This window comes from Amblyomma mixtum, chromosome 10, assembly GCF_055824585.1.
Source record: "Amblyomma mixtum isolate Tamu chromosome 10, ASM5582458v1, whole genome shotgun sequence".
Taxonomy (NCBI): Eukaryota; Metazoa; Arthropoda; class Arachnida; order Ixodida; family Ixodidae; genus Amblyomma; species Amblyomma mixtum.
This window is the reverse complement of record NC_143021.1, coordinates 172,316,605-172,448,834: the sequence shown is the minus strand read 5'-3', so window position 1 is coordinate 172,448,834 and position 132,230 is coordinate 172,316,605. Positions and strand designations below refer to the sequence as shown.

The 132,230-nt window shown below is 47.4% G+C and overlaps 2 protein-coding genes and 2 long non-coding RNA genes across 4 annotated transcripts; 2 read left to right on the top strand and 2 right to left on the bottom strand.

The window, feature by feature from the left end:
- Positions 1-12,659: 12,659 nt before the first annotated feature.
- LOC149327745 (uncharacterized) lies at positions 12,660-14,094 on the top strand. Its single transcript, XR_016286022.1, has 2 exons — positions 12,660-12,725; positions 13,339-14,094. It is a non-coding gene; the product is annotated as an uncharacterized LOC149327745 (long non-coding RNA).
- A 1,416-nt stretch (positions 14,095-15,510) lies between these two features.
- On the bottom strand, positions 15,511-18,563 carry LOC149327744 (uncharacterized). The gene is made up of 2 exons (XM_089564960.1): positions 18,072-18,563; positions 15,511-15,573 (listed from the first exon to the last, which is right to left on the bottom strand). The coding sequence occupies exons 1-2, from the start codon at positions 18,561-18,563 to the stop codon at positions 15,511-15,513; spliced, it is 555 nt and encodes a 184-aa protein (XP_089421086.1).
- A 35,641-nt stretch (positions 18,564-54,204) lies between these two features.
- On the bottom strand, positions 54,205-109,315 carry spab (space blanket). The gene is made up of 5 exons (XM_089562414.1): positions 109,145-109,315; positions 72,342-72,486; positions 66,665-66,826; positions 57,590-57,678; positions 54,205-56,384 (listed from the first exon to the last, which is right to left on the bottom strand). Exons 1-5 carry the CDS (start codon positions 109,262-109,264, stop codon positions 56,241-56,243), a joined length of 660 nt encoding a protein of 219 aa, XP_089418540.1. The 5' UTR covers positions 109,265-109,315; the 3' UTR covers positions 54,205-56,240.
- On the top strand, positions 84,791-114,147 carry LOC149327742 (uncharacterized). The gene is made up of 3 exons (XR_016285933.1): positions 84,791-84,913; positions 113,167-113,280; positions 114,072-114,147. It is a non-coding gene; the product is annotated as an uncharacterized LOC149327742 (long non-coding RNA).
- Positions 114,148-132,230: the final 18,083 nt, after the last annotated feature.

The window sequence follows — 132,230 nt, the reverse complement described above, 5'->3', positions numbered from 1 at the left end:
ATTGTGTGTAGACTCCTTTCCAGCTTTACTCTAATGTCCGCCACATGCGCAGGAAAAAAACTGCCCCGCAGATAGAAGAACGAGAAACAACCGTTTTTTCGATCATATCATCTTTTTAAAGTAATCTTGATTGATAATACACCGCTTTAAGTGAAATCATAAATTCACAAAGGTGGTATTCACATGACGGTTTCCGTCACTCTAACCGACATGCCCAAATTGCGTGTAAGCACGGGTAACTGTGGTTTGCGTTAACTATGGTTAAGCCCTCTAACAGCAGTTAAGCTTAACTATAGTTAGGCTGCCCGTGTAAAGAGGATATTACGGCAAACTTCCCGAAACACTTACTAATCTTGGTCTTCCTACATTTATCATAAACTTGTTAAGAGCGTAACTTTCCAACCGCAATCAGTTCGTGGACGTTAATGGCCGTGCTTCCAATGTATTGCCGGTTTCGTCCGGAGTGTTTCAAGAAGCGTACAGGGACCGATTATTTTTTTAAATCTATGCTAATGATATAATTGGGGCCACGGCACCGCAGTTACGATGTCACGCTCAGCGCCGATGTTCTTCCAGGTGCTGCTGTTATCATTCTTAGGCCAGCTGTCTCCTGTCACGCCGGCACCGCTATGGCTGGATATGCCACAATTCCCTTGGCGTCCTGATGCCGCAAAGAATTGTGCGACCGGATCCTCAGCCGAGCACACCGCATCACCGCATCCACCACTGCCAGTTCTGGGGCCCGATTCTCGATATTCACATTCGCCTGTCGGCGCCATATTGCCTCTCTGATTGGCTGTCAGAAGTGTCAATCGCCGTCAATGGGCGTGTCAATCAGGGTCGGTTAAACGAGCACTTTTCGCGGTGACGTCGATTTAACGTGGCATTGAAAATGCATTTTCGTAGCGCTATTCTTGGTGCCCGGCTGGTACATATATGTGATTGTGAAGGGAAAAAAAGCTACAAGTGGTCCGCGCGAGAGCACTTGCGCTCGACTTGCCAATTTGGAGAAAATAGCTGCACGCCAAAAATGGCAACTTCCTAAAATCTGATTGGTTGGAACAATATCAAGTAAATCACGTGATAGGCACACATGTTGGAGTGATGTCAGAGTGACGTTTCATCACGTTTACGTTGTGCCGCCATTGCAAAAAATGGCTGAAATTCGCCGCCATCATTTCGCCCGGCGAAAGATACCCGAATCATGCAAATGAGTTAGTGAAATGTTGATTTATACGGCGTTAGGTAGCCGCACTTTAACGGGTATTTATTTCAAGACAAAACTAAGCTTACAAAAGTCTTGTTTTGATTGCACAATGTAATGGTATGGCGTTATAAGAGCACATCTGAAATAAGCAACCCTTGAGAGCGTTAATAGTGAAGGCTTAAGCGTACATCCGCATAGGGGCGCTAATTGCTCTCCCGTTGCAAACCCTTCGCTCGCAGTGAGAAATCATCCCTCCGTGCGGTTAGTGAAGCGCGAAAATTGCTCGAATGGCGGTGCCGGCGCTGCGATTTGCTGCTCCTTGCATTCATTCGTCGTATGTTAAACCCTAGAAGTGGGAAAGGTGAGCGAATTTCGAGGTCACCGCGGTGCTTTCGAGTTGTCTCTGACTAGACAGCTCGTCTGTGCAATCACCTGACGGGGCATATGGTGTGGTGGCTATGCAAGGATGCATTGCGGCGAGAAGTATTGCCGAACTGTTGAGCTCTGAGGGGCGATCGCCAGCTGTGAAACGTCGCAGAACGGATGGGCTTTGCGCGCGTGACTTGGCAGCAGCGACGACGCACGGGAAACAACGCCTAACGCTCCGTTTGCCCGGTTCCGCAGGTCGTTCCCGCCCCTTTGCATCGACAGTTTCTAGCCGACCGAGCATTCCCTCCGCTTGGACGCGCTGCACTTTACCGGACAACCGGCACCAGCGGGCGTAATCGTCACCGACGAGGGGCGTCTGCTATCACCAACAGCAGTGACGTACCGCGACCCGGATATAAAACCGCTATCGCTGGCTACCCTCATCACTTGGCAGTAGCGACGACGCACGGAAAACAACGCCTAACGCTCCGTTTGCCCGGTTCCGCAGGTCGTTCCCGCCCCTTTGCATCGACAGTTTCTAGCCGACAGAGCATTCCCTCCGCTTGGACGCGCTGCCCTTTACCGGACAGCCGGCACCAGGGGACGTAATTGTCTCCGACGAGGGGCGTCTGCTATCACCAGCAGCAGTGACGTACCGCGACCCGGATATAAAACCGCTATCGCTGGCTACCCTCATCACTTGGCAGTAGCGACGACGCACGGAAAACAACGCCTAACGCTCCGTTTGCCCGGTTCCGCAGGTCGTTCCCGCCCCTTTGCATCGACAGTTTCTAGCCGACCGAGCATTCCCTCCGCTTGGACGCGCTGCCCTTTACCGGGCAACCGGCACCAGGGGACGTAATCGTCACTGACGAGGGGCGTCTGCTATCACCAGCAGCAGTGACGTACCGCGACCCGGATATAAAACCGCTATCGCTGGCTAACCTCATCACTTGGCAGTAGCGACGACGCACGGAAAACAACGCCTAACGCTCCGTTTGCCCGGTTCCGCAGGTCGTTCCCGCCCCTTTGCATCGACAGTTTCTAGCCGACAGAGCATTCCCTCCGCTTGGACGCGCTGCCCTTTACCGGACAGCCGGCACCAGGGGACGTAATTGTCTCCGACGAGGGGCGTCTGCTATCACCAGCAGCAGTGACGTACCGCGACCCGGATATAAAACCGCTATCGCTGGCTACCCTCATCACTTGGCAGTAGCGACGACGCACGGAAAACAACGCCTAACGCTCCGTTTGCCCGGTTCCGCAGGTCGTTCCCGCCCCTTTGCATCGACAGTTTCTAGCCGACCGAGCATTCCCTCCGCTTGGACGCGCTGCCCTTTACCGGGCAATTGGCACCAGGGGACGTAATCGTCACCGACGAGGGGCGTCTGCTATCACCAGCAGCAGTGACGTACCGCGACCCGGATATAAAACCGCTATCGCTGGCTAACCTCATCACTTGGCAGTAGCGACGACGCACGGAAAACAACGCCTAACGCTCCGTTTGCCCGGTTCCGCAGGTCGTTCCCGCCCCTTTGCATCGACAGTTTCTAGCCGACAGAGCATTCCCTCCGCTTGGACGCGCTGCCCTTTACCGGACAGCCGGCACCAGGGGACGTAATTGTCTCCGACGAGGGGCGTCTGCTATCACCAGCAGCAGTGACGTACCGCGACCCGGATATAAAACCGCTATCGCTGGCTACCCTCATCACTTGGCAGTAGCGACGACGCACGGAAAACAACGCCTAACGCTCCGTTTGCCCGGTTCCGCAGGTCGTTCCCGCCCCTTTGCATCGACAGTTTCTAGCCGACCGAGCATTCCCTCCGCTTGGACGCGCTGCCCTTTACCGGACAGCCGGCACCAGGGGACGTAATTGTCTCCGACGAGGGGCGTCTGCTATCACCAGCAGCAGTGACGTACCGCGACCCGGATATAAAACCGCTATCGCTGGCTACCCTCATCACTTGGCAGTAGCGACGACGCACGGAAAACAACGCCTAACGCTCCGTTTGCCCGGTTCCGCAGGTCGTTCCCGCCCCTTTGCATCGACGGTTTCTAGCCGAACGAGCATTCCCTCCGCTTGGACGCGCTGCCCTTTACCGGACAACCGGCACCAGGGGACGTAATCGTCACCGACGAGGGGCGTCTGCTATCACCAGCAGCAGTGACGTACTGCGACCCGGATATAAAACCGCTATCGCTGGCTAACCTCATCACTTGGCAGTAGCGACGACGCACGGAAAACAACGCCTAACGCTCCGTTTGCCCGGTTCCGCAGGTCGTTCCCGCCCCTTTGCATCGACAGTTTCTAGCCGACCGAGCATTCCCTCCGCTTGGACGCGCTGCCCTTTACCGGACAGCCGGCACCAGGGGACGTAATTGTCTCCGACGAGGGGCGTCTGCTATCACCAGCAGCAGTGACGTACCGCGACCCGGATATAAAACCGCTATCGCTGGCTACCCTCATCACTTGGCAGTAGCCACGACGCACGGAAAACAACGCCTAACGCTCCGTTTGCCCGGTTCCGCAGGTCGTTCCCGCCCCTTTGCATCGACAGTTTCTAGCCGAACGAGCATTCCCTCCGCTTGGACGCGCTGCCCTTTACCGGACAACCGGCACCAGGGGACGTAATCGTCACCGACGAGGGGCGTCTGCTATCACCAGCAGCAGTGACGTACCGCGACCCGGATATAAAACCGCTATCGCTGGCTAACCTCATCACTTGGCAGTAGCGACGACGCACGGAAAACAACGCCTAACGCTCCGTTTGCCCGGTTCCGCAGGTCGTTCCCGCCCCTTTGCATCGACAGTTTCTAGCCGACCGAGCATTCCCTCCGCTTGGACGCGCTGCCCTTTACCGGACAGCCGGCACCAGGGGACGTAATTGTCTCCGACGAGGGGCGTCTGCTATCACCAGCAGTAGTGACGTACCGCGACCCGGATATAAAACCGCTATCGCTGGCTACCCTCATCACTTGGCAGTAGCGACGACGCACGGAAAACAACGCCTAGCGCTCCGTTTGCCCGGTTCCGCAGGTCGTTCCCGCCCCTTTGCATCGACAGTTTCTAGCCGACAGAGCATTCCCTCCGCTTGGACGCGCTGCCCTTTACCGGACAGCCGGCACCAGGGGACGTAATTGTCTCCGACGAGGGGCGTCTGCTATCACCAGCAGTAGTGACGTACCGCGACCCGGATATAAAACCGCTATCGCTGGCTACCCTCATCACTTGGCAGTAGCGACGACGCACGGAAAACAACGCCTAACGCTCCGTTTGCCCGGTTCCGCAGGTCGTTCCCGCCCCTTTGCATCGACAGTTTCTAGCCGACCGAGCATTCCCTCCGCTTGGACGCGCTGCCCTTTACCGGAAAACCGGCACCAGGGGACGTAATCGTCACCGACGAGGGGCGTCTGCTATCACCAGCAGCAGTGACGTACCGCGACCCGGATATAAAACGGCTATCGCTGGCTAACCTCATCACTTGGCAGTAGCGACGACGCACGGAAAACAACGCCTAACGCTCCGTTTGCCCGGTTCCGCAGGTCGTTCCCGCCCCTTTGCATCGACAGTTTCTAGCCGACCGAGCATTCCCAAGGTAGCGAAGGCTCCATAGACGCCCATTGGTCCAAACAATGGCGGCTCATGGGAGCACCCCAGCGCCACTACTTTGCGGGGCAACCTACGTATGAGTGACGTTGAAAGACGTCACGCATACGTATCTTTTGGCGCGAATTATAAAGTGGCCTTTTTATAGAACCCGCATTTTCGAGCCGGTATCACTTCAAGGTTGCCTTTCAGTGCGCACCAACATTTGCCAGTCAAATGTGCTCGAGTTCCTGCTAGTTATGGCCTTGTTAATGTGCAATTGGGAACCCAATGAAAGTGACTGGCAAAGAAGGTAGCATAGAAAGGCTGCAACACTTTCAGACGCTGGCTAAGCATGCATGATTCGTAGTGTAAACCTTGTTGAAAATACTGGTGCTAGTACTGTTGAGTATATCAAGGTATGATGCACAAAGCACAGGCTCAAGTGCACAGTTTGCAATAGAGTGTACAGCAATGGTTTTCATATTCATGGTTTATTACAGCAACCAAAGGAATACAGTAATAAAGCACACCAACAAAAAATGCGCGTCACAGGCAGCTCAAGCAGTAGTTTTTATAAGCTGGCTATTTATCTCAATGGTCACAGTGCGGATAGGAAAAAGCCCTGAAGTTCCACGAACGTTGCCAGGCAGGAAATTGAAAAGTATAGAAAACAATGCTACGCCAGCTTCCATTGAGGCAAACATGACATGACATAAGTAGGCGCATCAACACATTGACCATGCAGCACACAGGGATTACTCTTCACGTTTCATTTCTTCAACTGAAAGAATATAGCAGCTATGTATACACCTGCATGGCAATATTAAAAACAAGTTTTAGCATCAACAAATCTGCACAACGCTAGAGCATTACACCATACAAAGGGCCTGCGCACAACCTCGAGACCTCCTTCTTGTCGCTAACCGAAGAAATTTGAAGCAATTCTAATGAAACTAAAATATACATGAAGTGCACTTTAAAGAGAAGTGCAAGGACATTCAACACAGCCACTCCTTCCTCGAGTAGGCACAGCATTGAGACGCAGCCATCCTGGCCGCAGATACAGAAACAGGTCGAAGTGCTTGGAAGAAACCCTCAGGTCTCGCAGCTGGCACGGCGTCTTCTCCAGGCTGAGGTTGCGACAGAACTGCACCCACGTTTTGCACCTGGACATGACGCAGCGTCCACGTTATACAACTGCACCCAAATGAATACCATATACTCCACACGTCAATACGCCAAGATTCCTTTCACTTAAATGCAGTACGTTATAACTATGCCAGAAAATGCTCGCGCCAAGCCTCCGCGCTTCAGAGTGCGGTTACGCTCGCCTGATACTACGCGGCTAGCTGCTTTTCTATGCTCAAAGAGTGACGAGAGCGATGCAGCGAAATGAGTTTAAAACTACATTGACGGTCATGCATACGTAGAACGGCAATAACTACTGCTGGCCGAATTCAGTTAAGGCACAGTCAATGCGGCGCACATACACATGGTTGAGTTTCGATACTGTCAGTTGCGAGGGGATCCTCAAATTGGCTTCACGGTGCTGCAAAACCCATTAATGTCATGCTCAGAGCTGTTAGGCAGCGCAGTTGGTTTTAAATTGACCATGCGGCAAGTAGAGGGCACGTGGTTGCTCATGAGAGCCCGGTATCAATTTCACGTTGGTGAGAGTTGGCTGCACGAAACTAGCTATAAATAAGACAAATGATTTGTATCTTTTGCACATCTTATGACTGCAAGTGCGTGCCCTGCAATTTACTAAAATATCCCGATAACATGAAGCCAAGTCCGTGTGAAACAGTAACAGCTACAATAGGCGCGGAAAGCCAGACAAAAGCATATCTAGAGCACACGACAACGGCAAGAGCTCACCTGCGAAAGTCCAGAGGGAAGCGGTGTAGTCTTGGTAAGACACCCACGGTACAACCCATGCTGTCACAATGTGCCACGGAGCAAGGCTTCTTCACATGCCGCAACCTAATCTTGAAATGCAGAGCTAAGCGCTTGAAACGATGAGCGCGAAGCCTCGGGAAAAGGTTTCGCACTGGCCGTACACCGAAGGAAACGCTGCAGCGGTGCAGCGGGGTGCAGATCTTGCCAAACGGCGACAGAGAAGCGACGAGAAAGGACGACAAAAACTTCTTAAAGGGGCCATTTTGAGACCGGCGAACTTAATTTGCACGCTTTCCAAGGCGCGCCATAGCAGGCAGCTGGAGATAAGAAATCGCTTCGTAAGCTGCGGCCGGGTACCGTAACAAGGCCTGCAAAGTCGCGCTGCAAATGCACCGCACACTCATCAACCGAGTGTGCAACAAGAGCGTTGCAAAAAATTACAAAATTCAGCGTAATGTTTTGCAGAAATAGTTTGCCTATTTTATAAATGTGGCAATAAAATATTCATTTCTTTTTGTTGTTTTGTAGCATTTTTATCTGTGCTTTTGAATTTCATTATATAAGTGTTTCGGCCGCCCAAAGTGGCTGTGCTGCAGTCGATCTAAACCGTTTTTGGGCCCAGCCTTCGCCACCATTCTACATCCACCTTGGCATTCCCTCCGCTTGGACGCGCTGCCCTTTACCGGACAACCGGCACCAGGGGACGTAATCGTCACCGACGAGGGGCATCTGCTATCACCAGCAGCAGTGACGTACCGCGACCCGGCTATAAAACCGCTATCGCTGGCTACCCTCATCACCTGGCAGTAGCGACGACGCACGGAAAACAACGCCTAACGCTCGGTTTGCCCGGTTCCGCAGGTTAGTGCTTGGCGTTTACACATCGAAATTTTGCATTTCTTGTCCGTCGCCGCTGCGCCAACTGGTGTGTGCCCTGTTGTTCTGAAAATGTCAAAAGACGCGGCAAAAGTAAAGGATGAAATGCGAGCCGATCTGTCAAAGTTGAAAGAAGAGATAAAGAAGGAACTGAAAGCTTCACGAGAATCTGTTGAACGAAACCTGCGCAATGAAATCCGAATAGTTCGCAATGAGCAAACTGAGATGATTAAGAGCATTGACCACGCGCATGCTGAAATTGAGGACCTAAAAAGGGAACTAAAAAATGAAAAGGAAAAGAACGCCAAGTTGGAGCAAGTAACCAACGAATTGAGCGTGGCGTGTGCTGCTCTGGAAAAGCAGACAAAGGAGCTTGAGAGAAAGCTTAATCATGCGGAACAGTATTCACGAAGGTCGAACATTGAAATTAAAGGTGTCCTGAAGCAAGACGAGGAAAATGTTCTTAATCTTGTTACAAACCTTGGAGATGCTATTCATGAACCTATCACTGAGTCGGACATAGCGTGTTGCCATCGAGTGCCCACTCGTGACCCTAATAATTCAAACATTGTTGTTCAATTTAAATCCCGTGTAAAAAGGGACGCAGTGCTGGAAAAGGCGAAAAAAGTACGTCTGACAAATGAGGACATCAGTGTAGATTGTTCTTTGCCAACTTCACCACCGATTTATGTAAAAGAACACTTGACACCAGACAACAAAAGGCTTCTAGGCGCTGCGATTGCGAGAAAGAAGGAGGTCTCGTGGAAACATGTGTGGACGAGGAACGGCACTATTCTAGCCCGCCAAACTGACGATTCTTCGGTGGTTCACATCTACTCACAAGCAGACTTATCGAAGATGAATTAGGGACGCCGTAAAGCAGCCCACGTGGAAATGGCTCTTCTAACATTGCCAATGGAGGAATCGCCACTTTTCACACCTTCACAGCTCAACGCATATTTTTCCCAAAACAAAGACAAATGCTGCCAAATCATACATTTGAATATGCAATCGGCCGTAAATAAAGCTGACCAACTAACATACTTTTTATGCAGGTTAACCTGTCCCTTCGATGTCATTCTATTGACAGAAACATGGTATCGCTCAGACGTTGACGTCATCCATCTTCCCGGGTACAGATCATTTTTTCTTAATCGTACTACGAAGCGGGGCGGAGGCGTAGCAATGTTGATCAAAGAAAACTATTCCTGTGACATTTTATCTGATCACTGCTTAAGTAACGATGACATAGAAATGCTGACAGTTAGGTGTGGCGGTCAAGCTTTTTGCGTTGTTTATCGTCCCCCACATGGCAATACAGCCAATTTTTTTGGCAGCTTCGAACACGAGTTATCTTTTCTTTCTGAAAACTTCTTGTCGTGCATCGGCGGCGATTTCAACATAGATATGAGCACAAGCAGTTCAGTGCAAGAGCGCATGTTAGTCACCATACAAACAGCTGGCTTCCAAAATGAAATCCGCGGACCTACACGTGTTACCTCACATTCTTCTTCTTCTTTGGATTTACTAATCACCAATCGCGAGGATGCGTCATTTGCCGGTCGTATTGCGATAGACATTAGCGACCATCTTCCTATCTTCGTCCGTCTTCAAAAAGAACCTTCCGCAAAGACAGCCTTGAAAGTCCGTCGACAGCTACTTTCCCAAAGCCGCCTTGACCATTTCAGGAACAGTATTTCACTTGTGAACTGGAATCCTGTTTTCCAGCACACAACACCCGATGAATCATACAGTGAGCTCCTTCGGCTCTTTCTCCCAATTTATAATGAGTGTTTCCCTATCGTTGAGATAAAACCTTAAAAAAAAGCACGAAAGCCATGGATGACTACTCGCTTGGTACGACTGGTAAAAAAGAAACACAAGCTCTTCGCGACTTTCATAAAAAGTAGAGCCCCCGCAGTGTTAGCCACTTATAAGTCGCTAAGGAACCGCTTAAACTGCGAAATTAAATCATCTAGGACTGCCTACTATAATAACTTGTTTAATGCGCATCTCTCAGACCGCCCGAAAGAAAAGTGGAGACGCCTAAATATTCTGCTAAATCGAAATAACGAACATCAGGACCTCGCGAGCATAGTTATGCATGGCAAGGAAATCGCTGGGCCGTCCCTTGCAAATGCCTTCAACCAATATTTCACTGAAGTTGGATGCAGTCAGTACAATCCAGGTATGTCTAGATTTTTGGGCAACAGGCTAAACGAATCGATGTTTCTTGAACCAACCGACGAAGCTGAGGTTTACTCGGTGTGCAAAAGTTTAAATAACACGACAAGTCTTGACCCAAGTAATATTCAAAGTTTACCTGTAAAATACGTACTACCTTTGATCGTGCCATGCCGTACACATGTTTACAATACCGCGCTTCGCACAGGACGTTTTCCCGCTGCCATGCATGTGGCCAAAGTTGTGGTTATTTATAAAAAAGGTGATAAAAACGTTCTAGGAAATTACAGGCCAATATCTGTACTACCTTTTTTCTCCAAGGGGCTAGAGCGAATCGTTACTACAATTTCCTACAGAAGCACTGTGTAATAGCCAACTGTCAGTATGGATTCACAAAGCATAGATCAACTGAGCATGCTCTGCTTGATCAAAAAGAATACATATTAAATAACTTCGAAGCTCAACACCTCACCTTAGGCGTCTTTGTAGACTTTAGCAAAGCATTCGATACACTGAATCACGAAACTCTGTTTAAAAAACTCGACCACTACGGTATACGTGGCCACGCCCTCTGTCTCATTCAATCGTATTTCAGTGCTCGTCGCCAGTATGTTGCTTTAAATCACTACTCTTCGGACTTGTTAGCAATAACAAACGGCGTGCCCCAGGGCAGCCTTCTGGGGCCGCTCCTATTCAACATATATATTAATGACGTATGCAACATCAGTAACTTAGTTAAATACATCATATATGCTGACGACACTAGTCTATTTTTGTCCTCACCTGACATCAAAGAACTAACTAGCACCGCAAATGCAGTTTTGTCATCATTATCTGACTGGTCATCTTTGAACTCATTAAAAATAAACAAACTAATAACTAAAGCTTTATTGTTCCATCGGAAGGGGCAGCATATAGGCAGTGTGCCACCACTCTGTTTCGACAACGCCCCCATTGAGTACGTGGAAACCTTCACATTACTCGGAGTGGTATTTACTGCTACTATGTCGTGGGACGCTCATGTAAGCAAAGTGTGCCTATCCCTTTCCAGATATATTGGGATAATTTCGCGGAATAAACATATTTTACCCGCCAAAACTAAGCTGAATCTGTACTATACGTTCTTTTATTATTATGTATCGTATTGCTTCCTTGTATGGGGACAAACCACAGCATCTAGCATCCAGAAGCTTCTAGTACTGCACAAAAGAATACTTCGCGTAATTGCTAATGTACCGTATGATGCTCCGACACGTCCTATCTACCAGCAATACAGAATGGTACCCGTAACAAGAATGTTCGATTACAGGTTTGCATCCTTCTATAAAAAAATAATACCCGAAGACGACACATTTCTTTCTAGCATTGTGACACTTACACCACATCGGACACCGTATATGACACGACAGCGTATCATCTATTCATTACCACGATGCAGAACAAACTATGGCTTTTCCACACTAAAATACATTCTTCCCAAATACTTGAACACGCCCTTTTACGACATGTTGCTCAGCATGTCTGTCTCGGCTATTCGAAATGTGTTTGCAAACTAGGTCCCACAGTATGCGTACCCATGTATAGAATTCTATTGCATTGAACCGTAAGTGTTGTGTAAAAATTTTATTCTGTTGTGCGGAAATACTACTTGTCCATGAAAAATGAAAACAAAGTTTCCTTTCATGCATGTATTTAAAAAAAAAGTTTCTTTTTATGCACGTATTTAAAAAAAATGTTTCCTTTTATGCATATATTTACATGCCTTGTCTTTCCGTGTACCTTGCGTTGTTACCAGTGTATGAAGTAACCATCATAGTCGCTACCAAACTGCCTCTTTGTAGGGGTGGCGAGGCTTGTCAAGCGGTCGTAATGACTGCTTTTTTCTTGCTGCCCTCAGTTTTTGTAAAAAAAAGCTGAAATAAAGTGATTGATTGATTGATGAGTGGATGACACGACAGATGTTCGCGCAGCCGGGCAACAAACTCCAGGAATGTGTCGGGCTTCTGACGAGACATCCGTGTGTGTGTAGCGTCATTCTCATTTCTTTTGCATGCATGCTGCGAATCCGAAATTTTTATTCGGCATTTCGCGTTGCTTTTTTCATCATACTGTTTTCAGTTTTTGCACACGCCTCAAGTTGAGAAAACAAATTCTAGCATGCTAGTACGTTGGTCGATTTCTTTGTTTTTGGTGTTGATGAATGTGAAAGGCAGCATAGGTGAAATCAGCTGGAAGGCGTCGTTTCCTTAAGTGTGGAAAAAAAAATGCGTGAAACTCTAAAAGAATACTATACCCTGGCTTAAGCATTATTAGTGAAGCACACAAAAGTGATTTTGCTATTCAAGGTAAAATTTTCATAACAGTGTTACATCATCAGTTACACAGCAGTCCGTGGAAATGACCGTAGGAGGGTGAAAAAAATCATCTCTCTTAGGGCGCGCGAAAGACAAACATGTATGACTCTTGTACATTTTATTTACAGGTGTGGTGTTCCTGCTGGTGAAGGTTCCAGCTCACACGAAGTCTGTGCGGGATCCATCCATGACCCGTTTGTGTGCAATCTTTCTTCATGTGCTGCCCGCATGGAAATCGTCAAACTGGTGAGCACGCGCTTAGTGTGCGTGTAGTGGCAAGCATTAAGGAATAAGATGTTTGCCTTTAGTAAGATTGCGTACAGCTAATGATATCTGATTGCATTTATATATAGTTTATTCAGCAAGCAAGAACAGTGTAAATAGAACCACGTATGAAAATAATGTAAATTAATCATGTCTGTACTTTTCAGGTGACAGCGGAGATAGGTGTGCGTGACACGCAGTGTTGTTCTGTGGTTTTGAATTTCTCTCAGTGACCACAATGTCAAGGTAGCCCCATTTCGATTGGTGCAAAATGCGAAAGCATGCATATACTAAAAAACTCAAGGTAGTCATAAACAGTTAAACTTGTGCCCTTCCTTGCAGTGCATTCTGTAGCGGTTTTCTTGAGTATAAAAAGACTGTAGTAATTATTTCTGTGCATCAGTTTGGGAAATCTGCCATCAAATACCTTTAGCTATACAGAAACTGTTTTGATACTAATGATTGGTTTTGCAGTGAGCGTATTTTACATTTGTATGTAAAACTAGACTATTTTTTAACGCAATGTGTAGCTCGTTGGGAGATTTCAGTGCACAGCATTGATTAGTGTGCAGGTGATGGTGTGCATCTTATGCAGATGTGGCAGACCACCCTCACCATGGGGTCTCATGTGCTCTGGAGCCGGGATGCCAGATTCATGATTTGGTCACCTCCCAGCTGGTCTGGTTACCCAGCTGAGTGGCCATACCGGGCTCCTGAGGTGTCTGCAAAGGCCATGGTGCAGCATGATCAAGAGTTCTCTGCGAAGGTCACCACAGCTTACATTGTGCAACCCAACATATTCATCCACACTCAGCTGCAGGACCATGACACCACTGGCAAGTGGTGGTAATAGCAGGAGCACCAACATCTACAACAAGGAGGAGGACACAGCACCATTTGGATTCTGCCTGACAGACCGGAAGTGCATGATCAGCAGCTGCGTGCGGGAATTGCACTCACTGCCACGGTTTTGACGTGTAGCTATGCCACAAGTAATCAGTGTACATTTGCTCTGCTTCAAGTTTGATGGCATACTGCTAGGAAGCCGGTGAAGTCTCCATCATTTTGGTGTTCTTCACTAAACTGGACCATATTGGTGGTATGCATGACAGTAGAATTCAGTTTTGTCTGGTGCTGCAGTTTTTTGTGAGTCAGGAAGTGTCCCAAGTGTTTTCAACCTACCGTCTGCCAACTTGCTGAGTGCGTGCTTCAACACATGCTTTGGTGATTGTGAAGAAGTGCTTTCCTTCATGTGGTGCCTCCCTATGTATTCTGCTTGTACACAACGCACATTTTATTTGGTGCTTAAGTTCAGTGAAAGACAGGAAGCCAAAAAAATGTTTTCCTTCTAGCACCAGTGTGTTCACTGCACATGCGTTCACCAGTGCTTTTCTGTTTGCTTTGGTGTTTGTTGAGAGCTAGCAGTCCACAACATCCTCAACATACAGCATGATCGCTGTGTCTCTAGTCATTTACAACATCTGTTCTTCAGGGTGCAACATGCCTTGTGTGGTACTGTTTGTGTGATAAGATCGCAACATGCTTTGTCTCATGTGATCTGGTTGCCTCTGTGTGCTTGCTTTCGACTGCCTCTTTCACATGCTGCTTGTAGTTATACAGCAGTGAACTATTTTTCCTGAAGGAAAAGTCACGTAATTGTTTCATGGTCATTTTCACAGGTGAAAATGCAAGGCCTGGCCAGAGTCTTCACGCGTCTACCCATTCCCATCTTCTAGCTCAAATTTGTACCCGTGACGAAAACCTAGAAATTGTACATTAATTCAGTTGAAGGTAAATGGAGGCATAAATTATGCCTCCTATTAAAGCCCTTTAATAATAGGGCTTTAAAACAGGGCTTCTGCCATACGACTCTTCGCACTCCAAATTAGTAAAAAGTGGTATTGCTTCACTGTGTCTTGAGTCCGCGCTTAGGAAGTCATGCGTTCACAAGATGCGGCCGAGTTTTGACAACCAATTGGCTGGGCTGGATTCAGCCGGATTCCCTGGTTCGCTCGTGACAGGGGTCGCCGAAATCCTCTTACAGAAGTTGAAGATGAGGGCAGTGAGAGCTGGGGCAGAGGTCCCTTGTGAAGAGGTGAGACCAGTGGCGGTGCCGTACGTGCACAAGTTGGCCCACAACCTGATGAAGGTTGCGAACAGGCATAGTGTCCCGCTCGTCATTTCAGCCCCCCTGAAGCTCGGAAGAATTTGCCCTCGAATCGAGAAAAGAAAAGAAAAAAGAATATGCTTCGCAGGCATCGAATTGTGGCGTCCGCTGATGGTGCATGAACGGGAACCACCTCTACCCATTTACAGTAGGCATCGACTACGACGAAAAAGTAGTGTCCTTGAAATGGACCACCAAAGTCGACATGCAGTCTAGACCATGGTTTCTTCGGAAACGGCCACGGATTAGACTGTGCTTTCCTTCCCATTCTCTGGTGTTCTTGGCCTTTGAATGTGCCTAGTCCCTCTGAAAATACGTCCTTGTAGCAAGTCAGCAGCTCGTCAATGCTCGTAATTGAGTCAACGGATCGGACGTCATTGAGGTTCAGCTGCAGCGCACTGATCCAGTTTCGTCCGAGAAGAGTTGGACACTGGTCCGGAGCTACAAACAAAGGCAGTGTTGCCTGTCTTCGCCCGAATTGGACCGGAACGGTAACCTTGCCCTTAACGGGTGTCAGTCTTCCGCAATAACTCTTCAGAATCACGTCTGATGGATCTACTGAGAGCTCAGGAAACCGCTGTTGGAATGCGGTCTCCCCCATTACGGAGACACTGGCCCCCGTGTCCAGCTCCATTCTAAGAGGTCTCCCTGCGACTTGTAAAACTGCGACAAACGGAGGAATTGTTTGGTCGCTTTTCATCTGCCACGTCTCGTAGACCTGTGACTGAATTTCAGGAAGATTTCCACTCTCTGCAAGGCTGTGAACTGGCTGCTTTTGTTGCCTCTGCGTATTGTACTTAACTAGAACAGAAAACTGGGCAAGTTGGAACGGATTCATCTTAATACAGCGCGATACACAGGACGAGAGAAAGAAACAAGAGACGACACGAGCGCAATCTAACAACTGAGTTTTATTTCTAGAAGGGTTACTTATATACGCACCAAACACAACGATAAAACACAGACACATCGCGATAGCCCTCACAAACCCGTACGCGCATGTAGCGGACTGCAAAAACCGCCTCATACCAACAACGCCATTCAGCATCTTAGCACATGACAAGACCCTGCAATCAACCTGTCGCCACACATTCCCCCAGAGCTCGAAACTCTTTATCTACCAGATTAATGGAAGGCGAGGCGACACATGTTCCAGTCTCCTGGCTTATCAAAAACGCCTCAACTAACTCCCTGCAGGTCCTATCTGGGTGACAGAACAAGATGTTAGTCCTGTCCAAATGGGGGAAGCAGTCTTTACATTTTCGGCAGTGCAAAGCCAGGTTCGAGGACACTGCCCCTTTTACTGATCTGCGGTGCTCAAACAGCCGCTCATTAATACAGCGGCCTGTCTGGCCGATGTACGTCTTGCCGCAGGAGAGCGGTATCGAATAAACGACTCCAGTCTTGCACACGACCAGTGGTTTCTTGTGGGAAACTGTGCATTCATTCCTTGCTTGGTCGTCACGGCACTCGATCTTCCTCCTTACCGCGCTGCACACTCTGCTCATCTTATCCTTCGCTGTAAAAACCACTTTCACCCCAAATCTCGAGCCTACCTTCTTCAAACGGTGAGACATGTCATGGTCTGGTGTGTGCATTGGGTCTCGGGTCGCCCCGGTGTTGAGTGACATTTTCCTCAGCAGGATGGACATGAGACTGGATGAAGATCTTGAGGACGTTGCTGTGAAAGTGTTTCGTTATGTTGATGATTTTTTAGTGTTTCTGAAGCAAGGGTCCCCCAGGAGTGTTACCGATGTCATTAAGATTTTCAAAGAGCGGAGCCAGGGTCTGTGTTTTACGTTTGAATTACCAGACTCGGGCTCGATTCAGTTCCTTGACCTGAAAGTCGATTTCCGTGACACAGGAACGTGTTGGGAATATAACCCAAGAACAGCTAAGCCGCTCCTCAGTTTCAATTCAGAGCACTCTAGGTTGGTCAAGGCGGGAATAGCGACGGCATGTCTCACGGCTTCTTTGCGAAAATCGTGCTCCCATAGGGTTCAGACTAGCTTCCAGGGGCAGGTTCAGAGACTGAGGGACGCTGGTTATCCGGATATGGCTCTGGCTCAAATATCCGAGAGGATATTGACTAGGGGCGTTTGTCCAGCAAAAGAAAAAGAAAAAGACGGCATGCTTACAAGAACCGTGGCGATTCCGTACGTTCATGGCATGTCTCACCGTTTGAAGAAGGTAGGCTCGAGATTTGGGGTGAAAGTGGTTTTTACAGCGAAGGATAAGATGAGCAGAGTGTGCAGCGCGGTAAGGAGGAAGATCGAGTGCCGTGACGACCAAGCAAGGAATGAATGCACAGTTTGCCACAAGAAACCACTGGTCGTGTGCAAGACTGGAGTCGTTTATTCGATACCGCTCTCCTGCGGCAAGACGTACATCGGCCAGACAGGCCGCTGTATTAATGAGCGGCTGTTTGAGCACCGCAGATCAGTAAAAGGGGCAGTGTCCTCGAACCTGGCTTTGCACTGCCGAAAATGTAAAGACTGCTTCCCCCATTTGGACAGGACTAACATCTTGTTCTGTCACCCAGATAGGACCTGCAGGGAGTTAGTTGAGGCGTTTTTGATAAGCCAGGAGACTGGAACATGTGTCGCCTCGCCTTCCATTAATCTGGTAGATAAAGAGTTTCGAGCTCTGGGGGAATGTGTGGCGACAGGTTGATTGCAGGGTCTTGTCATGTGCTAAGATGCTGAATGGCGTTGTTGGTATGAGGCGGTTTTTGCAGTCCGCTACATGCGCGTACGGGTTTGTGAGGGCTATCGCGATGTGTCTGTGTTTTATCGTTGTGTTTGGTGCGTATATAAGTAACCCTTCTAGAAATAAAACTCAGTTGTTAGATTGCGCTCGTGTCGTCTCTTGTTTCTTTCTCTCGTCCTGTGTATCGCGCTGTATTAAGATGTATTGTACTTTTTTGACACGTTCTTTTGCTTCGTGTCGGTAGCCCTTGAGCGGCATACTCTGGCCAGATGCCCGATTTTGCTGCATGCGTTGCACCGGGATTTTGCGTGCTGGCACACTGTTGCGTAGTGCGGCTCTCCACAGCGATAACAACTTATCGTCTGTTTCATTTGCGCTCGCATCGCACTGTGAACTGGCTGCGCTTCGGCCGTACCCTGGGCTTGCATCAACATGCTTGAGTCTTTTCTCGCCGTCTCGATTGCAACTAGGACCTTGACTGCAGACTGGAACGTCAGGTTTGGCTCTTCAAGCATGCGCCGTTGCATTGGCGCGTCATTAATGCCGCAAACGAGTCTGTCCCGCAGCATGTCAGAAAGGAAGGTGCCGTACTCACAGTTTGCTGAAAGCTTTTTCAGTGATGCGATGTAGTCGCTGACCGATTCATCCGGTTGGCGAGAGCGACTGTTGAATCTGAAGCGACAGACCACCACGGAAGGCCTAGGAATGTAGTGGCCCGACAGCACGGTGAATATCTCGTCGATGGAGACTTGATCTGGAGTCTTAGGCGTCAGCAGGCTCCGTAGTAAGGAGCAGGTGCTGGACCCGCAGCATGTCAGGAACACGGACCTTTTCTTCTCCTCTGGAACACTGTTGGCGTCGAAGAAGAGCTTGACTCGCTCCAAGTACTCTGTCCAGGCTCCTCCTTCCCCGTGGAATGGCTCCAATGCTCCGTAGGTCGGCATGGTTGCAGATGATGCGATGCCGGAAAACTTTTACCTCGTCGCCAGAATTGTTATAGTATTGTAAAGGGGCGAGCATGGAAGCGAATGCCGAAACGGGTCACCGACGTGCCCTGAGGAGGGCGCGGGAAGGGGCGCCCGTAAACCGACAGTACACGTTGCTGGCGGGAGACAAACTGGCTCCTCTCCTTGAAAAGCGAGGGAGCGTTTATTTCTCTTTCCCTTCTTCCTCGTGCAGCTGGGTGCCGCGGAGACGGCGCCTGCGGTGTACTTCGCATCCGCTTACTTGGGGAATCGTCACAGTTTGTCTAACGCCCCGAGCACGTTCATGCGACTGATGGACATCGTGCTGGGCGATGCAAGGTTCAACTACGCCATGGCGTACCTCGACGACGTTGTGATATTCTCACAGTCGTTCGAGGAGCACCTCATTCACCTGAATTCCGTTCTCGATAGAATGAGACGTGCCGGTCTAACCATCAATCCAAAGAAAGTGCAGTTGGCATCGAAGAGAGTGAACCTCTTGGGCTTTGTCGTGGATGATGGCACACTGAGACCGAATGATGACAAACTGCAGGCAATTCTGAACTACCCCTGTCCCATGGATGTGAAAAGCTTGCAGAGGTTTTTGGGGATGGTTGCGTTCTACAGGCAATTCATCCCGCGCTGTTCGGAGCTTGCAAGGCCGCTGAACTTGCTTTTGCGTAAAGGCTCGAAGTGGGTCTGGGGCAAGGAACAGAGTGACGCATTTGTTGCCTTGGCTCGCGCGATAACGAATACCGCTAGTCTGCACCTCCCCGACCTGAACAAGCAGTTTGTCTTGCAGACAAACGCTAGTGACTACGGTGTTGGAGCTGTTTTGTTGCAGGAACACGAGGGCAAACTGCGCCCTGTCGCGTTCGCTAGTCGCACGCTCACATCGGCGGAGCGGAATTACTCCGTGACCGAAAAGGAATGCCTGGCGATCATGTTCGCATTGTCGAAGTTCGACATGTACCTAGACGGAGCGGTCTTCACCGTGCAGACAGATCATCAGGCATTGTCTTGGTTAAAGAGGCTCAAGAACCCCGCAGGCAGAGTCGCGAGATGGGCGCTGACGTTGCAACGTTACGCGTACGCCATCGAGTACCGCCGGGGCAGCTTGAACAAGATGGCCGATGCTTTATCGCGCGCACCGTGGAAGGCTGGCGGAAGCGCTTCAGATGCGCAGGCCAGCTTTGTAGAAAGCGGCGTCACCGCTGTTAGAGAGGACGAGAGGGCGGACGAGAGTGTCGCGCCCGGTTTGGAGAAAGAGGAGACGGACAAAGGTCCCGCCCGGTGCTGTGAGGGAAGGGAAACACAGCAGCTCGTGGCGGCGACCGCTCGCCTGCCTAGGAGCGAGGCAGAAAGAAATCTGAGAAATCTGTCTTGGGGAGTAGCGGTCAGTAGAGAAGAGCTGATCGAGGCCCAGAAAGCAGCCGGTCTTTGCCAACCGGTGCTGAAGGAGCTTGCGAGCAGCGCAGCTTGCACCGGGAACGCTGAGGGCAAGTACGACGCGTATCTGCTGGGCGATGATGGCTTGCTGCTCCGCTATATTCCCCAACTTGACGAGGAAGAGGCGATAGCATCCCCTTTCCGAGTCGTGGTCCCGAGAAGGTTGCGGAAACGGTTCCTGCAGTACATCCATGACTCAGCGCTGGCAGGCCATGGCAGCGGCAGTAAGACTTACGACAAGTTATGCCGTGTCGCGACCTGGCCAGGCATGAGAAAGGATGTGCTGGGATACGCCCGTTCCTCCCCGGTATGCCAGGTGGTCAAGCCTCGGGCGGGCAAGCCCGCTGTCATGATGAAGGCAGTAGTTAGCAACTACCCGTGGCAAGTGGTCGCGTGCGATATCATGGGGCCCCTCCCTCGGTCCGCGCGCGGAAAACCAATTCATCCTGGTAACAACGGACCACTATTCCAAGTGGGTTGAGGTTTTCCCCCTTAGGAAGCTTGTGTCGGAACGAATTCGGGAAAAATTGTTGGAGACTTTCACTCGTTTCGGTTTCCCTTCCGACCTGCTTACAGACAGTGCTTCTTATTTCACAAGCAAAGTCTTTGTAGGCTCTTGTCGGGCGCTTCAAATGCGCCACAGGAGAACGAGTCCCTACCACTCTCAGAGCAACATAACCGAGCGGGTGAATCGAAATCTGAAGAGCATGCTGGTCGCGACGACCGAGCAGCAAAGAGATTGGGACGCGCGGCTGTCGGAACTGGCGTTCGCTACAAGGACAACCGTGAACAGGTCAGTGGGTATTACACCAGCTTACCTGAATTTTGGGAGAGAGATCGCTTTTCCGCTAGAGAATGCCCTACTCGACGCGGCGGGGCCCGCGCCCCCTCCGCTTTCGCAGTACGCGGCAAGGCTCCGGGAGCGCCTGGAGGCAGTGCAGCGCGCAGCCCGCGAAAACCTCGATGTCACGCGCATGGAGCAGGCGGATCAGTAGAACAAAGGTCGCCGTCACGTCGTTTTCAACACGGGCGACCTAGTACTCAAGAGAACGCACCCACTTAGTAACGCAGCGCGCGGTTTCGCCGCGTCGCTAGCGCACAAGTGGGCTGGTCCGTACGAAGTTACGGCACGGACTACGCCGCTCACCTACCAGCTGCGGTTGTTGACAAACGGCGAAACCGCCGGTCCGGTGCATGTCGCTGATTTGAAGGCTTTCCACCTTCGCAAGGACGGTGGCTGCGAAGCGGTAGAAAATCAGCGCGATGCGGCGATCTCACCCCCGGGAGGACGAGCAGGTAGCGGTGCGGTTCGCAACCGACGCTACGACCTGAGGGCCAGGTAGCACCCGTGGCTCGGACTCCAGAAGGCAAGGCAGACCACCGTCGAACGGTGGCCGCCATCGCGGCGCGCCACCCGGCTGGCGGCAGGAGCCGCGCGAGGGGCGCAGATTCCACGGCCGCGGTGGCCCCCACCGCCAGTCTAACAGCGCGCCTAACCACTGGAGAGCCCCTCCCAATGGTGCAGGCCGTTGCAAGAGGGCTAATAGTGACCAACCAGCCCAGGGCCCTCCTCAGCACCCAGCCAGCGCTTCGGCCGCCGAGCAGCCGCAACCCAGGCGGCCCAGGAGCCATCGGCCACACGTACGTGTGCAACGACGAGGAGCGGGCCGGCCTGTGCTCGCTCTGCAGCACCTTCCCCTGCTGCGCCACTGCAGAGGGTCAGCCCGGAGGAGGCGGCCCTCCGCATCCTCCAGTCCAGCCGCCCAGACCTGCTGTCCCCGGCGGCCGGGGAGCATTGCAGGTCGCTGCCGGCAGGGCCCCCAGTGGAGCCAGGCGCCTCGCTCCCCCAGGCGGCTCATGAGGAGCCCATCCAGCTAGCGGTGAGCGGCCCCCCGGCGAGCTCCCCTCGTTTGAGGGGGGGGGGGGGGGGGGGAGGAGATGTAGGGTCCGCTCGCGGGCAGCTCAAATCCCGCGCCGCTTACCGCGGGTAGCCTCGGACCCTTCTTCCCGAGTGGTGGGGCGGGGGGAGCGAGGCTAGGCGAGGAAGCCTTCTTAAGGCGCGACCGCGAAGGCTGGCTCTCTTTTGGACCAGCTTTTGGACACCTGCCCTGCGAGAAGACCACCTGACCCCGCTGCCCCAACGACGCCCGACCCCATGCAATGTGAGAATAAACCCTTTTGTACAAAGACCTGCTCGAGTCACTGCCTGTGCGTCCCCGCGCAGAGGAATCGCCCACAATCGATGCAAAACGTCTACCCAAGGCATAGAGTTTCAATCACTACTCGAGTGCAATGGTTTTTATAATGTCATTTCAGTACCAACACGAGTCACTTCATCATCGGCATCATTACTTGACTTGTTCATTACAAACTCATCTGATAAGATTGCAAAGTCAGGAGCTCTAACCTGCGACATTAGCGACCACCTCCCCATATTTATGTTCTTACGGCGCAGAGTCTACGTGTAAACAGAAACAGATGAGCATGTATCGTTCTACATCACCTGAAGCATTAGAATCTTTCTAGAAAATGATTAGACAGACTGACTGGACTGACATTTTTCACATTTTAGATACTAACACAGCATATTAAACATTTTTACCGAGATTCCAAGCAATATATGATGGTTGCTTCCCTCTTAAACCTTATTGTCAGCATACAAAGGCTCGGAACCCATGGATTACGCGAGAGTTGATGAGAAAAATTAACCCGAAGAACAAACTTTATCAGCGCTTCATAGAAACACAAGATCCGGTAAAGTGGCTGGAATATAAAACTTTTTGTAATAAACTAAACAGCGAAGAAGAGAAATCAAAAACGGACTACTACCACCGTATTTTCGACGCAGACTGTCTGCGGAAAAGTGACAAAGTATGGAAGAAATTAAACAAACTATTAAACCCAACGAGCACCCCGCGCATTGAGAGCCTTTTCATAAATGATAAAGAGATATATGGAACAGAACTTTCCGACTGTTTTAACAATTTTTTTGCCGAAATAGGTTGAGAGCACAAATGTGCTCTCAACCGGGGTTATTAATTATGCTATTAGTGACCACCTGCCTGTCTACATCGTATGTAATAGTGTGCGTGTATTAAAATCAAGCTGTAAACAAACAAATGTAAAAATGCAGCAGATCACATCAACGACGTTAGAAACATTTCGACGCAAAATAATGAACGTCAACTGGGAATCAGTTTTTGCTGCATTGACTGCTGACATAGCGTTTAGTTGTTTTCTGAAGATATTCGCTTGTATATATCGTATCAGTTTTCCGTACAAACATGTAAAGAAACCAAAAGGAGCTCGTAAACCGTGGATTACCTCGAATATTCTTCGAATGATTGCCAGGAAAAATTCCCTCTATCAGAAATTCTTACAAAGTCGCAGTCGAAAATCGTGGGCAACGTTCAAGAGGTACCGAAACAACCTGAACTTAACTTTAAGAAAAGCGAGGAATGCTTATCACCTTAACATGTTCGCTGGTTTGACCGATCAAAACGAAGTTTGGAATAGGTTGAATCGAGTCTTGAACCCTAACTCTACAAATACAATTGACAGTATTACAATGGAAGGCATTAGTTATAGCGGACTCGCACTCGCAAATAAGTTTAATAGCTATTTCAGTGGACTTGTTGATAGTGAACACAACAATATGGCATTGGATTACTTTACTAATCATACAAGTAACAGTATTTTTGTAACATGTTGTAACTAAAATGAGGTGCTTAATATGTATAAAGGCATGAACAATACAAACAGTCAAGATGCTTTTGGAATGAAAATGAAACCTGTTATGTACGTCTTGGACGTTATCTGCCAAATTTTAACTTATATCTATAACTTGTCGTTGACTACAGGCATTTTCCCTTCGGACATGAATATAGCAAAAGTAGTTGTTCTTTATAAAGGTGGTTCGAAAAACGACCTGGGTAATTATAGACCAGTGTCTATATTGCCTATTTTTTCTAAGGGCTTGGAAAAAACAATACATTTACGACTTTCCAATTTTCTTGAAAAATTCAACGTGATAACTCCAAGACAGTTTGGATTTAGACCTAAGTCCTCTACTGAAATAGCTCTCCTGAAGCAAAAACAGATAATCCTAAATAACATTGAATGTTAACATATAATCCTTGGAATATACATAGACTTCTGCAAAGCCTTCGTTAGGATTCATCACGAAACTCTTCTTCTTAAACTTTCTGCATACGGTGTCCGGAACAAGGCACTATCTCTTATCACCAGCTATTTAACTGACCGATATCAGTACGTTCCTATAGATAATCACCGCTCTACTTATAATAAAATAAAGCATGGTGTACCTGAAGGAAGTATCCTTGGTCCCTTATTATTTAATGTATATATTAATGATTTAGTACAGATTGACTCCGAAACAGAATACGTAATTTACGCTGACGACACTACGTTATTTCTGTCCGGCACCAACGCAAATGATATAGTAGAAAAGGCTAAGAGCGTGTTGGTTAAAGTTAACTCATGGTCTGAAAAAAATTCCCTACTAATAAACACACGTAAAACAAAGGCGATATTTTTTAGAGCTAAAAATCTCAAATGGCCTGCACATACAGATTTAGTATTGGGTGGTAATATGATAGAAATAAGTAATGCTGTAAAAACACTTGGCGTTCACTTCAATGAATTTATGTTATGGGACTACCACATCGAGCAAATGGAGAGTAAGCTAGCTCGCGTTGTCGACATACTCAGAAGGTTAAAGTGCATGATACCGTTGACCGCTTTGCGCAAGAATTGTCTAATCATGTATTTTATTATTAATAGCACACTTTTGTTTATGTAAAATGTCCGATTCACACTTGTTTATGCACTTTCCTACTGTTTTATCTGTTTTCCATCCACTGTACCACTCCTGCAATGTCCCAACTGGGATAGCAGTATTTGTAAATAAATAAATAAAATAAATACCTACTCGGACAAAACTTATTATTTACCATGCTCTCTTTGACTCTCATGTTAAATATTGTCATTTGGTTTGGGACACAACGACGCAAACTAATATTCAGAAGGTTTTAACATTACAAAAAAATGCAGTCAAAGCAATTGCCGGTGCTACATACTTAGCACATACAAGTGCTATATTTGCAAAATACCGCATTATGGATGCAAGCGTTATTCATCAGTACCGTGTAATTCAGCAGTACAAATCTCAGGCACATAGTGACACCACATTTTTTGTTGACCTGGCGAAACTACGGGAAAATACCGCTGTTCACAACACAAGACACTACGGATATTGGTATGTACCTTGTCCACGCACAAATTACGGTTTTTATACTCTCAGGTATGTGTTACCGTCTTTCCTTAATAGAAACACTTTCACTAATCTATTCATTCTTTCCGTTTCATATAAGCTGTCAGAAATATGTTCTTACAAAAGAATGAATAATATCCAACTGTAAAATAAACAAAGTATCCATGTGCTGCGATTAAACTCTCATTTCCGTGGGTGTAACCGTACACAGACTATTCTGGTGATCTGTTATGAAGATATTGTACATATTTGTTATTTCATGCATTCCCTTGTTATTGTTTTACTGCTGTCTGTCATCGCCGTGCCAAGCCACTACGGGAGATGGGAGCTTTGTCAAGCCGCGTGCGCGGCTTTTTTCCTTTCTCCTCAGCCATTGTACACGACTGAAATAAAAATGCACTAAAACAGCGGGCGTAGCGGATCAACAATAAAATACCAATAAATCTTAAAAGCTGTTTCTTCAGCCAACATGTGCAAGCGAAGTCAGTACTGTATTCCAAAGCCTTAAAAACAGTCGTAGCACGGACGCAGACGGTTTAGAGATGAGGCCTATTAAGTATGTAATTGATCATATTGCACCATTGCTAGCACATATATTTAATTTAGCACTCTAAACTAGTGTGTTCCCAAAGAACATGCAATTAGCGCGTGTTATCGTAATTCATAACGGAGGTAACAGAAACAATATAAATAAGTACCGTTCAATTTCCATTCCGCCCATATTTTCTAAAGGGCTCGAAAAAACAATTAATATCCGAATGGACAATTTTTCTCAAAAACATAGTCTGTTAACTGAATGTCAGTTTGGATTCAGGAAAGGGCGTTCCACAGAAGGTGCTTTGCTGAACCAAAAAGACATTATCTAAGAGAGTATAAAAACGAAACTAATGACTTTAGGAATCTATATAGATTTCAGCAAAGCCTTTGATCGTGTTAATCACAATCTATTAATAGACAAGCTAGAAAAGTATGGTTTCCGTGGTGCATGCAAGCGACTAATCCCTTCGTACTTATCCTCACGCTCACAGTTCGTTGAAATTAATGACCATAAGTCACAAATCCGATCTATACAAAGTGATGTGCCACAAGGCAGCATCCTTGGTCCCTTCCTTTTTCTATTTTATATAAATGACCTAGTGCTAATTATAATTTGTCCAAATTTGTAATCTACGCTGATGATCGCAACATATTTTTTAGCCGAAGAAGCCTGACTGATATTCTACCACTCGCAAATTCACTTTGTTTTCGGTTGCAGGAGTGGTCTGAGAATAACAACGTCTTAATAAATGAATCAAAAACAAAGTGTGTTTTGTTCCGTGCACCCGGTAAATGTGTGGAAATGCCAGAAAGCATTATCATTGGTCCATATAAAATTAATAGAGAGATATCTGTGAAAACACTTGGAGTTGTTTTCTCTGAACACATGCTATGGAACGACCATGTCGATCATCTTTTCTCAAAAGCTCGAACGGTAGTTGGCATTCTCAGTAGAAATCGCCATTTATTTCCTGCCAAAATTAAACAGCTTTTATATAATTCTTTGTTCCATTCTGTGCTCAGTTACTGCGCACTGGTGTGGGGAAATACAAGTGCACAAAATTTAAACAAACTAGCATTACTACAAAAAAAAGCTGTTCGGGCAATAGAAAATGTTTCATTCAATGCGCATACTAAAACTCTTTTGTGCAAAAACAAAATCATGAAAGCCGATAACGTATACAGTAACGACGAAGAAGTTCCTGTTCAAGCGAAGATGGCGACGAACTTCTGACCGTTGTGTTGAGCGGCATTGCCATCGCTTTGTGTGTGTGCTCGTGGTGCTCGACCTCTGTGTCTACGTGGCCTGTGCCTCTGTGTCTACCGCCGGCGCCCAGTACCTCTAACCATCCCAGTACCCATCTTCCATTTGGTGGAGGTGCTGGGTAGGAGTTGTGTTAAAGGGGCAGCAATAGATGCAAAGTTTTAAATAAACCTACGAAAGTAGGAACACAGGCCAAGGAAGCTGCGCAGTTCTTTGACAGATGTAGGCTTGGGAAAAGCAGCGACCGCTCGAAGTTTGGCTGGGTCCGGAGAAACGCCTTCCTTGGAGACAACGTGCCCTAAGATAGTGAGTTTACGAGCGGCAAAACGGCACTTCTTCAAGTTTAGCTGCAAACCGGCGTCAGAAAGGCAGTTCAAGACGTCGCTCAGGCGATGGTGGTGGGTGTCAAAATCCGCTGAAAAGACGACGATGTCGTCGTGGTAGCAGAGGCACACCTTCCATTTTAATCTCCGCAAAATGGTGTCCATCATCCTCTCAAATGTTGCAGGCGCATTAGAAAGGCCGAATGGCATAACTGTAAATTCGTATAAGCCGTCGGGGGTTACAAAAGTGGTTTTGGGGCGATCGGCCGCTTCCATGGGGACCTGCCAATATCCGGAACGAAGATCGAGGGAAGCAAATAGTTCGGCCCCTTGCAAACAGTCCGAAGCGTCGTCGATGCGCGGAAGAGGGTAGGCATCCTTCCGCGTAATCTTATTAAGGCGGCGGTAGTCGACACAAAATCGGATGGAGCCGTCTTTCTTCTTGACCAGCACAACAGGCGAAGCCCAAGGGCTACTGGAGGGCTGGATCACGCCGTCTTGGAGCATTTTATCAACTTGCTCTTCGATAGCATGGCGCTCGGTGGCAGATACGCGATAGGGGCGCTGCCAAACTGGTGCGTGGTGGCCGGTGTCGACACGATGGGTGACCGTGGAAGTTTGGCCCAAGGAACTCCGATGACAGTCGAAGGAGGAGTGGAACTGGTGAAGGAGGTTAAGAAGCTGCGTCCGTTGCGGGGAAGGAAGATCGGTGGCGATGGAGCGAAGGAAGAGGTCTGTAGCGGAGGAATCAGGCGCAGAAAATGGAGGGCTGAGCGCCGTCATGGCTAGATGAGGCGAATCGGCGGGGCCCTCACAGGTGAGAATGGACGCAATAGATTGTACACTGCCGAGACATTCGCCATGGCGCAAAGCAGTAGGGAAGGAAAACGGGTTAGAGACCCATAGCACGGAAAGGCCAGCAGAAATAGTGAGCACAGCGTAGGGCAGCGGGAGGGACTTGCGGCGCAGGAAAGTGCAGGCCGGCGTGAAGAGAACAACGTCATCACAAACAGAGTCACAAGAGATGCTTACAAGCGCAGTGGAGCTGGGAGGAAGGACGATGTCTTCGGTGACGACGGCTTTAGCGCACGGAACAGGAGGAGCAGCGTGTGGCGAGACATTAGGCAAAGCGGAGAACCCAACTTCTGCGCGAGCGCAGTCGATGACAGCATCGTGACGCGACAGGAAATCCCACCCTAAAAAAAGAATGTGAGCAAGAAGGCAACACGACAAACTCGATAGAGTATCATCATCATCAGACTGACTACACCCACTGCAGTGCAAAGGCCTCTCCCATGTCTCTCCAATTAACCCTGTCCTTTGTCAGTTGCCGCCACTGTATCCCCGCAAACTTCTTAATCTCATCCGCCCACCTAACTTTCTGCCGTCCCCTGCTACGTTTGCTTTCTCTTGGAATCCACTCCGTTACCCTTAAGGACCAGCGGTTATGTTGCCTTCGCATTACATGCCCTGCCCAAGCCCATTTCTTCCTCTTGATTTCAACTAAGATGTCATTAACCCGTATTTGTTCCCTCACCCACTCCGCCCGCTTTCGATCTCTTAACGTTACACCTATCATTTTCCTTTCCATCATTTCCTTTCCAAAATTCCAATACGGAAAAGTGTCAGGCAGGGAGACACGATCTCGCCAATGCTCTTCACTGCCTGCTTACAGGAGGTATTCCGGGGACTGGAATGGGAACAGTTGGGGTAAGAGTTAATGGAGAATACCTAAGTAATTTGCGATTCGCTGATAACATTGCCTTGCTAAGCCACCCAGGACATGAACTGCAAAGCATGATCAATCAGTTAGACAGGCAGAGCATAACGGTGGGGCTAAGAATTAACATGCAGAAAACCAAAGTAATGTTCAACAGCCTAGCAAGGGAACAGCAGTTCGCCATTGGTAGCGAGGTGCTGGAAGTAGTTGAACGGACCATTCCCGAAAAGTGCGTGAATATGCTTGTAGAATAAACTTATTTAAGAACAGCTTCTTCCCTAAAACAGTACACGAGTGGAATGGTTTGCCTGCCGAAATTGTTTCCGGGACCCCTTCGTCTTTTACCCAGGATCTCAAAAATATTCTTTTTAATGGATTTTAGCATTTCTTTTAACTCCTCATACCTGTGTTTCCATTACCATAATACAGTGTGATTAAGGGATGCAAATAGTGATGTTTCATGCTTTTCAATTTGCTACTGAATTATATCATCTGTGCACTTTTATTGTTTTTTTCTTTCCCCCCTACACTAATGCCCGCAAGGGCGCTCTAGGTATGTAAATAAATAAATGAATAAATAAATAAATAAATAAATATGTCTACTTAGGGCAGGTAGTGACCGCAGATCCGGATCATGAGAGGGAAATAACTAGAATAAGAATGGGGTGGAGCGCATATGGCAGGTTCTCTCAGATCATGAATGGTAGCTTACCAATATCCCTGAAGAGAAAAGTATACAACAGCTGTATCCTACCGGTACTCACCTATGGGGCAGAAACGTGGAGGCTAACAAAGAGGATTCAGCTCAAGTGAAGAACAACGCAGCGATGGAGTATAGTGTGTCCTGATTCGAACTCGAGCGGTGCACGCTGCTAACGGCGTAATCGGCTGTGCGCTGGCCGTGCGCAGCGTGAGTCCCGAAACTGGCCTCTTAACTTTCTTTAAAGAAGTACATAACTTGTCTTCCATTACCGAAATCGCTGCACTGGTGTCTATCAGAGCCATCGCAGACACGCCCTCAACAAAAACATCAATAAGGTTCGCAGATGATCGATGAGGTCTTCGAAATTTCGACGGGGGCGCAGTTCTTGCCTCAGGAAACTGCGGCGCCTAGTTTTCCTGCTGAGAATTAGGGCGACGTCGCATGGGGGAGATAGAGCGGCGTCGTGGCGAAGGGGAGCGGCGGCTGGAGAGGGTTGAACGATCAGGGGAGAAAGGACGACTTGGTGCTTGGTCGACAGGCTCAGAATACTGACAGGTTGGAGGCCAGTACCCCGAAGATTGCGCGCTGTTACCCCCCCCCCCCCCTTTAACTCTCTTTGTGTGTTCCCGTCACACCTGTGTCCACTCGGACCACGTGGGCCCGATCATGCGGCTACCGTGAACATTCATCGAGGTCGACAACCTCGCGACGACCATGGGAAGTTGGATGCTTGGAATGCCCCTCCGAGCCTCAGCGGATTAGTGTGGCAGGAATGTCAAAGGCCATTGTCAGCAGTAATCCCAGCGAAATTCCTTGAGCAGAGTGCAGCGGCGACGAAGGCAGGCGAGGCCCAGGAGCTATTGTCCGAGCAACCACCGTGAATGCGGAGGCGACCTGGCGGCGCCGGTCACGCTGGCGGATAATTGAAGAATTCTGTGTCCCCGACTCGCGTTCTGGGCAATCGGCGGGGAGGCAAGTTCATTCCCCTGCTGGAGGACTTCGGGAGATTCCTTTCCCGCAGTGCTGGATGAGTCAGCATTCTCCCCCTCTCATCGGCCCAGCTGTGGGAGAGTGGAAAAGCTCGCACCTGCCCAGCCGTGGGTGGTGACAAGAACGTCCCCTTCGGTCCATCGGATTGGACAGTGCTCGTCGACCATTATTCCCCAGCCAGGGATCTGGGGAAACCGGACGATATTTAACTCGGCCGTGAGTGTGGCCGAGAGAGGCCTGCTAACTCCAGTCGACTACGGTTGACGAAGACGTTCCCCTTCCACTGAGAGCCATTCTCAGTCCCGCTCTATGTAAATAATGTAAATATGTGAATACAGTTTTTTCCTTCACTTCCCCTACTCCCCGTCTCCGGCCCACGTTTCCTTCCTCCTTCGGCACTGCGGCGGTGCTCCTGGACCCGATGCCTGGTGGGACACGCTGCGAGCATCGACAAATATATCAACTGGTGGCAGCGGTGGGAGCTTCCACGCTTGGTCCTGGCTTCAGCAGTGGTGAGCGCTTGACTTTCTTTAAGAATCTGCCAGGCTTGATAACTCTGGAAATTTATCACTACCTGTAGATTGTTTTTCTGCACGTGCTCGCTTAAGCATTTCACGTAGCAGCTTATTTTATGAAAGTCCTCGTTCGGAAGTTGCCATGGATTTGAGCAAGCTAAAGAAGCCAGAGTTGATGTTGCTGTGTGAAAAGCTGGGTATTGAGGCCAGGAAGAGTCACAGAAAGCCGCAGCTGATTGAGGCTATTAAGGAATGTGGTGCTAAGGAGGAGGGTGACAAAATTTTGGAGACCTGGGAGGTCATTCAGGAGGGAATCAGGAACGCTAAGGAGGAGGCCGACAGGGTTGAAAATGAACGCAAGGAGAAGGCCGTCAGGGTTGAAAAAGAACGCCTTTACCGCAAGGAAGCCGCTAAGAAGGAGGCTGACAGGATAGAAAAAGAACGCCTTTACCGCAGGGAAGCCGCTAAGGAGGAGGCTGACAGGATAGAAAAAGAGCGCCTTTACCGCAAGGAAGCCGCTAAGGAGGAGGCTGACAGGATAGAAAAAGAACGCCTTCGTCTCAAGGAAGCCGATGAAAGGCAACTTGCTTTAATGCGTTTGGAGTTGCAAACTTTACTGGCGAAGCGCGCCGAGAGGAATTCGACAATAAATCAGGAGGTTTCGGCGCGAAGTGAAATTAAAATCGTGAATGAAAACTGCGTGTCTTTGCCCATTGCCCGCGTCGCAAACGAGAGCCCGCTCGGGGTGCGTCTGACCGAGGCAGCCACCTCCCAAAACCTGCCTAAGCAGCATCACTCGATTTCCTCAAATCGCTCGGATATGCTGCCCAAAGAAAAGGGCCTTTGTTTTGGAGATAACGCTGCGCAGGTCCTTACCACTTCGAAGGCTCGTGAATTCGCAGCGCCAGCAGAGCACGTAGTTGAAGAGGGCAAACCTTACAGCGACTGTGGAGCTCCAAGCCAGAGCGCGGCGTTAGCTGAAAAGCGCGATGCCGCACAGATTGTCCTTGCAACCCAGATAGGCGTAGGCGCAGCGCAAAAAGGTAGTCCTCCAGAAAGCAGTCGCGCGCTGAAAGTGACAACTGCAAGTTCTATTGTAAGCGAGGAATGCGTCTCAGCGCTTCCTCGAAACCATGATCAGTTCAACGATAACGGAACGCCAGCCGCTCGCGACCGAAAACTCGAAATTGAGTTATGCTCCAATGAAACCAGTGTGTCTTTGCCTATTGCCCGCGTCGCGATCGAGAGCCCGCTCGGGGTGCGTCTGACCGAGGCAGCCGTCTCCCAAAACCTGCCTAAGCAGCATCCCTCGATTTTCTCAAATCGCTTGGATATGCTGCCCAAAGAAAAGGGCCTTTCTTTTGGAGATAAAGCTGCGCAGGTCCTTACCATTTCGAAGGCTCGTGAGATCGCAGCGCCAGCAGAGCACACAGTTGAAGAGGGCAAACCTCAACCTGTAAGCCCGAAGCCTGTAAATTCTCGCGGTGACGAGGCAGAGCAATCTCTAGTAAAGACTGACGATGAGACGAACGCCGGCGACTTAACCCGTGACGGTTCCGCGCTACCTAATGACGAGCCAGCCCAGGACTTACTCACTTCTAGCACAGGGGTAAAGAGCACCGACAGTAGTGCAAGCTATAGTGAGTCTTCCGAATCAGGCACAAGTGATGAGCTGGGGCTAGGTGAGGAATTGAATACGAATCTAGTGTTGCCCCACTCAGATGGCTTTCTCGAACTCCTTCGTGTGGACAGAGAAACGTTCACCGCTGAGCAAGAGAAAGACCAGACTCTACGAAATTTGAGTCACCAAAGTGACATAGGTGTGTCACGGAAGAACATACCTTTCCAGCTCCGTCCTGGCCTGCTGTACCGCCAGTATAAAGATAGGAAAGGTATCCAACACGACCAACTTACTGCCCGCGTCGCGATCGAGAGCCCGCTCGAGCAGCGTCTGACCGAGGCAGCCGTCTCCCAAGACCTGCCTATGCAGCATCCCTCGATTTTCCCAAATCGCTTGGATATGCTGCCCAAAGAAAAGGGCCTTAGTCTTGGAGATAACGCTGCGCAGGTCCTCACCAGTTCGAAGACTCCAGAATTCGCAGCGCCAGCAGAGCACGCGGGTGAAGAGGGCAAACGTGGCCCTGTAACCCTCATAAACTCTCACGGTAGTGAGCCAGAGCAGGCTGGATCACCAACTGACAATGAGGCGAACGCCGACGACTTAACCTGTGACGGTTCCGCGATGGCTAGTGACGCGCCCCGCAAACCAACAGCGAGGGTTTCCACGGAGCGGCAGCGTAAAGAGGTGGCCAAACGGGAAGAGTTAATTAAGGGGAAAGTGCGGCTCTTGTTGACTGCTCGACTAAAATCCGAACCGCGTGGCCGCCCCAATTTGGCACCTCGGTGCTCAAGAGTTCGCACCCGCCCCGTGGGAACACAAGCCAAGAGGACGCAACGCGCGAACCCAATCCGTGAGAGACGGATACGCTGGCACGGCATTCGCACTCGTTTGTTCCCTTCTCGCATTCTGCTTTCTGAGCGTCAGCTAAAGTTCAGAACCGCGAGACTTGGACGAAGAACAGTGCAGGGTCCCAAGCTGAAGTTCCTAGCCTTGTGTAATTTTGCACCTGCTAGAGTAGCTATCGGACCGCGGCCGCGCAGGGGGCGGCTGAAAAATAGGAACCAGTAAATTCCCTGAGTCGCACCGCTGTTTGCGGGCGGGTTCGAGGAATAACCCGTTCTTGAGTTGAATGCTTGTCTCTTTTGTTCATTTAACTCTCCTGTACAGAAATGCAAGCTGAAATTCCTAGCATTATGCAATGTCTCATCTGCTAAAGCAGCTGTCGGACCGCGGCTGCGCAAGGGGCGGATATGACGCATAATCTCATATTGAGTTTAATGCTTGTTTTTTGTTTTTTTTTGTTCATTTAACTCTGATACAAAAATGAGAGCGAAATTTTGGAGCTTGGCATTGCGGGACTCAGTTTACATGCGTTTCAGAAAATTGCGAGGTAATGACAACGCTGATGGCCTCAGCCGAAGCTCTCCCGTGTAATGCCCTTTCCTGCACTTCCCCTACTCCCCGTCTCCGGCCCACGTTCCTTCCTCCTTCGGCATTGCGGCGGTGCTCCTGGACCCGATGCCTGGTGGGACGCGCTTCTAGCATCGACTAATATATCAGCGCGTAGTGCTGGCGCTTGGAGATGGCGACGGCAGTAGCGCGCGACGTGGCCAGACACTCCGCAAGTGTAGCATACAGGACGGTTGTCACTCGTGCGCCACAGATTGCTTGCTCTTCGAGCTGGTCGCAGGGCAGGTGAAGACGCCTGCACAGGCACGTACATTGTAGGATAGGACGACTGCGGGGGCTGTACTAGAACGTCGGCGTAAGTCCGAGGACCGGCTACAGGTCTTGGGGCGACGTCGGCGCAAGGCATGGGACTGGTGACAGACCTAGAAACAGCATCGGCGTAAATCAAGGGTGGGGCGACAGGTGGCGGAGGATGGAAGGATGGAAGCGCCTCAGTAACCTGGTCTTGTATGGCCTGTCGAAGAGCCGGGGCCAAATAAGGCGGCGCCTGTTGAGGGCTAGGCAGAATAGAAAGTTGCAGAGCTACCTCTTCACGGACGAAATCTTTGATTTGCTGCAGCATAGAGGTGTTTTCAGCTGCAGGCGCCAGTCCAGAAAGCGATTCAACCTGGGCTTGGTGTTTCCGAGTCAATAACCGCTGTTTGCGCAGCTCATCGAAGCTCTGGCAGAGCGTGTACACTTCCTTAACGGTGCGCAAGTCGCGGGCTAATAGCATCTGAAAGGCATCATCGTCGATACCTTTCAAGATGTGTTTTATCTTGTCGGCTTCGGACATGTTCGCATTGACACGTTTGCATAAGTCAGTGACTTCTTCTATATAGCTGGTGAAGCTTTCGCCGACGTGCTGCGAGCGTTCACGCAAACGCTTTTCAGGCCGAAGTTTCCGGAAAGTGGGGCGACCAAAGACTTCGGCAAGCTTCGTTTTGAAGGCCGCCCATGTTCGGATGTCTCCCTCATGGTTCCGATACCAGAGGTTAGCGACCCCCGTTAGATAAAAAATTACGTTGTTGAGCTTCGTATCGTCGTCCCATCTATTGTACAGGCTCACCCGTTCGTATGACGCGAGCCAGTCTTCCACGTCATTCTCATCGGCTCCGCTGAAGATTGCCGGATCTCGCTGGCGAAGGGAGCCGGCGCAGATGAGAGCTGGTCCCGTTTGTACAGATTGGTTTTGGGCGTCTTCTGACATTTCAAGGGTGGGAAGAGTGCGGCTACGCAGCTCCAGGATGGAGATTTCTACCCGGCGACTCCACCAAATGTAAGATGGTCCACACCGACGCCAGTGGTGTTGGTCTCGGGGCTTTGCTGGCTTTGCTGAGTACGTTGTCTGGCTTTGCTGAGTACGTTGTTGCCTATGCAAGCCGCACCCTGACGAAGGCAGAGTCCAATTACTCAGTAACGAAAAAAGAGTGTTTCGCTATCGTTTGGGCTCTTACCAAATCCGCCCTTATCTCTATGGTCGTCCTTTGACGTCGTGACGGACCACCATGGGCTTTGCTGGTTATCCTCCCTGAAAGACCCCCCCGGCCGCCTCGCAAGATGGGCTCTTCGTATGCAGGAATACGACGCCCGCGTAGTTTATCCCACCGGACGCAAGCACCAAGATGCCGACGCCCTTTCTCGCTGCCCCCTTCCGGTTGAGCTCGCCGGCCTCTCAACACTCGAAGACTCCCCTCCGTTGCTTCACATTCACGACATGCCTTCAGCGCAGCGCATGGATCCTTGGATTGCGTCTCTGCTTGATTTCCTCTCTAACCCTACGGCGGCTTCTCCATCACGCGCTCTCTGTCGCCAAGCTCCTCACTTCGCCATTCGTGACAATCTCCTTTACCGCCGCAACTACAGCGCAGATGGTCACAAGTGGTTATTAGTTGTTCCTCGCCATCTGCGCTCGCAAGTCTGTGATTATTTCCACGCTGACCCAAAATGCGGACACGCAGGAGTCTTCAAAACATACAATCGGATCCGGATGCGTTACTACTGGCGCGCAATGTATAACTTGATCCTTAAGCACATCCGCTCATGCCTGCCCTGCCAACGTCGCAAGCCCCCTGCTCACCGTTCTGCAGGCGAGTTGCAGCCGCTACCTTGCCCACCGCGCCCATTCGACCGCGTAGGCATTGATTTGTATGGACCTCTTCCCTACACTGCAGCCGGTAACCGTTGGTTGGGCTATCGTCGCCGTTGACCACTTGACGAGGTATGCAGAAACCGCCGCCCTTCCATCCGCCTCAGCGTCTGACGTAGCCTCCTTCATTTTGCGACGGTTCATTCTTCGCCACAGCGCAGCGCGCGAACTGCTGAGTGACAGAGGCCGCGTTTTTTTTATCAGAAGTTGTCAAAGCCTTGCTCCGCCAGTGCAACATCATTCACCGAACAAGCTCTGCCTATCACCCGCAAACTACCGGCCTTACAGAAAGATTCAACCGTACCCTCGGCGATATGCTCTCTATATACGTCTCATCAGACCATTCCAATTGGGATCTCGTCCTTCCGTATGTGACGTACGCCTACAACACCGCAACGCAGTCGACTACCGGCTTCTCCCCGTTCTATCTTCTTTACGGCCGTCATCCTTCTGCTCCACTCGATACCATTCTCCCATATCAGCCTGACGCATCTGAGTGTACTCCTGTTTCGCAAGCTGCACGACACGCAGAAGAGGGTCGCCAAATCGCCCGTTCTCTCACAACTGAGGCCCAATACCGTCGGAAATCCCACCACGACAGCCATCACACGCCCCCGCACTTTTCTTCTGGTAGCCTCGTGTGGCTCTGGATTCCATCCAGTACTCCGGGCCTCTCCTCGAAACTTCTTTCAAAGTTTCACGGCCCCTACCGAGTTGTGGAACGCACCTCGCCTGTTAATTACGTGGTGGAACCGCTGATGCCGCCTCCTGATCTTCGCCGGCGCGGACGTGAGACTGTTCACGTCCAGCGCCTAAAGCCGTATTATGACCCGGCCATCCCACCTACGCCGTAAGTCGCCAGGATGGCTCCTCTCCTCCCCGGGGGGCAGTTGTAACGACGAAGAAGTTCCTGTTCAAGCGAAGACGACGACGAACTTCTGACCGTTGTGTTGAGCGGCATTGCCATCGCTTTGGGTGTGTGCTCGTGGTGCTCGACCTCTGTGTCTACGAGGCCTGTGTCTCTGTGTCTACCGCCGGCGCACAGTACCTCTAACCATCCCAGTACCCATCTTACAATACAAGTACAAACTAATAAAAAGTTACTCTAGAGCGATAAAGGGCAAGTTAGATACACTCCTCTCACTCGCTAATCTCCACAAACAAGAATACGTATACCCTCATCGCCATAAACTGGCTTGGAAAGTTCCTGTCACGCGCACAAGTTATGGCCGCCAACGCATTGAATACACACTCCCTCACACAGTCAATGACTTCGCGAAGCAAGATATAGACATTACGGCACTTAACAAAAACGATACAATACAGTTGTTTGTTAGCGACCGTTAGTATAACTAGAGACTATTCTTGGATATTTTCTTTTTCATTGTGATTTTTTTTTCTTTTCCTTGTGAAATGAACAGAAATTAAACTGTTCCAGTGCTATCATTGTTGCCAGGGTGGCTGGAGCTTTGTCAAGCTGCTATTGTGCAGCTTTTTCTCCTACCCCTCTTTTTCGCCATGTATATTTTATTTTGGTGGAAATAAAACTGATTGATTGATTGATTGATTGATTGATTGATTGATTGATTGATTGATTGATTGATTGATTGATTGATTGATTGATTGATTGATTGATTGATGATTTAGTCGAAGAAGCCGCTTCCTTTCATTGCCATGCCACCGCCCTCTGTGGCTCCTTTCACAACCAGCGCCTACAGCGGCTCCACGCGCTGTTCGCCACGAATGGCACACTCCATACCTGAGAGGCAATCTGACGATCATGCGAGATGGAGAGCGCCGCCTCACGAAGAGAGAGAGAACGTTTCAAGAACTGTCCGCATTCCGTCGTCAAGCGCACTCTCCCCCACAGACGCAGAGTAGGCGCGAAGGCTAGCCGACAGGAGAGAGCAGGAAAGGGGATACGAGCGGGCGCTGTGCGGTTGGATCGACCGTACTCGGCAGGCATGGTAAAGGAGGCGCTGCTCCGTCTGACAAGAAAGTCAGGCGACTGAGAGCTCTCGGCCAGCTGCGCGGTATCGCTGCGCTTGGCACCGCATGCTAAAAGGCACCGCACCCACTCTAATAGCAATCGCTTAATCAATGACCCGCAAAGCACTGTTGGGTTTAGCAGGCCTAGAACAAAAATGCTGGCCAAAAAAATTTCCTCGCGCCTTTCCTTCCGCACTGTTTGGCATTGACTGCGACACTGTTTGTGCGGTATTAGTGCTTTATTTGACTACGCACTTTGACTGCCGACTTTAGCTGCTTCTTTACCACGACTCTGTCTCTGCTTCGGTAAGCTCGGTTGTATCCATGGCTCTGTTCGCAGTAATCAGGTATGTAATGTGGTCACCCACGGACGCCTTACGGCCCCTGTCGGAGCGGACGACAACTATTTCTTTCTTTCTTTTTATTTGTTGCTTAGACATTTGCCTAAGAAGGGGCTGAGGCTAAAGGCACAATGTTGCCTGACAGGGCCTCAGCCCCCTGCTACATGACAAACAAACATACAAATTACAAAAGTCCGGGGGCCTGGTACAAAATAGTATTGTTGATAAGGAAGGAGAAAAAAACAAAACCAAAGAAAAATAGGCACAAAAGTAAGCGTTATACAGAGGAAAATACATACGGAAGTACATACACAGGCGTTAGCAAAAGATTTTCTTGACTTGTGTGCATTATTCACTTTCAGTCAACTAATAACACAGCCTGCCAGAACCTCACCACACGTTGCTAGTACTCTTGACCTACTGCTAACTACTCGGCCCGAATTTATTTCGAACATTTGTTATTTACCTCCCCTGAGCGACCATTCACTGATTAATTTCAACATCAAAATTTCACGGCCAAAAATCAGCAAGAAAACAAAGGACTACAAGAAAGAAAATTTTGATTCCATTAACGAAGAGCTCTGCACATTTCTTGATACCTTCCTCACAGATTTTGACGACCGCAGTGTTCAAGCGAACTGGGACATGTTTATGCATCAAATCACTGAATTAACAGAAAAGTTTATCCCTACGTACACTGTCTCCTCCGACGGTCACGCTCCCTGGTACAGCACTCACATAAAGCGCTTATCTAACAAAAAAAACGCTTATATAGATCTGCTAAAACGTCTGCTAACACTGCAAAATGGGCAGCTTACAAACGTGCATCTAACGACTACATCACAGCCCTTAGGGCTGCAAGAGATAACTTTTAAAAATCACATTGCCATCTATGCTATCTACTGACGCGAAAAAGTTTTGGCGCTCCATTAACCCAAAGAATGACAACATAATAACCCTTGTTGATGACGCTGAAAACGCCATCTCACCTACCGATTCTGCATCCATCTTTAATGAGGTTTTTACACGCAACTTTTCGAAACCCACCCATGCCACTCATCCAACTACACACTCTTACGACTTTGCTGTAATGTACCCTTTAACCATTGAACCAGTCGGCGTAGAAAAAGTAATCACATCACTGAAACTTCCATCTGCTCCTGGCTGTGACCTAATTAATCCAAAGTTTCTGAAAAACACTAACTCATATTGTTCCGTTATAGTTTCAGATTTTTCAGCAATCAGTTGACAAAGAAGAGGGCAAATACGGGCTGGTTGGTACATGCTTTAAGAATTGGAAAAACAGCGCAATCAAAGACGAGACACAAGAGAAGGACAAAACACCAGCGCTGGTGTTTTGTCCTTCTCTTGTGTCTCGTCTTTGATTGCTCTGTTTTTCCAATTATTAAAACAGTTGACAAAGGTTCACTGCCTGCTGAATGGAAAGTTGGGAAGGTGATTCCACTCCACAAATCAGGTACGAAACATTGCCCACTTAACTATTGGCCGATTTCCTTAACCAGTATACCATGCAAAATTTGTGAACGTATCCTCTTTTCTCAGATTGCCAACTTTTTAGAAGCGAACTCATTTTTTTCACAATTTCAGCACGGCTTTCACAAAACGTACTCATGTGAAACCCAACTAGTCTCGTTCACGCATAAACTGCACCTAATACTTGATCACTCTTCAGCAGCTGACTTAATATTTTTAGATTTTTCCAAAGCATTTGATAAGGTGTGTCATAGTTTATTAATCTATAAATTGCATCAACTAAACCTTGATACCAAAATTCTGTACTGGCTTGAGGTTTTCCTGACTAACCGCTCACAGTTTGTCTCAGTTAATGACGTACCTCGCAGCACTGTCCAGTTCACTCGGGTGTACCTCAAGGCTCTGTGCTTGGGCCCCTTTTATTTCTCATTTATATTAACGACTTACCTTCCGGCGTCTCCTCCCACATTCACCTTTTTGCTGTGGCTGTGTAATTTTCACCGAAATAACTTGTGATGACGATGTAACCAGACTACAATCAGACCTTAACGCTGTTTCTGCATGGTGTAAGTTATGGTTAATGGAATTAAATGTTAACAAGTGTAAATTTATGCGTGTGTCAAGAAATGCTAACGAACTTCCTGTGTATTCTCTTAATAACGCACCTTTAGATTCGGTAACTACTTACAAGTATCTTGGCCTTCACATCACCTCTGATCTAACATGGGCCGTTCACATCGCGCATATAATATTCAATGCTAATCGAATGCTTGGCTACTTACCACGCAATTTTTCTAAAGCACCATCCTCTTTAAAATTACTCCTTTACAAAACTCTAATACGGCCCAAGCTCGAATACGCCGCGTCAATTTGGGATCCCGGCCTAACAAACCTAACACAAGCTTTGGAAATGGTTCAGAATAACTCTACTCGCTTCATTCTTACTAACTATACCAGAACAGCAAGCATCAGTGCCATGAAATCTAGCCTTAACTTACTATCCTTATCATCACGTCGCAAAATATTTCGCCTGTTCCTTTTTCACAAGTTATTCTATCACCCGCAGTTTCATGCCGAACTTATCTCACCCCCTCAGTACGTATCACCAAGACTAGATCACATTCATAAGGTCGGCATCCCTTTCTGCAGAGCAAAAACTTTTTTTCAGTCATTCCTACCACGCACATCGATTGAGTGGAATCACCGTCCTTCTTCGACGGTCACCATCACCGATCATCATTTATTCAAGAATGTCATAGCTAACATTGTTTAACTAGGATGTATTTTATACTGCGTTATTGTTTTTTTTTTCTTTTTTTTTCTTTCCCTGAACGCCTTAGCTAACGATGTATGTGTAGGTTTCATGTTTGTACTTTGCCTGTTTAATTAACTCCTGTTTGCTAAATTTCATTTTTTGTAACCCCTCCCCTCTGTAATGCCGTAATGGCCCTGAGGGTATAATAAATGAATAAATAAATAAATAAATACATACACACTCAGCAAAGAAAGACAAAAGCGCTTGACAAAAATTTGCATCATAAATGTAGGATGAGTATATAAATAAGAAGCAAAGACCAAGACATACATTAAACACTACATCAAATAACAAAGTTCTACTTAAGGCTTATTCTAGCCTACTGAAAAACAAGGCATTATGGACATATAAGCACAAACAAGAGTACAAAGATGCGAACACAGAATCAGTAACTGAAGAAAAAAAAATTGCACTACAACATGCTTGCATGAGAAATTTTAGCGATTGCTATAGGTGACATCGCTACAGAGAAGAGCTCCTTTACATTCATTTTTGAAAGTGAAGGGTTTACTGCAATTAATATTTATATCTCGTCTATTGCGAATTCTGATAACTTGAAAAGACAGTGCTTGACGACCATAATTTGTCCTTATCCTCGACATCTCTATTTTCGGGTCTCTGATAGCGTAAAAGTTTACTCTGTCGGTGGATGTGACGTACAAACGATTTTCATGTATCCATTGTAGCAACTTAAAGTAGTATACTTTATCTGCCCTCAGCATATTGTACTTTAAAAAAAGTGGATGCGTTCTTAGTAACCTTTTCTCGCCATGATAATTTTCGCATATGTGTAACACCTTCTTCTGCAAAGTAATTGAACAAAGTAATTAATTTGGCCGATGCGACATCGCATCGGCCATGCGCTTACCACTGTTTTTCGCCCAGGTCCTGTCCCACGCCCTTTTTTCTTGGTCGTCCGTGGATATATCGTCGTTGGGTTTCGATACACACGAGATGAATTCGGATAATGAAGCCATTGATGGCATTCACGCTGCCATACAACGACTGGAACTTCGCCAGTCGCAGTTCCTTCAGGAACTGCATATGCTTAAACAGCAGCAGGACGCTACAAGTACGTCTTTAAAATGTTTACTGGGCAGGATCGCTACACTAGAGAACGACCTGCACTCCTCACGGCTGGCCTCAAGGGCTGGTGATTCAGACGCATCATCGTGTGTTGACGCCTTGACCAGAGAGGTTGCCCAACTTAAGGCCTGTTTTGAAGATGTTTCTAATAAGTCCCGCAGGAATAACATGCTTATTCTAGGTCTAAATGATTCCGCAACAGAGAGTTGGTCTCAATCTGAAAAAAATGTGCGCGAATTCTTCTCGTCTTATCTTAACCAAAATGTTCCACCTGAAAGCATCGAAAGGGCTCATAGAATAGGTCGCTTTGGTGTAGGAAAGCACCGACCGATTGTCGTTAAATTTTGTAGTTATAAAGTCAAAGACAATATCTTATCGTGCGGCTTTAAGCTAAAGGACACTAAGTATGCCATACGCGAAGACTTCACGCCCGCAGTCAGAAAGGCACGCTTCGTGCTTTCACAATACGCACGTGACCTGGCTTTTCCTTCCAAGTTACGATTTGATAAGCTTCTCGGCAACAAAAAGTGTTTTGTCTATGATTTTGAACATGACCGTGTCGTCGAGCTTCGAGAATGACAGAAAGGGAGCCAACTGCCCGCTCCGCTGCTCGTGCCCACCTTACAATCTGTGCCCTTGGCGTCATCCAATTTTGAATTGATAACTCTCGTCGTGAATTGCAGGAGTATCAAAAACAAAACTGATGAATTTGCTACTCTTGTTTCCTCTGTAAAACCTCATGTTATAATTGGCACTGAATCATGGCTGGATAATTCCGTTCTCAGCTCTGAAGTATTTCCCACCGGTTATGACGCGTACCGTAGTGATCGACACTTGCATGGTGGGGGGGTGTTCTTGCTTATTGACCAATGTTTGAGCTCTTCATTACTAACAGCGCCTCTAGTTGGTTGCGAGTCTGTGTGGTGTAATCTTCGCCTAAACAATGGAAAGAATTTGGCTATTGGCTCAGTCTACCGTCCTCCTTCCGCTACCAACCCTGACGCTTTCAGTTCGTTGTATGAAATTCTACTCAGCTTAAAAGATGACTTTCTTTTTAGTGGGGACTTTAACATGCCTGATTTCAAATGGGTAGACTACAAACCTCTTCGTGCGAATCATTCTTCATTATCTTCATCCTTTTATGAATTAATTACTACTAATGACCTATATCAGTACGTCACTGAACCTACCCGAGAAACTGAGCACTCATCTTCAGTGTTAGATTTACTGTTCTGCAACCGGCCTTCAGTAGTGCGTGACACTGTGGTCATACCGGGAATAAGCGACCACAGTTGTGTTGTCGCTAATGTTCGGCATTTTCCTTATTTAATTTCAAAAGGTCGATCACGAAAGGTTTTCTTTTTTAATAAGGGAGACTATACGTCAATGAGGAACGAACTTGCGTCTTTCCTTCCTGAATTTATTGATCTTAACCAGAATTTAGATTGTAGTTCCCTTTGGGAAGTATTCAAGAATAAGCTGGAATGCCTAATTGATCAATATATCCCATCTAAAAGCCTTTCCGGAAAGCGCCGCCGCGACAAACCGTGGATCACACGGCAAACCAGACAGCTTATCAGGAAAAAACGTCGCCTTCTAGAATCATACAAAAAAAATCGATGCCCTGCAGTATTGCAGTCGATTCGGGCTCTTGGCAGTACACTAAAAACTGAAATTAAAGCTCTTAGGGATAGCTTTTTAAATGACATGGGATCAAAACTGCGTAATAATCCTAAGGAATTGTGGACGTTTTTGAAACACAATGGACGGGAACAAGTCAGAATACCGAATTTAGACCATGATGGTGAAGTTATTACTAATGATGGTGATAAGGCATGCTGCTTTAATGCTTTTTTTTCAGTCTTCTTTTGCGCCAATGTGCTACATCGGAGAACTTCCGTTAACTCGTGTTTCTGTCACTGAAACCATGTCTGAATTGGTTTTTACTCACCAAGGTGTGTCAAAATTGCTTAGTGATGTTAGTTCATCTTCTGCCGGTGGTCCTGATGGTGTTCCTAACTTTGTTTTAAAGTCTTGCGCGAATGAAATATCTTACTACTTAGTCATCTTGTTCCCATCATCACTTAAGTCGGCGTCTCTGCCAAATGACTGGAAAAATGCTAATGTGGTACCAGTGCATAAGAGTGGTTCAAAAAGCTCTGTTGTTAATTACCGACCGATTTCTTTAACGAGTGTGTGCTGTAAAACGTTGGAGCACATAATATATAGCGCAGTCATAAAACACCTTGACTCTCATGGGTATTTTACAGAAGTTCAGCATGGCTTTAGGTCAGGTTTTTCCTGTACTACTCAGTTGCTTGAGTTTAGTAATGATCTGGTTTCTTCCTTTGACCGTGGCTCTCAAATAGATTGCGTATTTCTAGATTTTAAGAAAGCCTTCGACTCTGTACCTCATTTACTTTTGTTACATAAGTTACGTTGTCTTGGTCTGCACCCCAGTGTCATCGATTGGCTTCATTCGTATCTTCAGGGCCGCATGCAGCGTGTTTTGATTAATGGTTCGCACTCAGATTATGTAAATGTTTCCTCAGGTGTACCGCAGGGGTCTGTTCTTGGACCCCTTCTTTTCCTGATTTATATCAATGATATTGTCTTGGATCTTACCTGCAAAGTTCGGCTCTATGCTGACGATTGTGTCGTTTACACTGTTGTGGAAAATTCCTCTGATGCTTTAAAACTACAGCGAAACTTGGATTCCATCCTGTCCCAGTGCTTAAAATGGCAAATGTCTTTGAATGCCGCAAAATGCCAATTTTTCTCTCACACTCGAAAGCGTTCCCCATTACAAACAAATTACTCACTACATAATGTTCCCTTGCAAAAAGTACTTGAATACAAGTACCTCGGCGTTTATTTTTCATCTAACCTAACATGGACGAGGCAAGTTGAGTACACTACATCCAAAGCCTGCAGAATGCTTAATTTCTTAAAAAGAAATTTCAATAAAGCACCGTTTAATGTCAAACAACTCCTGTATTTCACTTACATCCGACCAATTCTTGAATACGCCTGTCCTGTATGGGACCCCCAGTTTGCTTACTTATGTGATATGCTCGAGCGCGTCCAAAATAATGCTGCGAGATTTGTGTCCAATAATTACAGCTTCTCAACTAGTGTCACGTCTCTTAAAAACCACCTTGGCTGGGGATCTTTAGCTAACCGTAGGAAACATTTGAGATTACAAATCATGCATCGCATCTATTTTGGAAAGCTGAGCATTGACAAAGACCGGTATATGCTTCAACCTCATTTTTTTTCTAGACGAGTTGATCATCAGTGGGAGATCTGAGAGATTAAGTGTCGCACAGATGTTTATAAAACCTCGTTCTTTCCACGGACGATCAATGAGTGGAACAGGCTACCAGCCGGCGTCCCTGAGTGCTGCACGGAAGGTCAATTCCGCGCATTTTTATCTGATGTGTGACGTGGCGCGCAGTTGTCTTGCGCGTGTCTTTTTCATTTCATTAGTGTTATTTTATTTCTGGAGCGTGGTTGTCTTCCTTCAGTGCATGTTTTTCCTCATCTATTAGTTGTGTGATTGTATTTCTGTTATTACGCGTATCTTTCGGCCAAATGAGCAGACGTTATTGTGTTTCCCCCCCTGCAATAATGCCCTTGGGCGCTGCAGGTATCTGTAATAAATAAATAAATAATTAGAATCAGTTGTCGTACCCCAGACTAAAATACCATAACTTATTCTAGAACAGAATAGAGAATAATATAGTGTCTGCTTCAACCAGGAGGGAATCAAGTGCTAGATTCTGTAAAGACAGGCAGTGACCCGTGATAAATCGGACTTAAAGGTGCACTGAAGAGGAATCTAAACTTGTCTTTTTGCCGCGGGAACTCGATCTACACGTTCCTAGCGTTCTTAGAAACTGCGACTTATTGCCCTGTGTGGCCAATTTCCCTAATTAAATCGAATTAACGTCCGGCTCCCGCCCTTTTTTTTTTTAATTCTGCCTCGTACGGTGGGCGGAGTCGACCAACGCGTGGAGTGCCTTTCACCCAGTCCCGTGGCGGCTTGCCGCTCTGCCATCGGCGGAGTAATACGTTGTAGTCCGTAGTAACAAATAGTCCGCGCGTATTTTTATTTCTGCGGGCTTATTTTGTGGCTATATTACCTGCGAATGAAACTATTTATTCATGGAAACCTAAAAAACAAAATAAAGCGAAAGCAAAGCCTCCACGGAGCTGGCTGAAAGGAACTTCACGCGTTGGTCGACTCCACCCATCGTACGAAGCAGAATTCAAAAAAAAAGGGCGGGAGCCGGACGTTAATTCGATTTAATTAGGGAAATCGGCCATACAGGGCAATAAGTTGCAGTTTCTAAGAATGCTAGGAACGTGTAGATCGAGTTCCCGCGGCTAAAAGACAAGTTCAGAATCCTCTTCAGTGCACCTTTAAGGCAACTAACATGGGCGTTCTAGGACAGATCACTGTTGAACCATACACCCAAGAATTTTTGCTCAGTGACCTCCTCCAACAGGCTACCTTCTTATCTGATGCTAATAGGGTTCTGGTCCCTAACGCTTGTGGGTTTAAAAATTACGTATATAGATTTTGTTGTATTTAGAGTAATGCGATTGGCTTGTAGCCACCTGGAAAGTTTTAATAAGTAATCATTGACAGATTTTTCAAGGCATGTTTTTGTTGTTCCTGTAAAAAATATGTTCGTGTCGTCAGCATACATGATTAACTGGGGGGATCCTGGTATTATAGTTATATCATTCATATATATAAGAACGAGTAAAGGCCCCAAAATTGATCCTTGAGGGACGCCGTGTTGTATCTTCATTTTACTCTAAGTGCAATCGCTTATGACTACATACTGTGATCTGTCTTTCAGGTACGTTTGCAACAGCCTCAGCGCAACGCCCCGAATCCCGCAGATCTCTAGCTTTTTTATCAATATCTCATGTTGCACAGTATCGAACGCTTTCCGAAGATCTATAAATAGACCAAGGGTTAATAGTTTCTTCTCTATGTTTTCAATAATTTTGTCTTTTATATGTATAAGAGCATGTTCCGTAGACTTATTTGCTTGAAAACCATACTGTGCATCAGCTATTATTCTATGTTTCTGGAAAAAGCTGGTAAGTCTATCATTAATGACATTAATTTAATTAGTTGTCGTCTGCTCCAAAAGGGGGCGTCAGGCATCCGTGGGTGACCTCATTGCAACAGCGTAATCATGGCGCGGGAAACAACACAGGGCAAAGACGAGACGGAACAAGCGCTAACTTCCCGGACACAGGTGAGGAGTTCCGCTGAAGCTTTCCTTGGCTGGACAGCGAATTTTGGACCAAGGCTCAGAGTCCTGCTGACGTCTTCCAGAAGATCAATGTCGCCGAAGGTGTGGATCTGGTTACTAGAAGTACACCGCCTTCCACGAGGCACCAGGAGACGAACACTATAGCCAAACGGGCGAGCTGGTGGCACATATTGAAGGCAAACAGCGCGCGACGCAGACAGAGTGGAAGAAAACACAGGACAAGCGCTGACTGACAACTGAAATTTATTCAAGGAAAGCAGTACATTTTATAGCAAAAGTGGCCAACTTATCAGCTAGTACAGAGACAAAACCCGTGTTTCTACGTGGCATCGAGGTATGCAACCTCACTGTCATATAATGAAATAGATGGCTTACTGATGCATAACCTTTTTTTTTTCCTCATGTGATATGCTTCCATAATCCCACGTGTTAATCGGGACGGGTGTTTGTCGAGGATATCACAGTAAGGCAATGAAGGAAAACAAGATTGGCAGTCTCGAACATGGTCAACTGGATTATTAGATTTGTTAGCTTCCAGATTATTTGCATGCTCTTTCAAACGTGTATTGATGTAACGCCCCGTCTGCCCGATATATATTTGTCCGCATGACATGGGGATTTTGTATACTACCTCTTCTGCGCATGGCACATACATTGTTTCGTGCTTCACCCCACAAGTTGTTTCAGATTTTCTTCGTTGCTCAGCCTTTTTTTTCCAAAACAGCACAAATACTTTTAAGTTTCTTGGGTGCGGAAAAAACAACCCTTACGCCATACCTTCTTGCCACATTTTTAAAATTATGTGACAGGCGATGTGCATAAGGGAGAATGGCAAACTTTTTTCTTTCCTTCTATTTTCCCGGACTAGGCACCCAATATGGATTCTTAAGCTTTTCGGCTACCTTGTTACGCCCAATAACATAACACCATCCGGGTATCCAGCTTCCTTTAACCTTTTAACTTGTTCATTGAAGGTATTGGCTGCCATATGGATACAAGATTTTAATATTGAGGACAAAAGAGATGAGACCACAATTCCTGTTTTAACTGTTTTGGAATGATGCGATTTATAATTTAACAGCGGTTTTCCCATCAGTTAATTTTGAAAAGATGATGATGGAATCGATCGATGTTGGTGATCAACCAGATCGATGGTGTTGATCTTGTAGCCTTCTAATGGTTCGGTGATCCGGCGACACGTTGCGGAACAGACAGGACACTTCTTCGGGACGATGTAGTTTATTCACGAGCGCTCATCAGCGACTTCTCTCCGAGCCCTCTCTCAGACCTCGCCCGGTCTCCGCTGCGGTGCCGGCCGGTCTCTCCGGACTCCCTCGAGCTCCGATCTCTCTCCTCGAGACCCCCCCTTTTTCGCGCCAAAAACTTGCCCTTAAATACACTTTCCCAGCATTCTCATTTTTGAAACCAATAGGAAACGCGCTTGTCAGAGCCAATCAGGATAATTTCGTTCAAACTGAAGAAGCCAATAGCGCGCCAGTGCTCACGGGGTTGTTGTTTACGCGAGCACCGCGCGAATTCCACGAAGACGTTACGCATTTCCCCTTGGTTACAGCACCGACACACAGAAACACACAAAAACACCACCGGCGGCCCAGGGAAAGCGAACACTCAGCTCGAACCGCGCGCACTGTACCGGCCGCGCTCTCCCCCTTCGTCGCTCCTCTTTGGGGCATCCCGTCCGTCACGCGCTCTGCAGTCGAAAGCAATAAATTTGCACGCGACCCCCTCTCGAAGCCCCAGGGGTCCGCGCATCGGCCGCGTCTTGCGGCCAGAACGCGTCCTTGCAGGGCCGGGCCTCCTCCTTGCGGTTAACCGTAGTTGCCGGCATCTGCCGCGTTTGCCTCAAAACAAACCCATTTCGACGGCGCCAGGACGGCAGCTGCTCAAAAAGCCCCGACAAACAGCCAACACACACAAAACCAAGAGGGCCAGGCTACCGGCTTCGGGGTGCGTGCGCGATGGGTCCCTGAGCCGCAACCCGGCAACTCAACTCCATCCTTGGTCGATATTCCCAACAGACGTGTCCCGTCTCAACCTTCGAACTCAGATCTAAAAATTGTAGCTTGCTACCGAGCGTGACCTCAGTGGTGAACTCTAGACCTAAAGCACTTTCTTTAAATACTTTTAGTACGGCAGTCATGCGCCAAGAAAAGTTAGTTTTTTCTACAAAAATTAAGAAGTCATCGACGTAACGAAGGATGCGTGACGCCATTCCAGACAGATTTTTTCCTGGATGCCACGATCAACAAAGGACAAAAAAATATCGCTAATCACTGGTGCCACTCTTGATCCAATGCAAACACCCGCTTTTTGGGTACACAGTTTACCGTCCCATTCAACGAACATTGACTTTAAATAAAAAGACAGCAGCTCAAGAAAGCTAGCCAAAGAAATGCGACACCCTTTAATAAACTGTTCTTCATCATTGTCAGTTGTTACACATTTTGAAACCGCCTTCTCAAATTCATTGTGAAGGAGGGAATAGAACAAATCGGCCAAGTCAATGCTGAACACTGTACATGAGCCTGGATTTTCATGTCGCAGAAAATTTACCACACTTCCAGAGTTGCGGACTCTGAATGGGTCCTTAATAGCCAAGGTAGCCAAAAATTTGTCTAAATACCCTGAAATTTCGTATTGCCAAGTGCTCCTCTAAGTTACAATAGCCCGAAATGGCATGCCATCTTTGTGCGACTTCGCTGAGAAAAAAATCCTTAAACTAAGTCCTTTTGCCTTATTGACACTTGCTTTAAGCCGGTCCAGGTTCATACCCTCCAGCAAGCGCAGAGCTCCGCCTTTTACCTTTCCTGGTTTTGTCGAAACCGGGACGAAGTTTTTCTGCACAGCCTCCATCGCTTTCAAAGAGAACATTGTTTTCGGAAGGACCACAAAACATCCTTCCTTATCAGCTGTCAGTAGCCTCAAATTATTTGAATGCAGGAAATTGACTAAATAACCGTATTCCTCCTTATATTTGTCAGTCTGTGTTCTTGACCAAACTTGTGAGTCAGCGCTTGTCCTGTGGTTTCTTCCACTCTGTCTGCGTCGTTGCGCTGTTTGCCTTCAGGAGACGAAGTCTGCTCAAAACGAGGTGCCAGAATGCCTCTGTAGAGTGGTCGAGCAATCTGGAAAACTCTCGCCATTTTTGGTTCGCTCGTCTCTGGTTTCCATTAATGACGATACAAGCGCGCAAAAAGTCACGGTAGAACCGAGCCTGTCTGCGCCACTCGGCACGGAAGATCTTGCACAGCCTTGCTCCATGGTGGACCAACCTGTCCAAGCCCATTCTGTTCTGGAGACCTCATTACTTCGAATCTGCGCACTCTGACGTCATAACCATTTCGACCAACCGAAAAGCGTGAAACCTCTACTGACAACCTTCTGTCGACAACGATGAGGCATGAAAGGCTTTCGCCTTAAAACGAAAAGTAATCACCGTTGCCTGTCCGCCCACATTATTGTCAGACGGAGCACATAGCCAGCAGCTGCATCATGCCAGGGAGGACATTCATGCGCAGTGCCGCGCTCTCGCATGCCAGATTAGACAGATTGGGCTGAAATTATCCACATGCTTGTATAGGAAACCAGTCCGTTTCTAGAATTGCAAGAAAAAGAGTAGTCATCAAATACTACAACCTCTCAATTTTCAACACAAACACACATGCTAACGGCAGTGTATGATAAGGTAAATATTAAATGTAGTGAATTACTGACATTACGAAGACTACTCTCACAGCCTTCATCCGCCGGGCAGCACAACCAATTTACAAAGAGTGTTGTTTACGGCTCTTTATATATGTATTTTTTTTAATCCAGAAAGTATAACTTTGAACACCCTGTACAATATGGCGAGCTTGTAGTCGCAGCAACGAAAGCGTGATTTCTAACTTACTAACCTTTTGTCGTTTTTAACATTTTTCTCTACTTTCATCATTGTGAGAATAATGTGATCGTTTACAATGCCATCACAGTTCTAGCTACTGAATGCGGCAAATGTTCCTCCAGCCTAGCGTCCAGGCACTCTCAGTGAGGCGCCATAGTATTCACGTTCGTGGGACGCTCAACTTCAAGCGACGGTGAGAAGACGGACGCCAGTTTGTCGCTGTTATTTCTAATGCCTGGGTATGGATGTGCCCGTTGCGCCTGCTCCAGCTGCTATTTGGGCAGCGAGTAACATAAGCAGCGGGCTGGTTCCGTAGCACTTCCTGTTGAGCTAGTACGCTTCCCATACTTGGATGAACCAGCGCAAAGGAACGCAACGGAGAAGACGGAAGAGAACGGAAGCGCTTCCGTCCATGTCGGCGTTCATCGTCTTGTTCGTAGTGAGTGCGCTGTCTGTCATCGTTAAAAAAGATGACAACCTGCACTAACTGCGGTAGACGGGAGGCACAGTACAGTGAAGCGCGTTTCAGGCGCATTGTGTTGCTTTTTTTGCATCGTTTTACAGCGGCAGGTACTGAGAGCACTTTTCTCGGTTCTGTGGCGTCGGTGCTGGGGCCGTTGGCGTAGCGCCACGCCATGATGGTTCGTCATACAGCGACGTCACGCATGACGTCAAAGGAACACCCACCCTGAGTAGTCTAAGCACAGTGACGGCAAGAGTAACAGCCCAATGGTTAGCGTCACACGCCGTCCATCGGCCAAAAAACAAAAAAATATAAACAAATTAATTCAACACTGCAAACATTTCTCAGTGAGTCTCGCGTTTCACATCGTGAACCGTCCAGTATCGTTTTTTTTTCTCCTCATTTACCTTCAAACATTTAGCTTGAAAAGAACTTTTTTTTATCTGCTCGGTTGTCATTGGTATTTCATGCGAGACTGTAGCTGGCACTGGCTAAAGGTTGGTTGGTTGGTTGATTGGGGTTTAACGTCCCAAAGCGACTCAGGCTATGAGAGACGCCGTAGTGGAGGGCTCCGGAAATTTCGACCACCTGGGGTTCTTTAACGTGCTAAAGGCCTGTATATAAAGAGCGCTTTTACAGCGGCACATCAGAGATTTTCTCCCGACGGCGCACACTAGATTCCTGGCGCCGAAAAAATTGACAGGGGCTTAACATCGCTGCGAAAGCGTAAACGGTGACGCCAAAAGCGACAGCATAGCAGCGAGATGACGCAAATCTCAAAGCCGTCAACTGTTTCGGGGGTTGTCCAGGGCAAATTTCAGGGCATGACCAGGGCCGAATTTGGAGGTGGCCATCGTGTCGGGCGCAATCGATTATCCTTGGACATCGATTTTGGTCCGAATCGGTCAAGGTCAAATTTCTGGGTACGCCCGGGCCAAATTTTTTTGGAAATGACCCTAGCCGATTAGGGTGTACGCCATTATGTAGAGCACGGTCAATTATGGTTGGGGTTTAATTGTGGTTGAAATCGTCCGAGGCCCTATTACGGGGGTGGCTCGCACCACAACCTTGCCGCGTGGCGTCGACGTCGCTATGGCAACGAGCAATGCACAAACAAGAGTTTTGCTCTGTTGTGAGAATCGCATGAGTGATTTCGCATTATAATGTGCCCTCCGATCTGGGCTCACCAGATACCGAAGCGGGGCTGAGGAGAGCGAATTGCAGATTGACCACTCTTCCGGCTTGACTGCTTGCGTCATGGCCGACGAGCTGATTTGGGCGCGGAATTGTGATTATCGCTTAAATAAACGCCTCATCAAGCATGCAACTTGCTTTTTTTTAGAGAACATGGCCTGATCTAGCATCTAAATGCGTGCTTCCTCCCCGCAGATGCCGAAGAGCACTGCGCCGCTAGTATCTGTGGCTGAGCGGGAATCCCCATGTACGCGACTAGATGCATTCGAGCATGCAAATCTAAGATACTTGTCCGCGCGTACAAAGTTAGTACAGTACTGCCGAAATGAACCCTTTCGTGATTTCGTCGCCGCTCACTTGTTGATCACATTTGCTTTGGTGTCGGGCGTCGCGCAGCCGCGGTGCTCTCTACTGCGCGACGAAGAAAACATCGCGTGCAACAACCTACCCGAGTGGCACGAGGTCCCGTGGCTGTGCGCAGCGGGGAGGACTGAGCCTCACGAGATAGGAAAAGGAGACGAGGGTCTCAAGCGAATAAACTTTATTGTAACACACACTTGACAGCGTCAACCTTAACACAACCACTTGAGCGCACGCCAATGTCAGCCGCTTCATTGGTGTGCGGCAGAGCATCCGCTGCGCTGAGGCGGAACAGAGTATGATTGTCGTGATCGGCCCCCGAGGGGCTTAGAGATTGTACGCCGCAAGGAAAAGTTGTACGTGTTGGGAACGTTACGATGGCAGGAAGATAAGAGGCTGCCTCATCGGCGGTAAAGATTGTCTCCTGAGTAGAGGAACGACGGTTACCGTGGTGCTTTCACCCCTGTGGGGCGAGACGAAGGGTCTTGGCGCTGCGCCGTTAATTTTTGCAGAGTGAGTCAGCTGAAGTGTTCTGCCTCGTCACAGCGGGTTAGATGTTTATTCAGCGCATACGAGAAGACGGCTGATTAAAATCACAACTTTCTTCATTCCAACGCCTCCGTGAAAGGTGAGAAGAAATTAATCGACGCGTGATTTGACAAAAACATGCTCCTCCCACACCTGGCTATTTGTTGCGCATTGTTGCACAACGCCCAAATGCTTTAGTTCATTAAACTTGGCTGTGGTGTTGAGCTATAACTCTGCAGTCCCGAAAAGCAGGAACATTCAACAGTCAGGTGAAAATAATTTTGGTGATCTAGATCACGATGATTGCATAGCCCGAGGTAAGCCGATAGTGGCGTTTTCTCACACAAGTAGGCTCCCGATCGGTGAGGATTGGCATTTTGCCGATCGTTGAAGACGAGCTGCGAGCGAAGCAAGAGTCGAACACGCCGTCCCGTTCTCGCCAAAAGAACACAGGCGCCAAAGTTTCTATGTAGGTGGCAGCTTCAGCACAATGCGTATGGTTGCTTCGCTGCCACCTCTGAATGCCTTCTCAGCTAAAAACGAAACAATACTACAAAGGCCACCTAACCAGCAGATCCGCTAGGCGGCTTAGTTTTGTTTTCGACGGTTTTACATTTCTTCCATGTAGACGATTATATTATACTTAGGTTTACAGGTTTCGACTTGATGGTTGCGTCCGCTTTAAAGAAAGCCATACTCTTCGCGGAAAGCGCAGTGAAGACCTATAGGCGTTGAATATCCGAGATCTCGTCATAATGCTACTGCGGAAAAGATATAACTAAAAAATCGCGGGCCAGTTAAGAACCGCCGACGTAGTAGCAGCTTATGCTACTACTCTGCACGATCGGCAGATCCGCATGAAAGGCTTTGCCCATACGCACCACATTTCTAGAAGTATCGTTGCCATGTTACACGCAGGCAGCACAGACTCCAAAGATAAAAGTTGCAGCTAGCTGTGTTTCCTGAACGGTATGACGAATACACCGCAACACTTACTGTGAGAGGGCTAGGGACACGGCGAGTATAGAAACATGTTTCGCCTTGTTTTCAACCCATCTACAGCGCAGCAGTTTACTGCCTGTGATTGATCATATGCATGACAGGAAAACAAAGGCGCCTATCTAGTTCTTATGTCTTCGCGGGGGCAGGAACTCAAGCTTAATTTTGGTTGCGGAAATGTTCGTAGTTTGTGCTCATTACAGATCGATGTTACCATTTTTTTTTCGCTGCACAGATGACGTGAAATATTTCAGGTCGCCCTCTACCTCGTGCACTTTCTCGAATCGTAGCAGAGGTTAGGCGCGTGCGAGGAAGACGTTTTTGCCATCGTTTTAGGCAAACGTTCATCGCGTGCGCAAAAGAAAAAAAGGTATACAAATGGAGAGTATGCACTAGAAATGAACCAGCCATTACTCCTATATTTAAATACTTTACCCCGCATAGGGGGATTCCCCAATAGACCTTCGACTGAAGAAAGTGCACCTTTCGAGATTGATTTTGAAAAAAAGCAATAAAATGAGTTCGAATGAAACATGCCCCGAAGGTAGCGCTGGGTTTAGCATCAGCAGCTGTGCCAGATGGGAAGGAAACACCCATTGCATCCCCGCGGAGCATGCTTGTACAGCACAGGGTGTCTACATGCTACGGTCATGGCGACGACGACGACGAGGCCTCAGCCCATGCGTGCCTTGAACAGGGGGTTGTGAAAGAAACTCATGCTCTTGTACGGCTTGTAGCTGGGCGAGTAGAAGTCGCTCATGGGTGCCGCCGCCACGCTGCCTATGCAACTCTTGGGGTCCGTGAAGTAGTAGCACACCTGCCGAGAGAGCAGCACACGCTGGGAGTGAGGTGGTATAAGCCCCTGATTTACACTGCAGACAAAGAGCAGCGACCTAGCAGAGCAGCACGTACGCAAGGGACTCATACTCCCACCAAACGGAGAAACCTGAAAAGAAGCTCCTGATCTTGCAGAGAACAATGTGTCCACCTCACTGGCACAGCTCCGAATCGGTTCCTTGCCGTCGGAGCTGCACTTTGTAAAGTCGCGCAATATCTGTTGCTGCTGGACGGTATAACGCCATGGTAAGCGGCGCTTGCCCTTGAATACTTCGCAGAAAAGAACTGTTTCGATACGACAAAACCCTACAGTGGAGCTGCAGTCATTAGCACGTTTGAGGTTCCGTCGTCAGGCCGCGGTGCGAGAGGTAAGCGCATGGAAAGAACCGCTGCTCCGAGTCCTCCAAGCGCTGAATGCCTTAACTCCACTTATTTGAAGCATTCTTTTATGGCTGTTATGAATGCGAGGGTGTGATCACAGCAGTCTTGTTTTCCGACAGCTTTATTCGGGTTTAAATTCAGTGTTCCGTCAGCTCTATAGCCGGCTTCCTCATCGTATGCCATTCTGTCGCTTTGTTACGAAACACAATCAGTTCGCTATCAATATTTACCCCTCTTTTGCTCTCTCAAACAGGTCGAATTTGTGTCATTTCGTTTTCCTAATACGTCCCGGTATGCAATGCATTGCTTAACGCCTGCCGTGCTTCTTTCTTACGGCTTTCCCAGATTCTTGCGAGCTTTCAATTCCGATTCTGTACGCGAATCGGGCAAGCTAAATTTCTGCGTTCTTTTTCTTTAGAGCTGGATATTCTCATTTCACAAATATTGTAGAGTAATAGACATTTGGGAACTAGCGAAAAAGGCGCAGAAAGCGTACAAGGAAGAAGTGACTGAGCACAGCAATCCAGTTTCTATGCGCAGTTCTTTCATCATGTTCTCGTAGCACCAATATACCCTTGTAAAACATTTTTCACTTGTCATGACACGGGCTGATACGAAACCTCGTGCATTGCTCTGAGCAGGGTGCCTGAAAAAGCCCGGTAATGAGGCTTTCCTTGGCCTGCCAACGATACATGTGTTACACTGCAGTGGGCGACAACATGGGCGCAAACCTTATTCACATAGCACCGCACTCTGATGGGGCCGTATTCGACCTCTGGGGGCTCTCCACGCCGCAGCACTGACCTTTCGGGGCGCCATGCGGTGCCTTCGCTGCATCTGGCAACATAGACCCCTGGACGCGTCGCACTCGTCCGAGGACTGGCACTCGTCATCTGCGAGCAGTCAGTGGCAACGAATTGCTGCTGCAAAGCGAGGCCAAAATTCGCTGCGGGAAGAGATACTAGACCGAAAATCAAAACCTGATGCCATGATTACCGACAGTAAAGCTCAATTTACCACTGTTGAAGCCCACATCTCTGAACTTAAAGCTAAGACCCCGAAGTTAATAGATCTTGAAAACGCGCTCCTTACATACCAAGCTTCTGTGGGCATCAGGCTCGCAAGCCCACAGATCTCGAAGACAGAAGCAGGCGCTCTCACCTTATCGTTTATGGCATAACTGAAGAAGCCAACGAATCTGAATCCGATCTTAAGCGCAAAGTCATCACAAAAACCTTTGAGCAAAAACACGGCGTAACATGTGTGTGTCCATTTGTGGCATTCGCAGCCTCTGAAAGGGGACGCCAGCAAAACCAGTTACCATCTTTTTCCAGGATTTCAAAGAAAAAGCATTGCTCTTCAAAAATCGCACCAAACTGTTTAATATTTCTATCCAGAACGATTACTTGCAACCTACTTAAAAAAGACAGAAGATGTTGTGGCACAGTGCAAAATCCGAGAAATTGCGAGGCCGGAAAGTGTTTCTTGTTCATGACAAGTTGCACATCGACAGCACTGTGTTTATCTGGTACGAGACAAAACAAGAAGGACAGATAATTTCAAAACCCGCCCAGGCACCTTCCACATCACCCATTCAGGATAAGCATGATAGGGATCACGTTGTTGGACGAGTCGGTCGTACATACTTTATTTATGAATACTGCGATCTTGTACACAAGATCATAGCAGGTGGGAAACAATGTATTAAGATACAAAAATACAGACGCATACTAACAAAACATAATTGCACACAGACAAATCACAATTGCACATAGAACGAAACAGAATTGCACATAGAAAAATCAGGAAGAAAAATACCGCGGCAAGGTCATAAACAAACAATTATTTCAAATGCTCTTCAAACAAATGCAATGATATCTGCCTGACAACATCATCCGTAAGGTTATTCCAATCAGTAATGGTCCTTGGAAAAAAAGAATATTTAAAACAATTAACCCGAGAATTTAATGGCGTTATGGAAAGAGAATGGCGATTTCTAGTTTGGTACCCCGAAGAATAAGCAAGGATATTAGAGGTGTGAACTTTGAAATTATTATGAATTAATTGAAAGAAAAATTTTAAGCGACATATGCGATTTATGTTAGGAATAGAGGGTAAGCCGCTTTTTTTAGGCGATCTCTGACTGATGCTCGCCCGTAAGTGTTATAATAAACCTTACTGCTTTCTTTTGGATTCTTTCAAGTTTATTTAGGTTTACCTTTGTGTACGGGTCCTAGATAATCACTGCATATTCTAAGATTGGTCTAATAATAGTGTTGTAGGCAAGAAGGCGTGTAGCAGGGGTCGCTAACTTAAGCGAGCGTCGTAAAAAAAAGAGATTTCGGAGAGCTTTAGCTGAGACATAGTCGACATGTTTGGTCCAAGACAGGTTATCAGAAATCCATAGGCCTCCATACTTATATTTTGTAACTTCATGAAGAAAATTATTATTAGCAGTGTAGTGATATAGAAGAGGGTTCTTTTTAAGTGTTATTCTCATACATACGGTTTTTCAAAATTAATTGACATATGCCACTTCTCACACCAAGAAACTATATTTGCAAAATCATTATTCAGCCTTACTTGATCGTCAGTCGAACTAATTTTCTCATACAGCACGCAGTCGTCCGCATACAACTTAATACTTACTGACAGATCATTAACAATATCATTAATAAATATTAAAAACAGTAGGAGGCCAAGGACGGATCCCTGGGAAACGCCAGAGTCGACAGGAACGTGATTGGAGCGGGCTTGATGTATTTCGACAAAAGCATTTGTTGGGCGAGTTCGACAAACTGATGGCGATCAGATAGGTATGATCGTATCCATGTTAATATCTGTTTATTATTTATAACAAAACTGAGCTTATGAAGTAGTTTTTTGTGCGAAACCTTATCAAAAGCTTTTCTAAAGCCCATGAATATAACATCTGGTTGTTTTCCTTCGTTGATTGCTGTTGCAAAATCATGGATCGTCTCGACCAACTGAGTGCATGTTGAATAACCTCGTCTGAACCCATCTTGAACATATGCCAGTACATTACGCTCGTCGAAGAAATTAGTTAGATGCTTATGAATGATATGTTCCAATAATTTGCACGTTGTCGAAGTTAATGAGATAGGGCGATAATTTTCTATGCACGTCCTCTCTCCACTTTTATACAAGGGCTTAATTCTAGCAGTTTTCCAATCACATGGTGAAACACCTTCTTTCAAAGACCGAGTGAATAGGACGCACAAATACTTAGAACACCACTCTGCATACTGTTTAAGAAAGGCATTCGGAATATCATCTGGTCCAGGTGATTTCTTGACATCCAGTTTTAACAACAGATTAAAAACACCCTCTTCAGAAATTAAAACATCAGGCATGGGAGGAAGGGACATACTAAAGGGTGGGAGACGCCCGTCATCTTTTGTGAAGACTTTCTTAAAGGTGTCATTAAATGCTGAGGAAACCTGGACGTTGTCACTTGCATATTGCCCACTTATAATAAACGTATCGGTAGAACGAGAAACTGGTGCAATTGAGCGCCAAAATTTTTCAGGTGAAGTTTTTATGAAAGCCGGAAGTTGCGTATTGAAGCATTTTCTTTATCTTTTACAATGCACTGTTTTAATTTCTCTGAAACTTCATAAATGTTTGCCTCTAAATTGGCTGAGCTTGACTTTTTTATTCTTTTCTTCAGTCGTTCTAGCTTGCGCTGCAATTGCAAAGTTTCTCGCGTAATCCAGGGATTGTGGTTGTCGGACTTCTTGCATATCATTGGTACAAAACGCTGAATGCAGTCACAAACCATGTTTTTGAAAACAAGCCACAGGTCATCCACACTACAAGTGCTGTGCATAAAACTATAATAATGAAGATCTAAAACATCAATGATCGATTCATTCTCAGCACGGGCGAAATTCGGAAAGTGTCGAATATTACCGTTTCCGTCCCATAATATGTCTTCTATTACCAGCATTGCTGCTTGATGATCAGAAATTCGGTCCACTACATTGCATGAAAGTTTTTCTTTGATGTTGCCGCGCACCAAGAATAAATCCAGAATTGATGCAGAGTCTTGTTGGATTCTAGTAGGGTGCTTCACAATTTGTAAGAGATCGAAATGAAACATGATATCAAGCAGTGCATCTCCTTCTGCGCGCGGAGACTGAACAGAAAAAGTGGCCCAGTTTATGTTTGGTAAGTTGAAATCTCCCACCAAAATTAACTTGTCATCTGGTTTCCTGTAGTAATAAAGATATTTCTTAACTTCTTCCAAGACAGCGACAGAGGAACCGGGAGGTCTATAGATAGCTCCAAGGATATATCGGAAATTGTTTGCGTATGCTTTACAAAAGACAGCTTCAACTTTAGCGACATCAGGCAGTTTTAAAATCTGAAATGAGCTTCTGAACAGTATAGCCACTCCGCCACCTCTTCTGTCGCGGTCTTTCCGAAAGACTTTATAGTTTCTAGGCACAAACTCGGAATCAAATATTTCTTCACCTAACCATGTCTCTGTTAGCATAGCTATGTCTGGGTTATGCGATAACAGCATACCTTCAAGATGGGCGACTTTGTTGACAACACTCCGACAATTAATATTAATTATTGTGAATGCCCTCCTATTTTCTGTTTATTTTTTTCTTTCAGAAATTTTGTATCGAGCATTGTTAACCGAGTCCCGAGCAAACACCTCACCATCCACGCACAGCTTGTTAAAAAAAAGCTTGACCTTCGCCCCGTTCAATCTTTCTTCCGCTGAGCTTTCTCACAACTTTTTTCTAATATTTCGAACCGTGAAAGAAAAGTCCTCAGAGATCGAAAATTCTGTTCCCTTGAGCTTACAGCACGCTTTTAAGATAGAATGTTTTTCGCGGTAGTCCAAGAACTTAATGATTACCGGGCGACCATTTTCTCTCCTTCCTCCAAGCCTGTGGCATCTCTCTATGCCTTTAACAGTAACATCTAATTTTTCCTGGAACACCGTCTCGTTTACCTTCGTGATAAGAGATTCAGCAGTTTCATCGCTCTCCTCTTTTATTCCGAACACAATCAAGTTATTCCTCCGGCTCCGCGTCCCCACAATATATATATATGCTTATCCATCCATTGCCTAAGCCCACATGCCAGGAAAGCTTTCTCTTTCTTATACAATTTGATACTAGAATCGCTTACGCATTCATCACCTGACTTATCACCTGACTTCATAGCAATAAACCTTCAGTTGCTAGTTACCACCTGACAGGTGGTAACTAGCAACTGAAGGTTTATTGCTATGAACACAAAAAAATATATACACTCCTAACAACCAGGACCACGCATGGTGTACACCAACAACACTGACAAGATTTCAACTTCAGTCATGGTGGTCAAGATACGATATTTCACAGTCATGAACGAGGAAGGATGGGCTGCTTACGCATGTGTCGTGGTTCTTGTGAATAGGAAATGCTTCACTGATTTCCCTGGTTTCCAAAAACTATGTAGGCCAGACGGGAAGATGCCTGAATTCCCGCTTACGTGAACGCAGCACATGATTGAAAGGGACACCTTTCAAAGTAATGCTAGTAATACTTGTTGGGGGACTAGTTGGCGCATGTTTCCTCCACTCCTGCTGCAGAACCATAATAATTTTTCAACAGCGCATGCTACACAAGGACACAAGACGAGGAAACACACACACGAGCGCTGACTGCAACTTTATTTGAGAAAAGGCGCCAACCTCTACATATATACCCTCAAGGAACCGCCCACTAGGGTAAAACCTAAAATCACTGCACGTGTCATGCCACAAGCAAGAAAAAATATTCAAGAGTTAAGCATACAATGGTGACCAAGACCGCAAAAAATAAGAAAGATTACAAGAAGCAGCGAGAAGAAATTATTTCACTTGCCCTTTTATTTGCGTAACAAACAGTGGGCAGAAATCGTTTTTAAAAGTGGTAAAAGCACAAATCGCGGTAACTAAGCATGATGATGACCGAGGCGAAAAAAAAAACATCTGAAGTGCATGAGGGCCAACAACTAACACGGCTAAAAAAGTGCTGAAAAATGAGATGTAAGAAGTGCTAACACGAAGACTAAAAGAGATAAAACAGAGGTACAAAAAGGAGGGTAAAAGCAAAAGTAAAAACGAAGGAAGAACTACCGGAAAAAACCAGGTCAAAATCACATAAAACCAGACAAGAACGCTATCTCTTTGTTTGACAGAGAAACAGAAGGCGTACTAACGCATTCACTCTTGAGGTTACAAATCTTGGCTGCTTCTATTATCTCGCGAGTCAGCTGGTAGGGGCATTTCTTCAGAATGGTTGTTTTTTTGAACATAGGGGTGCATTGTTCATTAGAACCTAGTTTAAGTTTGCAATTCTTACAGTGCACTGGCAAGTTCCTGAGTGATGAACCAGATAGATCCCTACGATGCTCCATTAATCTTTCATTAATACATCGGCCTGTTTGGCCGATGTACGCCTTCCCACAAGAAAGAGGGATCGAGTAGACTACACCCTCAGCACACGTGACCAAGGGATCTCTGTGCCGCGTGGTACAACCGGAGTTAATTTTTGTCTTTGATTCTCCGGCACAGTCTGGAAAGGCGCTGGGGGGCCGTGAAAACGACATCAACACCTGCCTTTTTTCCTATTTTTTTAAGGTTATGCGAATGAACAATGCACAATGCACCCCTATGTTCAAAAAAACAACCATTCTGAAGAAATTCCCCTACCAGCTGACTCGCGAGATAATAGAAGCAGCCAAGATTTGTAACCTCAAGAGTGAATGCGTTAGTACGCCTTCTGTTTCTCTGTCAAACAAAGAGATAGCGTTCTTGTCTGGTTTTATGTGATTTTGACCTGGTTTTTTCCGGTAGTTCTTCCTTCGTTTTTACTTTTGCTTTTACCCTCCTTTTTGTACCTCTGTTTTATCTCTTTTAGTCTTCGTGTTAGCACTTTTTACATCTCATTTTTCAGCACTTTTTTAGCCGTGTTAGTTGTTGGCCCTCATGCACTTCAGATGTTTTTTTTTTTCGCCTCGGTCATCATCATGCTTAGTTACCGCGATTTGTGCTTTTACCACTTTTAAAAACGATTTCTGCCCACTGTTTGTTACGCAAAAAAAAGGGCAAGTGAAATAATTTCTTCTCGCTGCTTCTTGTAATCTTTCTTATTTTTTGCGGTCTTGGTCACCATTGTATTGTATGCTTAACTCTTGAATATTTTTTCTTGCTTGTGGCTTGACACGTGCAGTGATTTTAGGTTTTACCCTAGTGGGCGGTTCCTTGAGGGTATATATGTAGAGGTTGGCGCCTTTTCTCAAATAAAGTTGCAGTTCAGCGCTCGTGTGTGCGTTTCCTCGTCTTGTGTCCTTGTGTAGCATGTGCTGTTGAAAAATTATTATGAATAACCAACTAGCCCGTGAGCACAGCCTATTGCAGAACCATGTTCTCCACTTTGTAACGACACCAATGCCTTGTACAATCACAAAGATAGACAAACCAGGGAGATCAGTCAAGCATTTCAGATTCACAAAAACCGCGACACATGCGTAAGCACCCCAGCTGTCCTCGTTCATGAAATGAACTATTGTATCTTGACCATCATGACTAAAGTTAACATTTCATCAGTGTTGTTGGTGTAGATCGTGGGTGCTTCTGGTGGTTTGTAGAGTATACAGTTTTTTCGTGCTCCTTGCAATAAACTTTCAGTTGCTAGTCAGCGCCTGTCCCGTCTTCCCTAGTCCCTGTTGGTGCGCCGTTTGCTTGAAGTTAAAATTTCATATTCTAGAGTTATACTAATAGAGTGTGTGGAAAGTGCTAAATTAAATAGCTGTTTTAAACTGTAGTATGATTTCCCCTCGTTTGTTCACCCGAAATAGACAAACTTCTGTCATTACCGAGAACAAAACCTGATATTCGCTGGTATACCAGGTATTAATGAATACCAAGATGTCGAACTGCACATTCAGAAAATCGAGACATACGGCCAGTTCATCAGGTTTGCTACGTAAGCTTCAGTAAAATCTTCATTCCCATGCATAGTCGCGGATAGGATAATATGGAGAGCATTTTTCGACGGTAAATAATTTCTGACCCGTTACTTAGAGAAGTAAACGGTGTTTTGACACTCCTGGAAGTGAACACTACTCCTACACCTGCACATAAAAGTAGAAACGTTCTCGGCACCTCAGTACAGCGCCAAACCAGCGCAGCTAGGCCTAACGGCCTTTCATGTTTTGTTGGGCGGCCACTCGGTCATTCTCTTTCTTTCTTACATCACGGCCGGTGCCAACGTGAAAGTTTTTTTAATGTTGAAAGCTGTGCGCCACGTGGTAGCAGCCAAAGGAACTAGAAACACTTGTACCGAATTCCTAGTAATGATAATTCTATTTCCTTCACGCATTCCCTGTGAGAGTTGGAAGGCCAAAGCGTGATCCATATTTCTGTTTACGGATGTACAACGCATGGGGACACACGAGCAATCCTGTGATCATGCGGGCTGATGTCATCTCCTAGGTTCGGCACGAGGCGCCCGAAGGCGACTTACAGACGTCGGTGGAATCGCGCACTGCATTCTTCCTTGGCGTCCCCGCTCTCAGTGATGAATGCCGTTTGAAAACTTGATGAAATGAGTCGTGAAGGGTCAGAAAGAAGAGAAAATAAATGGCCTGGCTTAGCTTATGGTTAAGCCTAGGATGCGAAGCATACCGCCGGCGGAGGCTGCGCGTCCGCAAGCGAGCGCGCGAGTTGAGCCCCAGCTTTCACAGCTGTTGTGACGTCATATCACGTGGTGCGCCGATGTAGGTCAAGTGGTAGCTACGCGGCCGCGCGCGGCGCAGCAAGGAAGAGCTTGGTTGTGCGGCTAGTATGCTTCGCATAATGTTAGGCTGTCGTGATGCTGCACTTTACGGTCATGGTACGACTTGGCAGAAACAACGACGCATCGTGATATGCAGGTAACGAGAACCAACACGGATGGGGAAGTAAAAAGCAATTTCTATGAAATCCATTTTGACGCAGACAACAGCAGTTAGAGGAGTGGAACAAAGACGAGAGGAGGATGAACGCAGGGAACCCAGCACGTGGGAAAAAAAATGTGCTCGGTTCGGAGCGATTATGCGATCATTGTCATGCTTGAGCTGAATATTTAAATATGCCACCTTTCCGTGTAATAAACAGTTGGTAGTGTGCGCTTGTGGTGTCCCTTTCTAGTGTCCTTGTTGCGCCAGCGTTCATTTCATCTGCAAGGATGTGAATTGTGTCCTGCCTTGTCTTCGCGCTATGGAACTTCATGCGAATTACCCGAATAATCTAAGTTTATCTTTTACTGAGTGGAATTAGGCGAAACCATTGGAGTGTGCCTACGTGGCCGCCTAATGAAGCCACGTGCAGGCGCAGCGACGCCACCTAGCGAGAGTGGACAGAGCTATGTCGAAAGCAAGCGCGCACATTTTCCCAGAGATTCTGGCGCATCTAATGCGGCACTCCAAGGCGAAATGTGCATAATGCCACAAATATAAAAGTATTAAATATTATCAGCGAGCGAAAAAGTCAGCCAGCGTGTAAATGCATCAAGCGTAAACCACAAAACGATTACTGAGTCAAATAAGCGTGAGAAAGTAAAGCCAAGTTAAGCGACGCAATTTTTAGAAAATGATGCATGCCTAAAAGGAATGGCAGTTAATGTATAAGTAGAAACTGAAAAGCATCAAAATGATTCTGTTTGCAGAGTTGATCGTATCAGACCACATGCTCGTGCGTTTAATTTGCGCTGTTAAAAAAAAAAAAAAAGGCCCGCCGTACAACAGCACACACCCGCGGGGCTAGCTTTTCGCGCCTTTTGCCTCCTCGATGCCTGTGGCACCGCTTCGGAGAGAAAGAGGACCACTCACTGAACTGCTTCTTGCGCATTTCCCGGTTCCGCTGCTGACAGACCCGGCGGGCACCTCCGGCGGTGGGCCTCGGCTGCAGGCAGCTCAGGCCGCGCTCGCAGTCGGTGTCTTGCTGGCATGTCTCGCCCTCGCGCTGGCCGTACACCGGCAGGCAGGTGCCCACTGCGTTGATCAAGGCGGGGGACGACGTCACGCGGCTTCCTTTCAGGCATGGCGCGAAAAGGCAGCTTCTCCTGTTTTCGACTTAGCGGCGGGAGCCGCTTCCTTACTCAGGACGCTGTCATGGAGCCGCCACATGCTGCCCTAGTCGCGTTACCACGTGACAGTTACGTTAGACCTGGCTGTGTCAGCCAGGACAGCAGCTTGGGTCATGTTGGTTATTCATTTGTGACGGAACAGCGCAAAACACCGGGAGAAGAGACAAGCGCTGACTTACAACTGATTTTTATTTCCAAGAAACACTGCTTCTTATACCTTCTTCACACCATCAAAACACATGCGTCACCACCATATCGTTCAAGCGTCCTAAAATATGACAACCTAAGACAAGTGATATCGGCTGTTGATTTTGACAACGAACTTTGTGAGCTATTTTAGATTGTATATGTGCTACACTGTTGTGTGAATGTGTTTTTCTGCCCTCCCTGCCTGGACCCAAATGAGGGTCTGCAGTATTGTGAAAATAAAATAAAACTAAAAAATAATCACAGAGATTTATAATCACAATTTTAACATGTCGAATTCTTTCTTTGTTAAAGCAACAGACTGCGTGCTGACACAATCGTCGCGCAGGCTCGCTATCGAAGCTGCCTTCATTATTTCGCGGACTAACTGGTCTTTGTGATTAGCCGAGGCTCTACATTTTTGGAAATCAGGTGCACAATTTGTTGAAGGGCAATCTCTGCAATGAATTCCCAAGTTTCTGCAAGCTTGCTCGAAATTAGTTTTGTGCTCTAGTAGCCTTTCGTTCATGCAACTGCCAGTCTGCCCTATGTATTGTTTACCACATGTCACTGGCAACGAATAAACAAGGCCTTCGGTACACTCCACAAAGGGGGTTCGATGCTTTATCGTGCATCCCTGCTTCTTTTTGGTCCTGTCGGAATTGACTCGCCCGCACGGTCTTTTCAGTTTATTAGGAGCAGTCATCACTACATTCACGCCAGCTTTTCGACTAATGCTTTCCAGGCGATGGGAAACGTTGTGAATGTACGGTATTGCTACCACCGGCCTCCTTTCTTTCTGTTTCTTTGCCTCATCTTGCTGCTCGGGCCTAGTCTGCATCAGGTGGTTTTTCAACTGCTTGGCAACATACACCAACATTTGCGAGGGGTAACTCCCGCTGTAACTCGAGCTACAGCGCTTGTCTCCTGTCCAGGTGTTTTGCGCTGTTCCGTCACAAATGTGTAGTATATGGGAGGATTGCCGCAGGAATTTCGTCATTCTCTCTGAATATGGAGCACGGTACTACACCGTGGGACAAGGGTGCTTTGCGCCGCGGTCACTTTTTGTTTTGCGTTTTTCTTCGGAAACTGCACTTTATGTGCAAAGTAGAACGGACGCAGCCTATAATTTCAAACGTGTTAACCTCGTGACAGCAGCCACAAGCACTGGGTTATGAGTGATCGCATCAAGAAAAGAAAGTCCTATGTCACCAGCACTGCATCAACACGACTTCCACGTATCACAAAGAAACTACATACACTCTTGATATCCTGCGGCTATTACTAAAAAAAGTGACGCTTTTACAGCGAGAAACAGATGCTGCACGACAGGGGTAACAGAGGCGCTACAAGCGCTGCACTCAGCTGAAATTTGTTTCAGAAAAAGAGATACGACATTAGAGGTGGGGCACATCTAATTTCGCAGCAACCGGCAGCAGCGAGGCAGCAGTGAGAGCCCAGCGCGCAACCAGAGTCGCGAAAAAGCAACCTAACACTTCCGGCTACCGCATATCTTGGGTTCGACTGCGGTTCCGCACCGGACATCCTCCCTGGAGCAGGATGGAAAGAAAATGGTGAAACATACTTCAGTAACAATATTTTATCAAGGTGAAGGCCGTATTCAGTTTCCTCGGCTGTGGTGTGTTGGTTTAGTTAGATTTTGTGGACTGTACTGTATAATGCGCAGTAATGCAACTTACCTTTACGAATGTTTTTTTTTTATTGGACTTTCGCCAGTATGTTGCACTTTTCTATACGCACAAAAGCTGTGTCTTTAATTCCATGTATTTCTGTTTCTGAATCCCACAGTTGCCTCCAGCTAGCGGTTCAGACATCATCGTTATCATCAGCCTGATTACAGCCACTGCAGAGCAAAGGCCTCTCCCATGTCTGTCCAATTAACCGTGTCGTTTGCAAGTTGCAGACCACCCTATCCTGCAAATTCCCTAATCTCATCCGCTCACCTAACTTTCTGCAGCCCCTTGCTACGCTTGCCCTTTCTTAGAATGCACTCCTTTACCCTTAAGGACCAGCGGTTATCTCGCTTTCGCTTAACATGCCCTGCCCAAGCCCTTTCTTTCCTCTTGATTTCGACTAGGATGTCATTAACCCGCGTTTGTTCCATCTTCCATTCTGCGCGCTTTTGTGCTCTTAACGTTACATCTATGATTTTTCTTTCCATAGCTCGTTGCGTTGTCCTTAACTTAAGCTGAATCCTCTTTGTTAGCCTCCTCGTTTCTGCCCCATAGGCGAGTACCGGTGAGATACAACTGTTGTATACTTTTCTCTTGAGGCATATTGGTAAAGTGCCATTCATTATCTGAGAGAACCTGCCATTAGCGCTCCATCCTATTCTTAATCTTCTGGTGATTCCCCTTTCATGAATCCGGACGAAGGGTCACTACCTGCCCTAAGTAGGCATATTCCCTTACTGCCTCCAGCAACTCGCTACCAATTGCGAGCTCGTCTTCCCTTGCTGGGCTGTTGAGCATTACTTTTGTTTTCTGCATGCTCGTTTTTAGACCCACCCTTCTGCTGTGCCTGCCTAACTTATTGACCATGCTTTGCAGTTCATGTCCTGAGTGACGTAGCAAGGCAATTTCATGAGCGAATCTAAGATTACTTAGATATTGTCCATTTCGTCTTATCCCCAATTGTTCCCAATTCAAGCCTCGGAATACCACCTGTAGACAGGCTGTGAATAGCGCTTCTCTGCCTGACATCCTTCCTTATTGGAATTTTATCGCTGACTTTATGCAGGACTATGGTAGCAGTGCAGTTCTTCTAGGGATTTCCAGTATTTTCACATAACACTCTTCTACACCCTGATTGCGCAATTCCTGCATTACATTACAGTGTTTGGTAAATGTTAAAGATAAAGAGGCACCGACTAAAAAGGTGTAGTGAATATGACAAACGTTGGTAAATGATATGATGTAGCAGAAGTAAAGTGATACAGCAAAGTGATATATTGTATAGCAGAAGTAAAGTGAAAATGAAAGCAGCAGCAAGAGAGATGCTTTCCTCGGACATGAACAGAGTGATAGGTTCAGCAAGAACGACGTGCTGCGTGTGATGTTTGTCGATGTGTGCGGTTTGAGCAATGAAATGCATAAAGGCATTAGGACGGATATTAGCTTCATCTTCCCATTTTCCATTTTCTGTTCTTGTTTTCGCAGCCCGCCGAGGGTATTTGTAGCTCGAATACAGGCGAGTCTGCGTTCTTCCTGGCAGGCACAAGGAGAAGGAATAATAAAACTCTATACTTCTAACAGTGCTTGTGTTTGTGCATTACCACAGCCAAGAAAAAATATCATAGGGGTTTAACGCGGTTAAACCAAGTTGATGTGCGAAAGCAGGTGTTCATTCTTCAGTTGGAGAGGAGACTTAAGCTTCGCCTTAAGGATTATGACGCGATAGCTGTAGTGCGTTAATATCCATAAATGCAAAATTGCTCATTCTCTACTTAACATTCATAGATGCGGAGAGTACTCATATACCACTACCATCCCAGTGGGCAGCGGTTAAATGATGCACCACTGCACTGGCCGGTGGCTGTATCTATCACAGCCAACGGTAGAGAATGTGCCACCCTTGTTGGCCAATTAGTTTTTAAAAGCAGGCGGGTCCACGGACCACGCGACGAGCGGTTAGACCTGGCGTAGTATTGCTTTCGCAATAAAATTCGGCAGAGAAACCGCAGTATCCTAACGTGTCGGAAAACATGTCATGGACGCATGACGCAGACGCTGGGTTGCGGTTTGAGAATTTAGTATTTTAGAGGATCAGTTTCTTTTTTTAATGTATGACACAACAAACACGCACACGCGCCTATGAAACCACTCGGAAAGGTGTGCGACGAACGGTTGCGTCACAATTTTAATACGAAGACTGTTTTTTGAGGAAGAGAATTTGCGCAGATAACTGCTTCGCATCTCGGCGGACACCTCAACCACGCCTTAAGGGTGAAGCGTCTGGGAAGGCATACAACTGAAGGTGTATACGTCATCGGTTCGGATCCCTGTGGCAAGCTAGCTCCGACTTGACCAGCGCATGGAAGCTACATGCATCGAAAAATCGTATGACTCCTGCCGGAAACGGTTACGTCACAGTATTGGTACAAATGTCACTGCATTAATGGCATCACACGGAGGTCAGCCAGTGAGGCTATGTATAGACGAACGGTATGTGCTGCTGTATGTAGTGCGGGTGCTGCGCTTGCTGTGTGCATCATACGGCCGATTGATGACGTCACCCTTTTTTCTTGCCATCGCTGGGATTAGCGTACCGTCCGTGAGTACATACATTCGCGCACACACGCGCCGCCGGCTTTTCTCGTAATTGGGCCAGTAATAATTTGATCTTTCGCAAGATCCACACAGCGCGGCTGCGACCACTATAGAACGCTTCTTTTGGGATGCCTGGGAAGACCAAAGATGGATACAAGAGGGCAAAATATGCTCACTTGCTCCACCCTCTAATTGACACCCTAGAAGCTATTCAAAACCGTGCAGCCCGCTTTATTTCACCCGACTATCACATCCACTCTAGCCTTACAAATATAAAATTATCTTTCGACATCGAGCCTCTAGTGCACAGGCGGTAAATTGCCCGTTTGTCATTGTTCCACAAACTTTACCATTGTTTTCCATCACTTCGGGACTCCATTTTGCTTCCGCCCCTCAGAACTTCGCGCCGTCTCTTCAACTCCATGAGCATTCTACGAGTGCACGGCTCCACTAACGCATTTAACAAGTCTTTTCTACCTGTTGCCATCGAAGAATGGAATTCATTAAGCGTGTTCCGCCAATTGCTGCTGTCGCACTTTACAACCTGATGTAGATTATTCTTCTCTTTGTGTTTAACTACCGTTTCATATATGTTTGGCCACTCTCTGTGATGGGTTCATGTACATTTTTTCTTCCTATCTTGCCAATATATGTATATGGCACCCATTGTGACCTGTTGTGTTATTGTGATGTAACCCCCCTTATGTGATGCCCCACCACCCAGGGGTCTTTAAGGGTCTATTAATGATGACGATGATGATGCGTAGGCGGCGCGGCGCTTCTGCGGGCTCACGCCGTCCAATCGGACGTTACTGAGCTAGCTGCTTGATGTGACAGTGTTCGAGCGCCTTTTCACGCGTTGCTCCTCAGCTCTGCAGCCGAGCTCGCGCAGTCTCTCTTCTTGCCACAGTTTGCTAAGCCCAGAAATGAGCGCAAAGTGCTCACGTTTGGAGCCGTCCACGTCGACGCACACGGAGCCGCGACAGCACTGGTCGCTGGCCAAGCACTTGCGGCCGAAGCAGCCGAGCTCGTCCTCTTCCGACAGCCCCGTATCCAGCACTACCTCGCCGCCGCCTTTCTTCTGCTCGGACTGCGTAGAAACAAAGCATCATCTGGACTGCTGCTCTGCGCGCGCCACTATGATAGGTTGGCGGTGCGCAGATTACAATACACATTCATCTCTCGTTATTTTTCTCAATCTTATCACTTCACGCAGTCCCTTGGCATCTACAGTGCTCGCGTACTCCCACGGCACACTGCTGCAGTGGTGCATCTCGCACTGCAGCTTGGCGCGTATCGTGCGCTCGCTCTGCTGGTCATACGGGGGAAGCGATTTATTTATCTCGCAGCGCATGTCGATGGGAGACGGAATGGGAACGGAAACAAGGAAACCCATCCAGAAGCTGCTATACGGAGCTTGAAGGCCCCGTTGTGCCCACAGTTACAAAACAGCCACTACAGGGCAACAACACAACATAAGGTGCACACACACTTTAATCAACAGGAGCAAGCTCACAAACATACGACATGTAATTAAGGTGTCAAAGCTGATTTCATTGTTCGAACATTAAGAGACGAAATAAAAAATTCGTTGAGAGCATTTTCAAGTAAAACATGATTATCCCCGAGGACATCGTGAATTATTTCAAAATTGCAGGATACTGGTTTAATTTAGTAATTTCTACTAAAAAATGGTACAGACCAAAAATTGCGAACGTGTTTAACAGAGAAATTTTTCGTTGGTTTACGGCAGCAGTGGCCTAGTTTTGTGAGTGCGATGACTCCACATACTGCGCAGGTCCACACGGGACCATTTGGAACAAACGGTACTGTCGTGTCCGGTCGCTGTGTTGAATGCAGCGAAAGACGCACACGGTACTTTAAGACTTCGTTTATTTAAAGCCGATGAGGGTGCGACCAGCGTCGACCGAGGCAGGAGCCGAACTGGCCGCCCGAAGAAAGGAGGGAGCGGAGAAGCGTCCACGGGAGGGAGTGGCTTCCCAAAACAGGAGGAGGGTGCGGGGGCGCACCATGGGGGGGGGGGCATCTGGCGACAGCGTGCGACGAGGGGCAAGTGGTCGTTAGGAGGAGGATGCGAGTGGTCGTTAGGAGGAGGATTGAGTGGTCGTTAGGAGGAGGATGCAGGGGCGCACACACACAAAAGCAATAAGGGGACACAACACTTCCTTCCCCCTTAGAAAGTTGCCTGGTATCGTGCAGGGGGTCGGCGCTCACGCGTGGAGGCGCGCTGGCTTTGTGCGCTCGGGGGAGAAACACTTGTAGGCTGGCTGTTGTTCGCTGTGTCTCCTGGGTCTGTCCTGGGCGAAGTCTCTTCTTCCGGGAAGAGGTGCCAGGCTATGTGGGAAAATGGTGCACGTGTTCTCTCCGCTGGCGGACAGCTCTCAGACGGCGTCGTAAATCTACGCAGCTGGTTGAGATGTCGGCGTGCTACTGTGCCATGTATGTTGACGAGCCAAGAGCGCAGGCCTATGCGTCTGACAATTGTAGCTTCCTCCCAGCGTGGCTTTTTCAGAAACTGTCGGGCGAGGACGCGCTGCCCCTGATTAAGCGTGCCGCAGCGCGGAATTGCTTTTTCTTCCCGGAACGTCTCTGCCTTTGGCTCGGGGAGGATGGCTGTGAGCTGGGTTCGCATTTCACGCTCGAACATCATTTTCGAGGGGGTCTCGCCTGTTGTGCTCTGAACCGTCGTGTGCTGCTTGAAGAGAAAGCGCGCAAGGCGGCGCTGCAGCGAGCCTGTCTGATCTCTTTCAAGGGCGCGTTTTAGCTCGGCTACGTAGCGCTCGGCTTGTCCGTTTGTCGCTGGGTGGTAGGGGGCCGATGTAACTGATGAGATCCCGTTGTCGCGATAAAACTTGAGGATCTCCGCAGACACAAACGGTGTTCCGTTGTCCGACACTACCTTGCGCGGCAGGCCGAACGTTGCAAATAGTGATCGGAGGTTGTCAATGACTGCTGCCGAAGTCGTCTGTCCCATTTGCCTTATCTCAAGCCACTTTGTGTAGGCATCTACGACCACAAGGAAAGTGCAGCCCTCAATAGGGGATATTCAAAATTCCGCAAGTGCGCTTTCCCGCATAACAATGTTGACCCTAACAAGATGGCCGACTTCGCTATAAAGGAACTACATGGGCTTCAGGACAGGCGCTAAAGGTGTGTATAGAATGTAAGAAACGTATTTTGGATGAATCAAACAAAAAACCATACTTTCTTGCTTTGTTTCAGCTGGAAACGCATGGTCCGCCATCTTGTTGGGGGCAACATTGTTATGCGGGAAAGCGCACTTGCGGAATTTTGAATATCCCCTATTGGTCCTGCAAAATCAATGTGCAGTGTGTGCCATGGTGTGTCTGGCTTTTCCCATTCTGGGACAGGAGCTTTCGGCGGGGCGCTCCGGCTGCTCTGGCAAGGCTTGCATTCTCGCACCACTGTTTCGATGTCGTTGTCAATGCCAGGCCACCACATGTAGCTTCTGGCACACTTTTTCATTGCAACGATGCCCCGATGTCCGGCGTGGATGAGAGACATAGCTTGTGCGCGTAGTTCTCTCGGCATCACAACTCGGGACCCAAATATGATGCAGCCGCGATGGGTGCTCAACTCTGTAGCTCGCCTGCGGTAAGCGTCGAAGTTGTCCCCTTTGAGTTTATGCACGTTGCCTTGTTGAACAGCTGTGTAAACTAGCCGGAGAGCTGCGCACTTCTGCGTAGATGCTGCAACTGTGCCTGCTGTAAGCGGAGGTTCTGGCAGTGCTTCGAACATCAGAACGTCTCCTGGTGGAAATGGTTCGTCAACAGTTGCGTCTAGTGGCAGACGGCTTAGCGCATCGGCGTTTTGATGTTTACTCCCATTGCGGTAGACCAGAGCGTAGTCGTACGCTGAGAGTTTGATGCACCAACGTGTCATTCGCGGAGACAAAGTTGGTGGCATAGGCCTTTGTGGTCCCAGAATGCCCAATAGCGGTCGGTGATCGGTTATAAAGGTCACCTTCCGGCCGGCAATGTACTGGTGAAAATGTGTCGCCGCGTAGACGATGGCTAGCCCTTCTTTGTCAAGTTGCGCGTAGTTGCGTTCTGCTTGCGACAACGTACGTGAGGCGAAGGCGATGGGAGCTTCCCTTCCTTGCTCGTCAGTTTGCGATAGAACCGCGCCGACTCCGTACGGTGATGCGTCGCAAGCCAAAAGCAGAGGCTTCCTTTCGTCGTAGTGGCGGAGGACTGTACATCTTCGAATCAGGTCTTTCAGGGCATCGAATGACTGCTGATGGCGTGGCGACCATGTCCATGTCACATCTTTCCGAAGGAGTTGGTATAAGTCGTTGGCCACGGTAGCTCTTTGTTCCAAGAACCGGTCGTAGAACGTCAAGAGTCCGAGAAAAGCCTGTAGCTCCTGCTTGTTTGTTGGAGCTCGTGCTTCTGTGATCGCTCGCACTTTGTCCTCGGTAGGGTGAATGCCTTCCGCATCAATTCGGTGTCCCAGAAATTGCACCTCTGGCACCGCAAAACAGCACTTCGATTTGCTTATGCACAAATTAGCGTTTGCTAGCCTTTCGAGAACGAGCTCTAGGCGCACTGCATGCTCTTCAGTGGAAGTGCCACTGATGATGACATCGTCAAGGTAGACACAAACTCCTGGGATGCCCTGAAGCACTGTCTCCATGAATTTTTGAAATATGGCCGGGGCTGCAGCTACGCCAAAAGGCAGTCGCTTGACTTTGTACAAGCCTTTCAGTGTGTTAATTGCCAATAATTCAGCAGTTGACTCGCTCACCTTGAGCTGCTGATACGCCTGGGTGAGGTCCAATGTGCTGAAGACTCTTGCGCCACGTAGTACACTGAATACTTCTTCAGGTGTCGGTAGCGGGTAAGAGGACGCTTTAGTCGCAAGATTGACGGTGCTCCGGTAGTCTCCGCAGAGGCGTATGGTTCCGTTCTTCTTGCGAACTACGACAAGTGGTGTGGCCCATTCTGAATGCTGCGTCGGCTCGATGACACCTTGCTGCTCCAGTTTGTCCAACTCTTTTTCAACTGAATCTCGGAGAGCAAACGGCACCGGCCTGGCCTTCAGAAATTTGGGTTGCGCGTTGTCCAACAACTCCAGTGTGACCGGGGGCCCTTCGTTTCCTGGAATCTCTTCCGAGAATACCCTTTCGTATTTCTCTTGCAGTTGCTCACCATGTTCTGGCTCGGCGTCTGGTGTATGCCGCATATCATCACGCCTAGTGGAGAAAACCAGTTTCTCCCTAGAAGGCTTGATCCTGTGCCCTTCACAACAAGCAGAGGTAGCGTATGGGTCTGGCCGTTGTAGTTAACCTGCACGTTGGCAGAGCCCAATAGTGGCAGATTCTGTCCTGACCACGTTCGCAGGTGCGTGTCGTCTTGTTGCAGGGCGGGTGCGTCAGATGGCCATGAAGTTCGGAACGTGTCCTCACTGATCAGAGTACAGGCTGCGCCGGAGTCCACCTCGAACTTAATCAGCTGGTGATGTACGCTTACTTCTGTAAAAATCTTCGGTCGCGTGCCGAGATTCATGGTGTTCAGGTCGTACAACACAGATGGTGTTGCTGATGTTGTTCCATGGAGATCAGATAGCGGCGTATTCTCTGAGGCGTTGACGCTGTGATTAGGCTGGGAAGGTGACTTTATCTTGGCAAGTCTCCGTTTCCTAATGCATGCTCTTTCGATATGCCCTCGCTTGTGGCAAAAATTACACGTGGCTGACTGGAATCGACATCCCTGGGGGTTGTGTTGGTCGTCACACCGCCAGCAGCGTTGTGCCTTTTTGACCGATTTTACAACAACAGAAGGCTTGCGCACCTGGTTGCTTGTCTGGTGTACCGGCTCGGTGTTCCGGCGAATCCCTCTCTGCTGGTGACCGGCGCTCTCCGCTCGAACGGCGATGTCGTAAGCTTTGCTGAATGTGAGGTCCTTCTCAGCGAACAGGCGCTGCTGCAGTGACTCGTCACTCAGTCCGCACACAAATCTGTCGCGTAACATCACGTCCAAGGGAAGCATGGTGGTGTTAGCAGAAGAAGCTGCGTCTCCCTCCTGCCCGGTAGCTGTTGTCGACAGCGTTCCAAAATTGCAGTCGGCAGCGAGCTTCTTGAGCGCGGCTACGTATGCGCTCACAGTTTCTCCTCCCAGTTGATCTCGTCGTTGGAAGCGAGCCCGGCTGTAGACCTCGGATGGCCTTGGGTCGTAGTGCTTTTGCAGCGCTTTTACGATGTCGTCGTAAGACACTGCCGCTGGTGTGCTTGGCTGAATAAGGGCGCAGACAGTATCGTAGGTCTGCTCCCCGCACAGCGTCAGCAGGTTGGCCCTCTTCAAGGCTGGGTCTGTGATGTTGTTAGCTTCAAAGTAGAACTGAAGGCGTCTAACCCACGATGACCACGATGAGCCGTTGAATTCTGGTATCTGATTGGGAAACCCTCGCGTAGCCATGGCTTGTCAATAGCGTTGCGTAGCGCGGGTCGAATCCACTTTCTCGTCGCCACTGTCGTGTCCGGTCGCTGTGTTGAATGCAGCGAAAGACGCACACGGTACTTTAAGACTTCGTTTATTTAAAGCCGATGAGGGTGCGACCAGCGTCGACCGAGGAAGGAGCCGAACTGGCCGCCCGAAGAAAGGAGGGAGTGGAGAAGCGTCCACGGGAGGGAGTGGCTTCCCAGAACAGGAGGAGGGTGCGGGGGCGCACCGTGGGGGGGCATCCGGCGACAGCGTGCGACGAGGGGCAAGCGGTCGTTAGGAGGAGGATGCGAGTGGTCGTTAGGAGGAGGATTGAGTGGTCGTTAGGAGGAGGATGCAGGGGCGCACACACACAAAAGCAATAAGGGGACACAACAGGTACTTATTTGGAACAAAGGAAATAAATTCAAGAATCACATATTACCGCGTACATAACGCAAAGGCTTGGGTGCCGAAACATACATGCTGCTCTGTACACGCCGGAGTATTCGTCAGAAGGAACGAAGGGGCTGCAGAGTTCACCTCGTTCTTCCCTCAGGCTTGGTCGCTTGAAGCCGCCGAGGAGCGACCGCCAACGGTGTCGCCAATTCGGGCCATATTTCTTTTCAGACTGAAGCGCCTCCCTCGACCTCCTCTCGGCGTCTTCCTCTGCACTGTCCTTCTGCGGCCGTCGTCACTGCCACTCTTGCCGCGGGGTGCTTGGCCATTTGTTGTTGGCGTGGAAATAAAGATGACGTCCAGGCTGTCACCCTTCATAATGCCCATATGAGCCTTGGTACCCTACATCCGACGATTCCCGGTCTGTGTTTTAGCGCGTCCGGGGTCCGGAAGATGTCCCTACGCACACGCACAGCGCACTGTCACATGAGTCGTATGCGGGGGAGGTACGAATTTGATCTCCAACGCCGATTTGCAGCGAATACACGCTTTCTTCTGGCATGGTGCTCGTCTTCTCCGGGCGAAATGCTTGAAAAGTATGTCTTTGACCATTTGCAAGCTTAAATTGCTGTGAACAAGGCTGATGTATGGAAGCCGAAATGTCGACCTCTATTGACTCAGACCTTTCGTCGGCGTTATGTTTTCGTAGTGCAAAATAAAACCATTCGCCGACCAGACGCGATTTCGTCAGACCTTACATTTCATCAAGTAATTGATTACATTTTAAGATTTACAATCAGTTGACTGCCTTATCAAATGGCAACGTTCCGGTCAATTCAATTTTTTTCTTAACCTATGGCTAGTAATTGTTTACTTTAAAAAAAATTCTAATGACGATTAGAAAACTTCGAATACAAAATTTTGGTGCAGCTCTGTTGGCTTGTGTTTGTATTTTGCGATAAATTGAGGTAAAGAATTTTAGATGTACGTGTATGTATATTCAGTTACAAATCGCTTTTTATTTTCCACGTACACTCTTTCTTCGAGTAACACTCCTCATTCCGTCTTTATTGTCATGAAGGTGGATTTGTGTCAGGAGAAATGAACGAGATATGTTCAGCCTGCTGCACCAATCCCTTTCCGACCCAGCGACCAGTACACTGGACATAAGAAACAAAGCTATGAAAAAAGCAGACGAGGCCCAAAATCAAAACCAAAACCACTTACACGGCTTCCGGAAGAGACGAGGAATATCTCGATCGAGATAGTTCCTCTTTCGGCCGCTTCTTCTCAGGAGGGCAGCACAGAGTAATGGCATCCTCCGCGACCAAACGGCCATGTGCGACGTGCTCAAGTAAGTAATTTGTTTTACCGTTTGTCCTCGCTCAATTCAAATAAATAAATTCGTACGAGATAACTAAGCTCTGTTTGAAACAATGTGGTTAAAAGTGTGCCCTATTTATGAGGAGTTTTTCTGCAATGCGACAATGTTTTTATGTCCAGTGTACTGGACACTAGGATTCAACTGGCGCGTTTTGTCAAGTGCCCGTGCAAAGCAGGTTGCTTTTGATTTTGAATATTTTCTGGCGCCAAAATTGCATAACTCGTAATGCCTTGGTAGAAATATCTTGATGAAGTTTTTCATTCAAGTAATATGATTTTCAGCACTATTTGGTTGTTTTATTTGCAGAAAAGACGCTCACTAATGAAGAAATTCAAGAGCTTTTGTTCGGGGACCACTCCGACCTAGACGTCGATTCGGACTCTGGAGACGAGGTGGAGAAATTCCAGGCAGAATCTCCACTGGAAGAAAGCAGCGACGATTCTTCAAGTGGGGATGAAAATGACCAAAACGAAAAGTATGACAAAGGAACGTGACCGCAAAGTTCACGCCAAAAAGTAGCACAGTCGTGGACGGCACAGGCATTTACCGCGCCGATTGACATCGAAAGAACCGGTGAAGTGGATGGATACGCGGTCAGTTACGCTGCTGTCTTCATGTTGTAGAGCTGAGTCAGTTGACTCTTCAAGGCGTTACGACAAGAAACAGAAAAATTCGTTGGAAGTCGAAAGGCCGGCAAGCGTCCGATTCTACAACAATCACAAGGGAGGAGTAGACCTGAACGATTTTCTCATCATCCTGTATCGCATAAAAATGAAAACTAAGAAATGGTCTGTAAAAGCCATTTTCCACTTCACGGATCTCGCCGTGGTTACCAGCTGGCTGAGTTACAAAGAAGACACCAAAGAGGCAGGCTACACGAAGAGTCAAGTGCTTCACCTGCTAGACTTCGGGATGCAGGTAGCAGAAGCTCTTATCTGGGGCTCCCAAGAAAGAAAACGGCGTGGTAGGCCATCTACAGATGCTACTGTTCAACACGAACACCACCACAGGGCTGCCGTGCAAATACCAGGCCCTGACGTGCGTTTTCATGAAGAAGGCCATTGGCCAGATCCTCAAGTGATGGCAAATTCCTCCAGGTGTCGACTCTCCGAATGCAAGGCCAAGTCATAAGTTCAGTGCACAAAATGCAAAGTCTTTCTTTGCTTGAATTTGATTTGAAGAAAATAGCGCCAGAGCATGCAAACCACGAAAAGTATGCACCAACTCGCCCAAGAAGAAGTGTTAATCTTTGCTTGAAGGCAGGCAAAAACTGTTTTCGCGATTTCCACAGCAAGTAAGCGCCAGAGTTGACCTTAAGTTTGGATGTTTCATCAAGCACAAAGACGATACTCCAAGAACATGTCGCTCCTAGTGCAAGTTACTTCTTTTTCTTAAGTCTGGCAGTACTGTACTTGTGATTCTAAGAACAGCTAAGCTCTTGAGATCACGTACAGCATTGCTCAATCAACGAGCAAACCAGATCATGTGCAACAAATAAATCCCAGTGTCCAGTATACTGGACATGGTTCTCCGTTGAAAACCACTGTACTTACTGTCTTCATAATTTTTCATGCGCTCTTTAATACCTTCTTAACCGCAAAAAACCACCAGCGATTTTTTTCCTCGCCCACAAAAAAATTCGGGATGCAAAGGGATACCTGGTACATAAACACACGGTCTATATACTAGTGTAAGGAAGACGACGGGCATACGCGCGAGCCCCATGTTCATCGCCTGGTGCATGCTCCTGGCTGGACTAGTTGACCTCGGACTGTTGTTGGCCCTACTCCCAGAAGCGTCTCCGCATAAACCCCACCTTACTTTTGGTGCAGATGCCGGGGTAATACCCTGTCGCCCTGGAACTCCGCAGCCGAACGCTCCCCCTACCGCGATGCCTTTGAACCACCAAGCTGTACACAACGTTTTTAGATCGTTGGCTGTACAAGTGAGCCCGGCCACCGTTGCCTGTGCTGGTTCTCTCCGCCACCGAGACCCCGCTATCTTCAGCGGCACGGACTATCATGATGTTGAGTATTGGCTCACATCGTATGAGCAGGCGAGCGCATACACTAAGTGGGACGCGGAAACCAAGCTGAACAGTGATTTTCTATCTGACGGGCGTCGCGAATCTGTGGTATCGGAACCACGGGGCGTACATAATGTCATGGTTCGTTTTCAAAGCAAACTTCTCAAAGGTATTCGGCTGCCCGGCTGTCAGAAAACTCCGAGCCGAACAGCGCTTTCGTGCGCGGTCGCAGCAGGTAGGAGAGAACTTCACGAGTTACATCGAGGATGTGGTTAACGTGTGCAAGAGGGTGAACGCACAGATGTCCGAAGCCGACAAGATCAGGCATATTCTCAAGGGCATTGATGACGACGCCTTTCAGATGTTGTTGGCGCGAGACCTGCGCATCATCGCGGAAGTCGTCACCCTGTGTCGGAGCTTCGAATAATTACGCAAGCAGAGGGCTTTGACACACGAACATACCACGAGCATCAACTCGCTTGCTGGCCTGAACGATGCAAGAGACCAGTCATCGCTACTGCCGCACTTCAAGAGCTTCATCCGTGAAGAAGTTTCTCGCAGGTCTCGCTTATTTCAAGCCATCAATAGCCATCACCACACATAACTCCGAATCTGCAGCACACCATTCAAGAACACATTGCTTGAGGCTCTGCCGCAAGCCCCTCAGCCCACACCTGTCGCGGCCCCGCTGGCATATGCGGAGGTTGTTGGGCGACCGCCTACCAATGCTCCACCTCCTGCTCCCGTTCGAGAGCCTGCTGCTTTTATTCCACCACTTACTCATCTGCGAACCTCCTGGGGCACGCCTGATAATATTAGACCGCCTCCTCAACTGGGAAACTCCTGGCTCACGCCTGACTACCGCCCGATCTGCTACTGCGGCTTGCCAGGTCATGTGGCGCGGATTTGCCGCCGACGCATGGACGTCTCACGACCACCTCCTGAAGTTTCCGACTACTGGTCCCAGCGTCAGTACTCGCCTCCTGCTGAGCCGCCCTGGCCGCACCGCCTTCTATGGACGCCGTTCGCCTTCTCCCCGTCGGCGCTCCATCTCTCCGAGGCGACGGCGTCCTTCGACCAATCAAGAGGAAAACTGGGTGCCGCAGTTCCTGAGGCGAGAAATTTCTTGAAAGGTCTCTTTTGTCTGCCGCTAATTTAAGTGAAGTTTTTGTAGCGGACGTATCTGCAATGACGCTTGTCGACACCGGTGCTGCGGTTTCTGTCGTGGACGCAGCGCTTTGCTGCTCTTTGAGGAAAGTGAAGACGCCCCTTTCGGGCCTGTCGTTACGAACTGCAAGTGCGCACCTCATCCACTCGTTAGTAGTCATAGAAGACATTTTATATTTGGTCGAGTTCATCATTCTGCCGTCATGTTCGCATTCGATCATCATGGGCTGGGACTTCCTATCGCTCCACGGCGCGGTCATCGACTGGGCTTGGTTTCAAGTAGCGCTCTCTTCGTTGCCGAATCCCGTGACAGAGACTGAATATTTTGGTGCCCCTGCTTCTGCCAGAGCTTTTGTTGCCGACAGTACCGATATTCCTGCGTGTTCTTCCGTGATTGTGCCTCTCTCCCGTGACTGTGTTCGCCATGCCAGTGTCATCTTCACGCCGTCTCCCACTTTTCTACGCAGCCATTGTTTGCCGCTGCCTTAGTCTCGGCTCACTTTATCCACCGGCCACACCGCACTGTGGGTCTTCAACCCGTTTTCAAGCCCCTTCGCTTTGCGCCACAGCGAATGCGTCAGAACCGTGCCGCTCTTTGATTCTGTTTTCAACCACCCCGACGCTGCCGCAGAACCACCGCCGGTCGCCATGGACGCCCTCAGCTAACCTACTCCTGCGCCCGCCACGTTGTCGACCGACCTATTCCTTCGCTCTATTGACGCCACTCTTCCTCCAACTCCGCGAACCCAGCTTCTTGTGCTTCTTGAAGAGTTTCGCTCCTCCTTAGGTTGCCACCAACGCGTTTTGGGGCGCACGACGACTGCCGAGCTCCGCATTGACACCGGCGCCCATGCCCCTCTGCTACAAAATCCATATCGTGTTTCCAGCACTGAACGACGCGTTATTGAAGAACAGGTAGACACCATGCATCAGAGCGACGATATTCAGCCTTCCACCAGCCCCTGGGCCTCACCGGTTGTCCTCGTCAAGAGGAAGGATGGCTCCGTTCGATTTTGCGTCGATTACCGCCGCATTTGGCAGGATTTGGCAGCAGCAGCAGCCACCGGCAGGCACGAAAAGTGAAATCTGCTCTGTATATATACAGCGTCCTTCGACTGTGTGCCGAAGTTTCCTGGCCGCCTAGACAAATACCGCCTGCGCTGGTGCAACTGGAAACCGCTCGTCGCTCGAAGTTTTTTCTTTCGCTGCGGTAGCAAGACAGTTCCGGCGAAGGCACATTGTCACCTGCATCACCGACGCCAGCGGCAACTGACGACCATGCAAGGACCGAGGGGGCGTCTCCTCGCATTCTGCAGCAGCGGCAGCCACCGGCAGGCACGACAAGTGAAATCTCGAGAAAAAACAGCGCTTGCAGACAAAGGACCAGAACAAGAAGGACACACAACTGCGCTGACTAACAACTTTTATTTCGGAAGGGGGCCGATCCGCGCCTTTTATACAAACTAGAGGGAATGATGCGCACGCGCACAGATCAGCAAAGTGGGAGCATGGAAAGAGCCAATACATAGACCAACTATTCTTATCGTCACTGATAACCAACAACGCAGCCAAAACAAGCGAGAAAAGAAAAAAGAAAAAGATAGAAACAACGGGGGAAACAAAGGCAGGGAGCGTAAAGAAACAATTCCAAAAAGTTCTGAAAAGATCCCGAAGAAGCCAACAACTTCTTCGGGATCTTTTCAGAACTTTTTGGAATTGTTTCTTTACGCTCCCTGCCTTTGTTTCCCCCGTTGTTTCTATCTGTTTTTTCTTTTTTCTTTTCTCGCTTGTTGTGGCTGCGTTGTTGGTTATCAGTGACGATAAGAATAGTTGGTCTATGTATTGGCTCTTTCCAGGCTCCCACTTTGCTGATCTGTGCGCGTGCGCATCATTCCCTCTAGTTTGTATAAAAGGCGCGGATCGGCCCCCTTCCGAAATAAAAGTTGTTAGTCAGCGCAGTTGTGTGTCCTTCTTGTTCTGGTCCTTTGTCTGCAAGCGCTGTTTTTTCTCAAGATGAATCCCAACCAACTCGCCCAGCAACACACCTTGCTCAAGTGAAATCTGCTCTGTATATTTACAGGTTGGTCTTCTTTACTTATAAGGATTAGATTCTGTTTTGGTGCCAGCCCTGCCGCTGCTGCCACGAGTACATTGTTTTTCTTGAAGTGTATTTGCCTTTGCACCGCACGACATGTCGAGATGTGTCACATTCCGCTCGCTTGTGCCTGAAAATGTGCCCACCGCCAGCTGCTGTGCATGTAAGTTTATTTTTTATTGTGGCGACTTTCCCAGTATAACCGAAGAGGCGTGGCAAACAAAACGTGTAAAAAAAACTGGAAGTGCAATACATGCAAATATGGCCACATTGCAGAAGATGTAAGTGAGAAGCACAGTGCAGAAAATGAAGTGTTGGCACGTTTACTCAAAATTGAAACTAAACTAGACGTTCACCTAACATTGCCCAAAAGAATGGATGATCTGGAAGCCTCACTGCAGCTAAGTTCAGGCAAGTTTCACGAATTTCAAAACCGGCTGATCGATGAAAAAAAAACACCAAAGAACTTTCCCAGCGTTTACAAAACTTGAGAGCGTGGACTCGGCAAATGAAATTGCTCGCCTAACGCTTGAAGTCGGAAGCTTAGAGTGGCGAAGTCGCCGCTTAAATTTTGAAAAACATATTGTCCCTGAGTCCGACAATGAGGACCTGCTAGAAAAGATAAACGAAGTGGCTACCAAATTGAATGTACCGCATGTAACAAGGAATTATATGGCTGGCGTGCATAGGCTTCCAGAGAAGGCCGACAAAACGTCAGCTATTATCATTCGCTTTTTGAGACAAGAGGACCGTGACTCTTGGCTGGCAAACAGACATTTGCTGCAAAAAGAGAAAAGCTTGTTTATCTGCGAAAATATCACGCGGCTATCCCGCACACTGCTAACCTCGACAAAAGAATGGGCAAAAAAGAATGGCTACGCACACGTTTGGCATGCTAATGGAAAAGTTCTGCTGCGGAAGCAGACCGGCGACCCCGCTTTCGTCATTCGCAGCGAGCAAGATCTTATCAACTTGCAGCAACATGCTCTTGTAGCACCCCACGATGTGGGCGTTCCTTTGTGTTCTTTAGTGCAAGATGATGCATTCAAGTTTTGACTTTCCTTGTGAACCTGCTTTCTCAAAAAAGAGACACTTTCTTTGTTTCATCTCAACGCTGGAAGCTTTAAAAGTAAACTTGATGAAGTAGATTTATTCCTGAATGACCTTAACTATTCTTTTGATATTCTTTGCTTCAGTGTAACGTGGTTTTCCTCTGATTATGAGTGTGCTTTTCTTGATGGTTACGACTGCATATCCGTATGTCGCACATTCAAACATGGTGGTGGTACTGCGATGTATATTCGCTCAGAATTCAAGCACAATGCACTCACAGAGTATAATATTATCAATGAAAACATTGAATGTGTCGTTGCGGAATTGTATGACATCCTGCTAGGGGTGTTTTGTCGCCGGCCATCTCGATCCTTGAACCATTTCTTGAACTGTACAGAAAAATTGTTTCAACTAAGTCTCGAGTTAAAACTACAGTGTGCTTTTGTTGGCGATTTTAATCTCAGTCCTTCATCAGATACCTCAGGCTCTTCGCGCCTGAAAGAGCTGTTTGTGTCATACGCGTGCTGTAACTTAATATAAATGCTAACTAGGATTACTCCTACTTTTCAAAGTACTTTAGACGTTTGTATTACAATCTTTCCCCCTGACGCCGTCAAATCGGGTGTATTGATGGGCGATTTAAGTGACCATTTGCCAATATACTGCATTTTACTTCACAAAAGGCCTAATTCAAATAAGCATCCAGTTCTTATCCGCCATTACTCTGAAAAAAATATCACTAAATTCAAATATCATCTCTCAAATCAAAGGAGGAACACCATTTTAAAGGAAACAGATGCAAATAAAGCGTACGAGGCTTTCTTTCCGGCTTTATGTCCGCATACGAGAAGTGTTTTACACAAGAGCCATATGTAAAACGAAAAAAGATAAGAAAACCTTGGATCACTCATGAACTGCATATGAGAATAAAACAAAAAAACAGGCTCTTTGACAAATTCTTGATTACCAAGCATGAAAATGTCTTTCCACTGTATAAAAAGGTTAGACAAAAATTAAATGCAGGTATTAGAAAATCAAGATTTGAATACTACATAGCTAAGTTTACTGCAGACGTTACTGATAACTGACTGCTAATGTGGCAAACTGTGAGAGAGTTACTCTCGAAAAACTTCAAGCGCAAACAGGTTCCGTATCAAAACGATGCTATGACTGACAAGGAAGTCGCAAATTTATTTAATGACCATTTCATTGCAGACGGATCATGCGATGAGAAATCAGCTGATTTACCGTGCGAGCAGTTCATAGTATCAAACGCCGCAAACAATGTTTTTAGCACCCGCCGACGAACGTGAAGTGCTGGATATTATTCTAGCACTGAAAAATGGCTCTGCTCCAGGAGCAGACGAAATTAAACCGAAACCTCTGAAGGCTGTAGGTGAAATAATCAGTTGCCCGCTCTCTCACATTTGCAACATTACTTTATCTACGGGTGTTTTTCCTCAGAAAATGAAACTGGCCAAAGTGACTGTTGTACACAAGGGTGGCCCCGCGAATGAACTAGCAAATTATAGGCCCGTATCAGTAGCATGGCTTTTTGGGCTTGTTGGTACATAGTTCCAATAAACTGTAGCGCAGCAAATGACGAGGACACAAGAGCGCTCGTGGAGTTCGTCTCTCGTCTCTTGTGTCCTCGTCTTTTGCTGCCCTACAGTTTATTGGAACCATATCAGTACTACCAGTATTTGCAAAGGTAGCCGAACAGCTTATAAATGTTTTATAACAGGTTATACATGTTATGTTTTCGTATATGTACCCTTCCGTCCTTCAATAAACCCAGTTGATAGTCAGCGCTTGTCTTGCCGTTGTCCCGCCTTTTTGCGCTGTTCACCAGTATGAATGCATACCAACTCGCCCAGATCACAGCTTTAATAAACAAAAGATTTGGCCGATTTCTCACCGCGCAAAATACTATAGCCGATGAGCAATTTGGCTTCAGGAAAGATAAATCAGCCGAAACTGCACTCCTTGGGATAAAGGAAAATTTTTTTTTAACAACACAGAAGAAAAGGCACGCACTCTAGGAATTTTCCCCGACTTGCGAAAGGCATTCGACTGTGTTCAGCGCGATGTTCTAATAAGAAAGCCTCCATTTTACGGAATCCGTGGCCTGTCGTTGACCTTAATTGAGAGCTACTTAACGTCATGAGAGCAATTTACTGCCATAAATTCTGCAGCCTCACACGTAAAAACAATAAAATATGGTGTGCCCCAGGGATCTATTCTCGGACCAGTACTCTTTATCTTATACCCGAATGACAGTGTAAATGTACCAGGCAGCGAAAACGTAGCGTTGTACGCAGATGACACAAATGTCTTTTTCTCAGGTATTGACCCCTACGCGCTCGAAAGAAAGGCTAACTATTGGTTGACGGGCTTGAGTACATGGTTGAAACTAAACAGGATGCAATTAAATGCAAGTAAGACGAAATACATTCTCTTCGGGTCAAAAGTTTTCAAGTTTGTTTTATTTACATGATACATGTGGGTAGGTCCGAGTAAAAAAGTTATCGCAGATCACTTGAGAGAGCCCCGGACACCCCCCCCCCCCCCTTTACATGGCGTACAGCAGCAAACATCGGAAGGTCTGTCCAACGCTATAGACAAAGCTTTTTATACGGTTATACGGACACAGTTATACATACAAAATATTTTACACATCATAAAAAATATACTAACAACGTTTTGCTGCTTATTTAAAGGCAGCTTTAATTTCCCGCAAGCTGCTTTTGGAAATATCGACATTCATGGACTGTAATTGGTTTAATAAGTGTGGCATATTCTAACGTAACATCTGATTTCCGTAGTTGGTGCGGCAAAAAGAAATAAACCATTTTTCTGTATTGCGCAGGGTATATGCCGGTACCGTTTGAGTGAGGCAGGTCAAGTCTAGAAACGGCCGATTATTATATTGTAGAGATTTCTTGTATCTGGTTGCAAAGTAATATCACAGTAATGCAAAGTAATATCAGAAAGTCGGCCTGGTCCATAAAGTAGAGCACTCATTCCAGGTCTTTAATTGTTCTGCAAACGAGCTCTCTGGTTGAATTTGGACAAGCGCAATTAAAGATACAATATGTTTTAAATTGATTACAGTATGTATTATAATTCCTTCCCCTCTTGTGCCGCCACTGACGGGAGTCACCTGCCTGCTTGCATCCTCAGATCATTGACGTCCAAAATTTCCGCCTCTTTTTATGCCCCTTCAGTGTATAATGCATCCTGGCTCTAATATTTATTTATTTATTTTTATTGGAAATACCTGCAGCGCCCGAAGGCATTATTGCAGGGGGGATGAGGATACATAACAGGAGATTAGGCCGGAAAAAAAAAGAGGAAGAAAAAAAAAGCAATACAACAAGGCATGACACAGCAAGTACAAAATGAATGAAATATGAAACAACAAAAAGACATGACGAAAAAAAAAGGAAGCCAACTGCGCACTCATACATCCGACAGCAACGCGCGGAACATAGACTCTGAACGGCACTCAACAATTTCATGGGGCAGGCGATTCCAGTCATGAATGGTAGATGGGAAAAATGCGTTTTGATAAGTGTTAGTTTTGCATTTAATTTCTCTAATCTTCCACCCATGGTCAAGTCTGTTTGACCTGAAATGCGGTGGAAGTAAATAATTTTCTTTATCTATTTTTATTTTTCGGTGAAAGATTTTATACAGCATTTCTAACCGGGAGTTGGTACGGCGTTTCCGTAACAGCTCCCATCCCAGCGTTAGTTTAATGTTAGTAACATGCTGTTAAAATCATAATTACTTGAAACAAACCGAGCGGCAAAGTTCTGAACACGCTCAAGCATGTCTGTTAAATTTAAAGAGAAAATAAATAAATGGAATCAACAAATGAATGAATCCAAACAAGTTATCTCGTGCTTTCTTCCCCCATCAAGAGCGGCGCGCGCTCACACTCTTTGCCGAGAAAAAAGACCCACAAAGGTCGAGGCGAAGGACGCAAGTGGGAACAAGGACTCAAAGAAAGCAGCGGCGCGATACTTTCATTGCCTCTCTGTTTCGAGGCCAAGCGGTGTAGCCAACTTCCCTGCGGGCGCCTCTTTCTCCACCGCTCCTTTTATCACTGCGCGCGTTGCGCCGACGTGGCACTTCCCATTACGCTGCGCTCCGATCTGGGTCGATCGATGCCTCGGGGCACATTTCAGCCGGCCGCGCTCGAGGCTGCGCTTCCCGCTCGGCTGACAGGAGTCGTTCTGCTCCGTTCGCCATGGTGTCCTGAACGAGAGTGCGGGGCCAATGCTGCTCGCACTCATAGGCGCTGTTCGGCCGAGAACGGAATGGCAAAAATTGCTCGTTCTTACAGCGCCAGACGCGAAATCCGGCCGTCGTGGGTTTTATTATTTTCCCAATGATGAAAAACCCCCAAACTAAAACAAAAAAATTGGCTGTGGTTTGACTAATGGCCATCTCGAGTAGAATTGCGAAAGCATCTCAGGGGGCACTTCGACTGTCTTAAGTGCATAGAGGCGGAAGCGTTTTGCGCACCACGTTGAATACGTCTGTGGCACTGGTGACGTCACCACTGGAGGACGTCACACATAATGACTAATTACTATGTAATGCAAAATACTGATTAATAGCTAATTACTGATTAATGTCGAAATACTAATTAACTGTTAATTAATCAAGCTTAAGCTTCGCCTTTAGGAGTGGAACGCGACAGCGTGTTGCAGCGCTGCCAGGGAGTCCACGGAACGCCACCACCCGTTCGGCGCGATGCCTTGCCCTTTGAACGCAACGCGTTTTGAGAAAAGGAAATGGCGCAGTAATTCTCTGTCATCTCGGTGGACACCTGAACCGCACCGAACAGGAAGGGAGGAAGTAGGAGTGAAACAAGAAAGAGAAACAGGGGCCCTAATGAAGAAAATGAAAATTGCATTCGAGGAAAGGAAATTACGCAGTAACTGTCTCACACTCGCTCCTCGCGCATGCGCAGTTGGGGATCTACGGGGCTCCTCGAAATCGCTCACACCTAGCGTAGTGTTGCTTCCGCAACAAAAACATCCCTCATGCTCTTTGGTTTCGGTGACTTTCGTCATCATAGGAGCTGAGACATCTGTCGATCGAAGCGTGAGCCTGTGTGATTCTCTCTTTCAAACAAAAAGTTTGAAATGAGGATCACGCAAGTATATATGAAATGAAATAAGTTTATTCGGCCATTTTCCAATATGCCCCTGGGGAGAGGCAAAAGTAGGCAGATAAAGTAGGCCTCCTGACGAGGCCTACACCCCGGCTAACACATCAGGACGCAGGTAACTAAACGGCAACTCACGTGTGCAATAAAAAAAAAACTTTACAGCGAAAGAACAGCATACTTTAGGGTAGCTTTGCCTAATTCACTTGTCATGAATGCATACATTTGTGAATGCTTTCTTTATTATGAACTGTAAACCAATGTCGCCTTTATGTTGCTGCATTACATTTGTGCGCTGCTTTTTACCATTACATTGTTCTTTACAATGTACTTACAGTGCTCAATGCTTCCTTGTCTGATATTAGTATCTAATCTTCCTCCGACTTAGACACTTGTATTCACTTTTTTTTTCGCATAAAAGAACTGCGTTCAGTGTACATATCTTTCTTATAAATTTGTTAACAAGTGTATGCTTTTGGTGTGTGCAAGTCGTATATTCTTTTTTTTGCCGTTTCTTTTATTGAACGAGCGGTACATTCTTTACTGTATCATATATATCTGTTTTTATTTCTCTCATTTTTTTCTGTTTTCATTTTTCGATTTAATATGTGTCGGGTTGTCGGCGTGTACTGCTGCTGCTTTGTAGGGGACGAGGACTTCTCAAGCAGCTTTTTGCCTCGCCTCCCCCATCTTTAATCGAAATAAATGATTACAAATCTGCTCATCAGCATTAAAGAAGTTATGGTTTATTAAAAGAAAACTCAGAAACTTTCCCGTCAGCACCAGAATCACTGCATACAAAGTTTGTGTTAGGTCCCGATTTGACGGGTCGGGCCTGGATATTATCAATGTCAAGGCTTTTTCTGTTCTTTAGTGACGTAAATATGTTGTAATCCTCAGCTGTATTAGTTAGCACCATAAAAGCAGTGTTCAAGACATTGTCGTCAAGGACGCAAGACGTTACAGAAGGAGCAGCATTGTTAGTCATGGCAGTTATGTAGTGGGTGTTGAAATGCTCTGCTAGAGCACCCTCAGTAAGCAGTTCACCTTGGACAGTCATCTGAAACTGATTAGGCACAGCTGTACGCAGGCCGAGTGCGTCGTTCACAATCTTCCAGATCCGATCAGGACGAGATGACGAGGCATCCTGAATCAGGTGCTGAAAGTACTGCACTTTGGCTTTCCTTAGTTCTGATGTGATTTGATTGCGTAGTTTCTTGAACTCTGCAAATATGGAAGGCTTACGCGTTTTTAAAAACATAGCGAAAAGCTAATTTTTATCTTCAATCATTTTTACCTGCTCGATGCCGATCCAAGGTTTTCTTATCGATCGACGCTGCCTAACAGATTTCAGTTTGAAGCATGCCTTGTAATTGTTACGGACACGTGCCGTGTTTGTATCAGTGCCGCACGTCAGTGATTGTATCGCGCCGATGCGCAACAGTAATGCGCAGTAGGTACAGCGCTCTCGCTCGTGCCTATAAAAGCTGTGCCTTCAATAAACAGTGGTTCCTTCTTGCACTGAACATGCTGCTGTAAGCGTCGTCCCTCCGGCTGGTTACATGGTGTCAGAAGTGGCCCTTTGAGGCCTATGGAAATCGACCCTGCGGCCGGCGTGCTATGGACCTGCTGAAGACACCAGAGCCATTGCGGCTGACTGATAACGTAACAGAAAACTAGAAGCATTTTAAGCAGAAATTCGAGTTATTTCTGCAGGCGACGGAGACTAAGGACCAGCCCAGATCGGAAGCATCAAGGGCGGCACTCCTGTTGAGCATTGCTGGCGACGACGCTTTAGACGTCTTCAACAACTTCCAGTTTGGCGGCAATGAAGACAAGACAGACTACAGCACCTTGGTGAGCAAGTTTGATGCTTATTGTACTGAAGTTAGCAATGAAGTACATGAAAGATACGTATTCCGGTCAAGAAAGCAAGCGGAGGGAGAACCTTTTGAGAAATTTTTTCGTGACTTGAAAAAGCAAGCGGCACAGTGTAACTTTGGCACGCTGCAAGAATCGATGATAAGGGACCAGATTGTATTTGGCACGTATAATCCTCGACTACGTGAGAGGATGCTGCGGGACAACCAGCTGACGTTAAAAAAAGCAGAGGACATGTGCATAGCAGCAGAGACGCTAGCACAACGGAATGAAGTTTGGCACAGAGGGGACGACAGTGTCGACGCGATTTCGAGGCGCACGGCTCCCTCGAAAGAGTGGAAAGAAGAAAAAAAAACAGTTTCATTGTCGTAAGTGCAACCGCTGGCACAAACCAAAGCAATGCCCAGCTTTTGGAAAGAAGTGTCGCTTGTGTCACAAGCTGAACCATTTCGCAAGTGCCTGTGCGTCAGCCGGGGTCAGTGAAGTGCGAGAACAGCAAGACGGGGACTTTGACATCCTAGAAGTCACCACGGCAAAACGCGAGAGGGATTGGATGGTCAAGGCTCAAGTTCGTAACTGTGCGATCCGTTTTAAAGTGGACACCGGATCGCAAGCAAGCTTTTTTCCGATGTCCATTTACCAAAAACTGCGGGGAGCAGAGGAACTGAAGCCGACTAATTCGATCCTGCGGGCGTATAACGGTGGCATCATAACGTGTTTTGGAACGTGTACGCTTGAAGTCCGTCATGGGAACACTTCTGCCACAGTGAAGTTCTTTGTGGTGAAAGATGAGCGTCAAGCCATACTTGGGCTAGAAGCGAGTGAAGCTCTGGGCTAGTCCAGCGTAGGGTATGTGCCGTAGACAAGACCGCAACTGATGACGTTCTGAAAAATTTCGGGAACATCTTCCAGGGCCTCGGTTATTTGCAGCAGGCGTACAGCATGGTCCTGTCACCTGAAGCGATACCAGTAGTGCAACCAGCGCGACCAGTTCCGGTGGCGCTAGAAGAACTCGACAGAATGGTACGTGCTGGCGTCATTGTTAGGGTGCACGAGCCTACCGCCTGGGTCAGCCCTTTAGTATTGGCAAAGAAGAAAGATGACACGTTAAGGGTGTGTATGGATGCCAGGGCTATCAACAAGTACATAAAGAGGCAGCATTTCCCGCTTCCTAGGCGAGAAGATTTGGAAGCCCGTTTAACAAATGCCCAGTACTTCGGCTGCCTTGATGCGAACTCGGGCTATCATCAGATACCGCTTGATGAGCGGACTTCGAGGATCCGCACTTTTTCTTCGCCGTTCGGGAGAAACCATTTTCTCCGGCTGCCCTTTGGCATTTCTTCCGCACCAGAGGTATTTCAACAAAGTATGAGCCAAATCTTTGATGGCCTACCCGGCGTACTGGTATATGTTGACCATATTTTAGTATGGGGTTCCAATAGACAAGAACACTATGAGCGGTTGATAGCAGCGCTAAAAGCCGCCGAGAAAGCCGGCTTGACTTTCAACATCCAGAAGTGCAAGTTTAGGGTGAAAGAAGTCAGATTTCTTGGCGATATCATAGGCCGAACGGGCATATCGCCTGACCCTAAGCTGATCAAGAACTTGGTGAATATACCAACACCGACGTCCAGCTAATGCTGGGTGTGCTCAATTACTTTGGTAAATTTGTCCCACGACTGTCCCAGCGAACAACGCTTCTACGTGAGCTTATCAAGACGCGCTCAGAATTTCAATGGACAGATAACCATGCGCAGGAGTGGAAAAAACTAACACAAATCCTGACCACCGCCCCCCTTCTCGCAATCTTTGATCTGCAGCGAAAAACCAAGATTACCTGTGACGCATCAAAAGACGGCGTTGGTGCAGCATTACTGCAAGACAACAGTGGTGAGTGGAGGCCCGTAGCATACGCATCTCGTGTTTTAACGCAAGCCGAGAAGAATTATGCCTAAATTGAGAAAGAGGCACTTGGGATATGCTTTGGCTGCGAAAGGTTTCACGAGTTCGTGTACGGTAGAAACGTGCTTATCGAAACGGACCACAAACCGCTGGTAGCGTTAGCACGGAAAGAAATTGCTGACATGCCGCCACGAGTGCAACGATTCTTTTTGCGTTTGCTAAAATATGACTTTTGTCTTGCAGTACATTCCAGGAAAACATCTGGTTCTCGCTGACATGTTATCACGGTCAACAAAGGATCAAGGCGAAGAAAAAGGTGGCACAACACACGACGTTGAGGTTCACGCCGTCCAGTCCTTGGGCTACATGGTCACCACCAAAACGCTGTGGTCGCTACAGCTGGAAACTACACGAGACTGCTACCTACAGACTGTGATGGCATGCTTTGTGGGCGGGCAGCCAGTGACAGGTGAACTCAAGCCATTTTCCCACGAACTCTCTGTCGTTAATGGAGTAGTGCTGAAAGGCACCAAAGTCGTCATACCGAAGAGTATGCGACGAATCATGCTGGAAAGAATTCATGCGGGCCACCTCGGGATGCAGAATTGTAAGGAGAGGGCTCGGGAACTTATTTTTTTGCCAGGTCTGAACAGCGACATCACTGCCCGTGTGGAAAGCTGTGCAACGGGCAGAAAATACGCGTACAGGCAGCCAGAAGAACCCTTGCTAATGCGACCTGTTCCAAAATGTGCTTGGTACAGGGTTGGAGTAGATATCTTTTCCTATGCGGGCAAGTCGTACGTGGTTGCGTATGATGCATTTCCTAATTTTCTCTAGGTCGACACGCTCGACAATACAACAGCTGAAACACGATCGCGGCCCTTAGCGCCATGTTTGCCCGGTATGGTATACCAGTGGAAGTATGCACGGATAACGGACCCCAGTTCTCGAGCCATGAATTTGCCACGTTGGCCAGAGCATATGACTTTCATCATATAACATCCAACCCCCGTTATCCGCAGTCGAACGGCTTGGCCGAAAAAGGAGTGCAGATCGTGAAGCGGATCCTGAAAAAGACCCTCGAGGCCCGGGAGGACTTCTGGCTTGGTCTTCTTGCATATCGCTCTACACCACTGGAAGATGGGCATTCTCCGGGTGAGCTTCTTCAGCGAAGGCGACTTCGTTCTAACCTTCCCGACTTCGGCGGGGTGACTCGTACTACAGTAAGGAAACGCCACCAAGCCAGGCCTGGAAAGTGTTTGGCAGCTCTACACAGAGGCTCAAAGGTGCGACTTCAGGATGCTGCTAGTTGGTCGCGTAAAGCAAAGGTCGTTGCTGAAAGCACTCCGCGATCCTACTTGGTACAAACCAAACATCAACGTATGCTGCGGCGGAACCGCCGGCATCTGCTTAGGACGGCGGCGCAGTACACCAGTGACAGCGACGACGACACTTGTTCGGGTTCCCACCCCCGTGCACAGCAGCCTACGACACCAGCTGAATCAGGTGCACAATCCTCTAGAGTGACCTCTGCTGCAAACAGTGAATGAATCCATGAATCCATGAAACAGTGAATGAAGTCCATGAATCTTCCTGAAGCAGGTCGGTGTACGACAGCGAAAAGAGTGCTCTCTTGTTGCAAACAAAGTGCTTCATAATGTTTGGTGATATCGGTAAACTGGGACACCTTCTCACTTGATAAACTGTCAGAAATGTACATGCCAACGCCGCCACCACGCATGTCGGTTCGATTGATAAAAAAATTATTATAACCAGGTAACCAAGGCGCACAGTTGCTCGTTGTGCACCAAGTTTCAGTTAGCATGATAACATTAAATCGGAAAGAAAACTGATCAATGAAAAGAGCAAATTCATCGTGTTTTTTTGCCAGAGAACGGATGTTAAGGTGAATAAAGGATACTGTGCTTTTTGCAGATGAGCACAGCTTAGCGGTTCTCGGTTCAACAAACTGCTGATATAAGACATCAGAAAGACTGAACATTTCATGGTAGCTGCAATTCGCACCGCTTCATTAACAAAACCATTCAGGAGATTTTAATAAGGTCTTCCACGGACTCAATGTGAACAACATCGCTACCCTCGGTTTACCGTGCCAATATTTTGCCATTGCGTGTCCACACGAACCGCCATTCACATGCTTTCACGAAGAGAAACTCTCAAGTGGCTGTATTTTAATTAGCCCAATAATGATATCGCGTCACATACATCAAGCGTAGCTACAGCAACAGAAAATGCCCAGCAATCAGGACGAGTTGCCACCTCAAACGCGTTCCTTTTTATTAGATACACTGAGTGGAGCATGAATACCTTTTTCTATCTTTAACAAAAGACTTAGGTCACAAATTGTTCCAGACAACGTGAGGTGATAGCGGAACCGGTTGAGCGGTAAGCATTTCCTGAAGAATAAAAGGTGAGTTTCTTTTGTATGTACTTCCAGTAAAGATGTGACACATTTTCTCGCCTTACCCACACGCTCATTTTAGAAGGCGCAGCTTTTTCCGGAAAGTCCGCACAGATGTCGGTAAGATCGATCGACGTTGACAGAGGTAACACATACCACAAACAAAATTGTTATCACACTAGAGACATGAATCGAAGAAAAGGAGCAGCGCAAGAGCATCCAATCACAGAAGAAGAAAGGAGAAGACACAAGCGCTCAGTGTGTCTTCTCCTCTCTTCGTCTGTGATTGCATGCTTTGGCTCTGCTTCTTTTCTTGAATAACCATCGTATCCCGTATTCCACTGCAACCAGCTGCTCAAAATTAGGCTCTTCTTTAATAACCATTATGTCATACAGTGATTAGATTCGTGCCTTACACAACGGCACCCATATTTTCACATCATCGCCATCAGCCTGATCACGCCCACTGCAGTACAAAGATTTCTCCCATATCCCTCCAATTATGCGACACCTACGGCCACCGTATCCTCAAAACTACTTAATCTCATCCGCCCACCTAACTTTCTCCCGCCCCTGCTACGCTTGCCTTCTCTTGGAATCCACTCAGTTACACTAAAGGACCAGCGGTTATCTTGCCTTCGCATGACATGCCCTGCCCAAGCCCATTTCTTTCTCTTAATTTCGGTTTCGATGTCATCAAACCGCGTTTCTTCCCTCACCCATCTGCCCGCTCGCAGTCACTTAACGTTACACCTTTAGTTTTTCTTTCCATAGCTCGCTACGTTGTCCTTACCATAAGTTGAACCCTTTTCGGTAGCCTTCGCATTTCTGCCCCATATGTGAGTATCGGTAAGATACGGCTGTTGCATACTTTTATCTCCAGGGATATTGGAAAACTGCCATTGATGATCTGAGAGAGCCTGCCAAATGTACTCCACCCAATTCCTGTTCGCCTAGTTAAGAATGGCGTGATTCTAATCCACAACAGTACCAGTCTTTTGGCCGCTTCTCTTCCTTACTTACTTTAACCAGCTGTCCTTCATTTCCCTAGCACGGTGCCGATTCTGTGCCAATGAGTGTGGTATACACCTACAACACAACATCACGCATTGCATCATCTGTCACACTTTAGCTACTCTCTCACAGTGGTTTCCAAATGGTGGCACGGTTGGCAAATGGGTATAAACAGCTGCAAAAGCAGCAAAATTACAGTAACTCTATAGGGAGAGCCACTACAATGCAATACAAAATTAACTGCTTCCCGGTTAATCAAGTTGATCAGGTAAAACTGTAATCATAACATCCCAGAAGCCGCGGTGGCTTAATGGTTACGACGCTCGGCTGCTGGCCCGAAAAACGCGAATTCGATCCCGGCCGCGGCGACCGAATTTTGATGGAGGAGAAGTTCTAGAGGCCCGTGTGCTGTGCGACGTCAGTGCACGGTAAAGAGCCCCAGGTGGTAGAAATTTCCGGAGCCCTTCACTACGGCGTCCCTCGTAGCCTGAGTCGCTTTGGGACGTTGAACCCCAATAAATCAACTCAAATCATAACATCCCACTTGAAGTGGAGCGTACATATCCAGTCTAACGTCTCAGCAGCGTCAAAACAGCTTTTGATTCATGAAGCGTCGCCTAAAACACCCCATGACTACTGGAGTGTTTGGCAGCACACCCATCGTACGGCTCAACGCTGTCCACCACCCGCGCACTAAACGAGAAGTAAATGGCCTTGAAATCGGCCAATGGAAAGCACATCGGTTTACTTATCACCTATGCGGGAGGCCGGTCATGGTAACTGATCTGCTTGGCCGATTTGGGCTTATCGCGCTAGAAACCAGTCGAAGACTGCAGAGGCTAAAAATGCTGTTGAACGTGACGCATAGTAGCCAAGACTGAAATATTTATCTGCAATACAACACGACGCACCATACTCGAAAGAATTACGAGGGGATGGTTTTGGGCCCGAAATGGACGCCTGCAGCACAGTCATTTTCATTTCACTTCGTTTTGTTCTAACATCAACATTGCAGAAGCTGAGGACCGCAAATAAACAGCCTCCAACTGGCCTTGACGGGATCTGAATAAATGAATGAATGTTTATTTCGCATTTTGCCTTACAGAAAGCGTGGGTGACGAAATAAAAGCGGTTCGCAATAACCGCTTGACGGGCTTCGTCACCCGAAAAAGTCGACGATGACAGCAGCGGCAGTTCTTGCGGCATACAAATAATTCGCATTTCAAATAAAACAGGTAGGGTGGGTAGATATATTAAACAATGATAAGGGAAGAAAAAAAATAACGGTCAACATATGTATTTTAGTAATAATACAACCTAATCAATAAAAGTTTCACGAAGTGCACGAAAGGACATTTTGTTCATATTGTTATAAAGAGAAGAGTTCAAACATCTTCGTAGTATATATTTCCGCATAGCAAAAGCATAGTTTTTTCAACATCTGGGCACCGAAAACATTTTAGTGTTTCTAGTGGTATATGGCGTGTTGTGTAGCACCAGCTGCACAACACGGGACGAAAAGGGGTCATTTCTTGCCGTCTGCTTTTTGTAAAAACAGGTAAACCTGTACTCAAACAACCTAGGAACTGGAATTATTTTGTATTTCATTCGTATGGGACGAGTTGGGGCGTCATAGCAGGAATTTATAATGAATCGTAGCATTTTCTTCTGTTGAAGAAAAAACTTTTGCAAATTGGGCACTGAGGTATTTCCCCATACCAAATAACAGTACCCTAAGTATGAGAAAAAGAATGCATAATAAAGGTTCCACGGACCGTCACCAAGGGATTGGCAACAAAAGAGGATTCAACGAAAACGTACCAGACATGGAAGGATCTGGTACAAAGTCAAAACATAAGCAGCAATAATTGCAAGATGGAAAAATAGTTCAATGAGGTATACAGTGTGTGTGTGGTCAAAATGCAGGAAAGTTACAAAACTTAAGGTATTGCGACTAAGATAGATTTTCTAGCAACAGTATGGCGGGTATGCATGAACATTTTCCTTGTTTAGAAGCAACAGGAGCATACTGAGGAGAATCTTCAACCCTAGCTCGAGGTATTTCCAAGAGTTCAGTGCTGCGAGTATTTCGTTCGTGTTGTTTGCGAGTTTTTATTCTCTTCAATTCAGTTAGTATGAAGCTCAATGAGCATTTTCTTATAAATTCGAGGAAGTGTTATAATATTCATTTTCTTGAACAGAGGCCCAATGTGGCTATTATATGCAGCGTTCCTAACTATATGAATTGCCTTTTTTTTATTAGCAAAATAGTACTCTTTCAGGGTGAGTACGCCGCTCTCGACAGATGCATGTTGGGTCCCCCTCTACCCTTCGGTTACATTGGGTGCAATGCGTCGGCCGGCTGTTTCGAACAGAAAACTATCTTGAACGAGTGAAATTCCGCAAGTCAGGTGTCCTTCCAAGACAGAGTGGTGCCATAGGTTATTTAAAAAGCGAATAAAAGCTAGCTGCGCAAAAATATATCTTTTTTTTTTTTCGAAGATAACCAGCCGAGAAACTCGGCGCCTTGTGAACAGTCGTTACATTCTCACAACGGGCGTTGTATACTCCTGTGAAATCTGCTGAACCGGATGCTTCGCATTTCATTGCTCTGCAAAGAAACAGGACTACTTATTTCGAGCTACATTTTCATATTCGCCATACACTGTCATTCAAAGAGCTTCTCGTTCGCTGCGAAGACAAGTGTACGAGGATGGAACATCAAAGTTGTGCGTTATAACTCCGCCCTAAGCAAACGTTGTTCTGCAATGCAAGCATTTGGCATGTCTTGCCTCGCGCACTATGGAGTTCTGTTGGTTTACAGCCGTCTCACCTGACCTGCGACTCCCAGTTTTTTTTTTCCGCCCACTTCCCGAGCTGAGGGAAATAGCCGCTGTCCTTTTCTACAGTGAGCAGAAGAACAGCCCGCCATAGCTTGGTCTCCTGATAGCTGCATCACAACCCGGGCTCACTTCAAGCAAAGAAGTGTGGCCCAATGGGCGAACTGCGAATACTTTCACCTCGGTTTTTTTACATGCCTCGAGCGATGCTTTTCTTCTGCCGATTGGAGACGCATCATAGTTCAGCAGCCTCGGTACACATCGAGTCTTCTGCGCACCACGCTGTCAGAAGTCGCGTGTTTTGTCCAGACCACTAGCACGTGCGCCGGTGACGTAGGCCGGAAAAGCTGCAGTCGTCCTGCAGTTCATTGCGGCAAGGGTAGGCGAGAATTAAAAGTTGCCAGGCAACGTCCAAATTTGCCGAGCGCTTCCTACAGAACCTGACGACAATGATGTTTCCTAGTGAGTCACCCATATCATTTATGCGCGCTCTCATTGGCAACTGAGTATGTGAGCTTTGGTCAAGCATTTTGTTCAGTTATTCTACCCTGCCCCAAAACCGCACCCCCTCTACTTCTTTGCGCCAGCTCACTATGAATTTCCTGGCGGCGTGCCTATGTTGTGTGCTTCAGTAGGCAGAGAAGTCGCGGCGGCCTGACACCAACGAAAAGGAGCCTTCTTTTTTCTCCACCACAAAGAAAAAACGCTGAGGCTTAGCTAAGGTTAAGCCTAGTCAGATGCGAAGCATATTGGTGGCTAGGCTTGGTAATACATGGCTTTCCTTGGTTGCATACTTGGCCATTTTAATACAACCACTAGAAGCCTTTGTCGTGGGGTAAGACAACGGCATGGCTACAGCGGAACGCCGACTAACCCCGAGACGCGCGTTGGGTGAGCGCCTGGATTGCCACGGAAGCCGCGTCTGCCTGCCCGGTGGAGCGAGCGTTTCACCTACACCGAGTGTGAACGCGCGTTCGAAATGCGCAGGAATGCCGCTCGAGGACATTGCGGCGTCTGTGCGATGGCATCGTCACGACGACGTCACGTGGCGTGACGGCTAGGGGTCCCACGGCGACGGCGCGAGGTGGAGGCCGCCTCTCTCATCCGATGTCACGTGGTGTGACGTAACGGTGTCACGTGGTGTGACGTCACGGTGTCACGTGGTGTGACGTCACGGTGTCACGTGGTGTGACGTCTAGGGGTCCCACGCCGACGGCGTGAGTGGTAGCTCTAGCAATATGCTTCGCATAAAAACGCTCATTTCGTTGGCGTTACGCAGACGCATCAGTAAAATTTGTCACACGTGTTTCTGGGCAGCCATGTCCTAGAATGTACGTTTTCTTTCTCTCTCTCTTGATGACAGATGCGGGGATGAGAGCTTGTCTGTCATGTTGACTCTTCCGTGTCTTTCTGCGCGCTTTACGTCAAACTCGGTTTTCAAACTAGCCCAGACCCATACCGTAATGAGAGATCTGTTGCCTTACCGACTACTACCGAGTGAGGCGACAAGCCACCGTCTTTTGGAAATTGCGAAGAAGGCAGCCCGCGTTGCTCTGACTCCCCTTTTCTAATTTAGCTTGGCAGGGATAATGGGATTAAAACCTGATGGCTATCAGGCTGATTTTGTGAGGTTACTTTGTGGTGCTGGAAAAAAAAAACAGCGCTCAGACCAGGAACAAAGAAAGAGAAGACAACAGGACCGACTCTGTCAAGATACATTAGCTCACAGTCATGAACTGGTACAGAGGGGATTCTCACGCACGAGTCAATGTTTTTGGGGATATGAAATGCTTTATTGATTTCCCTTGTTATTTTATATTTATGTTTATACACGATCCTAGTTTCATTAAAGTGAAGCGTTTCATATCCACAAAAACATCGACTCGTGTGTGAGAATCCCCTCTGTAACAGTTGATGACTTTGAAAGGGGCTGCTTGAAAAGCGTTTCAAAATCTTCGATATTCTCTTTTCTTGCTTACGGCATCCTTTTGCACCTTGTGCCATTCATCTGCCAAAAGGTGGTCGGCAGCATTCATGAAATAAATAAACAAAATGTTTTAATCTCGTTACCACACGAGGAAACCTTCCCATTTTCATCAAGGTTTGAACGAGAGATAAAATCAGCAGCAATACGGAGATTCTTTCCCACGTGCGCCAAAGTTTCTGTACGAGTGAAGATACCCCGGTAGGCGGAGCTCTGAGCCCTCAGCCAAGAGTCCGTATGTAGACATACAGAACAAGAGGAGACCTTTGACTCGATTTGAATACTAGCGAATCAGGAGGTTTGCTCAAAGGCAAACTGAGTGTTTCTACACTGGCCAACGTTGAATGAACTGTGGGGTGCCAATGTAATTCATCGTGCGACATTTTACCGCATTGTGGAATCTGCCGCAACTGCCTCATAATGAGCGTGATCACACTGCCGATAATGGTTGACAGCTGACAACACGGTGCCGTCCTGGCTTGGGAGCTGGCAGCCCGTGTGAAATCGTGTGCTAATAACCTAGTACGCCGACTGGCCTAAGTTGCTTCCAATAGGTGACCTTTGAAGTTTGAAGTTTGAAGTTTATTTATTTCAGGCAGACGTGATACAAATGTACAGGTCTGTCTAAGAGGCTGACAAAAAGGCACAGGTGCCTGACGAGTGTCAGCCTCTCAATACACACAGCACCTCAGCATACGGTGAAGGAAAAGAAAGGAAAATGTGGACATGAAAACGGTTGCAGGCACTGAATTACAGGTGAAAAAACGAAAAAAAAGAAAAAAACATGCAGCGATACAAAACGTGATGCAAAGGTAAGAAACTAGCACTCAAAAAGCAAGAAATGTACGAAGTCAAGTCCTTTCTACTATGACATTAAGTAGGCATTCAACTTCTTTTTGAAAACCCCTATGGACCGTGATTGATTTACAATTGTCATGATGGCTGGGTGACGATTTAACAAATCGGGTATAACAAAGGATTGCTTTTGCATGCCATAATTTGTGCGTATTTTACATATGTTGTAAGCTGTGCACCTTGTGTTGTAGCTGTGTTCTTTCAGCAGATATTTTCGGAAAAATTCAGTTTCATTAAGCTTGACTGCGCGGAATATGGCAATTGCAGTTTTTCTGTTTAACAGGTTTTCGATAGTTAGCACAGTGTTCTTCTTGAAAAGTGGGGCAGAATGAGTCCTGTAAGGTGCATTTTCTATAATGCGTACTATTCGTTTCTGTAATGTATATAACCTATCTAAGTTGGTTTTTGTTGTAGTTCCCCAAACGGATAAACAGTATTGAAGGCGTGAATGCACTAGACTATAATAAAGCTGAATTTTCAGTTGTTGGGGTAGCAAGTTTCTTAACTTATTAATAATACCAATAGATCTCACAATACTGGTTTTTATGCTGTCGATATGATTTGACCAGTTCAAGTTTTCTTCAAACAAAACTCCCAGAAATTTATGAGAAATGGAGCGCTCGATGGTCTCACCGTTATATTTTAGCGCTATGTTTTCATCAATATGCTTACCACGAGGGCGAAAAACAATGTACTTTGTTTTCTTAATGTTAAGTTCTAATTTATTTATTCTTAGCCATTCAGAAATGTTCTTTAGCCAAATGTTAGCTTCGCGCTGAACATTAGATAAGTTTGCACCAGAAAAAAATACGTTAGTGTCATCAGCATATAGTATGATGTCTGCTGTTAGGGGCACGTTAATAATGTCATTTATGTACAAAAGAAAAAGGAGCGGACCGAGAATAGAACCTTGTGGGACACCATATTTGATATCTCCTAGTGCGGATCTCGATTTAAGTATTTCTGTGCACTGTAGTCGATTACTTAAATAGCTTTTCACTAGGTTAAGTGCAATTCCCCTTATGCCATACTCACTTAACTTTAGCAATAAGATATCGTGTTTGATAGAGTCGAACGCCTTTTTAAAGTCAAGAAATATTCCTATTGTGAACAGTTTATTCTCAAAGTTGCTAACTATTTTTTCTTTAATGCGTAGTAGTGCTGTTTCCGTACATTGTTGTTTTCGAAACCCGTACTGTTTATCGGTCAGAATGTTATTTATATTGCAGAAACTTAATAAACGTTTATTAATCACCTGTTCGACTACTTTTGAAAAAACTGGCAAGATAGAAATGGGCCTGTAGTTGTTAATGTCATTCCTGTCACCACCTTTAAATATCACGGATACTTTCGCGATTTTTAATTCGTCTGGAAAGATACCATTTGATAATATCAGATTGCACATGTATGAAAGGGGTTTACTAATGAATACGGCAACTGTTTTGACAGGCTGTGCTTTTATACCGTCGATACCACAAGCTGCCGAGTTCTTTAACTTGGAAAGAAGATCGCATATTTCTGTCTCATCTGTAGGTGTGAAAAATAAAGACCTGCTTATACTAGCGGAGATATACGATCTATACGTAGGGTTGCAAGTGTCCGAAGCACTTGAGGATCCACTTTTCAAGAAATGTTGGTTAAACTTATTCGCGAGTGAAACTCCGGTGTATATTGTTCCGCCATCGCTTATCTCAGAAACAGGGCTTTCTTTTTTATGAGGAAGCAGTTCATTTAGAGTTTTCCAGACCTTTTTGGGGTCATTAAGAATAGTACTGAATTTGTTCTCATAATAATTTTCGCGTGCTAATTTTACATCCCGGGTCAGTCTGTTTCTTACCTTTTTAAATTTTATTAAGTACTCCGGATTCCTTGTCTTTATAAAAGCAGCAAAAAGTCGTTCTCGCTCTTTTATTCTTTTTAACAGCTCGTTGTCAATCCATGGTTTTCTGCATTTCCTATTGCATTTAGTCTCTCTTAAAGGAAATGCCTCCTCATAAAGCTGTTTGAATACTGTAGCAAAACGGCAGAACGCCTCTACAGGATCCGTCATGTTGTAAATGCAAGACCAGTCTAGTTTGCTGATTGATCTTTCAAAAATAGCCATCGTGCTCTCGTTTATTGCTCTGTATGGTGGTCGCACGTCATGTTCGCGTTGTCGGTGTATTTTTGTTTCTGGGTTAAAAAATACAAATATCGGCATGTGATCACTTACATCTGATATTAGGACACCCGACTCTAGACCAGCTGTTTGCGTCGTGAAGCACAAGTCAAGTAGGGTTTCAGATTCATTCGTCACCCTTGTAGGAACAGTGATAACATTTCCGTAGCCAAAAGAAAAGAACACATCTAAAAATGCCTGCGCGTGATGCTCCAAATAAAGTAGATTAATATTAAAATCCCCAGTGACAACGACACGTTTGCCAAGATGTGAACAGTAATCAAACATGTGCTCAATAAAATCAAGCAGCTTAGATTTGACTCCAGTGGGTGGCCTGTAAATAACGACAAATATAGTTCTAGCACATTCAATCATCAGTGATTCGTAGTCATCAAGCGTAACCGTAAACTCACGAATGACATCAAAGGAATAGTTTGATTTGACATAAAAAGCTACACCTCCCCCTCTTTTGTTTTTCCTGGGCAGTGAAACACATCTATATCCTGGGAAGTGCACCGCATCAGACTCATCACGAAACCATGTCTCAGAAAAAGCCATAATATCAAATTCGTGGTTTAATTCATCTAGGAGCAAGCAAACAGATTCATGTTTACTTTTTAAGCTTTGTGCATTCAAGTGAAACATAGAAAGCCGGTTGCCACGGCGAAATGATCTGCTTTCTTTAAAGGATTGCGTGTCATAGTACTTGCATTCGCGAGAAGGGATTGTCATTTTGAGCACAAATAAACCAAGAAACTGGCACAGATGACTGCCTCTACCTTATTTTATCGAGATCTTCCATCGTGACAATTCTGATAACCCGAGAGCGGCCGGCACGGCGTACGAACAGTCTACCATTCTTGTGCCACGCAAATTCATAGTCTTTTTCATCTGCTCGTGCCTTCATGTGCCAGAAAAGCTTTTTGTTTTGTGCTGTGAGGTTTTCATTGAAATAAATGTTTTTTCTTGATTCTTTCAGTGCAGCTTTTTTTTCGAGCCAAGCGTCTCTTGTTCTACGGGAAGTAAAGCGGACAAGAACGGGTGGAAACTTCACATTCCTGTCGGTACTAGCTTTCTCAGCATCGACATCAGTTCCATCAGATCGTGGCTTCAGGGGAAGGCGGTGGGCGGATTCAATGTCTGATCCAGAGAGAGGCGGAAGCTGCAGATCGTCTGCGATACGATTAAGCTTTTCTAGCAGATTTTCACTTTCATGTAAGGGAAGACCATGTACTTCTAGATTGAGCCGTCTGCTGTACTGATCGATGTCATTTACTTGCTGCCGCAGCTCATGAATTTCCTGATCATTTACTTTGACCTCCAGCTTCTCCACACGTTTACGTAGGCTTGCGATGTCCGCATTTTGCTGCTTCATCTGAATGATGACCTCGTCATATTTTGAGGACATCTCGTGCATTGACTGTTCGACATTTAATACTGTGTCCTTTATTTCCTCCAAGGCATCTACTTTAACTTTCATTTCGATTAGAATGGCAAGTTTGCGGTGAATCTCTAAAATTTCAGCTGAAAGGTTCGGCTCAGCTACCTCGTCATCGGCTGCGGCACTCTGACCACTTCGGGCCTTGGCTGTTTTGCAAGTGGCACATTTCCAGGAATTTAGGGCCGCCTCGGATTTTTTTCGGTGCGCAGTTAAAGATACTCCCGAACAGGCGCCCACATGATAACTGAACTGACATTCCGAACAAGACAGGAAAATTTCGTCGTCGCCAAACGAGTTGTTGCATATGAGACATTCAGACATGTTTATAAAACCAGGCGCGCTCAGCAGCAGCGGCAACCACACACCCTCTGAGTACAAAGTCAACGGGACCAACCTGTAATATATGAAGGGTTGTTTTAGCCGAGCGCCAGGAACATTCGGGACCGCTGCTGCTGAGTGTATGTGAAGCTGCTGTCGATGTGGGCCCTTTTTGTAGTGGTCCTGATGTGACGTGGTTATGAAGTGGTGATGAACGGAACAGGGGCGTTGTCTTCTGTTAATCGGCTGGATCTGGGCTTGAGGAAGGAGCAAGGCACGTGCTGGTGATGATGTGAATCCTGTAATATATGAAGGGTTGTTTTAGCCGAGCGCCAGGAACATTCGGGACCGCTGCTGCTGAGTGTATGTGAAGCTGCTGTCGATGTGGGCCCTTTTTGTAGTGGTCCTGATGTGACGTGGTTATGAAGTGGTGATGAACGGAACAGGGGCGTTGTCTTCTGTTAATCGGCTGGATCTGGGCTTGAGGAAGGAGCAAGGCACGTGCTGGTGATGATGTGAATCCTGTAATATATGAAGGGTTGTTTTAGCCGAGCGCCAGGAACATTCGGGTTTATTTTTGTTCGCCATTACAGTGGGTTGGGGCTGAGTTGTTCTTTGGCGGCCTTTCCAATCGGTGCCACGCCATACTGCAGGCACCAAATCCGCAATTTCATCGGAGTACTCCACACTGCGTCTGGCGTGTAAGCTAAAGGCGCAGGACATAGCTTGTGAGCCGCCGGTCGCAGCGTGCTCCCTACGGCCAATGGCCGTTGACGTCGCGAGTGCGATCTATAGACTTTATGAGCAAAGGGCGCTGGCGAGATTAGAGGCCGCACTGGCCGCAGCACAAAGTCCTCTACGATTGCGTCAATTGCGGAATCATACTTTGTTCCACGAAGAATGAACTGAGAAGAAAAGAAAGAAATATTTACGCGAGAGGCTCTGGCTGCTTCAATCAGACTGAAACTTGCTAAATGTGCATCTCTGAAACGTCAGTGTGCTTTCTTCAACCTCCAAATTTCACACCGTGCCTCTAATCTCTCAGAAATGGACACTATAGCCGAGTCAGTGTTCTTATTTCTCTGGCGGTCAAAATGGCGTTTTTCTGAGAGCTAAGAAATGCCGCGGAACAGTTTCCAAAGCAGCGCCGCTATGGGTCCGCTCACCTGCGCGGCGTCCCCCAGGGACGCCTGCTGCGGCGTCCAGGAATCAGCGGCCCATCCGCGTGAATTGGTCACCGCCGCCGAAACGACCAGGAGCAGCGCCGTGAACAATGTCGCCTGCATTGTCTTCGTAGCGGAGGAGCGTGTCGCAGGAGTCTCCGCAGCGTTGCCTTCTCTGGCGCGCCCGGCGGTTTCAAAAATCGAAGCGCGCTGGACGCCCACTGCGCATGCGCCGCGCGACGGTCGCCAGCCAATCGAGGCTCCGGCCAGCTCCCGCATTCGCGGCGATCTATACGCCGAAGGCGCAACCGTGCCCCGCTCGGTCGCTGCGCATTTTAGCAGAGGGTCGCTTCACTGACTTTGCCGCAGCCGTGATCTGTACTGCCCAGAGTAATGGCTGGTTTTGGCACGAACAGAGAAGAGCGACGCCACATTCGTTCCGCCTTGGTTTGTCTCTTGATTGAAAGGCAGAATGTGTACAACTAATTACGGTTTGCAGTCTCTACGTTACCTCTTTCCTTCTCTACTGAACAAGTGTGGGTTCACTAACGCTGCCATTTGCTCCGTAACGGTGAACTACATAAGAAATCTGTTTCTATAGTGTGTTGTTTTTGCGTGTGTGTACAGCGTAGTACGCGAAATGCTTTTGTTTTCACCCACAATTTGGTGTTGTTTCCTTACAAATCATTTGTAATTAGTTCGTGTGTGTCTGGCCCTATTGTTTTTGTATTGCAAGGAGCCAAAAGTGCTGGCCTTTGTATTTTCTGCGCAATGTCTCGTTTTTCTTTCAGTTTTCTTCTCTGCTTTTTCCTTTCTTTTTTTTTCCCCACCCAACTGCTACTGAAGCAACATAGGGGTTGAGAGCTTTGTCAAGCCGCAATTGAGGCTTTTTTTCCCTTCTCCTCAGCCATGTACCTGACTGAAAATAAACCTTGATCAGGGACTTGGATTACACACGGGCATCTTAGTCGAGCGGTTAAGGCGGAGGGGAACCCCGCATCTCATTGCGGCTGCATTCACGCGCTTTTGCTGCGTTCCGCTCCCAAAGCCACGGTTCAGTTTCAAGCTGCTTAACACGTTTATAGTAATAATACACTTTATCTCCCATCAAAATGTACATGATGGCTTGGGCCTGGAGTAAAATATGCCATCACAAGGCCTCAGGCCCCCACTTTGCGATAGCAGCGGTAGTGACATTACAAAGTCAAATACGGCGCTAACTTATACAGCACTAGAATTATACAACACTAACGTATACAATGCATGATTTTGCGTAGTGGAAAATACAAACAAACGTATGCATGCATGATTTTGCCCACTGGAAACCCGTGAATACAAATAAGTATATGAGGTGAGACAAAGTTCGCATTGATGTCTACAGATTCTTTTTTTAAGACAATGTACATTTTTTATAAAAGAAAAAGACCTACTTTAGTAGAAACTGGACTTAACAAAAAAGTGTGAAAGTAGACCTTCGAGTGATCAGTCTGGGGGGGGGGGGGGGGGGAATGTTTGCCTGAGTAGTCTATTTTCTAATGCGTGCATGCCGTATGTGGTTCGGTATGTGTTAAGTTTCCATGGGTCCCGGCTGCGGGTTTCGTATTCTTGTTCTCGTCTTTGTTGCTTGGCCAGTGTAAGAAGAAAACATGTATCTTGGAAATTTGTCATTTCTATGCCCGACATACTCTGTAGTCAGGCAGCTTTGTTACTGGGATCGTTTTATATTTGAAAAAAAAAACACTGGTGGTTCTTGTTCGACTATGCATAAAAAGCTTTTTTGCAGTACATGCAGTTTTCGCATGTTTTCTTGTGTAGCCGAGCCCCATACTAATATGCCGTAATGCCGTAATATGCTGTAATATGCCTGTACAGGAGAATTTATCCCTTTCACATACGCATTATGTTCTACTGTCGGGAAAAAACTAAAAATTTGTGCGCATATACTTTCAACCCCCTACTTCACAAACATAATAAGAATGGATCAAAAACTTCAGAAATTCAGGCACGCTGCACACTTCCACGCTGAAGGAATTTCAGCCATATTCTTCAGAAAATCACATTTGTGCCCAATTAATCATTTTCACTATCATCCGAAGCCGTTTCACCGATGAAAAACCAGTCACAGTGTCCTTTAGTAAAACACTGCAGCGCACGAGAGATGAAAAAATTCACGATACCAGGCAGCACTTCCTAGACGCACCATAAAACTTCGTGAAGTCAATATTTATTTCTTATTTTTGAAAAGGGATCATTTTTTTAGGCATAAAATGGCCCTGTCATTCTGTCGAACAGAGATTTCAAATGTAGCCGGCATCACTGACTTCAAGAGAACATCTTTAGATGCTTCAAAAAACAGTTTGAAAAGTCACGTACAAAATCGTAGATGCAAAGTTGCATGTAATGAAGAAGGGAAAAGCGGCCGGTGAAGATACGGTGGAAGAAGACGGATATCCCTCAGTTGAGTTTCGTTGTTTGTTTTCCTGGTTCCCTTACAGTCATGAAGTTCGGCGCCGAAGGAGGATGACAGTAGAGCATATATATATAGAGCAGGAGACAAAGTGGGGAAGAAGCTCCCCGTTTTCGCACCGGTCGATTCAGTGACCCTACAAATAGTCCCTGTAACAATGTAGAACTGGGCGGATCACCCTTCTCGCAGAAGTCTGCCGCCGCCAGGAAGGCGACGAACGGCAGCCAATAGCAACGGCGCACACTTGGCCCCAAGGCTGGGGAGGAAGACGTTCCGATGCCACCGCCAAGTTGAACAATGGTTTCTTCTTTTTGGACGGCCCCGTGGTAACATGATTTGAGAACCATGAAGCGTCCTTAACGAGCTTGGTGGACGGAAACTCACAACTGTTTAGGGGATACCGCTGCAAGACGGAAATGCGCTGAGCACACTTTGCTGCAGCGAGTGCAAGTGCCTGGTGAGTCGTGCACGACGTGCATTGAAGACGTGCTGAAGCGCTACGAAGTGGTTACTCGATGGATGTCCGACAAGAAGGAGTTGGCCATCTACTCAAGGACACCGCATAGGATGTATGCAGTTATTCGATCAGCAAAGGACTCTGCCACGGACGTCACCAAACATTGCCGCACGTTTGCCGCTCTTCAGCACCATCGCGACGTGGAGTATTAAGCATTGGAAGGCTATGCTGACGCCGCAGGTGTCCGAAAAATGTGTCGTCGGAAGTTAGTCTCCTGTGATGTCACTAGGGGCATGACGTCATGGGCCAAATGATATCATGTAAGTAATAAGACATTGGAATAAAAATAAGAAAATTCCCCGATCTGAGTCACAATCGCTGCCACGTGCTGACCGGAGAGAGGAGGAAAATAGACTCACGGCGCAAAACCACGCCCACCGAAGCCACGACTCCGGTTTGAGGAGCAGATGAAATCCAAGTGATGTCATCACTGCTTGACCTCAATGTTGTGGCAGTATTCCCGAATATATTCACCAAAATTCTGAGGAACCGTTCGTCTTACAGCATTCTAGGTGGCGGCATAGCATCTTTCTTAGCATATAGCTTAAAAGTTCTTAGTCAAGTTGGAGTCTTGCTTACGACAGAGGTTCGGACCAATGACATGTGCACCTTCAATTGCATGCTTTCTGAAACTACACGTTCCCTCAAGGTGCGGTTGAGGTGTCCACAAAGATGTCGAGATGTGAAGTTGGAAGCTAGCTTCCGACTGCAATTCAGACTGATGACATATGCAGCTTCAGTTCCACGCTTTAAGGAGTGGTTGAGGTGTCCACCAAGATATCGAGATCTGATAGCTCTTGCCTTTCCTCAAAAACCTTTCCTTAAAACACATGTTTTTCCAATACTGCACCACGTAAGCAGACTTATGTCCGAGTGCCCTTGCGACCCATCAGTTTGTTACCGATGTGATGTGATCTGCTCGGTCCGATATCTAAATTTTGCTTTCGCTGCAGACAGATTTCTCGCTACCAGCGCGAATGATCCAACCCTCGCCCGAGTTTCAATGCGCCTGTTCATGACCCTATCTTTACATATTCTCAGCGCCCAACAAGTTACCCACACCACGGAAGGACTGTCCTGCCGCTGCCCCAAGTCTGACTCCACAAAGCCCTCGCCTTCTCCACGACGTCGTTCACAACCGCCACCGGGAAACTAGTGAGTGCGGCCGATGAAGGTATGCTCGTAGGGAAATCGATATTGCGAATGGTTCTATCCCCGCCGTTATGCTAAAGAACCGCCTGGAAGTGTTAGTGCACAGTGCCTGCGTTACGGCCTGAGTGTCGGTGTCGGTGGTGAGCTTAGATTTCAAGAATCGCCTCGGTCATAAAATAATGTTCGGTTGGGATAGTGCTGCCGCATTTCGTAGCGTAGGGGAAGAATCATTGGTTCCGCTTGGTGTTGGTCATCTGATTGTAGCGGTTAGTGACCACGTGCTTTGAACTGAGTCCCTAGTTCTCCCTCCTCCTACGTACGACATTACCTGGGTGTTGACTTCTACAATAGCGCGGCATAACTCACGAGGTCAGCAGCGGCGGGTTATCATTAAGCCCTATTCTTCTGCGGGCCCTCCTAGGAGACTCGCTGCGGCATCCCAAAGCTTTTTGAAGCGAAAAGCTTCACTAGGCTCGTCAACACCGCGCTTCGCGTGATCCACACTACGGTGACGTCACGCGGAGCGCAGGTGGCCGCTGCTGCCGCAGCCGTCGTCGCCGCCGCGCGCTGACTCCGTCTTCTGACCGCTCCTCCTCGCCACCGTTTTACCCTTCGCGCTACCGCACGGTCGCCGCCGCCGTCGGTTTTACAGCCGCCGTCGGTTTTACAGCCGCAGTCTTTTTCTTCTGCTGCAAAGAACCGAAGCCCCACCACATAGAAAGAAGAAATGGAAAGAGTTTTGTGATTTAGCGAACACAACGGCTGACTTCCTGTGGCACCAAACCCTTTCCCAGCTCCGGGCATCACCGGCCAGAAAGAAGCACTCGGCAGAGAATGTCATCCACACCGCAGGGAACGTGTCGCTGCCTACGGAAGTGCGTCGTGTTCTCTCCCAGGGGCCGAAGTACGCCACGGAACCCAAAAGGTCGCCCGCAGAACTTCTGAGCATGGTGAGGCAGGTGTCCAGGTTGGCACCGGTGGCAGAATCCGATAGGTGCGTGTCTGAAGGAGTTGATGCGCTTCTGCGTTGCAAGGCCCCAGTGAACACCGTCTCGGTTCGGCGAACTGTCTCCTATTTGAAGGGAAATTCGCTGCGTTTGCTCCCAGCTGACAAGGAAGGGGGATTCCTAGTGCTACCCTCTCAATTGTACGTCAAGAAGGGTAGGGAAGCTATTCTGTCTTCGTTTTCTGTGGCCAAGAACCATAACCTGAAAAGCATTAAAACTAAGGCCAAGAGAGTGTGCGAATAACTTAACCTTGAACTGTTAACGAAAAGAGCCGATAAATGTGAAGACCTTAGTTTACAAGTGTTTTTTAGCGCAAAAACGCACAAACCACAGTGCCCGTTTCGTGTGATCGTATCTGAGAGAGGCACAAGGCAGAAAACTGTAGCCGTTTTTCTAAAGAAGATCTTAAATTCACTCACGTTGGACGATTCTTTCCAGGTAAAAAATTCGCAGGATGTAATCCAGTTTTTAGAAACTAGCAAGAACAAGGGACTGATGGTCTGCTCTTTTGACGTCAAGGACCTATATTATTCACTACCACATGACGAGCTTTTCGCGTGCTTAGAAGAATGTATTGACCAGCAAGGAGTAATTGAATTCCAAAACAAGAAGGGCTTTTTAGAACTACTTCAAGTGTATTTAACTTCTACCTTTATTTCCTGGGAAAGTGAGTTTTACCTGCAAAAACGAGGAGTTTGCATCGGGTCATGCATAGCTCCCCTGCTTAGTGACTTGTTCTTAGCACAAAAGGGTAGAAGGCTTCAAGAAAAATTCAAAGGGTCAAAGGTTGTACAATGCTTTCAATATGTTGATGACTTTCTTGTTTTTATAGACTTTAATGTGAAGAATTTCACGCAGTCTTTACGCAGATCAAAGCTAACTTTGTTGAGTGCCTTCATCCCCTCATACTAACTACTGAAGTGCCAGAAAACAATGTCATCCAATTTTTAGACCTCAAACTCAGATTAATGCACCATCACATGTGTTGGTCTTACCAGCCACGAAGCAGAAAGCCATTGCTCTATTTTACGTCATCTCATTCTAAGCTGGTAAAACGTGCCGTGGCGAAGTCATGCTATCACAACGCGCTTAACAAATCTTGCATGCACTCCATGCAAGATAGATTCTTTCTCCAAACTGATCGGCTCGTTAAGGCTGGTTATCCCAAGCAGCTACAAGTATCAGTGTCCGAATCTATTCTCAGTAGATTGAGCAAAAACGGAAAAGGGGAGCAGGCAGATTCAGTGACGCGGAAGGAAAAAGAAAAAACTACTTTTTTGCCTTACATTCATCATTTCTCCCACAGACTAAAAAAAAGATAGCGAATAGAGCACGTGTTAAGGTTATGTTTTCGGCTCCGGATAAGCTTGGGAAAATGTGCAAAATGGTTAACACTGATTTCGTTCCCAGAGATTGCGACATCAAGCATGAAAATCGATTCGTGTCATGTGAAGAAGGTGTAGTGTATGCCATTCCCTTGTCATGCGGCAAGCTGTATGTGGGTCAGACGGGGAGATGCCTCAATGAACGCCTGAAGGAGCACAATAATAACGTGCATAACACAGTAAAAGGGCATCTCGGGATCCATTGTAGAGACTGTGAAAGCAAAACTTGCCACCCTGACTTCGCTCGCACACAAATTTTAAGTAAACACAGTGACCAATTAACATGCGAAATAATCGAAGCAGCGCACATCGCCTGGTCTAAAGACGCATGCGTCAGTAGCCCCTCTTTATCGATAGGTTCTAAAGAATTGGCATTTTTAGCGAAGGGAAAATGATAATGTTGTTATCGTCTTTGTTCAGAGCGACATGCATGAATTGACTATGAATCTATGAATGAATGGTTTGTTTTTCTTGTCTTGTTGGAACTGTATATATGCCTCGTTCCAAACACTAAACACCAGTTGAAAGTCAGCGCTCGTGTGTGTCGTGTCTCCCTTCGTGTCCGTGTCTTAGTGCGCGCTGTTCCGGTGAACACCCAAGAGGAGAAGGTTCTTTTTTTTTCCTCCTTTTTTTTATTTCAAACGAAAATCCATTTACAAGAGTACAATACGCACAGCGCTCTAGGACCCATAGCCAGAGGCTTGTTTCGGGTCCATCACAATATTGTACATTTTAAATGCGGCACGCGAAGACGGCACATTGCGTTCATAAAGTGAAAGTCACATTCTCAGCAATTTAGAGATAAACAAAAACAAGCGTACGGAATACACCCATACATCCTCACAAAAAGAAAAACAATACAACATAACTTCATATATTCATCAGGAACGTTTTCAAAAATTGCACAAAGCTACTTTTCAGTTTAATATCGTCAGGTATAGCATTCCAAATCAAAACTCCACTGAATTCCACGATTAATTTCCAACTATCGACCTATATCTATTTTATCTTCTTTCAGTAAGATTATCGAGAAATTCATAGTTGAACGTTCCTTATTAATACAAAAATTATACTGGTACAACATAAATGAGAACGTTATTAGGTGGATAAAGGAATATTTGAGCGTTAGGCGTCAATGTGTTGTTGTCAACGGGAAACAATCGCATGAGGTGGCTGTAACATCAGGGGTGCCTCAGGGATCCGTCTTGGGCCCATTACTGTTCATAATTTACATGAATGACATCTTTTCAGGTATTTCTTCATACATGCGTCTTTTTGCGGACGATTGTGTATTGTATAGAATTATTAACGATCAAAGTGACTGCGATGCATTACAACAGGATTTGTGTAAAGTGGCCCAGAGGTGTGAGAACTGGGGAATGCATATTAACTTACAAAAATCTGTACATATGTGTTTCACTAAAAAGAAGGTTCCCCATATTTTCACTTATAACAAATAATAGCAGACTGCTTTCAGTGTTGGAATTTAAATATCTTGGTGTATATTTAACAAGTTCAGTGTCTTGGCATCGTCACGTGCATTTCGTTACTGCCAAAGCCTGTCGTGTTTTAGGTTTCCTGCGACGTAACGCTAAACTTTTCCCTTTAAAGACTAAAGAACTGCTGTATAATACAAACGTTAGAAGCATACTTGAGTATGCTTGCACATTCTGGGATCCGAACACCTTGCTTGACGTTAAAAAGCTAGAAAGAGTTCAGAATTTGGCCGTTCGTTTTGTTTTCAATAACTATGGGCGATATTTTAGTGTAACGAGCGCGAAAAAATCTTTGGGTTGGGACTCACTTCAAAAACGTAGGAAAGTACTGCGTTTAAAATTATTTCATAATATATTTCATTCTAGAACTGGAATAGACAGAACCAAATATATAGCCAACCCTGATTACGTGTCTTTACGTAGAGATCATTCACTTAAAGTTAAAGAATACAGGTGCCGGACTGACCTTTTTAAAATGTCTATTTTCCCCAAAACGGTTTCGGAATGGAACAAGCTGCCTGAGGAAGTAGTGTCCATATTATCAAATGATTCATTTTCTTCCATGCTGTGACATTTTTTTGTGTATAATAATTCCGTGTTCTTTCTATCTCATTGTTATCTTTTTTTTTTGTAACCACCTGCACGCGGTGGCATTTGTGTACTTTTTCTTCTACCCCCCCACTGTAATGCCAGCCAATGGCGCTGTGGGTATGATAATAAATAAATAAATAAATAAATAAAGAATTACCTAGAAAAATTTAAGATAATTTCCCCCCATCAGTTTTGTTTTCAGTCAGGCAGCTCGACTAACTTAGCTCTGATCTCTTTGACTGATTTTATCAAGCAAGATATTGACGGCAAATTTGTTGGCTCTGCCTTTTTAGATTTCACAAAAGCTTTTGATATGATTAATCACTCCATATTACTATTCAAAAACTCGAATTTTATGGTATTACAGGTCACGTGTCGCGCCTGCTGAAAAGCTATTTGCAAAATCGTCAACAAATAATCAATATTGGTGGAAGATTCTCCCAAGCTAAAACTATTAACCAAGGTGTTCCTCAGGGCTCTATTTTAGGACCCTTACTGTTCATACTATATATTAATGACCTTCCTAACTCTATTGGTCCAACTCACTGTGTCTTATATGCTGATGGCACTACCCTGTAATTATCTAATACGTCTATAGATGATCTGACTCTTGAATTGCTCTAAGTAATGTAGCCAAATGGTGCACTGATAATCAGTTGGTGATTAATCCCGCTAAAACGAAATTCATAGTGCTCAAAAGTAGCCAGAAAATCCCTTCCTGTCCTCCTACGTTATCCCTTTGTTCTTGTAATGTTCCGGCTTCTGATAACACCAACTTCCTCGGCGTTATTCCTGATTCAGCTCTTAAATTTTCCGTCCATATCGCTCATCAAAAAAAAAAAAGATCTATGTTCGGCATCAAAGCGCTGATTAAGGTGCGTCCCTATTTTCCATGCAACCTACTCCTATCTTTGTATTATGCCTTCATACACACTCACATCACTTATGGGATTATTGCATGGGGAAATACCTATCATTGTCATTTATCGTCTCTGCAGCGCTCACAAAACCAGGCCATCCGCATTATTACCCGTAGCTCTTTCTCAACTAATGCTCGTTCTTTATTGCATCAGCACAATATTTTACCAGACCACCAGCTTTTCCAGTATCACCTTGCAATCATGTTCTTCAGGTTACTACACGGCACCCTACATTTTCAGTTTGTAGACCCCATCCTGCTGATATATCACAACCCAACCAGATTTGCAGCAAGAAACAATTTTCTGCTTCCCAAAGTCCATACCAATTATGGTAAATCCACGTCATCTTTTCAAGCAATTTCATTTTGGAATACATTGTCACCCACTCTAAAAACATCCATTTCCTTGCCTGCATTCAAAAGTAAGCTTAAGGTATTTTTTTTTTTGAATGCTGATGTGCTGTTCTCTTTTTATGTATATTATACCTGCGTTATTGTGATTTTTACTCTGTCTTTGTGGTGAAGTATTGATTTTATATATTCTTTATATTATAATTTCCGCTAACTATGCTGTAATCATCTCTTGTATTATTGACTTATCGAGGGTCCCGGTGCAGTCTTGGACTTTGGGACCCTGGTCTGTACATTTATGATCTTGTGTATACTTTTTTGGGACCAATAAACCATTATTTCACCATTAAAAAAAACTCTATTAGTCATTGCCCGTACCTATTGCGGCACACTGGTAAGTTGAAACGTTTGGCACTAGCCGCCCTAGTTTCCTTTTAAGGTCTTATAAATATGCTACGTTGAAGTAGATCATTAATTTGTAAGATTTGGTCGGCGCTACCTTTAAAGTGAATAGAGAGTGAAAAGGCAGAATACGGGTTGACTTGAAGAGCGGTTTGCCAGAGTCAGATAATTTTGAAGAAGTAATAATTTTTACCGCTCTCTTCTGTAATCGGATCACAGGTTGGAGATATGTAGGATACGTGTTACCCCATGACTCTATGCAATACATTAGTTGGCTCTGTATAAAAGCAGAGTATGCGAAGGATTGAAAAATCGAAACATTCTCGCGCTTGCAATAAAACATGACATCCATAAGCTAACTTTGTGCAAACCTGTTTTACTTGATTTTTCCAGTGCATGTGAGTCAAAACAAACACCAAGATATTTGGAATTATTTACTCTTTGTAGTGGCACGCTATTTAAATACAACGCAACATCCTTATATTTTAACTTTTTTCGCCTTGAACTATTTTAAATACAGTGTATTTAGTTTTCTGAATGTTGACGGCGAGATTATTGTTAGTGAACCAGTTAAGGATAATTTCTAATTCTTCATTTATTTTACTGTATAGTTCGTTTTTCTTGTCTCCTATAAATATCATACCTGTGTCATCGGCATACATTAATGCTTGGGAATATTTTAATATGGTTGGAAAATCATTCACTTACAACGAGAATAAAATTGGTCCCAAAACTGATCCCTGCGGGACTCCGGTTAACACAACCTGCGCCTCAGAGATTAGGTTATTCATTACCACATGCCGTATGTCGTGTCCGGTCGCTGTGTTCAATGCAGCGAAAGACGCACACGGTACTTTTAAGACTTTGTTTATTTAAAGCTGATGAGGGTGCGACCAGCGTCGACCGAGGCAGGAGCCGAACTGGCCGCCCGAAGAAAGTAGGGAGCGGAGAAGCGTCCACGGGAGGGAGTGGCTTCCCAAAACAGGAGGAGGATGCGGGGGCGCACCATGGGGGGCATCTGGCGACAGCGTGCGACGAGGGGCAAGTGGTCGTTAGGACGGAGCACTGCACTGGTAACACACAAGAGGGGGGCAAGTGGCCGTTCGGACGGGACACTGCAGGGGTAACACACACACAAAAGCAATAAGGGGACACAACACCGTATTCTGTTTGAAAGATAACTACTGAAAAATTCTGATATTTTCCCTCTAAACCCACACTTGAAGAGTTTATCTACAAGAATTGCATGATTAACTGTATCAAATGCCTTTTTTACATCTAAGTACACAACTATAACAATCTTGTCGTGGAGGGCTCTGTTCATAGTTTGCGTTAGCACAAGAACGGCGGATCCTGTTGATCCATTTTGTCCAAACCCATGCTGTCTAGGAGATATAATCTTGTATTTCGCGATAAACTTCTTTATTTCTGTACACAATATTTTTTTCAAAAACTGTGTTGATAATACTTAGGTCTGAAATTGGCCTATAATTACTTGGATCGGACCGTTCTGCTTCTTTATAGATCGGTACGACTTTAGCGACCTTAAAGCTCGCAGGATATGTTGAGCTCTCGATAGAGTGCATATATAGGTGTAATACGTGGACTGCTAATATGTCAATGTTGTCCTTAAATAATTTTACAGGGGTCGCGTCCAGCCCTGGGGCTTTGCTGACTTGAAGTCCACCAACAACTCGTATAATTTTGTTTAACTCAAGGTAACTCACTACAAAACTATTTATAACTGGGCAGACCAAACTACCAGGTTCAGATGTGGGGGTGAGCTGGTGCGCTAAGGAAGGCTGTTACGAGCTACGGTCACCCTTCGTGTTAGTCATTCCTTGACCACACTTTTTCAAAGAATCTCTCGGTTGAGTGTATGTGCAGTCAGGGTTCTTTAATGTTATTTTTATTCTCGTGTTTCGAGAAGCCAGTGCCCTGTTTCTAGCAGTTCGACTCTCTCATCCCGACTGTACTTGTCTTCAGACAACACAACTGTGCTACTTTTACATGTCGAGGACTTTTTGTGGCCTTACTGCCACTTTCGCCTTTAGACGACAACTTCCTGGCATTTTGGGGGGGTTTGTTCTCTGGCCTATCCGCCCGCGTCGCACGCTCCGAACATGCTTTCTGACACGCAATGCGGTTCTTTTCTTTAAGCTTTAAGACAACCCTATCTTTCCTTATACCAGTGACAGATAGCCCTGCCAACTCAAGATAACAGCCCTTCATTTGTTTTTGCTCCGGCAGTGGTGCGTTCATCTCTTCTCTTTGCTGCGAGCCTCCCGCGTGCACCTCGGGACCAACAACCGACTCCTTAGGTTTCCCACGCTCACTTAGGGTACACTTCTCTCCGGGTTGACGAGCAACTATCTCGTTAGCATCGCAGCTAGGCACTAACTCCGCGCAAACTACCTTCGGACGTTCCACTCCCTCTAGGTTATGCGACTCGTACCTCTCAGGATTGTCCTGTCGCGCCTTTTCGCACAGTTTACGACTATATTCTTCCTGTGCATGTTCTTGGCACTCTGTTTTCTCACTCTCCGCTTTTGCCGAAGCTACGCATCCTTCATTCTTTACTGCTTCTCGGAGCATCTCAACTTCAAGCTGCAATCTTTTCAACTCCTGCTTCTGTTCCTCTATTTCCCGCTTCTGTTGCTCTGCCGCTACCCGTTGCTCTTCTATTCTTTTCCGTTAATTTTCCTTCTGCACTCGGCATATCTTTTCCCACGCCTCCGTTATCTCGGCCTCTTCAAACTCCTCCTCTTCAATTTTATGGCGAATCTCTGGCTTCCGCGTACGTTGGTCTACTTCTAAACAATGTTCAGCTGCCAACAGCAGCAATTCGTCTTTACTCAATTTCTTTAAATCCATGGTTGGCGAGAGCCGACTACAAAATCTGCAAGCTAATCTCACACCCTGTGGTGAATAAATGCAGTCGATTGCTCAGATAGAACCCAGTTCTAAATCATCTGACAATACTCCTCCCTCATTTCTATGATTCCAAAGCCGGGCAAGCCTCCCTCTCTCTCTAACCTCCGCCCAATCTCCCTGACATCATGTGTTGGTAAGACCCTTGAGCGAATGGCCCTGACTCGCCTCTCTAATTTTCTCGAGACGAGGGAGTTCTTCCCTCATTCTCTCATCGGCTTCCGACGCCACGTCTGTGCACAGGACATGTTTCTGGTTCTCCAGCACACGTTTCTGTCGCCTACCCCCACTCAAATTCACGCACTTGTGACCGGCGATGTTCGTAAGGCCTTCGACGGTGTTTGCCACGACCACATCCTTTCCCAACTCGCCTCCCTAGACTGTGGCTCCCGCATGTACTGTTATATCCGCTGTTAGGGACGAGGTAGCAGCACCCCACCGCTGCCACCAGTTTGTTACAGCCGAGGTAGCATGGTCGTGTGCGGAGAGAGAATTGAGGGACGTCTGAGACGAGGCTGCTGGAAAAGACAATTAGAGGACTTTATACAGGAATATTTACAAGTGAGCTTCAGGAACGCTGCATCACGACAGCTCAACACAAGACCATGATGACAAAAGCTCTTCGGCCGTGCCGCTGCCGGGGTTTTAAAGAGTTCTCTTCCCTAGGGTCCCTAGATGGGGGCCGGGTTTCACTGGCACCAATCACAGACACAGACGCACTCACTCACTCCCGAGAGATCACGCCGTCGTCACGCGCTGGGAGAGGGGAACGATGCCATCCACGTAGCGCAGACGCCGGAATGTCCATGAGCGGCGTTCGCGCGCATTTCGAACGCGCGTTCACACTCGGTGTACGGGAAACGCTCGCTCAACCGGGCAGACGGACGCGGCTTCCGTGGCAATCCAGGCGCTCACCCAACGCGCGTCTCGGGGTTTGTCGGCGTTTCGCTGCTGCCATGTCGTTGTCTTCCCCAGGACGAAGGCGAGTCGTAACACCGCTCATTCCTCTCTAAACGTGTCGCTCGCTTTCGAGTCGACACCTATCTGTCCGACCCCCACAACCTCACCCGAGGCACTCCTCAAGGTGCTGTTCTCTCTCCTACCCTTTTCAATCTTGCTATGGCCCCTCTCGCCTCCCAGCTAGCTGAAATTCCCGACCTGCATCATATATTTTACGCCGATGACATCACTCTATGGTGTTCATCTGGCTCTCCCGGTCACGTACAGGACACCCTGCAACATGGCCTAGATCTCATCAACTCCTTTCTCACCACCGCTGTCCTCTCTCCTGCTCCTGAGAAATCTGAGCTTCTCCTTCTCAACCATTCCTCCTACCAGCGCTCACACAACCACTTCGTCTCTCTCCACCTTTCTGGCTCCCCCATTCCTGTCGTCACACAGTGCAAAGTTCTTGGCTTCCCTTTGCATGCGTCTAAGAATGTGCAATCCCTTCACCGCGCTGTCACCACCTGCCACTCTGTAACTCACCTCCTGCGGCGCGTGGTCACTCGACGCTCAGGTCTCCACGAGGCTCACGCGTGCCGAGTTGCCCACGCGCTGGCCGTCAACAAGGTCTTGTACTTTGCACCCTACGCTTCCTTCACTCAGACTCAACTTAACGCTCTCGAGACTGCCCTTGTGGGCCTCTACAAGGCAGCTCTCAACCTCCCTATCACTACCTCTACCACTAAGCTCTTTGCCACAGGCCTCTTCCATCCTCTTCGTTCTCTTCTCCGTCTCCATCGTGACTCGCAGCTTGCCCGGCTTTCCCTTACCCGTCAGGGTCAGTGGTTATTGACTCAAGCGGGTATCTCGCCCATTCCAATCTCCCCGTTTACCTCTCCTATCCCCACCCCGCCCCCAATCTTCGTATCCTTCCCCTCCCGACCAACATGTCCCCCGTCCTGCACGCCGGACGTCGTCATGCGGCCGCAAAGCCCCATTCCCCTCTCTTTGATACCCAGGGTGTAGCTTACACGGATGCCTCCTTCGTGGCTCCTCGAGGTTCCTGCGGCTACGCCCTGTACCATCCACACCTCCCTGCTCCTGAAACCCACACCAGCGGGCCGTATCTACACCCTCCAGACGCATTGTCCCTCGAGGTCCTCGCCATTGCGCATGCCCTCCAGTCATTTTCCCTCCTTCCCTCTCTCCAAGAGTACACAGTCTATTCGGACTCACAAGCCGCTATACACCACATACAGAAACGCACCCTGACCCCTTCTCTCCAACAGGAGGTCGAACGAGCGGTCTCCGCACTGCAGCCTTCCATCGTTTTCCTCCGCTGGGTCCCTGGGCATTCAGGGATTGACGGCAATGAGCTGGCCCATCAGCTCGCCCGCGACACACTTTTCCGGGCACCGTTGATCCCCTGGCCCAAGCCCTCGGAGGACGGTGGGAGACTCACCCTTCGCCGCACCATAAAAGAGGTCTACCTTGAGCTCCGCCTCGACAAACGCCTTTACCCTCCCCATCATCCATCACTCACGGTGCCGGAGTCTCACCTTCTTCGGCACATTCAGATGAATGCAGTTATCACCCCGTCCCGCCTCTTCCTCTATCGCTATCGATCGGACCCTTCCTGTCCCAACTGCCCCTGTATCTATGCGGACCTGGCCCATTGCCTCTTCTATTGCCCGGCTGCACAGCAGTCGGGTTCCTTCCCCCCACCCTCTCTATCCATCACCACCTGGCTCGACTGGCTTGGCGCTGAAGGGGAAGAAGAACAGCGGCTTCTGGTCGCCCAGGCGGTCGAAATGCTCGGCCTGTAAATTATGGTCGATTAAAAGTCTTTTACTGCTACTACTACTACGTAGTCGCTTAAGCACTCACCCAACCAGGAGCCCTCGATGGCCACCGTAACTTCCGAAGTCAGGAACTGCCAAGTCCGGCGATCCCAGATCGTCGAGGTTTCCTTTGAGCGGTTGTATTCACGCCTGGCCTTCACGCTGCACTGCGACCAAGGTGACTCCCTGAGCCACGTAGCGGAGCTCCGTAGAACCCGGATCCTCGAAGACGCTCTGTCGTTAGCAGATGTCCACCAGCTTTGTCGTTATCCCTCCGTCAAAGAAGCTACACCATGTAGCAAGTCCGGCGATCCCAGATCGTCGAGGTTTCCTTTGAGCGGCTTTCTACACGCCTGGCCTTCATGCTGCGCTGCGACGAGTTGATCCCAGATCCTCGAAGACGCTCTCTCGTCGGCAGGTGTCCACCAGCCTTGTCATTACCCCACCGCTGCCAACCAGTTTGTTGCGAGGTACGGGCTGTGGACTCGGTGAAGGCTGGGAAATGGGTCTTTATTAAAAGGTTTTGATCCAAAAGAAAAAAGGGCCCCAGGCCCATGGAAGGTACAGGCTGGCTCCCCGAGCAGCTGCTCTCTTCCGCTGCTGGAGGACGACTCTCCTCGCTGATTCCCGTGCGTTCACTGCTGCTTACTGAAAAAAGTGCGCAGAAAAAACGAGGACAAAGCAAAGACCAAACAGGGCGATGTGTCAACGAAAGATTAGGTGAACACCGAAGATTACTCACGGGAGATTCCCTTGACAACCTCCCAAAACATTGCCGCACTTGTAATTCCGGTGATAAGAAGCGGCAGTGTAAACCGCTCTTTGAAAAAACAAAAAATTTTTTCATTCATTTTTTTTTTCATTTATTTACCCTAAAGGCCCACCTGGGCATTACATAGGGGGGGGAACATCACGAAAGAAATACAAAGATAAAAATACAATGCATAAATTCAAAGAACACAATACAAATACAAAGATATACAAAGAACAAAAGACGACAGGTAAATCAAAGGTAAATCTTACATACCTACTCTGCCCCACTATCTTTTAGTATTGAAAGAAACTGGTCGCGATCAATAGTGTTAACTACAGAATGGGGGAGGGCATTCCATTCTCTTATCGCCAGGTAAAGAAACGAGAATCTGACTGCGTCAATTCTGTTTAGGCATAGAGACCAACTTGTGCGGGAACTCACGGAAGCATTTCACATGCGTATCAGCGGAGATACATGCGTCAGCCAGACTTCCGTCCGCTTCTTTGATAGGGAGTTCTGCATTTTGGCCAAATCACGCGGGTACGCAGGGGGGTGACATGTGATGTTCTTGATGTCAGATTGGTATGATTAGTTTTGTTTTTGTTTTTTTTCCTGTTTATATGTGCATGTGTTTCGGAATAAATCTTCAGTTGTGAGTTAGCGCTCGTCCTGGTCTTGTCTTTGCTTCGTCCTCGTTTTTTCTGCGCATTTTTTGCATATGCATATCAACCAACTTGCCCAACTTTCTGCTCACTGCTGCTCCCTCGAACGTCGTGCCCACGTGACCCAGCTGGGCGTTCTCTGGAGGAAGCGTCCCTCTGCGCTGACGGTCGCGCTCTCGAACGCCGTGTCCACGCGTTCGCGTCCCTGGGCTTTTACGTTCGCGTTTTCGAACGCCGAACATGAGCCCCGCGTCCGTGAAGAGGCCGGCACCCTGCGATGCCGAGTAAAGGTCCGAACGCTCGCGGCACTAACAGTTTCCGGATCTCTGGCCCACAGGCCAGCAGTGTCTTGCAACGTAACAAGGCCCTATATTTACAAAATAGTTGTTAAAAGTGTCCACTACATTCTGATCAATCACATCAGGTTGCACGTGTTGCTTGGAGCGAAGGCAGATAGCACCATTTACAACATTCCACATTTTTTCTGTATCGGCGTTTGCTTGCTCGATGAGAAAAGAATAATATTTATTTTTCCTTTTCCTCATTATGTATACTGTGCTATTTATAAGACGCTTAAATTGGGTCTGGTAGTAGTCATTAGTTTTATCCTGCTTCTATTTCTTATACCAGTACTCATTTTTCTTTAAGTCATCAAGAATGGATCGTGTCATCCATGGGCAAACAGGTTTCTTGTATTTTTTGCACTACTACTTTCAGTACTTTTTGTTATTATGCTTTGAAGAGCATTAATAAAACTGTTGAATTCTGTGTCTACATTGCTGTCATAATGTAACGTGGCGGCCAGCCGAACAATGAGGCGTGGTGAACGATGGATAAGAGATGATTTGCTGGCCTAGCGCGAGCGCTCCGTCCCGCGCCACTGCCAGCTTCGTCGTCTTCGTCACACTTCCCGGGGCCACCGAGCGATCGTGCCGGTCGGTGACAGAGACGCGCAAAATGGTGGTGAGCTTCAGAGGATGGTGGGACGGAGAGGAGAAAGTGGTGAGGTGTTGGCCGCTACAGTGGATGAGATGATCGAAGGATGAGTCCCGGTCCACGAAGCATCCGGGCCGGAGGGTGCCAGGAGCTGACAGCCGAGGTCCGTGGACGCACCGGACGGCAGGGGCAGGGGGCCGGTGTCTTCACGTGTGGGTCTTGGGTCGGTCGGGTCTCGGGTCGTCGTGTCTTGTGGTCCGGGCGGGGGACGGGGCTGGGGTGAGCGGCGAAGTCGGTTCAGGTCGGGCGGGCTGGGGCATGGCCGGGCGGCGCGGACCAGGCACTCACGGCGGACGTTCACGGCAGGCGCAGGACACCGAAGCTCCGGGACCAGGATGGCGATGAAGGGACACCCGCACCCCCACCAAATGTACCGTGGCGGCAAGCCGAAGAATGAAGCGCGGTGAACGATGGATAAGAGATGATTTTAATGGTCGCTGGCCTAGCGCGAGCGCGCCGTCCCGCGCCACTGCCAGCTTCGTCGTCTTCGTCACAATATAAAGAAGAAAAATCAAGGCGTTCGCGAGGCGTTGCGAGAACGCGTGAGCGGCGGCGGCGGCCACGGAAGAGGCGGCCATCCTCGCCACCGTTTGATCTTTAGCCGCAGCCGTGGGCAGTGCGCATTTGAAAGGAGGGGTATATAAGGCGCGCTTGCCCATAGAACAGGCGCAGACACTCGCCATGGAAGGACAAGAAGAAGCAACAGACGGACTGCGCAGAATTTTCCCAAGAAAACAAACAAAAATCATCACAAAAACTGTATGCACCCCTCTTCTTGGCCGATCCCCCTGGGTGGGTATGCGCCATTCTAAGAGGTGAACAACAACAACATTGATCCAGAAGTGGTAGCTTTGGACTAAGAGCACTTGCTGCTGGGCTAGTTGGTTTTGGTTCATATTTGAATAGGTTTTAGGCGCAAAAAACAGACGAGACACAGGAAGGTAACAGGACAAAGTTGGAGTTTGAGTTGGCTGAAAAGCAGCGAGAGCTTTTCGCTTCGAGATATACAGGCTTAACCGTAGCTAAGCCACAGCCAATTCTTTTCTGTATCCGGAGATACTGTCTTTCCCCCGGTGTCCGCCATATTCGTCCCAGTTGTGTCCCTGAGCGCTGTTTGCGATGCCTTCGATAATCTGGTGGAACGCGCTTCCCTTGCCTGCGCGAAGAAGAGTGTACTGGCGCCCCATAGCGTCGTTCGAGTGAACGAGGGCCGTGCTACGCACTGGACTGTTCAGAATTCAAACAAACCTGTCGTAAGTAGTACCGCATGGTTTGAAACTCTCCGGCTTTAATGAACGACTTTTTGTGCGTATCGCCGCGCTCAGTGACAGTATTGTTCGTCCAATTAAACTTTTCCTGAACAACAGCGCGAACTGTAGTGCCGGAGCCCACATTTCGCTGGCTGGCCTCTCTGGAAACAAGCGCTGCGCGCCCGCCGTCGCTCAAAATAGGCCCAGACTCTTGGACATGTGGCGACGTGCAGCGTGACTCATCCAGCCACGCCGGCGCCGATACGGACCCTTCCCCCTTCCCTCCTCTCCGTCGGTGCGGGCTCCTCCGACGCGTCGCCGGCCAGCGCCTCTCGACCATTGGTCTAATTTGAACGGCGGCCAGTGCTGTGACCTGATTGGAGGATTTGAACCCTCTGGCTGCCGCAACCGTTAGCGGGCGGCTATAAAACGGAGCCGCGCTGAACCCGCGCAGCAGACGGGCAGCAGAAGAGCCACCACGCCGGAGCTCCGCTCGCCGCCGGGGCCGCCCTTCGTCTTTGTGCTAGCCCGTGGTGCTCTTGACTCTTGTATCATGTAAAAGCCCTTGTACATACTGTACATAAAAGTTATTTAACTCACCGTCGCCTCGACCGTTTCCTGGCTCGGACTCCCAGTCCCAACAGTGGTGACAGCGGTGGGATCGACCGGCGTCAGCTACCTCGGCGCGGTGAGCGCCTGATGTTTTCCCCTCAATTCGCCAGACTGCTCTAGCACACGTGATTGTAGTTTAGAGTAGGGCTGTGTGTTGCACTGGAGAGAGCTTTGCTGTTTCGAGCCAAGTCGGAGTGCTTTGAAACGAAAGCTGGTGCAGAGGGAGTAAACGAGGCGTTGTTGGAAAGAATTACTTGCGCGTGTCATGCTAGTAGCGCTGTAGTAGTGAACCGCAAGGGAATTCTAAGAAAAGGGCAAACTACAAGAGGCTATTGTGCGCGATGGAGAACTTCAAAGTGAAGGAACTCGTCGAAATTTGTGAAGAGTTGGGCATTGATTTGGGCCCCGCAAAACGAAAGCAGGCGATTCTTGACATCATGCGAAAGGAGAATGTAACGGCTGAGGAAGCCAATGAGGCCTGGGAAGAGAAAACAGAAGCAACGTGAGCGCGAAGAGGCAGAAAAACGGAGGCAGCTTGAAATCAAACGGCGTGCTCGCGCTGAGAAACTGATGGACCTGGAGCTTCAAGCGCATCAGATCGATTTCGAGAGTTATAAAATATTGTCCGCTCTGCATGAGACTAACGGTCAGCAGCTGAGAGACAGGCCGCAGCCCTTCGTGATCGCCGAAGATATGGCGAAATATTTGGCGGTGTTCGAGCGCGTCTGCGAGAGAAAGCGCGTTAAGCGGAATGGTTGGGCACAGAAGTTGGTAGCCCTGCTTTCCAGCGAAGCGTATGACGTTGTCAAGCGCCTGTTGGACGGCGGCTTGGCGGACTACGATGAGCTGAAAAGCTTCCTACTGACGAGATGACGCCATTTAGTAGGCGCAAAATCCAAAGGCTGGGTAGATGCGGACCTCGCATCGAGCAAAAAGGCAGAAGGGTGCGCGATAAATTAAAGACTCGTGGAAGGTCTCACCACGAACAAAGAAAAAGAAACAACGGTCCCACCGGAAGCGTTGCGCACTCGCTATGGGACGTCGCGACTAGCGCGCGAAGCGCAAAGAGGACAAGTCGCAAGTGAGTGAAAGCGAATCGCTCTCGTACTGTACCTCCCCTAGAAACTGGAAAGACAAGTACAGAGAGAGAGAAAAGCGCAGCTACAGCGAAAGAGGCTGAGTCATTAGCTTCCGCGGTAGCGGGTATCGTTTAACCGAGTTAAACGCTGGCGTAGACGCACTAAGCCGTGTGTTCTAAGCAAGGCTGCCTTCGCCTCCTCGTGACCTACATTTTGTCTCTTCGCGAACAGCTGTTAGGTTCGCTCGGAGATCGGGGAAAAAATTGATATCCTCGTTTGTGGCTTCAGCTGACTGTTTTCCTGGCCGAGTGATCTCAAGAGAGCGAATTTATTTTGCATTCATTTCATTCCGAGTGTCTCCTGCGTTTGGCACTATGTTTGAGTTTATTATTTTAAGAGTTCTTGTATCCCACATGTGTCTCTTGTTGAAGAGGGAGCGAAAAGGGGACAGAACTATTGCTAGCGGAGTTTTTATGACGTAAGTCTGGCGTTTTGACGGGTGACGGAGGGCACTTGCTCGTGTTGGATGTTGCCTGTTGTCGGCCGGTTCTTGGCAACATGCAGAACGATCAACGACCGATGCTGAGAAGCAAGCTCTTCCGAAGGACCGAGCGAAGCTGATCCAGTCACCTGGGCGACAAAGCTGCGGAGCAGTGATCCTGTCCTGACGAGCGGGACCTGTTCACGGAAAGGAGCCTAGAGCTACCTGCGGCTGAACACCAGACGAGAACTTGGAGGAGCCTGGCGTACGAGCGCGCCCCGCATCCGAGCCACGCGGAAGTAGCTCGTCTTCGTGGCGCATTGTCTGGCGGCGGTGGTGCTGTAGTGCCGGAGCCCACATTTCGCTGGCTGGCCTCTCTGGAAACAAGCGCTGCGCGCCCGCCGTCGCTCAAAATAGGCCCAGACTCTTGGACATGTCGCGACGTGCAGCGTGACTCATGCAGCCACGCCGGCGCCGATACGGACCCTTCCCCCTTCCCTCCTCTCCGTCGGTGCGGGCTCCTCCGACGCGTCGCCGGCCAGCGCCTCTCGACCATTGGTCTAATTTGAACGGTGGCCAGTGCTGTGACCTGACTGGAGGATTTGAACCGCTGACTGCCGCAAGCGTTAGCGGGCGGCTATAAAAACGGAGCCGCGCTTAACCCGCGCAGCAGACGCGCAGCAGAAGAGCCACCACGCCGGAGCTCCGCTCGCCGCCGGGGCCGCCCTTCGTCTTTGTGCTAGCCCGTGGTGCTCTTGACCCTAGTATCATGTAAAAGCCCTTGTACTCTCTTAAAACCTAACTAAACACTCTAGGACCATCCTTACGGCTGCAAAAACTTGGGCAAAAGAGGCGGGCTATGATTTTGTATGGCACGCTAATGGTAAGGTGCTAGTCCGCAGAAAGAGTGGAGAATCAGCAGCTGTAATCAGGAGCCTCAGTGATTTGTCAGCGTTGAGCGGATAAACTGTTCTACTGTGTGCAAGAGTAGCCCCAACATAACTCATCTAGGGCACATTACGGTAAAAGAATTTCTCAAATCCTTTTGCACTAAAAGGAGTGGTTTTCTTCGCTGTTTTCATTTAAATGCTCAATCCATAGGAAACAAGATCGCGGAACTTGAAAGTTTGTTTAGTGAGTTAAGAAACCCTTTTGATGCAGTAATGTTTACTGAAACATGGCAAACAAGTACCTTTGATCTTTTCCACATGCCCACAATGAAAACCACATAGGTCGACTCGTAGGGGAGGT

Coding starts and splice junctions, on each gene's coding strand:
- LOC149327744 (XM_089564960.1), bottom strand. CDS start 18,563: ATGCCGACCTACGGAGCATTGGAGCCATTCCACGGGGAAGGAGGAGCC. Junction 15,574..18,071: donor TCCTAGTTGCAATCGAGACG/GCGAGAAAAGAC, acceptor CGTTTGTCGCAG/TTTTACAAGTCGCAGGGAGA.
- spab (XM_089562414.1), bottom strand. CDS start 109,264: ATGCAGGCGACATTGTTCACGGCGCTGCTCCTGGTCGTTTCGGCGGCG. Junction 66,827..72,341: donor CGACGTGGACGGCTCCAAAC/GTGAGCACTTTG, acceptor TGATCAACGCAG/TGGGCACCTGCCTGCCGGTG. Junction 57,679..66,664: donor AATGCGCAAGAAGCAGTTCA/GTGAGTGGTCCT, acceptor GACTGCTCGCAG/ATGACGAGTGCCAGTCCTCG.